This window comes from Sebastes umbrosus, chromosome 4, assembly GCF_015220745.1.
Source record: "Sebastes umbrosus isolate fSebUmb1 chromosome 4, fSebUmb1.pri, whole genome shotgun sequence".
Lineage (NCBI taxonomy): Eukaryota > Metazoa > Chordata > Actinopteri > Perciformes > Sebastidae > Sebastes > Sebastes umbrosus.
In genome coordinates, this window is record NC_051272.1 from 8,542,494 (window position 1) to 8,686,672 (window position 144,179).

At 39.2% G+C, this 144,179-nt stretch overlaps 4 protein-coding genes across 6 annotated transcripts; 1 reads left to right on the forward strand and 3 right to left on the reverse strand.

Annotated features, from left to right (window-relative positions):
* Positions 1–525: 525 nt before the first annotated feature.
* cttnbp2 (cortactin binding protein 2) lies at positions 526–100,309 on the reverse strand. 3 transcript variants are annotated; one of them, XM_037768109.1, is made up of 24 exons: positions 100,031–100,309; positions 90,831–90,938; positions 47,921–48,151; positions 38,614–40,048; positions 33,704–34,012; positions 29,070–29,169; positions 27,060–27,213; positions 25,240–25,440; positions 24,450–24,567; positions 23,067–23,357; positions 17,475–17,570; positions 14,058–14,137; positions 12,406–12,492; positions 10,669–10,768; positions 8,071–8,247; positions 7,619–7,791; positions 6,994–7,172; positions 6,027–6,250; positions 5,694–5,888; positions 4,743–4,794; positions 4,529–4,628; positions 3,153–3,260; positions 2,901–2,996; positions 1,655–1,793 (listed from the first exon to the last, which is right to left on the reverse strand). In XM_037768109.1, exons 1-23 carry the CDS (start codon positions 100,112–100,114, stop codon positions 2,919–2,921), a joined length of 4,680 nt encoding a protein of 1,559 aa, XP_037624037.1. In that variant the 5' UTR covers positions 100,115–100,309; the 3' UTR covers positions 1,655–1,793; positions 2,901–2,918. The 3 variants fall into 3 exon arrangements, with proteins under 3 accessions (XP_037624035.1, XP_037624034.1, XP_037624037.1); XM_037768107.1 differs by lacking the exon at positions 2,901–2,996 and having other exon boundaries at positions 526–1,793; positions 5,694–5,885; positions 100,031–100,306; XM_037768106.1 differs by lacking the exon at positions 2,901–2,996 and having other exon boundaries at positions 526–1,793; positions 100,031–100,306.
* A 21,914-nt stretch (positions 100,310–122,223) lies between these two features.
* LOC119486646 (high choriolytic enzyme 1-like) lies at positions 122,224–127,126 on the forward strand. Its single transcript, XM_037766936.1, has 7 exons — positions 122,224–122,292; positions 123,219–123,294; positions 123,837–123,992; positions 125,067–125,184; positions 125,340–125,518; positions 126,147–126,228; positions 126,861–127,126. The coding sequence occupies exons 1-7, from the start codon at positions 122,224–122,226 to the stop codon at positions 126,991–126,993; spliced, it is 813 nt and encodes a 270-aa protein (XP_037622864.1). The 3' UTR covers positions 126,994–127,126.
* A 1,667-nt stretch (positions 127,127–128,793) lies between these two features.
* On the reverse strand, positions 128,794–136,227 carry LOC119486156 (high choriolytic enzyme 1-like). Its single transcript, XM_037766044.1, has 8 exons — positions 136,075–136,227; positions 135,539–135,584; positions 134,126–134,278; positions 132,867–132,984; positions 130,923–131,101; positions 130,399–130,480; positions 130,072–130,206; positions 128,794–129,006 (listed from the first exon to the last, which is right to left on the reverse strand). Coding segments are annotated over exons 1-8 (786 nt in total). The 5' UTR covers positions 136,147–136,227; the 3' UTR covers positions 128,794–129,005.
* Positions 136,228–137,436: 1,209 nt separating this feature from the next.
* LOC119487456 (high choriolytic enzyme 1-like) lies at positions 137,437–143,027 on the reverse strand. The gene is made up of 9 exons (XM_037768335.1): positions 142,951–143,027; positions 142,764–142,842; positions 141,763–141,808; positions 141,083–141,235; positions 140,357–140,474; positions 139,852–140,030; positions 138,748–138,829; positions 138,213–138,350; positions 137,437–137,578 (listed from the first exon to the last, which is right to left on the reverse strand). Exons 1-8 carry the CDS (start codon positions 143,010–143,012, stop codon positions 138,224–138,226), a joined length of 846 nt encoding a protein of 281 aa, XP_037624263.1. The 5' UTR covers positions 143,013–143,027; the 3' UTR covers positions 137,437–137,578; positions 138,213–138,223.
* Between the last annotated feature and the right edge of the window lie 1,152 nt (positions 143,028–144,179).

A 144,179-nucleotide genomic window follows, 5' to 3' on the forward strand; every position in this document is an offset into this window, starting at 1 on the left:
TAAACTTAATTTAACACTAGTAAGTCAGGTTGAGGAAAACTGGGAGCTCAATAAATTTAAAAAATGATCATCAGATTGATCATGTATTCGATTATAAGCACATCCAGGTAGATTTTTTTACTTTCACTGGTATTGGGTACTAAAGAAAACACTACAAAATCATCTTTTGGGACTTCTGGTTCTCTGTAAGGCTCTAAAAAAAATCAAGAATTAAAAGAAGAGGAAAAAGTCCGATGGGGATTTTTAACAGTGCCATTTTAATGTTTGTGCTTGAAAGACAATTCTTTAAAATTCAAACAGCTATCGTACAGATCAAAATCATAGGTTGACTAAAATCTCTCCTGTACATATGTATAGATATATTTATATTTATATATATATATAAACAATGTCCGCTTAACATAAAACTCGTCCTTCAAAAGTAAAAACATACGGAGAACACAGTAGTAATGGAAAGCAAAAAGGAAAGTATGAATTACACTGTAGGGCTCGGCCGGGGTTAAACATGACTCGGGGGAAATGATGGGCATTTAAAATATTTATTATGGCTTACAGTTGATAGGACATCCTGTGTTTATACAGTTCTATTACTTATTGCCACAGCCCCTTCACTCTGAAACAAGTGAAGGGTTCAGAACCAAACTTACAAACACTATGTACAAGTTTTGTTTTTTTCAGCAGTTTTTTGCTTTAAGGTTTCATCACTGTACAAGCGTCATACCACATACACCAATCTATAGAGCATTTAAACTTACTAATTCTTATTTACAAATATATTTGGTAAAACCCTGATTAATTTCAACAGTATTTAAACCAACCTTGCAACTATTTAAAGATAAAACACTTGAATATCTCAAAATACTTAATAGCAAAAACAACAAAAAAAGAAAATAAAATAAAAACCTGCTTGTTTCTTTCTTTGATCCAAAAACACTTTTTTTTTACTAAAAGGTAACACCTGTAAAGTACCTTCAGTTACTCTTCAGTGGCCTTATACCAGTAGGACAAGTACAGTATTTCACTTTAAGTACACATACATACTTTGTCAGTACTGTTCTGAGGCAGTTTCCACCAGTCAAATACTTTATATCCCAACTTATATCAGTAAATTCTTACACTGTCCCATAATATGCAGGTTGATACACTGGAATAAGGCAACAGTAAAGTAACCTGCTGCATTACCGTCTGTTGTTTTTTTCCCCACTTAAAGTCTTACCAAACCAAACAAATACTTCAAATACTGTGATAGAATAAAACTATGGTCCCCAAGTACACAACTGTAGTACAGTGTAACAAGTACGGATAACAAGTACAAATACTAAAAGTCAAAGGTCGTCAGGTACCTAGTCTTTACATCATGGAGGGAGGTTTTCACAGCGGAATCAGGAAGGGGGAGGAAGAGGAGGAGGGGAGGGTGGAGAAGATGTCTACTTGCTGTTGTTGTTGTTTTCATGCAGGTCTCTGTGGAGGATCCAGATGTCCTCGTGTGATTGGTTGTTTTCGTTGATGTTGTTGCGGTAGTAGTTGTTGTTGCTGCTGCTGGGAGGAGTCTGCTTTGTTCTGCTGCTGCTGCTGATGCTGCTGTTGGTGGTTCTGCTGCGGCTCGGGGGCGTCTGGGTTCGGCTGGGGCTGCTGCTGCTGCTGCTGCTGTTATTGTTGCTGCTGGAGGCAGCAGGGGAGGCTCGTGTCTGCTGCCCCCGGCTGCTCGGGACGGGGAGCTGCGATTTGGCGCGAGGGCCTGAACGTCGGTCGCTGCTCGGGACGGCTGCCTGGCTGGACGGACGGACGACAGTCTGCACAAAGAAACAGAGAGTTTGGTGAGTTGGAGCATTTTTTTCCTCATACAGTCAAGAAGAAATAGACATGTCATTTATTAAACTCCACCGTCAAAGCTTCCAAACTACCTCACAAAGTGTGTGGGATCTGGCGGCATCTAGTGGTGAGGTTGCAGATTGCAACCAACTGAAACTTACCCCATGCAGGAGAACTACGGTGAGGAGAAATATGCTCCCTATGTAAATATAAACGGCTCATTCTAAGGTAACGAAAACAACATTCTTATTTTCAGGTGATTATACACTAAAGCAGTGGTTCCCAACCTGGGATCTGGGTCCCCCTTAGGTGGGCGCCGAAGATCACAGGTGGGGCACCAGGATTTGTCTGCTCTGAGGTTGTTAAAATTAGATTTGCACATGTAGAACTAGTAAAAGTGTTACAAATACCTATGTAATGTTTATAGATGTTTGACAAACAATTTCTTAAAGGTTTACAAATAATTTAGTAATCATTTACTTTTTTATATAGTATATGAAATGTTATATTGTGTGCAACAATAAACTGTTAAAATAACAGAAATTATAGCATTACTAATAATTAGTAAACATGATTCATTATCATTTCATTGTTTGTTAACAGTAAAATAACTATTAACTAAGTTTAATTAACTATCAATTTACCATTCATAAATTATGGTTATTATAATACAATATTATGACTTTTTTTCGGACTTAATTTTGAAGTAAATAATCGGAGTGGAGTGCAGGCTTAAAGAAGAGTTTTATTTTAATAATTGTGTAGGTTGGCTAAGGTAAGGTACAGTATTTTTATGTTTTTTTTATTTTAGTATTATTTTACAGTATTTTTCCTGCAGGCCAGACATGACTCTGGTGGTCAAAAAAAGTTTAATGTTGTTTAGAAATGCAAAAGAATTGCAATGCAAATTTAACAAGCTGAATCCTACAGTCAAGATGCTACTGTACATCAAGTACAATCTAAACCTGCAGTGATGACATATTGTACAACAGTACAGTCCTGCTACAACTGCTAATACTGGACAGGTCAATTATGTGTGACAAACACATGAGACACATGATTAAAAGTTGTACAAAACAATCACACACATTCATTTTGAATTTGAGTCACCAGTTTGTGGCTCCGTCAGGTCGCTTAACGGAGCGATAATGATAAGAGATTAGTGAGGAGGGTGGTGTTTGTTTCTACAGGGAACAAAAAAATAATAACAGAAACGAGTATTCTGTTAGTTTAACATTTCTCCACACAGATTAAATACAGTAGCTATTATTTATAGCCACGCTGAGCTCAGTGTTAGTCATTGATGTATTTGCACTCTTGTTTTTTTCCCCTCCTCTCACCGTCTGCGGTCGCTGCTGGACGGCGGTTTCCTGCTCGGCCGTGCGGGGCGTCGTCGCTTCGCTTAGAGAGCTGGAGAACAGGATCAAGTCGTCTTTGGCCTGAGAGATCTGTGGGAGATGAACGAGAGCGGATGTTAAGCTGAGAGTAAAACCTCCGACCTGGATGTGAGTAACGACACACAGCTTTAAGTATTCTGTTAGTGTTCAACAGGTCATTATTTGAGGTAAATTACTGGGTGGGATGTTGGTGATGAGATGTCATCAGGGTCATGCAGGTCAAGGTCTGAGATTAGGGGATTACTTTGATACCAATAATTTAGAAACAAACAAAAAAAAAAAGATCATATTTTTGGCATAGTAAACAAGTATTTCTTTGAGGGATCTTTGCACCATAGCGTGGGTGGAAACATCTCTGAAAAAGTATTTAGGTCACCATTGGACATTAAACTCTAACGTCAGACTAATGAAATATATTCAGATAAGGTTTTTAAAACTCACACCTTGAAGCTGTTGACTAACTACACGGAAATTAGGGCTGTTAATCGATTAAAATATTTAATCATGATTAATAGCAAATTAATCACACATTTTTTATCTGTTCAAAATGTACCTTAAAGGGAGATTTGTCAAGTATTTAATACTCTTGTCAACATGGGAGTGGACAAATATGCTGCTTTATGCAAATGTATGTATGTATTTATTATTGGAAATCAATTAACATCACAAAACAATGACAAATATTGTCCAGAAACCCTCACAGGTACTGCATTTAGTAAACTCAAGTCCAACAGGCAATCCCTTTTTTTATTTCATATTTAATATTCCTTTTAACTAAATTAATCAGACAAAAGTCTTAATGTCCGTTAACGGTTAATTATAAACATCCCTAAATGTGCGCAACAATAAATTGTTAAACAACAAATTATAGCATTACTAATAACTAGTAAACATTATTAATTATCTTTTCATTGTTTAACAGTAAAATAACTATTAACTAAAGTTTAATTAACTATCAATTTACCATTTATTATTGATGGTTATTAGTTACATGAGATCCAATTTATTGATTTAAAATTGCAGTATGAGATAACACTTTGTTCCATAGCGCATTTATTATATCTGTAAATTTTAAGATTTATTGGTGAGTCCTTTGTTGCTACAGTAGAGTTATTAAACAATGACACTTACAGCTACATCAATTTAAACAGTTTTATGGTACATAGAGACTTGTATTGTCTAGTTATAAAATTATACCTTAATGACGGTTTATACAGTTATGACAAAGAAAGTCTGCGAAGATTAAAATAATGAATCACACTGAGCAGAGAGCGGCTGACGGTGTTGTACCAGCTGTGCGTGCGTGCGTGCGTGCGTACCTTGCTGATGTCTGGCTCTGACTTGCTGGAGCACATAGTCTGCAGCTCTCTGATTAAATCTGTCTCGTCATCAGAGAACACAGGCAGACCTACAGGCTCCCTACAAACACAAAAAAATACAATTTAGTGTCATATGTTAGCTTTTAATACACGGACGTGTAACATCACAACAAATGACAACACGCTAATAATCATCATGAGAGAGAACACAAACCTCTGGACTTTGCCATTAGCGATGAAGCTGACATCAGTGCTAGACAGTGAACCTGCAATCACAAGCACATATGAACAAAAGTTATTAATCAAACACGTCTTCAAAGGGTCAGTCCACTCAAATCACATAAAAATGTTTTAACACTACAGGAATCAAACCATGCAAATAGAGTTTTGAGATTTTTGCCACCCCAACAGTTATGTGTCTTAACTCGTTACTCAGCATAATCATTGACCTTTCTGTCAACAGTTTTCATTAACAACAACTTGCTATCGAAGGTAAACCATCCACACTGAGATCTGTGGATTATCCGGAGTAACAGGGCCGTTGTTTGAATGACAGCAGCATGCAGCACATGTTAAGCCTGTCAAACAGCGCCCCCTTGTGGATACTGCTGACAAAGTCCAGAGTAGGAATCCACATTTTTATACCTAGACATCTAGACCCACAAAGTCTGTCCCCTTTCAAAGATCCCAGATGCAGCTGAAAAATGCATCGTTGTTTTATGTTTTATTACTGGAGCCTTCAGGCGGTCCTCGTCAACTTGTAAAGTCAGGAATTATCACTTGTTGTATTGTAAAGTTGCAGGATGTAAATAATGTCAGCCAGGATTTAACCGCTCTTTGTTTTCACACCCTGCATATGTCGTTAAAAATTCAATTGTTGCATTGTTTGCCAGTTGTTATTCATCTTGTGTTGAAGTGAAACGTTACATCATGTACTGTTAACTTGGTTATTATGGAACCTTTTCTGGTTCTTACACTTAGACATTACACTTTACAAATTGACTAAGAGAGGCTAAATACGCCATTAGTTTTGGTCTCTGTGAGGCTAGAAGATGCCATTTACTTTAAGGTCATCTGAAGGGCACAGCTCCTTGGTCTTTCAGAGGATCCAAACCCTTAATTTGGGACACAGCTTGCATCACCGCTGACAGAGCAGCCATCTTACCCTCTCTAAAGGAACCACCAGAGCTCCAGCTTAAGGCGAGGTTTCCCTTCTTCCGAGGGCTGGTGTTGGATCGTCTCAACTTGCTGCTGTCCCGTCCCTTTCTACCTCCTCCACCGCCACTTCCTTTATAGGAGCCGATGGCTGACAGAGGGAAGGTCCCGCCCCGGAACTCCAGCAGATACCTGTCAATCTCTGCAGGAGATGAAGGGGAAGAAATACACATCAGTATCGTTTTATGTCATACTTTCTTTTCTATTTTCCAGTAGGTTGTTCCATGCAGAGGGTGACACATGTGAATGAACCCTCTTCATCATCTGTGATGTCATCACGCACCGTGTCGAGGCAGAGGGCAGCCTTGGAGAACAGCCTTGTTCACGAGGATGCTGAGGGCTGCTTTCACTACAGCCTGCTGCCCGGCGCTCAGCCCACAGTTGCCAGGAGACGATCGCTGCGACGATGGCGATGTGGAGGACGAGGAACGCTTGGCTGTTACCCGCGAGATGATGGCTTCTTCCACGCGAGGGACGACCACAGCATTCCAGAGCCGAGCCAGCCACCTGAGTAAGTACACACACATATACACAGATCAGCCAGCAAGTCAGACTGAATGTCACTATATAGTATGCCATGAAATAAAATATTAAAATGTAACGAAAATATCATAAAAATGTCATGATATATATACTGAAAAGTCACAGTATAGTATGTCAAACAAGTCCAAAAAAGCCATAGTATAGTATGTTGAAAAAAGATTAAAAAAAGTCAAAGTATAGTACAGTATGTCGATAATAGTCCAACTATAATATGTGGAAAAAAAGTCATAGCATAGTATTTCTATGACTTTTTTTCGACATACTGACTTTTTTAAAACTTGTTTCGCCATACTATCTTTTTTCTTTAAACCTTTTTCAACATACTATACTATGATTTTTTTATGACTTTTTTTCGACATACTATACTATGATTTTTTTTTCTGTCGAAAAAAGCCATAAAAAAGAAAAACTGACTTTTTTTGATATACTATTCTATGACTTTTTTCGACATACTATACAATATCTTTTTTCAACATACTATACTATGACTTTTTTATGGCTTTTTTCGACATACTGTATGATGACTTTTTTCGACATACTAGACTATGACTTTTATTTTAAAACTTTTTTGACATACTATACTATGACTTTTTTATGACTTTTTCCGACTTGTTTGACATACTATACTGTGACTTTTTTTATGTTGAAAAAGTCATAGTATAGTATGCGGTACCATGTAACTAGATATATCCCGAACACATACACACCTGACGACTGCCTGCGTATTGTCTCGGACCACAGGACAGGACAGGAAGAGCTGCGGGCCCAGCAAAGCTTCATGGGTCCCCAGACGGGACAAACAGGCGTTGAGCTGCTGCCAAACCTGGCTCACCCACAACACTGACCGCTCCATAACGCCATCAGGTGACCAAACTCCAGTCCCCATCTGAAAGACAGGCGAAGGAAAGGATTTAATTTGTTTTGCTTTTGTCCTGCTGATAAAACACTACTGAACTTGAAGTAAGAGAGTGATGAAACATAAAGGAGGTTGATCATCTTGACAGTGGAATCAATTATTAAACAGCCTGCTTGACTACAAAATAGCTTGTTATGTATTCTGAAAATTTCTCCATGCATGCATTATTGATTTTATTTCAAAGATGCAGCACTACAAAATAACTGACTAAAATAAAGTGTTTTGGAATTACAATCTTCATAACAATTATTGATTCCAGTCAACAAATTGCTGTACCAAACATCTCTTATTTGACTATTTTTACCATTAACCATTTTTTTCATTTATTTTTGTCAAATGAAAAATGAAAGAACAACTACATTCAAATTTATACATTTTTATATATGATTTTGGCTGGAACTAAACCTCTCACTGACCTTATGAAGCAGCTTCCTGCGGAGGTGTCTTCCCAGCAGGCCGTGCATTGGCTCCTGATCCCATCGCAGCGTTACCCAGCGGAAGTGCTGCTGCAGACGGAGTTCTGATCCCTGCAGGCGGGGCTTTGACAGCGTCGCAATCAGGAAGCTGCCTTTGCAGAAGTGGTGGGGACCTGCGGGATGAATAAATAGAAAGTTGATTCTGTTAGTCAAACATTTATTTGGTGGTTATCTGGTTTTAGAAGATGACACTCACACATAGTTTTACTCAAAGTCACATCTGTTACTGGTCGAACCACTAATCCAAATTCTTGCATATTTATTGCACTTGTTGAGAACTGAATTGAGAATATAATGCTATAATTACATATTTATACCACATAGATACTTTAAGGCTGTAGATTTGTTTATGATTGTGGTTCGAGTCAAATCCCGGCTGCAATGAGTCGTACCGGTGTTGAGAACCAACGGTGAAGCAGAGCCCCTGTTGTCCAGACTGTGGCAGAGGTCTCCCAGCAGGCCTGTTAGGGATGAAGCCTTCTCCAGTCCCTCCAGCAGCACCACCACACAGTGACGAGTGGAAGCTCCTGGCACCCCGACCCCTGACCCCACCGCCGGCACCAGGAAACCTGAGACAGGAAGAGGCAGGAGCCAACAATGAGATTTCATATAATTTGTGTACTGGTTATATTTTTTAATTTTCTGAAATGCATTCATGGTTATACTGTTTCATTGTTTCTCTGAAACTTAGTGTTATATTGTGTTATTATTTCTTTTGTAAAATAGTCTTTTGTATAGCATTCTATTCTTTCTATTTGTTAGTTTATTTCTGGAGTTAGGCACAAAATGATTTCACTACATGTTTTACTGTGTATGAATGTGTATGTGATGAATAAACATTATTTGATTTGATTATAAGCTGCTGCACCTATTAATACTTATTTTACAGACCTCTTAAATACTAAAGACACAACATACTTTCATTACGACATTTTTTTATAGACTATATTGTGAAATGTATGGAAAAAAGAAAGTCATAGTATAGTATGTCGAAAAAATGGCATGGAAAAAAAGTCAAAGTATAGTATGTCGAAAAAAATCTCATTAAAAAAAGTCACATTATAGTATGTTGGAAAATAAAAAAAGTCATAGTATAGCATGTCGGAAAAAAAAGTCATATTATAGTATGGAAAAAAAATTTATGGAAAAAAAAGTTATAGTATAGTATGTTGAAAAAAAAAGAAGTCATAGTATAGTATGTCGAAAAAAAAGTCATATTATAGTATGTCAAAAAATTGTATGGAAAAAATGTCAGTATAGTATTTCGGAAAAAAAAAGTCAGTTTAGTTTGTCGAAAAAAAAAAGACATGGTATAGTATGTAAAAAAAATTTATGTCGAAAAAAAAGTCATATTATAGTATGTCAAAAAATTGTATGGAAAAAAAGTCAGTATAGTATGTCGGAAAAAAAAAGTCAGTTTAGTTTGTCGAAAAAAAAAAGTCAGTTTAGTTTGTCGAAAAAAAAAAGACATGCTATAGTATGTAAAAAAAATGTATGGGAAAAAAAAGTCATAGTATAGTATGTCGAAAAAAGAAAGTCATAGTATAGTATGTCGGAAAAAAAAGTCATAGTATAGTATGTCAAAAAAAAAAAGGCATAATATAGTATGTCGAAGAATAAAAAAAAAAGTCATAGTATAGTATGTTGAAAAAAAAGGCATAATATAGTATGTCGAAGAATAAAAAAAAAGTCACAGTATAGTATGTCGGAAAATGTCATGGAAAAAAAAGTCAAAATAGTATGTCGAAAAAAATCTCATTAAAAAAGGTCACATTATAGTATGTCGAAAAATAAAAAAAAAGGCATAGTATAGTATTTAAAAAAAAAAAACATTAAAAAAAGTCATACTATAGTATGTCGAAAAATGAAAAAAACAATCATAGTGTAGTATGTCGGGAAAAAAAAAGTTAGAATATAGCATGTCGAAAAAATAAAAAGTCAGTATAGTATGTCGAAAAAAAAAATCATATAGTATGTCAAAAAATTTTATGGAAAAAAAGTCACAGTGTAGTATGTCGAAAAAAAAGTCATATTATAGTATGTCGAAAAATAAAAAAAAAAGTCATAGTATAGTATTTCGAAAAAAATAACGTTAAAAAAAGTCATATTATAGTATGTCGAAAAATTTTAAAAAAGTCAAAGTATAGTATGTCGAAAAAAATCTCATTAAAAAAAGTCACATAATATGTCGAAAAATTTAAAAAGTCATAGTTTAGTATGTCAAAAAAAAAGTCATAATATAGTATGTCGAAAAATGGCATGGAAAAAAAAGTTAAAGTACAGTATGTCGTAAAAAATCTCATTAAAAAAGTCACATTATAGTATGTCGAAAAAAAAAAAGGTCAAAGTATAGTACGTCGGAAAAAAAGTCATAGTATAGTATGTGGAAAAATGTCATTGTACAGAAAGTCATAAAAATGTCATAAAAAGTAATTTTATAGTATTTGAAAAATTTCAGAAAAAAGTCATAGTATAATATGTCATTAAAAAAGTCCAGCCCCTGAATGTGACATGAAATGCATCCGTTATATTTTAATCATCCGCAGCACATTTCAGTACTTTCACTTAACAGTTTTCATTCAATACACAACTCGACTACTGCGTCAATCTGCGCCCCCATAACAAGCGTCTGTCAGGATAGCAATGACAACTTGTAGAAAGCTACTGTTTATATGACAACATCTGGCACAGGAGTCACATTCTGCCATCAATGCTGGTGCTGTTAGCCAAAGTTAGCCATTTCAGTGGACAACTCTGCAGTTTAATGAGGGAGTGAGATGGAAAAGATATTTTGTTTTATGTGTGCACTTTTCCTGGCGCTGTTGGAGAACCATAAATGATTCTTAAAGGATTGATCTATTATTAAAATGGCTGCTGATTCATTTTCTGAAAAAGAAAACAACAAGTGAAAAATCTCATTGGTACTGCTGTGTGAAACCTGCTCTGCATGTGCATGTGCATGTGCATGTACAGTATGTGGGTGTCCCTACCACAGGTGATGAAAGTCTCCAGCAGCTGCTCTTTGGTCAGGCTCTCCTCGACCTCCACCCTCACCACGTCACAGCCGAGCCCCCCCATCTCCTGCTTGGACTGGTGGAAAGAAAGAGAGAGAGAGGAGGGGGAGAAGAGACAGAGAGGTAAGAAGGGAGCACGTTGTCATGGAAACAAAGGAAATTTACTACTACTACTATGCGCCGAGAGAAATGCAGCAAGAGGAGAATTTGAATGAGCTGAGAGGGCTTTTCCAGGCACATCGCTGCTATCAAAGAGAGGAGGGTCGAAATGCAGCTGATGAAGACATTTTCCTCCCATCTGTCCTTTATTTCTCTTTAAATATTGTAGTTTATCAGTATAATGCACATGTATAAAATGATATATATAAAAAAGGTAGAGGCATACAGCACTAAACTGTGGAAAAAAAAGCAAAAACAGATGAAGATGAAAGAATATATGATGATCAATTATCGGTTTAAGAGGAGGCCGACAAGCTGTCTTTTCAAAAAGGTCGATCTAAATAAAAATCTGTTTCATTACATTCATTTAAAAATCTAATCTTCATCATAACCTTGAAACATTTTTTTTAAATGCATTCATTTCTTCATGCAACCACGTGTTTTTTATCTGCTCATATCAGATTTCTGTGCTGCTGCAGAAAAAAAAAAAAAGCATCTGATTCGTTTACCATGGAAACACTCGAGATTGAACACTGCAGCGATAACACTTCCAAATGTGCTCCGATAGTTACAGCACAGTGTGCCGGCCAAGTTATAAAAATAAAAATGTCAACGCTATTGATTTATCAGTTTGACTGTATGAGCTATCCCTGACCGGTAGATGCACCAAAGCAGGACTGACTGACCTGCAGCATGTTTCATCATGTTGTAGTGACATATTACAGTGATTTGCTGTTTGCATCCGATTTCTGTTTCATTGCATCACACTGTGCAACAGAGCCAAATTTAACTCTCTTTAAAAAAGTAGGGATGGGGGGGGGGGGATAGTGGACGTTTCCCAAACCTCCGAGACGAAAAAAGCTCACAATTTCACCTCTTTCATGTGGTACTGTAAGGCCATGAATGAACACTGACACACTGACAGCTGTTGTTGCCTGTTGGGCTGCAGTTTGCCATGTTATGATTTGAGCATATTTGTTATGCTAAATGCAGTACCTGTGAGGGTTTCTGGACAATATGTGTCATTTTTTTGTGTTGTTAATTGATTTCCAATAATAAATATATACATACATTTGCATAAAGCAGCATATTTGTCCACTCCAATGTTGATAAGAGTATTAAATACTTGACAAATCTCCCTTTAAGGTACATTTTGAACTGATAAAAAAAATGTGCAAAAGAGTTTTTCTGTAATTGTTTGTCTATGTTTGCTTTACCGTTTATGTTTTAAAAAAAAAAAACTAACTGGGGACAGGGACTGCAAATTTGCCTATTAAACATTGCATCAGTGGCATTTTATTTAAATGTAACAATGTCAACATATCAAATAAATGAATAAAATAAAGAAAATAAAAAGTGATGTTTCTGTTATTCCTCTATAGGAGCTATAGAAGGAGCATCAACCCTGTTAGTCTGTATGGTTTTGTAAAGGTTTCCAATAAAACCATATTCGTAGCTACATCATTGAAGATTTAACTGACATGGCTGTTTCTCTCATTTTACTTTAAAATGAATAATTCCCTTTAAACAGTGTTCTTGAACTGTTGGTCGTACCTTAATGCAGCGGGCGACCAGATTAGCGATGTACTCCTGACAGCTGCCTTCAAGCCCATGAAAGATGAGGTTCCCGTACTGTTCCACCTGGATGGAGACGGAGAAACAGGTGGATGAATTAGTTTATCAATGAACTAAAAAAAATTAAGTGTTAATAGAGAGAATAAAGTAATAATGAATGTAATGCTGATGATGAAGGAATTGTGGCTTTTCTACTGCTGCACTCTTAGAAATAGACTTCAGATCGCTTTATTTGTGTACAGCTCTTTGAACAGGAACATTCCCTCATATTTCCATGAACAAAATTCCTACAATCAACAGTTCCACAATTATTCAACTCGAAATAACTACAAACTCAGACCTCCTTCTGTATGTGTAGAACATCTCAGCTACAGTTTGGTTTAATTTACCGAGGTTCGGTGATATATAACGCTCTCCCAGCTAATTTTTTGTTGGCACCAGAACAATTTAAGAAATAATCTTTAATTATCTCCCCAAAGTTTTCCTTATGGATTATCTCTCTAAATTAATAACTACTAATGACTTTTTATTGATGATATAATAATGTGAATCCTAATTCTATTTCATCACTTTGTTTAATTGCATATATAGATGTCTGCTGGTGTTACTTTTCTTCTTCTTCTTCTCTCTCTTTCACCATCCTTTTTAATATTTTATTCTCTTTTTATAATTGATTACGGTATGCACTGGAGAGTGCCCTGATGCCCCTCTGACGGTTCGTTGCACCTCTCCATCACATTTGTACCTTTTTTATATGTGTCAACAAATAAAATCTAAAGTCACTCTGGATAAGAGCATAAACTAAATACCTGAAATAAAATGCAACATGTGATCATGAATGAACAAATAAATAAAAGAGCAGTTGTATTAAGGAGACAATGATTTGGGTTCTGGATGATAATGACTATGTCAGAAGAATATTAGCCATTAATTAGCTATACTAAATAGCATCTTTAACATGTTTACTACTCACTCTCAGTTATCCATTTGTTGATCTATAGAAATAAATAGTAAGAATACAAATTTTGCAAACGTTCCTCCTTATAAATAAAATACTAGAATGATTAATTAAGTGGAAAATCATACATGGATTGATTAATAATACAACAGTTTCAGCCTAGACTCCTCTTAACCCAGTTGCATGCCACAGCAATGATCTAAGCTGTGAAACATATTTCACTGTCAGACTCGAGTCACTTTGGATTAAAGCATCAACTCGACGTCAAAAATAGAAATCAGTCATGAAAAGTGGGATTTAAAACATTTTACAGACGCTGCTGGATAAAATCTCAGCCCTGAGATGCTTTGGTTTCTCAGCAAGTGCTGCTGTCAATGATGCTTCTTTCATCTGCATGTTCTAACGTGTGTTTTATTGCTCTTGTAAAATGTAAATTGGTGATCTTGATTCCCTTTTCACTTCTTCACCTCGACACATCCAGCAGGGGGCGCTGTAGCTGTGGCACTTTAATCCTCTCCGTTTCCTTTCATCCACCCCTTCATCTCTCTATCTTTACCGTTCTCTTGCTGCAGTCTTCTAGCTTCCTCCCTATTTTTCGACGTCTTACTCATCTAATCCCTCGATCCCTCGCAGTTCTTTGTGTGTGTTTGCATGAGTGTGTGTGTTTGCGTACCAGGCGGACGTAGTTGTGCAGCAGCGGCAGGGGGAAGAGGTATTCCAGAGCCAACTCATCGAGACACGACTCAGACAGACCTGTCAAAAACACACACACACACACAATTCATACAATGAATCCTCAAATCCGCTCTGGTTTACATGCTCAGTGTCAGCAGCCGACAACAGCGAGCTTCAGCTCTTCAGTCACATCACACGGCAACAAACCTCAAGGTGCCCTTGTGGTGAGACTGTCCTGAAACTTAGACGTCACAACATTCAACAGCTGTTTTTCCTCAGGTGCTTTACAACTCGCGATATAATAAATGTGAGCACCATTATCAGTTAATTAGAACAGAACAGAGTGTCAGTCAGTGTGGTCATTCAATCACTTAATAGCCCTTAATGCTTTATATCAGTGAGAGGCTTTAATCTGCTTCCTGAGGAAATCAACAACACTTACTCATCCTTTCCTCAAAGATTCTCATTAAACATGTTTTCAGATCTGAAAGCTTTTTTTTAATTATGTTCCTTGCACAGGTAAACTAGTAAGTAGTTGACTCCGGTTTTATGCAGCTCTCTAAACGTACTTAGACAGAAATAGAAACCTTAACCCCTAACCCTTTTGGTGGAAACCCAGCGAAGGACAACAAAGCTGGACAAATAAAGGCAAGGAATAGAAAGAACTGTCATGTACACAAGTAGTGATAAAATAGGTGTATATATAATATTATATAAATATTAGGGCTGTCAATCGCGATTAATTGCATGATTGTCCACAGTTAATCGTGATTAATCGCACATTTTTTATCTGTTCAAAATGTACCTTAAATGTAGATTTGTCAAGTATTTAATACTCTTATCAACATGGGAGTGGGCAAATATGCTGATTTATGCAAATGTATGTAAATATTTATTATTGGAAATCAATTAACACAAAACAGAACAATTAATTCCTTAATTGAAATGAACTAATTGGCGTTTATGAATAACATCTCCATTTTCCCTATAATTAGTAGTCAATTATTGTGTATAGTTCTTTCCAGAAGCAATCATATGAATTTCAAGTTACATATTTGGCTCATAGTTTCCTCAAATTTCCCAGAAGAATAAAATAAAGACGAAGAAGAAAACAAAGAAGAAACATCAGGGGTGCAATATGTTTGGATTTTGTACACACCGTCTCTTAATCAAATTTCAATAAATATTTGATTAATATGTTCCAGCTGTTAAAGCGTTCAGATTTCTTTCCACTGAAGTCTGTGAATGCGGTGAGTGTGAGACAGACGAACAAGCAGAGGGCGAAAACTGAAGCGCCGGACATCTCCTGGCTCGACGCCATCACAGTGACGGACAGCCAGGTCGATACGGCCCTCTGAGTCAGGACTTCACCAGCCACCTCACTTAATGAGACGTCTTCTGAAGGAAGACGCTCAGAAAGACGGAGAGAAAATAAGTACGACGGAGATGGAGAAAGACGCAGAGAGAGGCAGAAAATGGACTGATGAACGAGTGAAGAGCGGAGGTGGAGAGAGATGGAGAGTTTGGCTGCTGCTCAGCCTGATTTTCACGGTGCCAGACTATTGTTCAGTCTTTTTTACTGACTCACTGAGACGAGAAATACACTAGATAAAGCAATTTAAGGAACGGAGGCAGCGAAAAAGAAGAAGCAGCACTCGCAGCAGACAGCAAGAAAGATTATTCCAATATCTGTAGAGCGAGACAGTCTACTGCTCAGAGCTGCTGCTGTGACTCATCTATAATCATTAACAGAGGTGTCTGAGGAACCATTCTGGGTCTGTCCAGACCTGTTCTGGTCCCAGTTATCTCTTTAAACATGGTGTAAAACAAAGACTGAACACCGTCATATCATATTACAGATCATTCTTAAAGATTAAACAGTATAGTGTTGGAGAAACAGTTGTCCAGTCAGAGCTTTGTAGGCTGGATTGAGAATAAAGATCATCTTTATATGTTGCTATTAACCTAGCTACATCCACGAAAAAATAGCAGCGGTGTACCGACAGAGTCCCCCTCCTGCTCACTCCTCCCTTTCCAAGACTGCAGTAACGTGAGCCGCCAAGTACAAAACCGTGGTAACGCCGTTCACCTCGCAGTGAAGGACATCTTTACCAAAATAACACTACTTTAGGAGCAACGGAAATCAGAAGGCGACTAGTGGTACCACGGTTTTGCACTCTGTGGCTCACGTTACTGCAGTTTCAAAAACTACGGTGGCCTTCAGGTAGCGTAAAAATGTGAGAGTCTCTCTCTAGAGCAAAAGTTTGGGTTGTCCGTTCTGGGCTACTGTAGAAGCATGGCGGTGCAACATGGCAGACTCCATGAAGAGGACCTGCTCCCTATGTAGATATGAAGGGCTCATTCTCTTTAACGGAAACACAACGATTCTTAGGTGATTAAACTTTAATGAAAACATAGTTATGAATATTATATTTAGGGCTGTTAAAGTTAGATAGTGAAGATACTGGTATCATATGAAATCCATTGGTACCAACCATGTAATACTAGCTTGTCAAAAGGGAGGTTAATTAACGCTGCAAACTTACGCAAAATTTTGGGGAAGAAAAACTGGCATGGCCATTTCCAAAGGGGTCCCTTGACCTCTGACCTCAAGATATGTGAATGTAAATGGGTTCTATGGGTACCCACGAGTCTCCCCTTTACAGACATGCCCACTTTATGATAATCACATGCAGTTTGGGGCAAGTCATAGTCAAGTCAGAACACTGACACACTGACAGATGTTGTTGCCTGTTGGGCTGCAGTTTGCAATGTTATGATTTGAGCATATTTGTAATGCCTAATGCAGTACCTGTGAGGGTTTCTGGACAATATTTGTAATTTTTTTGTGTTGTTAATTGATTTCCAATAATAAATAGATACTGTACATACATTTGAGTATTAAATAATTGACAAATCTTCCTTTAAGGTACATTTTGAAAGATAAAAAATGTGTAATTGCGATTAACTATGGACAATCATGCTTGATTAAATATTGTTAGCGACTGACGGCCCTGAGCAAAACATAATATCGTGATACTCAATACTGCGGTTATGTCAGCCTACTGTATGTGTGGATTCAAGCTTAATGTAGACCCTGACCTGATAAATCAATTGAAAATAATGAATCACATTAATTTCAATAACTTATTAATTCTGAATTAGGTTGATTATTAATTAGTAAAAATACTTCTTCCTGGAAATTCTTGAAAAATGTTCTGGCTCAAATGTTCCTTCACGCGGTGTGACTCAGTGAGCAGATCCTGGTACATCGCTGCCCACGCTGCAAATGCATCCAAACTGATTTGTAAGGCCCCCTTTTATCCAACAAATGGCATAATTTATTATCAGAGACGGTAGCTCTGATTCTCAGTGCTGCTGAATGAACAACGGACTCGGGTTGCCGGGTTTGTACCTTTGAGGCGGATGGTGATGCACTGGCTGAGAGGCTTTCTGACCAGGTCCCAGGGGGATAAAGGCAGCTCCTGATCTGGCAACCACTCGGTATCTCCTGGAAGAGACAGAGACAGAGACGCATTAGGATACTGAGACACAATCACACAAACTGTGTTAAAAACAGAGTAAAAAACCCAATAATAAATACTATGAAATGCTAAAGAATGCTGTTATACATACAGTATATGCATAAAATATGGTATATGCATAAGTTATATGCACCACAATTTATAATTTATCTGCACGTCCTGTTTAACGTAGAATAAAGTAATTTTTGCTGTCACACCCGTATTAATACCTAAAGCACAGAATGTACTTCTCTAAAGCAAATGCAGCAGAGATGCAACATTTATACACATAATATTCTCCTTTTCCTTCTGTCATATATGAAGCAGGAGAATCAAAAGGGCTGCTTCTCTCACAGGGTCTAATTAGAGTAAATACACATCACATTAGGATGTGTAACATCATACGAGGAGTTTTAGCTATTAAGATGTAAAATGCCCTTTCTAGAGAGTAGAGCAGGCGTTTCTTTCTAATGTTTGAAATGCATAAAATAGCAAAACGCTTCAACCTCGAGAACAGAGAACCAGCATGAAACTACTGTTTGAGAAAACTTTAAAGTACCGGAAAGATTGCAGCTGTGTGTGTAAATTGGTTTCTCCTACTAGACTTCATATCATGATATCAAATATTCTCTTCAGCTGCAACTGAAATCAAATCTGATAGGTAAAGAGGTTTTTTTCTACCCTTTTAGATTTAGATTAGATTAGATTCAACTTTTTTGTCATTGCACATAGTACAAGTACAACGAAATGCAGTTTTGCATCTAACCAAACTAGCAAAGTGATATATGTGGTGTATATAGAGATATACAGATTGAAGTTAAGGTGCAAAGGATAGACATATGTTATATTCTGATGAATAAGAGTTAAGTATAAGTTGCATGCTGATAAGATAAGATAAGATATTCCTTTATTAGTCCCACAGTGGGGAATTTTGCAGTGTACAGCAGCAAATGGAATAGTGCAAAAAACAAGAAGCATCAGCTAACACAGTAAAAAAGAGCTAAACAAAGTGTAACAAAATATGAACCATTTAAACAGAAGGAAGTATAAAAATAGGAGAAGTATATACAGTATTGACAATAAACAGACTATTAACAAAATTGCACAAGTGGAAAATGATGAAATATTGTATAAAAATGTTGTGTAAGAGTATTATAAAGAATAAATTACATATACAGGAGGAGTTATATTTATAAATATTATATAAATAATATAATAAATATAATCTAGTGCTTCCCACATGCACTTGAATGCGAATCGACAACAGTTTTCAGAACAGTCCCTGCTCTCGCCATGCAACAACAACAACAACAACACAACAAAACATGATGTGTATGGTGACGCATCCTAAAGCCAGTTTCCACTCTCTGTACGAGGTGTTCAATGTCATACTGACATGAATGGAAACCAGTGGCTGCCTGGAGAAAAAAATAATAATTCAATCACTCGAAAACCTTCAGCACAGGTCGTCTTTAGGATCAGGCACATTTCATCTACAGTGTGCATGAGACAAGAAGTGTACTTTTTCAACCGAAACTAAACATCACATGTAACAGGAGAGACTTCAGAGACCGGGTCCAAAGCACACAGGAAGCACAAGGATATAAGGAAACTTAACTTTATTACAGACTAACGTTTCGACGCCAACTGCGTCTTCATCAGAGTCAAACCGATCTGAGACTCACATCCTCTTAAATAACCTCCCCTACTGTAGCTGGGAACGGATCCAGCATCGGCTGGAAACATGGGGAGGGAACAAAAAGCTATATGTAGGCGGGTTTAACAAACATACATCATATAATAAGGAAAAGAGAGAAGTAAATAAATAGAAGTTTCAGTGACAACATCCATGTACATATATCAAAACATATTTTGTAGGAATAATAATAAATAAACATGCAGGGCAACACTGGTTCCATCATCTCTATTCACTATGAACAAACAAAATAAAACTCACTTCCTGTGCTGGACTAACTGTAGTACCATCCAGTACACCTTATATCAGAACAAGAAACACAGAAAGGGTTTAAGTTAATCTTATTGCTTTGAAGGATGTTACGGCTACAACACTAGTCAAATAAAAATGGCATTTCGGTCGGCTGGACCTGATGAAATAAATATACCATCAGTGTGACAGTTTGTTTCATTTTTAGTCACCACATACTGTAGAACTTTTCCAACATTGTTCTGTGAAAGGTAACGTTGAGGAAATAATAATAAAAAAAGGCCACAGAGGGTCTGAGGACTCGACGGATGACTAGAGCCAGCACTTTTAAGGGGGGCAGCTCTCCTCTCTACAGTTAACTCATGAAACTTCCAGAAGTGGGGTTTAATTCCCCCGTGGTGACATACACTATAGCTTTAGTAGATGTCTCCATTTGTACTGAAAACTTACCAAACTATTGCTGCACTTTGGTTTCATCCCCAAGAGAAGCTGTTAAGGAAAAAGTTTGAGGTTTTTCTTAACAATTGAATCTCCAACTTTATGAATAATTAACTTTAAACTTTTTTTTTACAAAGAAAACTACAGTAATCCTGTTAGCTGTACTGAAACAAATGACTGCAGAGCAAAAGCAAAACAGGACGAGCTCCGAGTTAGCTGGTTGTATTCCCACAGGAAATAAGGCTGCAAATAACAATGATTTTCATTATCAATTAAACTGTTTAATCAACAATCAATTGATCGTTTAGTCTAAAAAATTGACAATCTGAAAGGGAAAGGCTGTCTGACGGCAAAGTAAAGTGGGGAAAATATACGTTTAGCTGCTGCCCCCCGTTCACATTAGTACAGTGCTTTGCTCCCGTGCTGGTATTCCTGTCTGCTTCTCCAAACTGTGATCTTGCCGACGGTCATGTACTGTACATAGTAATACACTGACTATGGAGAAGTACCTCATACAACCCCACTTCAAAACATCTGAACTATCCCTTTATAGAGGACGTTCTCTATTAAAACACAGCTTTGGAAAGACACATAACTGGTTGTTCTGTGTACTCAAACGTCAAAGTCAATGTTTTAACCACTGTAAGTCTTCGTCAGGGCTCAAGTTATTTTGTTTAAGCCCTGACGAAGACCTACAGTGGTCAACACATATTGGCATTTTTAATGATTTAGCCACTATAATAAAGACTTTTTAATATATTTCCTTCCTTGTTTTGCCATTTGTTTTAATATTTCGGAGTGCCTGGATTGCCGTCCTGTCTAAAACAAAGCTTTATATAAAAACTGCAGTTAATTTTCTGCTGATGGACTAATTGATTAATTGACTACAGGGGTTTGAGCACTAGTTGAAACATGTCAGAAGTTGTAGTGCTGTCAAAAGGCACCAAAAGCTGCAGGAATCAAAACGTGAACACACACATTCACACCGAAGGGAAATGAGAAATATATGCAGACACGTTGAGGCAAATGAGACACGCGTGCAGACACAAAGCCAGACACCAAAGAGTGTCTGGATGTCTGCAGTTTGATCCCCGTTGACACACATGACAGACATTTTCTTCCTAAATTGGCATCTTCCTCCCCTCACTCCCTCCACCCCTCAATCCATCCCTCCCATCTCATCCATTATGCATCCCTCCTCTGCTAGTGTTTCTTTCATCATCATCATCATTCCCAAAACACACACATCAGTCTGTTTCCATGTTGTGTGGAAAAGACAGTAACAGTGTGAGAGACGGTAAACGTGATACAGAGGTGTAACGACAGACAAACAGGAGACACTGAGGCAGAGAGAGAGAGAGAGAGAGAGAAGTAGTCCTCGCCGTTTGAGGACGAGGACATCGATTTCCTTTTTTATCAGTCTGGGACTCAGACAGACCTGCACTGCAACACACACACACATGTAACTCAAACCCTAAACCAGCTTCTAACCAACCACACACTGGTGACATTTGATCACCAGAAAAACAGACGCAGAAGCAACACATGCACTCTCCACATGTTCCGACACATTAATTATTCATCAGCTCAAACGAAGAAGGAAAACAGTATCATGTGTGTGAAGCTCTGACCATCAGACCGTCAACACACATCATGTCCCAGCTGAACACATACGGCTTTACATTAAACTGTTGAGACTTCACAGTTAAAACACAAACAGGCTACAACCAGTCTGTAATGTTTAAATAAAAGCAAACAGTCTCAGAAATAACATATTTCACAATGGTTTTCAATCAATATACACTCAGCTGCCAGTTTATGTGGAACACTGAGCTAAAATTAATGCGGTCTAATACAACAGTCCCACCTTCAAGCCTACATTCAGAAGGTTAAAATATTCAGTTATTGCTAAAACTGGTTTAGAGAGGTGTTAATTCAACTGTGCGATCATTCTGGAGGCTGTATTGGCACGGTCTCTAAGATGTTGCCCACCCTATTTCTATCAATAAGTGTAGACTAAATATTAAACCACCAACTACATCCTCCAAAATGAATCAACACCTCTCTGAAACGGCTTCAACAAAACTGGACATTATAACTTTCATGAAGGAAGGTTTTATTGTATTAAGCCTGCATTAGTTTTTAGCTATAGGTGGATAGCTACTGTTACATCTCCCAGCTTTACTAATAAGGTAGATTTGATCATTGTTTTATATTAATACATTTTCAAAAAGTCCTGTTTTTAGACTTCATCCTAACCCTGAGAGTCAACTCTTAATAGAGTCTTAATCGACTAACACTCATGTGATTAGCTGATTTAATCAACATATCTGTGAAACTGAGTTTCTCCACAAAGAATTACACAAAACCACCACTTTAAATCTTGTGTTTACCAGAGATGTGCTCATAAGTTTCTTGGAGATAAGTCATTCAGCATGAAAAAAAGCATTAAAAAAACACTAAAGAAATCTTAGTCGACTAAGACCGAACCGAGGGGCAGCCTTACAACCCAGTAACCTGAACAGCCTTTTTGTTCGCTTTGTTAGCTGACTATAAACAGATAAAATAACTGACATTACACATTAACACACACTAGAGACAACGCTGTTGGCCAGGAGCGGAGGACCTCCAATATGGCCGCTGCAGGCTACTTTACATGACCTTAAAAAGGCTTCTATATGCTACAGTCCATTAATTTAAGAGGAGTGTTGAGTTTACACTACACAGACAGGCGCCGGCAACATAAACCTACAGTTAAACAGAGTGAGGAATGGACTACTGCCAACAACATGCACCTTATCCTACTCTTTATCACACTCTGTAATCCAACAGGTACATGAAAGAGTAAACTAGGAGTAGCAGCTTAAACATCAACAGACAAAAAAAAAACATGTCTCCGTTTCTAGACATGGGGAAGAAAAGATGCAAGAAAGGTAGAAAGAAAGAGATTAGGAGGGGAAGGAGGTAATGAAGAAGGAGGGGAGCAAAAGAGGGGAACGTTTGAGTGATGACAAAGTGAGAAAGGAAGGAAAGAAGCGAGAAAGGAAAGGAGAAGGAAGGGGATGGAGGATGACAAGAAAGGAAAGGAGAAAGAACCCACCTATTAGGACGGAGGCGATACTGGTGGGAGTGAGGCCTAGCGGCGGGCGCTGCGCCTCCTCCCTGGTCGTCTGAGATTCCCCACAGATGGTCTGGAGGTAGGAGGTGAAGGCGTGGCTGAGTGTGGCGCCCAGCTGACACCAACGCGTCGACCGGTCGACCGACACTCTGCCCAGCACCAACTGGCTGCTGGTGACGCCCTTCGCCTCCTCCTCCAGGGCCTCCACGGGACACATGGACCCCGCTCCTCCTCCGCCCGAACACTGGAGACGCACCAGGACCCGGTACAAGTCTGGAGGAGAGGGAATGGAGGGAATAATGTCACAGCAGGTACAGTGATTTCATGTTAGACTTGTTAATAGTCTGGGGCCAATCAAGTGATGGGCAAAAGGCTTATGTAGTGCAAGAATACATATTACATCATATTAAATGCAATATAATGCATATTTTGATTCAGAGACCCCTAGAGACAGAAAATTAGACATTGTACATTTAAGTAAAAATAATAAAAATGATAATGAAGTTGCAGTTAGTTATTATATTACAGTAATTGTTAATCGATGATTGATCAGTAGTTCAGTCTTTATAAAAGATTAGGCCACTGAAAATGTGTTAACCATCTCTGTTTTGTGTCTAAAATCAATTTAGTGTAAATCAAATCAGATAACAGCAAGAAAAGTTTAAAAATCTCCACAGCTAACTAGTGTATTATTAAACATTATATACTGCATTTGATGAAGGAAAATATAATCAAAAGGCTTCAATGAACTAGCGTACATCTGCTTACGTTTAGAGAGGAAATAAAACTGTATAGATGACGACTGACACATCGCGCAAACCACCTTCCCTGATTTATATTGAGAATTTTAAAACAGATATATTGCACATCATTTTTAATGTATTTTTTTCATATTTGTATTGAAAATGTTCTATTCTATATTTTATAAATTTTTTTCTTTTGCTGTATTGCTATTATTTTTTATATCCTCTTAATATGTTTATTGTATGCACCAAACACCAAGGCAAATTCCTTGTATGTGTAAACCTACTTGGCAAGAAACATTATTCTGATTCTGACTGTTGTTAATATCAAACTGTGGACCTCCATCTTTGTTTTGCAACCTGTGTAATCACTAATGTTTTTTATTTTTTTTGCAATGTGGGACGACATTCAGCATGTCAACATCACCATGTCCCCAAATCAGCAACGGTGAGTAAAATTATATTGTAACCAATAAGAATTATACCCTTATTATGAGTAATTATAAGTAAAACCCAAGTGGTTAAGAAGCAGAATTCTTCTTTAAGGCATAAAACTAATGTGCAGACACAAACACACACACAGAGACAGACAGACACACACACACAATTAGAGGTCACTCACGGAGGTTTTCAAGTAGATCTTTGCAGTCATCAGTTGCCACGTCATGAATAGTGCGATTACACTTATCTCTCCTCTCGATGTCCTGCTCACTGTGGCTGCACAGCACCTCCAGACACTCCTAGAAAACACACAGAAAACAAAACAAAGATGCTTTTTATTGGAGGGACGGGTTACGTGGCCTTTGTGAGTAATAAACGTGGACATTACAGGGTGTTTAACCACGAACACGAACATCTCTGCAACACAAGCTCTCGTGTGTTATGAAAGCACGGATCAATGAGCGGTGGTCTTCATTTATATTCAAGTCAGACACTCGGTGTAGTCTAGTCTGGTGTCTCCTGCTTTTGTTAAAGCTGAGTGGGACGTTGCAGCCAGCAAGGTCAGCTGTCCCATAGTCCTGCTGCTGTGGAGACTGATGGCAGCGCTGGGCATTATTGGTAGCGATCCAGTGTAGTGTTCATAAATACAAATGGAAACATTTGAACATTAAATCATAGACAGCAGAATAGCAGCAGATCAGTAGTGAAAGCAGGAGGATGTCTTAATGTAACACCAGTGAGATTAAAGCTGCTTTTTTGGCCACTAGGGGACAGAAAACACACCGCCCTGATACATTATCACTTTATAAAGTTATTGCTAAAGGCCCTGAGACACCTTGATGGTCTCCTTTGCTTATGTAGGTCATGTAGAGGCATCAGTATTAAATTGAGTCTGTTTCATAACCAGTTAAAAGTTCCTCACAGTAACTTTAATTCATCGTAATCACATTTTTTTGGCAGCTCAATCTCACCTTGAGGCCGAGGGCAGCAGCCATGTGTGCAGCCGTCCAGCCGTCACTGTTGGCCTGGTTCAGCAGGGCAGCAGGCAGCGCCAGGGTGGCGGTGGGGTCGGGGGTCACAGTGGGGTCACCCTCAGTCGGGTGGCAGAGGAGGAGACGCAGCGTGTCCACGTGTCCGGAACGCACGGCCGCGTGGAGAGCCGTGCAGCCGTCCTGCAGCGAGGTAAAGGTGAGGTTTATGTGTTACTGCTCAATTCATATAAAACTCTCTGACTGAAGTTCATTCACTTCAAATGAGAGAATGTTTTGAATTACTAATGTTTGTGCAAAATAGAAATAATGTGATAAAGAGGAAGGCAATCCAGGCACTCAAAATATTATAACAAGTATCGTTGAATGCTGTAGTGGTCGAGACATGTTGGCTTTTTTAATGATTTAGCCACTACAATAGAGGCTTTTTAATATTTCCTTCCTTGTTGTAACTTGCTCTAATATTTTGTAGTGCCTTCCTGTTTATCTTGTTTTTCCCCTTTTTCCACACAGTACACAGAGCAACCATTCATCTCTCTTTCCTAGAAGTAATGCCTTTCAGGAAATAACATCACACAATAATTCGATTACAAGTCGAGAAAGGGATGAGAACTGTCCACTAATGTCACACGCAGGTTCATACTAGAGCGGCAGCTTATGTTAACTTACATTATCAATTAGTCTGCCCATTATTTTCTTGATTAAACCATCATTTGGTCTATAAAATGTCAGATATTTTATAGTAAAAATTGACATATTTAAACACTTTGTCTAGTCTGTCACTACTCGCTTCATATGTCCAATAAATGGCAAAAAATGCCCAAAATAAAAATCCAATACTCCAATAATCAATAATCTCCATGATAAAAATAAATAATATAATAAAAAAATAATAAAAATACAAATAAAAACTGAGAAAAACAAACTTTCTTGCACATTCAGACTGTCTCCTCCTCCTCCTCCGTGTTAAATCGTTACATTTGACCCAACACACACCGGCCAACATTTTCTGGTGTCTAAAAATACATCGGTGCTGAAGAGGTCAGATATGCTACAGAGACTTTGCCAGCTCCTCTGGCTCAGCAGGAAAGCCAGGCTGAACGTAGAACAAAAGCAGGTACAGTAACTAAATATAGGGTCTCTCATCACATGCTTCCCCGGCAACCAAGAGGCCCCCTATGGTTACCATGGAGACCCAGGAAGCCCATACATCAATTAGCTTGCACCAATCATACGACTAAACCCCCCCGAGATTACTTGTGAAGTAGTAGTAAAGGAGAAAGAGTGACACAATGTGAGAAATGCCAAGGAACTAATGTTAAGGAATTACATTTTGTGGATTTTTTTACCTAATATTTGCTCAGAGTATAATCTATATAAATGGATTTAAACTCTAGAAATAATAAAAAAAAGGCAAAATTAGTAAATGTCTGGAGCAGGTGACAGTAATTGATCAAATGACACAAAGACCCATAACACTTTAATTGCAAAGCCACATTCCTGTGTCTCTATTCCAATTTTTTTGTCTGTATTTTATCCTAAAATTATAAAATGTAAATACATAAGAATCAGATAATCAGTGTGATTTTCACAAAATAAAAGACCAGTTATTTTCAGTCTGTAATACCTGCGACAAAAACTAATCCCACTTTTTCAAACTTTAAACTCACCTGGAATAGAATGACAGAAAAATTAAACTCAAAATTGAGTTTTCTTACTGTATTAAGTAAACGATTATTATTATTTTCCTGATGTTTAAATCTGAAGCAGTACCAGTGGCCAGCATGGCGGAGCAGACTCACCGTGGTGGTGTACGAGCGATCGGCTCCGGCGCTCAGCAGGACCCGGACACAGTCCAGCCTTCCTGCCTCGCAGGCCAGGAATAGGGAGGTCTGTCCCCCCACTGCCGCCGCCGAGTCCACAGCAGCTCCTGCAGACAGCAGCACCTCCACACAGCTGGAGGGAAGGAGGGAGGGCGGGAGGGGGCGACGTTAGAAACATGTGTACCAACATATAACTAAATAAATATACACATACTGTACGGTATGAACTCGTATATGAAGGAGGATGTCTGGCAGATTATTGGTTGATGATAATATTTGTTAATTTTGTATTGTAAGAAATGTATTAAGCCTTCACCTTTTAGGTCATTGCTATATCTGTTTTGACAATGACTCATTATTATGAAGCAGTGTAAACACTCAGTGTCTTTTTCAACTTTTTATTTTCATTTTAGCTTGTCACCGAAGCTTCGAAGCCCAAAAGGTGATATTCAGGACAGCCCTAGATTACACACACATACACACTAAAGTTGTGAGTCTGAGCACCACCTGTTCAGAGACGAGGGAAGATATCCATCAGCCCTCCAACCAGTAGGAAGAGAGATCATCTGAGGAAAACTGAGCCGGTCTGAGTCACGACCACCAAAAAAACAGTTAACCCCATAAAATAAACTCCCAGTGTGTGTGTGTGCGTGCGTGCGTGCGTGCGTGCGTGCGTGCGTGTGTGCGTGCGTGCGTGCATGTCAGCATGCCTTTTGGATATCCCCACTCTATAAATAACACTGTGATCAGATATTACAACACTGCACATTCCCCAGCTGGTCCTGGGCATCGTGTTTTTGGCACAAACACAAACACACATCTCTATTAACAGCCTCTCCTGCTGTACGCTTCATCCCACCAATACATCGGGATCAATACGCGTGATCAGAACTGACTGTGTGTGTGTGTAGTGTAGGAGCGGTAAATAATTAATAATGAGAGCTCCAAGATAAACCACCAATCAGCAGAAATGAAATCAAGCTGCAGACATTAACGACAGCTGCCCAGTTGAAGCTGTAGCTGCGGTGGGAAATCACCCCATAAAGCTTCACAGTCTACACTGTGTGCCACAAAGCCACCAGTTCATACTGGTGTGGTGACGGTACCGAGCAGACGTGCTGGGCCCTGAAACCCAACATGGTTACCGGCGTTACCGGTCTTATTTCACACTTGGGAGGTTCTAGCTGCGCTCGTCTCACAGCAGAATATGTCATGTGAGTCATATATTGAAAACACTGGGCCAATGTGATGCACTAAGAGACAAAGGTCAAGCGCCAAAAATGCAACCAAAGGTATCATAGTGACGTGCCCCACAAGACTAAACATATACAGGGTTCCTCCTCCTTTTTCAAAGTTAAATTCAAGCACTTTTCAAGCATTTTCCAGCACCTTACAGCTGTGGTAAATTACGTAAGGGATAATGCCCAACGAGGTGTCCATTATCAGGGAATATTACACGGCTTTGTTGAATACTTAATTCTGATTGGTCAATCAAAGCGTTCTACGGTCTGTTATTTCTTTACAGCAGACACTTTATTTCCCTATTTCCCTTCTTCATCACATTAAATCAAATACATGACATATTTAAGGGGTTAAGACTTGTTTTCTTGGTTACAGCTGGAATTAGTGGTGAATCAATTAGCTGATTAATTGACGAGTCCATCAACGGAAAATTAAGCAAAACAAAATTTTGACAATTGATTAACACTTTATGTCATTTACTGAGGTAAAAATGCCAAACATTTACCGGTTCCAGCTTCTCAATTGTGACGATGATGATGATGATGATTTTTTATATCAATGTGATTAAATATCTGAGTTTTGGAACGCTGATCAGACAAAAGCAATTTGAAGTTGGAGACTTGCGGATGGCATTTTATAGACTAAATAATGACAGAATTGTAGCAGCCCTACCTTCAATGGTAATGTTATGCTAATGTGTGTGTGCGTGCGAGTTCCAGTACCACAGGAAGACCCGTATGAGCTCACCTGCTGTGGCCGTGGGCGGCAGCAAAGTGTAAAGGTGTGAATCCATTTTCATCCGAGACGTCAGCAGGCGATCCCGAAGATAGCAGCAGCTTCACACACTCTGACAGAGACAGAAAGAAACAAATGGTAATGTTGAAGCCTTTAGAATTAACTAAATACTTTAATTTAAGCCTACAATATTATAAAAACTACAGAACCTTGTTCAGATAGCTTCTGTTCCACTAGCCTCAGCCAGACTGTGTGGTTTCTCATAGAAGGTTGCTTTCAGTGGTTGTTTTGAAAATATGAAACAGATACAGCGCTGCCTTTTTCTGTTCAATAGGCTGAAATAAATACAATTTCAGAACCAAGAACAAAGATAAATCAGAAATAACTGTCTTGACATTTGACTAATACAATTCTCATGAGTTCTAGCCACAAAGATGGTCTTTTATCTTTGTATAAAATGACAAGTTGTCCAAATTTTTCCCTCCAGTACAATAGTACAGTACTCATTTATCTTTAGTAGATGCAGAGAAATCCCCAGAAAAATGCTCCAGCCTCTCAGAAAGACTGATGAAAGAAACCTTTTATGAGAAGCTAGTGGAACAAACCAGAAGTGGGGCAGGACTTCAGCTCTCTCTAGTGCATGTGACATCTGCCTATACTAAAATAGTTTCATATATATATATATATATAGCGGCGCATCAGGCACTATGGAGCCTCCAGAAAAAACAGGACAGAATGAAGACAAAGAGAATTCGGCATTAAATAATACGTCAAGTTTTCTTTCTTTATATAAAAAAAAAAAAATGTATTCTCAAATTGCTCTTTAATAACATTTGTATGTCTGTTTCTTGGCTTCCTACTGCACGTTACTCGATGGTTGTTTCATTTTCCTGTTGTTGCTTTACTGTCAATTTTACACATATTCTCACACTGAACACTCAACCATCTACGTGTGGTTTGAACTAAAGCTGTCAAACAATTAAAATATTTAATGGCGATTAATAGCATGATTGTCCATAGTTAATCGCATGTTTTTTTATCTATTTAAAATGTACCTTAAAGGGACATTTTTCAAGTATTTAACATGGGAGTTGGCATATATGCTGCTTTATGCAAATGTATGTATATATTTATTATTGGAAATCAATTAACACAAAACAATGACAAATATTGTCCAGAAACCTTCACAGGTACTGCATTTAGCATAAAAAATATGCTCAAATCATAACATGGCAAACTGCAGCCCAACAGGCAACAACAGCTGGGGAGAGGGGAGACTCGTGGGTACCCATGGAATCCATTTTCATTCACATATCTTTAGGTCAGAGGTCAAGGGACCCCTTTGAAAATGGCCTTGACAGTTTTTCCTCGCCAAAATTTAGTGCAAATTTTGAGCATTATTGGCCTCCTTCCCGACAAGCTAGTATGAGATGGTTACTAGCACACTCTAGCTTTAAAACTGAGCCCGCTACAACCTCTAAAAGATCGATTTATGCGTTAATGCGTTAAAGAAATTAGTGGTGTTAAAACAACTTTGACAGCCCAGGATTGAATGTATAAACGTATGTCTGAGTTGGGAAAGGAGGAGAGGTAAACGGGGATCAGATGAGATAGAAAACTCTCAGGAAAAGCAACGGACAATGAAATATTGATGGGAGAAAGACTTAAGTCTGTGTTTGTGTGTGTGTCCTCTCTGTGTAGATCCACCTATAATCCTTCAGCACAGCTGTCCTTCAGCTGCATTAGTCGTGTTCATGGATCAACGCTCCTCCACTGACAGAGTGTTACTAAACATCTCAGCAGGGAAGCACATCCTGATAGACCTGCAGTGTGTGTGTGTGTGTAAACGGGTTTACATGTATTAATTATTCTGTGTGTGTGTGTGTGTGTGTGTGTGTGTGCTGCCAGTGTGTGTGTCAACTGAGCGAGCATGTAGGTTACAGCCCTGACATGACAGTCAATCTCATTTAATGGCAGCCAGCATAATGGGATCAGCAGCAGCTCAGACAATTGCAGCCTTTACAGCAACACATGGAGAGTGTTTATTTATCAGGTCTTTGTCCTCTCAATGCATCTTCATGTAGCTGAAGGCACATCCAAGTAACTGCTTGGCAATGCTACTGCATGCTAGGTATTTAGTACTAATCTGTCACCTACATCACTTGAACCAGTTGCAACTAAATTACTAAAAGTGAAAATCTCCTTTACGGAGGCATATTGTGTCCAGTCTCGTATCAACGTAAACCTCCTTTCTACTCTTCATTTAATAGGAAGTCAACTGAGCAACTGGCTCCTCCTGTGAGTATTAACCAAACGATTCATCATGCATATACTGTACATAAGATGCTAACCCTTTGCAGAACCTTGGCCTGGATTATCTTCACTAAAGCATGCACTGCAAGGCAAACTGTATGCAAGAGGAAATATTTTATTCAAACTGACAACAAACTGAACATTCGCGTCTCATTTTCGTCCCACTAAAAGCACAAAATCATGTTTAATTTAGCTGAAATGACAATTCCAGACTGTGTTTCTGCAGAGACTATTAGTTGTGGTAAGAAAGCAGGTGGCGGGGAGGCTTTTGCAGTTAGAGTCTCTCTTAAAAACAGAAATGTCACAGATTTGATGTCTAGAACATTGAAGTCATGTTCCTTCTGAAGGAGGACAAATAACGCTCAAAACTTACAATAAACTTTGGCGAGGAAAAACTGTCATGGCCATTTTCAAAAGAGGTCCCTTGACCTCCGACATCAAGATATGTGAATGTAAATGGGTTCTATGGGTACCCACGAGTCTCCCCTTTACAGACATGCCCACTTTATGATAATCACATGCAGTTTGGGGCAAGTCATAGTCAAGTCAGCACACTGACACACTGACAGCTGTTGTTGCCTGTTGGGCTGCAGTTTGCCATGTTATGATTTGAGCATATTTTGTATGCTAAATGCAGTACCTGTGAGGGTTTCTGGACAATATTTGTCATTGTTTTGTGTTGTTAATGGATTTCCAATAATAAATATATACATACATTTGCATAAAGCAAGCACATTCAAGATTAATTAAATATTTTAATGGATTGACAGCTCTACTTTTCTACTTTCCTTTAATGTGCAGTAAAAGGAAAATGCTGACTAACAAGAAGAATAGAGAGTGTGTGAGTGTGTGTGTGTGTGTGTGTGTGTGTGTATGTGTGTGTGTGTGTGTGTGTGTGTGTGTGTGTGTGTGTGTGTGTGTGTGTGTGTGTGTGTGTGTGTGTGTGTGTGCGTGCGTGTGTGTGTGTGTGTGTATTCAAACTGCATATCTTATTTATGTATTTATAGATTCACTTTATAATCTTTATCATGGTGATGTCTTATGATCCTTATATTTAATTCATATCAGCCACGCTCATGGTAAAACAATCAATCCTGTTTGAAACCTTTGTTTGTATTTGAGTGTATCACCTTCTCTCTATCGATCGATTTGGATCAATACAAGCCTCTGGGCGTTGCTAGAAGACAACTCTTTAAAATCAATCATCCAGCCAACCACTGACCAGAACCACAGACAGGTATTAGGACTACTGCTGGTGGCCAGAAGCTTTCGCCATGATGCTAACACACGCTAACTAACTGCTATCAGTCACTACGTCGGAGCGGACGGGCCTCGGCTCCGATGTTTTGAAATCGGACTGCAGTATAAATTTGAAACGCTAGCTGTCACTGCTACATATCGCTCCTTTAAACTTCTCCCAGGCCGCTGGAGAGACAAAATTCACAGAAAAAATCCAGAGGACATGACCTCATTCTTCTCAGTGTTATCTACGGTCCCGTCTGTAGCAATAACGGCAATACTGCTCTATTCACAAGCCAACCGCAGGGAATGGCAAGCAACCGCCAAAAAACGCTTTGGTCATGTTTTTTTCTTTTTTGAATTCTTTAAAAATGGGACACCATGCTACAAACACCAGCAGCGTGACGAGCCGCTGAGTGTTGCACGTTTGCTGTTTTTTTTCTGATCGCTGGGAGATGAAAAATGCTCAACTTTGGGTAAAACACTGCGCTCGTCACGGTCACTTTTTTACCCAGCCGTCCAACCATAATGTAGGAGGGGCGGGACAAATACCACAAAGACCAACAGTCATATCTTGCATGTACAAGTGCTGGACGACAACAGCAATGGAGGAGAAATCAATACACAAAGATCGACGGGTCCGTCCTCTCTCCCTACGTGCTTCGACCTTCCCTTCATCCAGACCAAGTACTATACTTTGTGCTGACATTTTTCACTTCTGTGGATATTCCGTATCATAGCAACCAGACACCACCAAAGCACCTCAGCTGAAAAAAAAAACCTCATTGCCCTTCTGTGTCCGGCATTTAACACAAAACAAGTATTTCATTAGTTTTAAAACTGTCATCTTTGTTATTAACAAAGCAACAATATACCTAATAAAAGCCTTAAAATAAAGCAATAATGCCACATATCGCACTGTTGAGACAAGCATCATCACCGCAGGGGAAATTCCTTCACCGCGACAGCCCTACCCATCTGCATTAAGGCAATCCTTTGTCCATTTCTAGCTTCATCAATACCTGCAGTGCCTTTAATTTAACCCCTTAAATGTCAACCAGCCAACCAGTATTGATTAATCAAATGTCAGTTACCTGTGTGTCCATTCTGAGCAGCAGCAAACAAGGCAGAGGTTTGGTTGTGGTTGTGGTAGAGGTGGTGGTCTTGTTCAAGATGATTGGGCTTGTCCTCCATGGCGGTGGTAGAGGTGGTGTTGGTGGACGTGGAGGTGGAGGAGGTGGTGGTGGTGGTGGTGGTAGTGGTGGTCGGGTCTGGTTGGTTAAGCAGCATTGACAATAAAGTGACATTTCCCTGGGAAGCAGCTTGGGGTAGCAGGGGGCGCCCGCCGTCCAGGGCAGCAGGCCCTCCGCCGCTTAGAGAGGAGACTACGGAGGGACACCAGCCTGCAAGGGGAAGGAGGAGCAGGAGCAGCACAGGTTAAACTAGGAGGAGGAGGAGGAGGAGGAGCAGGAGGAAGAAGAGGCTTCTAGAAGTGCTGAGCACGGGAGAGCGAGGGTGCAAGAAGGTGGAGGAGTTGGAAGGGGAGTAGAGCACACTTCAGTTCCACGCATACTTTAGTACAGTCTCTTTTGTCTGAGCAGCAGGCAGGAGGTACTGTAGTTAAATAAACATCTCCAGTGAGTACAAGCTCATGTTGTGCAGCCAAACATTGTTCAAACACCCATATTTCAAATTCGAGTGGAGATCCAAACGTGTCAAAGATACCAGATATGACAGGCTGAACTTGGGGGAATTGTTTATAAAAATGAGGCAAAAGGGGGGGGCTGACAGAGTTTAAATGTTAGTGGAAATTTCTTCTTAAACGGAAAATTTGCCACTTTTTATGTGGAGGTCCAATCATGTAGTCGATTGAAGCAATAATTCCTCAGAGTGCTAGAGCAAACTAGTTACAATCAACTTCAATCAACTACATTTACCATCAACACTGATCGGACACCCACATTAAAAGGTGGTGAATTTTCTCTTTAAGGAAAAAAATTCAAGTAGCATAAATTGATGTTGCAGAGAAAAATAATTCACTGTTACACAGCTAAATGTGCTCAAAGTATCCTCATTCAACGGCTCGTAGGATATCTTACGAAACAGTTATTCCTCCTTTTTCGTTCGCTTTCCATACACATTTTCCTACGAAGAAAACTACTTGGTTAGGTTTAGGCAAGAAAACTACCTAGTTAGGTTTAGGAAATGATCGTGGTTTGGCTTAAAATAACTCCGGAAGTGCCATTACTTAAAGGGACTATTTGTAAGATTCAGAAATGCTGCTTAACAGCAACGAACTCAGGTCTACTGGGCGATATTTTTTGACCCACCCATCCACCCCGACGTCTTTCCTACGCAGCGTTTGCCGCTATTTATATTTCCTGGTTCACGATTACGTGCAGAAGGGACAAAACACCCCAAACACAAGCAAGATGTTCACTGTCTAACTGTGTTTCATAAAAACAAGAATTTTAGATTATTTCATTATTCTTCACATACGTTGTTTACTGTTGTAATAGATCATATTTGTATTTTCCATCTACATATTTTTGAATTTGGGATTATGCAGATTCCCCGACCCCACCCCAAAGCGTCGCAGGAACCCTCTGATGAAATGTAACTGAATCAGCATGTGAGGCGCGCTGCAGCCTGGACAAAAGAGTCTGTCATCGCATCAGATTAACAGCGAGATGATGGATTGCATTCATCTTTCAGCACCATCATTCACCCACAATATTCACACAGTGGACACATAGAAATACACACATTATTTAGTAGGATACCGTTGCAATAAAACAGCATTATTTGAAATGATAAAGCACAACAAACAAACAGACAAACAGATGAAATGAATAACAGAAAGAATACCTAATTATTAAACCAAACAACTTTGCTAAAACTAACATGCTAAAGGCTGGAGATGCTACGGCTGCTCTGACCTGGGAAGGTTAAATATGAGTTAGAAAAAAGCAGAATGGAGAATTTCAGTGCAGAAATTTGTCTCACAGACTGAAGAGAGAGATACGAAAGAGACTAAAGAAAAAAGTGCAGCAGAGATTCTCAAGGACGTAGATAATGGCAGCCGCTATGGTTGCACTTCCTGTCTCTCAGTGGGTGGTGGTGATGAGAATAAAAAAGGGCAAAAGCAACTAAAAAATAGCTGGCTGCTGACAGGTGAGATCGTGGATCTGCTTTGAAACTGTGATAAATAAAGACGTCTGTGAAGTAGCAGAAATCCCCCAAACTACTTCAGAAGTTTATCAGATTTGTAATCGGGAGATGCTGCAATCGAATGCAAACCCGAAAGGTTGGCAACACTACTTTTTTACTTGAGATCAGTGTATAGTAACAAATATATCATTATTTTATGCTTATGGAGGCTTTAATCTAACCTTTAAATATCAGTAAATAACATTTGGAGGTCAGCACACACTCAGAGGAGCAATAATCAAGACAATCTACAAAAACATGATATAAATGTCAAGAGTGCCATATTCTTAATGATTTGTTTTCTACGTCATTTTCGGTCTTTTGTTCTTGTAAAGCACCTGGTTATGTGACTAAATAGAGTTTACCGGTAAATACTTGGTATATAGTAGTATTTTATTGGGTAATTACCACTGGTAAATGAGTAGTTAAATACAAAGAAACTACAAATAAATACAAAGAAAGTATTTACCTACTTATTTACCAGTGGTAATTACCCAATAATATACGACTTTGTACCATGTATTGACTGGGTAAATACTTGATAATTAGGGGACTGTAAAATACCTATTTATCGAGATACATCTGCATGCAAAAGAACAGGACTTTCAAAAATGCAAATGTACTTTAACACATTTCACAGGTAAATTTCAGGATAATTCCAGTTCATTACAACGTGGGTTTTAAAGTATTCCAACGTTTTGTCATCATTTCTATCACATACGATACCTGAGAACGCAGCAGCATTACTAACACGAAGAAGACTGGACAAGAAACATGAGCAGCCGGACAATAAGACAAGCCGACAGTTCATTTTCAAAATGTATATGTTATTCCCATGGTCTATTGGTATGTTCACACAGAGAGACCGGACGAACTCTGTGTATAAATGTCAGTGTATAAACCTCAGACTGTCTATAGTATAAACAACAATGTCGCTGCCGTATTTATGCCCATATGACTGTATGTTGAGTATTGATGAATTGAATTGAATTGAAGCATTTTAAAAGTTGTTTGCTTGTCGTCTTGCGGACAGACCTGACAAAGCATGAATTCAGATTTTTTTCAAATCGGCATCATTATGTTGTTATTTCGGCATCATTTTGATCTGTTTATTGCAATTAAATCACAGCACAATCTGTTTATTTTGGGTTCATACCGCAGTAGCGATGTGTGGCCTGCTAGATACAGTCAGTGCAATGGCACTGTATGTGAATACAGCTCGCCGCCGGGTGATGTTATGAACCCAGACATGACAGCGTTTGGTTATCTGACATATCTGGGACTTCCACAACATGTAAAAAGCAGCAACAGTAATTATTTAAAACCAACGTTGTAATAAACTGGAAATATTCTGTAATCATACCACACAGTAAAATCAAGCATAGCACTGAAAGCACATCAGAAGCTAAATATAAATGCTACATTTATATCAAAACGATTAAATTACACACAGAGAGCCGTCAATGACACGGGAGGCAGAACGGACAAGACGAGTTAATGGAAGCTGAAACAGGAAGAGTGCAGGACGTAGAGGAGCGGTCATGGCATGCTACTGGAGGATGGAAATGGGAAGGGGAGGAGAGAGCAGCCTCTGGCATCAGCTTCAGAGAGGACAGGGGTTACTGGACCTACAAACCAATCTGAATACACAAAAGGGGGGAGGGGGGGGACGTCTGCTTTGCCTCAACTCACCCTGACGTGCTCCTTCTGCTGTGGGACGGCTAACCTCTAGACTCTGAGCAACATGTTAGCGACATGTCGATACTGATACCGACAGTGCTAACGTGACAACATGGAAGACGAAAGGTGCCCAGAGGGAGGACACATTAAGGGCAGAGAAGGAGAGATGAGTAGAGAGAGAAAGCAGTGAGGTTGAGGAATAGAGTCAGTGACTTAAACTGAGTTGACCCGTGTGCTATTCTGCATCGCATTCCTGTGGTTAGACCAGTTTGCCTGTGACCTGATCGCCATACTTGCCAACCTTGAGACCTTGAAAACAGGGAGGATTTCAAAAACAAAGCGGGGACCAGAAACATTTGAGTTTCAGAGACTTTGTTTCCTGTATTCTGGTGACTTTAAAAGAGTGAAAATAACAAAATAATAAGTATACTGCAACAGCATTTTCATGTTAAACAGAATAATTTGACCCTCCGGTGTGAACTTGGCGAGTGAATCTCTATGATAAACTAATAGTCATCAGTTTTTATTCATTTTTGCTCCTGCTTGAGTATTTCTTTCTCTTAGTACTTCTCTCACTCACTGAAGGTGCTTTCAGACACAATGCAATAATGCCACCACTGTGCTCTGAAACCCGTTATTTCCAATGGCTTGCACTGCGCCATGACAGCTTTTCACTGCATCGAGCAAAGCCCAACTTTGGGCTGTGTCGAGCGCAGCTTAAACATGAGACTCAAACTGCGCTGTGTTGAGAGCATAGACTGCTCTCTTCTGCTGGGAAACGACAGTTGGTGTAGCTCTATTGTTGTCCGGGTGGAAACATTAGGGATTATACACACTGTTCAGTTCCAGAAACAGGCTAAGATAACGAAAACGAAAAAAAAGTGTGAAGATTTGACATAAATCGGGAGAAATACGAGAGTATTGTGACCCCGGGAGGAAACCAGGAGAGGGCGATGAAAAACGGGAGTCTCACGGGAAAATCTGGAGGGTTGGCAAGTATGCTGATCGCTATGCTATGATATTCTATGCTGTGCTAGCGGCGTGGAAAGATAGTCGAAGAAAAGAGGCAGTGGGGAGAACTGGAGGGAGGTGGAGCGTGGAGGAGCCCCTTTACCTGATGCTGTTGCCAGGGGGCTGCCTGCGGAGGCTCGGGGGCTACGGGAGGATGAAGCACTAATGGAAGAGGAGGTGGAGGGGGGGTTTATGGAGGAGGGGCTACTGACAGTGGTGGCAGGGCTGATGACGGGGGGGCACTCTGCACATGCTGCTGCCGGCTGACGCTGAGGGCCCCGGCCAGGCCCCGAGGAGCGGGAGGCGGGGCAGGCACCCACCTGAGAGGCCGTCAGGGCTGGGACCAGGTCCAGGGCGGGTTTGGGCGGCAACTGAGGCGTGGCCGGTTTCAGCCCGGCCCCTGGGGAGCGGCTGCTGTCCCCCACCCCCTTGATGGGTGGATGAGGAGGAGAGGGGGTCTGGGAAAGACCTGGCTTTTTGGGAGGGATAGGGGGAGGGTTTCCCCGGTCGATCCTGGCCACCGTGGGCGACTTGATGCCGATGGGATGGCTCAGGCGGCCGGGAAAAGGGCCTCCCTCTGAGGCGGAGTGGGGCAGGCCTGGACGGAGGGGTCCACCGCCTCCTGCTGGGGGGCTGGTGAAGCGCGAAAGGACCTGTGTGACGGTGTGGCGTGCTTGCTGTTTGGCGGCGAAGTTGTCACGGTTGGTGGGGGAGAGGTCACGGGCTGGAGGACTCTGGGACGACGTGCCGTTTTGGTCCTGTTCCTGGAACTTGTAGCGGGCCGCCTGGACACGGGGGCTGACTCCCGTGGGTAAGCCGTGGGGGGCTTGGCCCTCTGAGCCATTCTCTGTCTGTGTCAGTCCTCCTGAGCTGCTGTGGACGATCCCCCGACCGCTTGTCTTTGGCAGACTCAGGCCCACATAGTTGGCAGGGGTTGGTTTGACGGGTATAGTGAGGGGGTTCTTCTTGGGACCCTCCACCTCAGTGGGGGGCAGGTCCGTTTGGCAAGACGCCGTTCGAGAGCTGATGGGCTCTGTCGCTACAGAAACTGACGTCAGAGCTTTAGGTTTGGGTGGCGGGCTGGTGGGGGCAGCAGGTTCTGCTCCGGCAGCAGCAGCAGGCTGGGTGACGGCGGCACCATCCTTCCCATCACCCTGTTCAGTCCTGAGCTGCTCCACCTGCTGCCGCAGACTCTGGCTCTCGACCTCCTCGCGGCCCAGCCTGGCGCGCAGCTGTTCCCGCTCTGTGTCAAACTCCGACAGCTGCTTCTCCATCTTGGCCTCCATCTGTTGGCTACGCTGCCGCTCGGTGCTCAGCTCCTCCTGAAGCCGGCCAGAGGCGCGACTCTCCTCGTCCAGGCGAGCCTGGAGCTCGTCGAAGCGCTGCGACTCCTCCACCACCCGCGTGGCGAGCTGCTTGCACTCACGCACCAACATCATGACAATGTGCTTGTTCTTCTCGCGCTCGTCCTTCAGCTGCGCCGTCAGCTTGCGGTGATCCTGCTCCAGACTCTGGAGCTGCAGCTTCTCCATCTCCAGCTGGAAGGAAAAATACACACACAGTCAGGGAACAGTAGCTCAATGCAGTATTTCACAAACGGGTACCAAGAGATCATATCATGAGTTTTAGATTTGGAGTTGGGCTTGGCATATCTACACTAAAGACTAGGGCTGACCCGAATGCTTCGAAACTTCAACCATTGCCATGGTAACCCACCTCCTAATCAGCATTCGAATGCTTTGTTTGTTGTTTTTTTATTTCTTTCATATACAAGTATGTAATAATGATGTATAAATCCCAAAATAGCCCATGAAATAATGAATAAACCCACAACATTATTCACTTTTACTATTCAACATTAATTATTATAAGTTATTCTCAGACGGATATCGCTGTTTGCTGTGTGCAGAAGTTTGTGTGTGTACAGTAGTGCGGCAGCGGCACTGAAACGAGGGAGATGGAGACGGACAGATAGAAGACCATGTCAGCCTGCTGCTTTGCACCGCACCGTGCTAATTAATAGCAAATTAATAGCACATTTTTTATCTGTTCAAAATGTACCATAAAGGGAGATTTGTCAAGTATTTAATACTTTTAGCAACATGGGAGTGGGCAAATATACAAAATGTATGTATATATTTATTATTGGAAAATCAATTAACAACACTAAACAAGTAAGGGAGCCGGTCATTGTTTTGAAATAAACAATGACCTCCTTGGCTAAAGCTAGTATGACATGGTTGGTACCAATGGATTCCTTAGGTTTTATAGTTTCATATGATACCAGTATCTTCACTCTAGCTTTAAAACTGAGCCCGCTACAACCTAATAATGACAATTTGCGTTAATGGGTTAAAGAAATTAGTGGCGTTAAAACATATTTGCGTTAACGCCTTATTTAAGCGTTAACTTTGACAGCCCTAGAGCATATACAAGATCAACATCATGTGTCTTCAGTTATAGAATTACCAAATGAACGTGGTGTACATGTGACACACTGACATCATCCGCTGACATCTTTTCCTCTTTTTAACACAGATCATCCTGCAATCAATCAGAGCAGCACCCACACCGACTGTACATACTGTTCAAGCTATGTCAAACATCTCAATATCTCTCTCTCAGACATATTTCACAGACATCACTATCATGCCTCCTGTGTCACCGGCAACCCATCTGTGACACGCTGCCTATGTCAGCACACGGGGGCATCACGTGAATCCTGAAAATACCATCGATCACCTGAACGACACAGAAAACGTCGGGTACAAACACGGCGTTTTAATTCAGTCTGTAATTTGAGTATCAGATAAAAATGCAACTGCTTGCATTCTGCGGTAATGCGACCATCCAAATTTAAAGTCGTCACGAAGCAAAAAATGAGCCGGAAACGATTTTCTCCAGAAGACGAGCCAGATTAATCAAATGAGCCAGACAAAACAGCTCGATTGAATAGACAAGGCAAAAAAGACGGATAAGCAGATATTTACACAAATAGACACACTATTAATCCACGGGGAGGCTCGGGGAAAGAGTCTAATTTATCTATTCACAGAGACACAGCGTCTCTGCATACGGTTGAATTTCGATGACTTGTCAAAGCCCCGGTCTCTATATCTGGAGCGTCGCTGCTATTGTTAGCTCGGAGCAGCTTCACAGAGGGTAACGAGGCTTAACCGGGGCTCTCCACCTGATTGCCAAGACCCCATCGCTCTAACAAGCCTCAAACAAAAGAGTCGAGACCTCGCCACCCCTGTCCCAAACCAGACCCCCCTCCTTCCCCCGGTGTCCTCCTCCAATTCCCCAGTCTCCAAACCACCAGGGAGTACATATCACCACCAGCTGATGACGAGGAGGAGCGAAGGGTTTATAAGCAAAGGGGAGCGCCGAGGGAGCGCCAGTCGTTACTCAAAGAAGGTGCTACGACTAGCTGCTAATTGGGTGAGGATTATGTCTGTTGTAAGTCAGCCTAATGCCTCAGAAGAACAAATTTAGGGATGCTGTGAAAGCAGTGACACGCGGGGCAGCGTGGACTGAAACCAGGCATGCGTTTAAAACATGTAGGCTATGGCAGTAAATAGCAAACGCCACCACTGATTGCAATATGACCCAAATGCACTGCTGGAGAAGCTTCTGAAAATCTTTCAACCTCTTGATCTATAAAAGGGGCCAGTATGCTTAAACAGAAGTGCTCGTTAGATGGTCAAACAGCTCAACACCCACACCTTTACCATGTTGGCTGCCTCCGATAATTTATGAAACTTTCCGAAATTGACAATCTGGACAATTCACGCCCACTTTCCGCTCTGTCACTTTTCACGTGTACCTCACAGCAAGAGGGTCGCAGGTTCAAATCCGGCTTGGGGCCCTTCTGGGTCGAGTTTGCATGTTCTCTCAGTGTTAGCGTGGGTTTTCTCCGGTTTCCTCCCACAGTCCAAAGACATGCAGGTTAGGTTGACACTAAATTGCCCGTATAGGTGTGAATGTGAGCGTGAATGGTTGTCTATCTCTATGTGTGTCAGCCCTGTGATCGTCTAGTGACCTGTCCAGGGTGTACCCCGCCTGCGCCCAATGTCAGCTGGGATCGGCTCCAGCCTCCCGCGCGACCCTGAACAGGATAAGCGGTTACAGATAATGGATGGATGGCTGCATGTATACAAACAAATGCAACACTATAAATGCCATCCAGGAGAGACTGAAAGAGTTCAGCTTTTCACCTTCTAGTGTGGCCGTTTGTAACAGCTATAAACACACGTCTTACGATCTAGCTCTTTAAAAGCATAACCTCACTATAAGTTACCAGGATGGCCCCTAAAATCATTTTTATTTAAATCAGGAGAGTGCATGAAGACTCTTTTTCAGCATCTGCCTCACAAACATACAGTTCAGAACCATCCACATTGAGAGCAGCCAAGTATAACAAGACGTCTAAAAACAGCTACATAACTTCCTCTAAGGTGTAACTGCAGACGGAGGGATGTTTATCTCCTTTTGAATCCAGGACAGGGATCTGAAATAGCAAACTTATAAGTCTTAAGGGCCGTCCAAACCGGGAACACTAACCATAACGACAAATATAGCGATAACGATGTTAGCATCCACACTGATGTACAATAACGTTTTGTAAACAGTGGCACATGCTGCACGCTCCAGATGTCCACTTCTTTCGGGCACTGTCAACGAGAAAAGTTTAAAATGATGTTTACAAAACCTGTAGGGCCTACTGATACACATTCAGATGACCTACATGTACAGAGCTAGTTATTTACATAATGACCACCAGGAGGTGATAATAATCATCAGTTTTGTTTTCCTGGTCAGAAACTGCAGATACAGCATTTATTAAGGACTTGATTTTACTTCTTGCTTTGTAAAACAGAAAATAAAATAGTTGACTAATGCAAGAACCGTTGTAGGATTTGGTGTCGAAGCGAAAAGCAAACGTGCCTATTTGGCAATAATTCAGAATTAAACCCAATACTATAAGGGAACCGTAATGTTAATGAGGTAATCGCCGTGCGGAGGACGGAGCGGTCACAGCCGGTGTGCGCGGCGCAGCACCGCGAGGTAGACCCCCTGAGGCCCCGCAGCAAAAGCTGGACCAGAGAGGTCAGACACACCGCTACTCAAGTAAAGTTCAAAGTAAGCGCGCTAAACATGTTGACGTCATCTTTTCTTGTAAAATATCCGGTGTAATCGGTAATACCGGTGTTGTCACAAGTTTATTAACCGGTGGGAAAATGTCCTCACCGTGACATCCCTAATTCTAATCTGGTTTTCCTCCGCTGTGGCAAACCAGTATCAGCTCTTTTGCAGGATGACCCTGTGAAAACAGCAGAGAATCCTACTTTGCATTCAGACAAACCTCTTGCGAGACTGTTTTCCTTGTTTGATTATTTAATGCAGCATAATGAAGAGATTGACCTTTACTGAGCGTGTGTGCACTTACAACCACACAGCAAAGTGCGTATAATCATGCTTGTCATGCATAATATGCGTCTTGCTCCCTACATCTGTAGAGTGAAATAATAATGATATTAAACTCCTTTTTATGGAGATACCTTGGAGGCACCTCAGGTACCTGAGATATCCCCCCACCGCTTACTGAAATATTTAAATAAAGCTTAGAAGTAGAGTCTTTCCCTCACAGGTCTACCATTACACCTGAAAAGCTGCAGCTCCGAGGTATCGCTAGTATCGCGGCAGAATAAAGCTGCTTATTCAGCGACTGTGGAGAATTGGGGATGAAAGACGGAGGAAGTGAAGGAGGAAGACTATTTTAAGAAAAAGGAATTTCAGCACCGGCGGTCGTGACCTTGCTTCCGAATTCAGCCTCCCAACACTTTGGCAGCATGTTTACCCACAAAACCCAACAAATACAGCACGTCTTCATCACTGTTGAGTGTTGCTAAAGGAGGGAGGGAGGGGGGTCTTCCTCCAACTTCATGACTGATTCATGGAAGAGGAGAGGAGAGAGTCTTCATTATGCCCATAAATAAACCTATTCAGGGTGTTACGTATAACTGCCTGCCTGCAGCTCTGCCTAAGACCTCATGGATAATTCAACAGCTTACTCACAGGACAACGACTAGAGTGGAAACGGATGGAGGAGATAAAGATAGCGCGGGCAATCCGGGTGAAATTCACTCTACCCAGCAACCAGAAGATTCCTCCGAGTACACGCAGCATGTGTCATTTAGCAGCGTCGGTTTGTTGTCGTATCATACGTTCCAACAAAACCATTTATCCCTGCATGACGGGGTTCGGACCCTGTTGTTGACGAGTTAGGCACAACTGTGCAATCAGTGGTGACGTGGTGATTCATCCTGTGCTAAAGAGGGTAACCGTTGTTTTGTGGTGGCTGGTTTTAAGCACATTTTCAGGGTCAAATGAAGCAAAACCTCTTAAGGGTAAAGTCTTGCGTAGCTTTGTTTCGACAGGGTTTCCTTTTGAGTGTTAAGGTGAAGGTCTTTTTTTAACATTGTTAATTTTGGCAGCTATTAAGACAAAAATGCTTAGTTTTAATCACATTTTAGTCATCTTTATCCTTTATAGTTTTAGTCGACGACAACTCAAAATGTTTTAGTCCAGTTTTAGTCGTCGTAAAGCCATTTGATTTTAGTCAAAATGTTTCCTCTCTTAATCTTGTCAGCTATTTAATCTTCATCCTGTTTAGTCATCAGATTATATCGAATATTTCTGTCATTTTAGTCAAACTTATTTCACATAAAATGTTATCTTATTATCTGATTCATTATCTGAAAAACACAGGTTGACAGGTCTGACTTCCAGACGAGGGAACAGGAAGTGCTAAAATGCTAACTCATTTCCAGGTTTTAGGACTCATTCCTGTCGGACTCTATTAAATTGAGACTGTTACGTAACCACTTAAAAGTTCTTCATAATATCAAATACTGATGCATTAAGTAGACTAAACAAAAGATTTTTTATTGCCCAAACTATGGCAACAAACACATTTTAATATCGGTAGCCAGCACACTTGGGAGTGCTGTGATAAGTGGTCACAATCAGGCCAAAACTCACTGAAGAAGTTGAGATTTTGTACATTGATATTTGATGGATGGAACCAAACACACTAAACCCAAAATCTATTTAACCAGCTTTCCTGTCAAAACACACCGCTTCCTACCTCTCCCTTCCTTCCCTCCTCCTCCTCCTCCTCTTCCTCATCATCTATGTGTGTGTGGTTAAATGTTCCATTTAAACTATATCATCTCTGTTATTATTACAGAGTTCAGGGACAGGACACACACACACACACACACACACACACTTATATTAGTATTTTCTTTATTACTCATCCACATTCATTCTGCCAGCGTATCATCCAAACACTTTCACACATCCATATTCCTCCACAGAGAGACGAGGGGAGGGGGGGGGAGATAGAAATGGGACAGGGCCGCAGCAGACATCTGGCTGCCCAGTTAATCAGGGCCACATAATCCTAAAGAGACCTCCACTCGTACACTCACACAGTCAACCATCAAAAATAGAACTGACACACTAGAAAATAGGAATTACACACAACATACACACACTGTTATTCCCATCCTCCAAATTTAAATACACACCAAAAAAACGTTCATACACACAGACAAGCATAGAGTTTTCTCCCTCTGGAGGGTTTCAGCCACAGAGATTTGAGTCATATGTAAATAAACACAATCTGTGGTTAAACAGAAGAAATCTCTCCTCCACATATGCTTCTTTTATTTACCGTCATTCCATCTGACTCACAGTAATTAAACTGAACTTATAGAAACACGGTCACAAATGAGGTATTTTGTAAAAAATGTAATTGTGCTGTAGCTGTATGGCTCTAAAGATGGGGATTTTGGTTCATCTGTTGGTCCAACAGAGACACCAAAACTGTAGAAGTCGATACCAATACCAATGATATTCCATGATTCTCGATACCCAATGCGATAAAAAAAAATAAAAGTCAAACAATAAATCCCATATACTTCATACTGGTTTTTGTGAGGAAGTTAAACAGGTCATAATTCCCTCTACTATCTATTTTATATTGCTGTGAAAACACCTCCTTCAAACAACTGGATTTATTAAAGTTTCTCGCCAAAAACTACATTTTACAAGATTACATTTGAACTAGGGCTGGCAATCGATTTTTATCTGTTCAAAAAGTGCCTTAAAGGGAGATTTGTCAAGTATTTAATACTCATTATCAACATAGTAGTGGGCAAATATGCTTGCTTTACGCAAATGTATGTATATATAGATTATTGGAAATCAATTACCAACACAAAACAATGACAAATATTGTCCAGAAACCCTCACAGGTACTGCATTTAGCATAAAAAATATGCTCAAATTCATAACAAACTCAAGCCCAACAGGCAACAACAGCTGTCAGTGTGTCAGTGTGCTGACTTGACTATGACTTGCCCCAAACTGCATGTGATTATCATAAAGTGGGCATGTCTGTAAAGGGGAGACTCGTGGGTACCCATAGAACCCATTTTCATTCACATATCTTGAGGTCAGAGGTCAAGGGACCCCTTTGAAAATGCCCATGACAGTTTTTCCTCGCCAACATTAAGCATAAGTTTGGAGCGTTAATTAGCCTCCTTTGCAACAATCTAGTATATGACATGGTTCACTCACTTCACTCTAGCTTTAAAACTGAGCCCACTACAACCTAAAAAATCACAAATTGTGTTAATGCGTTATGGAAATTAGTGGCATTAAAACAAATTTGTAACACGTTATTATCGCATTAACTTTCACAGCACTTTTTCATCAAGTGGCCGGTTAAGTGGAGCAGGGAGTCCCCTTTTATCTTCGCCAGATGTGATGGACATGTAGAATGAGAGGCAACAAGGACTATGAAGTCTGCAGAGAGAGAGCTGGAGGGGAGAGAACTTCAAAAACAAATACAAAATGTGAATGTCACATCAGTGTTTTACTGCCGCAAGCTCTTATCGGCCACTATTTCTAATTATTATTTTCTCCACGGCACAAAATCAATGATCCACATTTCATTCATAAATGTCTGTTTGAAATAATCGCGATGAGAATGACAGGAAGCAACTGAAACAAGAGTTATGAAACACCACAAATGATATGATCTTTGTGCCGACTCTCAATGGTAACGGGCCCAGACTGTAAAACACTCTGGCCAACTTCTTCACACCAGCCGTGATGCCCAAACTTTATTATCATTGGCCCAACAAATGTAATGTGTGACCTCGCCTGAACTCCAATGGAGTCTGAACTGACATGGAGCATAAAAGACATTCCAACACTAATGACAACTTAGCTGAAATTAACTTTCATGTCTGATTTGTCTTTTGTTCCCAACTCAAACAACATTCACTAATAGAAACCTTCCTCCTCCTCCCTCCTCCTCCTCCTCCATGTCTTACCCTCTTCTGGCGGCTCTCGGCGGCGGCGAGCTGGGCCGACATGCGTTCCTGCATCTTCCTGCAGTGGGCCATGACGGCCTCCAGGACGGAGATGGGGCTGGAGCCCAGGGGCCGCCGCTCCTTGTCTCCTCCGGGGACGCCGCACTCAAAGTCCCTCTGAAGTGCCAGGAAGGGGTCGGTCAGGCTGTAGTGACCGTACCGCTCTTGAAGAAACACCTCCTTCCTCTGAGCCTGGAGACGAACAGAAGGAGGGGAGAAAGCATTATTTAACTTGTTAAAAATGTGGATGAAAAACAAAGATGATTCAACTTTCTTTTCATTTTTAATTAGCGGTATGTTTTAAGGCTGTGATGCTGCTTGAGGAAGAAAACAGGGTGCCGTTTCACATGCACAGAGACAGACCTGGTAAATATCAGGCGCACCGGTGCGACCACTGAAAATGTTTAGTCGCACTAGACCGATTTTTGATCGCACTCTGGAGCCCTGAGAGAGCAAGCACATATTCACGGTTACAGCTTTAACGGTGCTACTACTCTTTAAGTCCAAGCAGCATCAGCACCCAGCACCTACCTCGCCCTCATCCCCAGGCCTCAACTCCCTCCCCTGTCCTGTGGTTCAGGAGGAAGTCCGGTCCATCAGGCAATGCTGTGGACCCTGAACCCCCCCACCACTCGCCCCTGACCGCTGTGAGCCCGCCTGCCTGACTCCACAACCACTCAGCACCGCAGCAGACACAGCACCTCTCAGGTTACAGACAGATGGAGATGGAGATGGAGTCCTCTGTTGGTCAGAGGTTTGAACTGGGCATCACAGCCAGACCAGGTATCATACTATAGGCCTCAACTGAGCATCTGCTAAATGCTAAAACAAACTGCCTTTTGTGGATAATTCAACTACGTGAGCCTCGACTGACTGTAAACCGCCACAACGGCTGAAAAGATTCTTAAGCAGCACAGCTGCAGTCGCTCATGTTTATCATTCATCTTCTAGCTTTGACTTCCAGCAGAATGTAAACACAACGACGATCAGCAGATGGATCGGAAGCCCAAGATGGTGAGCTTTCCAAACAGCACGTGAACACAGCAGCATAATGGTAACAGCCAGAAATCAAAGAAAACAACCATTTTTTTACCACTCGAGAATAAAAAAAGATCAATAATCCCTCCAAAATACCACATTAAGACACCAAGACCTCGAGGAACACCAGAGAAAAAGCCATGCTGAGATTTGGTATCAAAAACGTTTGATATTTTGAGCACTTCTGTTGTGGAAACTGCTCAGAAACAGCCTTATTGTCAATTTACCCAGGAAAGCCATCCATTCTCTGAATGCTCTAGGTCTCTAGTTTGTGGCTGTAAAGTTTCATGAGGCTGTGATTATCCTAGAGGTCACCACAGGTCATTTTATACAGTGATGTCAAGTTTAAAAAATGGTCTCACTACAATGAAATGGCTACTATGGGGACTAACATCACACATGAAAACAACTGGGCTCATTGGATCCAAAAGAGTCTCAGCTTTACAGTGATACCTAATTTATTTAATTCAAGACTGTTTAGGGAACCCAGTATGCAGAAATATATAAAACTATGGATAGGTATTCTAGTTTCATATGATATCCTTACCATCACTCTTTTATCTACTAGTTTTTCAAATTTTAGCAAGATGTAAAACTAGGAGTGATAAGTGTGTGAATTTATGTTTTGTTGTTCGCAATTATGATGACAATAAAGCTGAATTGAATTGAGTTATATACCCAAACCGGCAGTTAAAGTGGGTGGATTTAGGGGTTTGTTTTTAGCTTTAGTCCAGTGTTTTACAAACTGCTGCTCCATGCAGAAGCTGCTGGCACCGGTTGGCTCCGAGTACAGTTCAGTAACATTAGCCTTGTCAAACCTGCTCTTAATCACTCTGACCACAACCAGATGACCACTCGCGGTAATCCAATGGTCAAATTATACCCGACCAAAACCCACTTGGCTGCAGACAGAACGGCAGCTGCACAAATACCAAACCCTCTGACCATAGGAGGTGGTGACAGAGAGAATAACTGAAACATCCAGAAACTCATACACACAAACAGAGATGTAGAATTCAGAGTATGAGAGGAATCAGTAAAACACTTCACATAGATTTAAAATAGAGAAATAGAAATAAATGCTAGGGCTGTCGATCGATGAAGATAGTAAACCGCAATTAATCATATTTTGTTATCTGTTGAAAATGTACCTTAAAAGGGAGATTTGTCAAGTATTTAATACTCTTATCAACATGGGAGTGGTCAAATATGCAACTTTATGCAAATGTATGTATATATTTATTCTTGGAAATCAATTAACAACACAAAACAATGACAAATATTGTCAATAAACCCTCACAGGTACTGCATTTAGCACAAAAAATAAGCTAAAATCATAACATGGCAAACTGCAGCCCAACAGGCAACAACAGCTATCAGTGTGTCAGTGTGCTGACTTGACTATGACTTGCCCCAAACTGCATGTGATTATCATAAAGTGGGCATATCTGTAAAGGGGAGACTCGTGGGTACCCATAGAACCCATTATCTTTCACATAACTTGAGGTCAGAGGTCAAGGGACCCCTTTGCAAATAGCCATGACAATTTTTCCTTGCCAAAATTCAGCCTAATTTGGAGCGTTATTTACCCTCCTTCACAACAAGCTAGTATGACATGGTATCCAATGGATTCATTAGGTTTTCTAGTTTCATATGATACTAGTATCTTCACTCTAGCTTTAAAACTGAGCCCGATACAACCTAAAGAAGTTGTGTTAATGCATTAAAGAAAAACTTTGACAGCCTTAGTAAATACATTACAACAACCATCACAGCTGCAGGTTTTCAAATCCATAAAATCTTAATAAAGCGTTCTCTTTCACAATGTCAACTGTTGTTTTCGAAGGATTTATTTAAAAGAGTCATGATGATTCATATCTATCAGCAGCAGAAGGTTGGTGAGGGAGGAATATTCAATAACTGGGCGAGAGACATTTAAATGAAACGTGGAGGCGAGAAAAAGACAAAAGAGCCCAGAGTGTGAGAGACGGAGAAGAACGGAGAGCAGAGACAAAGAGGGACGAACGACGGGAAGGTGTTGCCAGACGCTTTGCCAAAGAAGGAGATGGAGTTTGGAGAGTCAAACAATACACACTCAACACACACTCACACACGGACAAAGAGCACAGAGTGGAAAGATTGATGGTGAATCCCGAGAAGACTGAGGCTGCTCTGGATGCTGATGGCTCACTGTGAGCAGGCCAATATAAACACAGAACTGAGAGACTAACAGAAACGATAAAGCAAATTATTCAGAAAAAGAAAAAGAAGAAGAAGGTTTTGGAAATTGTAGAAAAAGGGGAAATCAAACAGCTGAATTTAAATCCATATATCTCTAATAAACACACATGTTGTTTCTCTGTGGTGTTTATGTCGACCACATCTCCTTACCTCTGCTCACAATCAACCATTAATCACTTTGGAAACAAAACTAAATCAGCAGTTGTTACCTGCTTTAAAGGGCGGGTCAATTATTATTATTATTATTTTTAGATTGTTATATCATTCTGTAGCTTCCCAGTGGTGTTCCTTATGAATTCAAATCTCAAAATTTGGTCGAAGTATGAATGTTTAAGCATCAAAATGCTATTTTCCCTTCAAGCCCTTTTAAAATCTTTTTCCCACGTGACCTGTCTGCATGATGACGCTGCTACATGTACAGTATATATACATCCTTATAGTCAGTTTATTAACGTTACATACAGTAACTTAGATTCCGAACATCACACTCCCAGTTTGAAGAAGTAGACAGGAGTACCGGAACGGAAGTTAGCAATGTACTGCTGTGGACGCCAAGGTGATTCGGATCCGAAAATCACACAATAACACAAACAAACTAAACAACCGATGCAGCGGTAGACCAGCAACTCCTGTGTTCTGCAATGTAAAATTACTGTTTTTGTGAATGGAGTCTTGTGGCTTTGAAGACTAGCAATATAACATTCAGTTCCCCGTCAGAAAGGGCTGTCTGACAGAGATGTAATGCAGTGAAAATATCCTAAATGTAGCGTAAACTTAAACTGATATTGATTTTTTTTAGGAGGCTAAAATACATTTTTCTGCTGCTCCTGACTCAGTTAGTGTGAGCGTTCACATTATTCACAACCTTATTGATTATCTTATTTTCAAATAACTTGTTTTGTCTGATAAAACAGTGGTTAAGAACCTGGAATCATAATGTTTGGTATTTTTATTGGCGAAAATGACTTCTTGATTATCAGAAAAGTTGCCAATTACTCATCTCTGAGCTGAACAGATACAGCAGAAATACCCAGCAGCAGTGAAGGCACCATCTGAAGGGAATCCTCTGGAAAGCTCCAGAGTAAATAATCCACGGCGATGCAATGACATCTCAAACTGTCTTCTGACTCCCAGGATCTTCCTGTAAATATTTACACAGAGCCAGAGACCATTACGGCTCTCAGTCAGCCGGCTGCCGCTCTTCACCTCCACATCACCATCAGTACGCATCAGACCGAAGGTTTGTTTATTTGTTTAAGTGTATTTGGGTGAGGATTCAGGCCTTAACTCGTCATCCTGGTTTGCTTCTGCTTTTCTCTTTCGTTTAAGTTTAAACAATCTGAACATTTCATATTTTTCTGTTTATTCCTTCTCTCTGATTGTTTTACTTGTATTTTAATTATTGTTTATATAATCAATTCAGTGTTTCACTGTGTCAAATCAGCTCGTCTAGAAAAAGTTAATGATAAATCGTTTTTGAACATTATCAAAGAAGGTAATTGGCCTAACACCTGTCCTCAGAAACTTTCTCTTTCCTTACAAATGTCCGTGTCTTTGTTTGTTTATATTTCAGAATAAGAGCGGTCTAAAGTGGTTGCATACAATTAAGTGTTAAATTTGCAGAGAAGTTCAACCTCTATTGTCAGTGACGTCTAAAACTCTAGTTGTTTATTGTTTATTAAAGCAACCCTCTCTGATATATGCACAAGTAAACAGTTTTGCATGTTTCACTTCCTGTTTGGAGCTGTGGAAAGGTTCGTCAATATTTCCTGGTTGTGAGGGTTCAGGGTCACGGGTCATCCTATTACAGCGTCCGGGTTCGAGCTAAATCCTTTGAGATCTCATCAGCTGTCGAACGCTGAGCTCCCCTGAGGCTCCATTGATCCCTCAGATCCATCGGTTATCATTAGAGGAAAGCTTCAGCATACAGGAGAGATTGACCAGAGCAGGTTTTGTTGTACTGATGTGTTTTTTCTGCTGAAGCCTCCAAAAGAAAACATTTTATTTTATTCAGCATCTTTATATTTTTTGATGCAATCATTTTGGAAAGTCTTCTTGACATGAGCGTAGATGATCTGCAGGAACTACTCAAATCTTAACTCGAGATCCAATTACTAACGTTTTTATAGAGATTCTCACTTCATCAGTGAGTTTGTTCAGTTGTCATGGAGATAGTTAGACGTTTCCATGATAACTCTGATAAAAATTCATACTTAATGACCTGGAGTTGAGGGCATATCTTGAGGTCAGAGGTCAAGGGACCCCTTTGAAAATGGCCATGACAGTTTTATTCAGCGAAACTTCATCATGGTATTTAGCGTTCTTCCCGAAAAGCTGGCATGGCATGGTTGGTACCAATGGATTCATTAGGTTTTTCTAGTTTCATATAATAGTATCTATGACAGTATCTTCACTCTAGCTTTAAAACTGAGCCCGTTACAACCTCCAAAATACCGATTGTATTAAAGAAATTTGTGGTGAAAACGAAATTTGTGTTAACTTGTTATTATCTCGCTATGATAGCCCCTAGTGTCACATCTGGACTACTACACATGTATACGAAGTGTCCCACCTAAGCTACAGGTGTCACATGACGCGACGTATGACATGCTGCCGATGATTTCAATTTAGACTGTGGATAAAACAAACAACACTGTTTCAGGGACAGCTGCACTACAGACAGGATAACCCCCCTTTACCAACAAAATAAAAATGTAATCGAAGCCAACCCCATGATACTATACATTACATTTCTTTAGCTCAGATATTTCTGATGGCTCAGTTAGACGGAGAGGCACTTTAAGGTCAGATTGGACAGCGATGGGGGATTTAAACTGTCCACGTTTCAGTTTCACTGTGTGAACCGCAGCCAACTGAGGCCCCTCCAGCAATCACAGTTAATAAGGTTTAAATAAGATGTTTACCCACTGGTTTGGACGAGGGGGTATTGTATTTACAACAGTGATACTATAGTATTTACAAGTGCAGCAGTGGTGGAGGGCTCGGAGTGAGATCTCGCAGTATTATTAGCATCAACCTTTACAGGCATGTTGCACTCAGTGGGTGAGGGGGTTCAGGGAACACAGCCAGAAAGAGAGAGTTTAAACAGAGAGAAGGATCGCTGCGAGAGGACATGGAGGAGAGTGGATGATGTGGGGAAATGACAAACGCTGTGAGAAAACAAATAAAATCAGATAGAACAAAGAGAGCAGTGAAGCCTAGCAACTGGGGCACAGAAAGGCCGTCAGCAGAAAGAAGCAAAGTCCTCCAAACTTTACACGACGAAGAAAAGAGCGGCATGTATTCAAGTGTCTCAATCTAACTCCATTCATGACCGTGTCAGTGGCCGACTGCCAATGTCCAGCTCTGATACAAAAAAACATCATGAGGTCAAACAGAGGAGCTGTTCATGTCCGGAAGAATACACAAGCAAACATTGGATCACAAGAGGAGGAAGTGCTGGAGGGTGCTCGATTCAAGTGTGTGGCGCTCGAGATGCTGCTCGGGTTCAGAGTGCAACAGCAGAGAGTTTGAGAAAGAGCTGGAAATGTTTGAGGGGAAAACTTTTTAACAAGGGACAGTAAAAACTGGGACGATTCACCTATCTCCTTATTCAATACTATCATGATACTTGGGTGCCGATTCAATATTTTTAAATATTGCGATTCTACAAGTACTGTGATTCGTTATTGCGATTTATTGCAATTTTTGTTAACTTTTTTAACACTAGACCATGGGAAAAAGTTGAATCATACACTTCTAGGAACTTTTAATTTGTAAAATATCTAAATTAATACAGAAAAAATGTTTGATTTTCAGCATGTACCGTATGTAGTCAGAGACGTTTCCTGTCCATGACAGAGTTAGCATGCAGCTTTAGCCGGGATGTCTAGCTCTGCTTTTCCTGCAACGTGTGAAACCCAAAGTGTGTCCATACTTAACTGTATGTGTAGTGTTCATCAGTTTGGATTTAACATGTGAGGGTGCAGGTCGTATCCGCGCGGACCCTCCACCGTTTTCTGTTTTGTCGTTTCGGCTCGCTGCGGTTTGTTTTGGTTGACGGATACGGAACTGATATGATGTCACGTTACTCAGACTACAACAATAAAAGTGGCAACTTCCTTCTACCTCCGCATAGACTCAGATGAAGCAAATATATTGATTATGGTTTTAAAAATATAGATTTCAAAATTGCAAAAAAAAAACGTGATACATAGGTGATTAGATTTTATTTCCCAGCCCTAGTAAAAACCAGAGTGAATGAGAGAGTCTCTTCACAGCAAACCTTTACCTAATTAAGAAATGAGATGAGAAAAAAGAAACTTCCTCTTAATGTTGTGTTTGAAATCGTCCCTCACGATGTCCCGCAGGACGCATAAAGACGGTCATCATCACTGATGAGCACTCAGTCTAATAGGCGTCTCGTTCCAAACGGACACTCTTCATCAGTTCCCTGCTTCTCTCGGCCAGCAGACGCTTGTTCATCACACAAGTGTTTTCTTTGTTAATTCACCAAGTCTGACTCTAAGAAATCAATAGACAGAAGAATGTACGCGGTGATGTGGAAGAAGTATGTTTTACAGGTCTTGGTATATCTAGAAGTGCTAAGACAAAGGCAACTAACTAACTAATCTAAAGTTGCCTTCAACTTCACTGCACTTCTGAGATATGTATATTGAAGTACTGAGTATCTACATGGTTCAAATTAAGGACACTTGGCTTTAAAACCATGTTAATACTAGTGCTGGAATGATTAATTGATGTAAGAAAAAGTACATCTGCAGAAAATTAACAGCAATTTAAAAAACTGATTTATCGTTTTAATAATTTTTTCTGGATTTCTGCAAGAATTACATTTTTCGGTGACATTTATGGCGAGCACTTCTGTTCCGGAAACTGCTCAGAAACCTCCTTTTTGTCAATCTAGCTATGAAAGCCATCCATCCTCTGAATGCTCTAGGTCTCTAGTTTGTGGCTGTAAAGTTTCATGAGGCTGTGATTATCCCAGAGGTCACTGCAGATCATTTTATACAGTGAGGTCAAGTTTAAAACATGGTCTCACTACAATGAAATGGCTACTATGGGGACTAACATCATTACACATAAATACAGTTGGGCTCATTGGATCCACAAGAGTCCCAGCTTTACAGTGAAACCCGATTTATGCAAATCAAGACTGTTTAGGGACCCCAGTATGCAGAAATATTCAAATACACCATTTTAGAATAGGCGAAAACAACACTTTTATACTGCACGCAAAACAAACTGCATGCTTTTTGCCCCAAACTGCATGTGATTATCATAAAGTGGGCATGTCTGTAAAGGGGAGACTCGTGGGTACCCATAGAACCCATTTTCATTTAAATATCTTGAGGTCAGAGCTCAAGGGACCCCTACAAGCTAGCATGACATGGTTGTTACCAATGGACTCCTCATGTTTTCTAGTTTCATATCCTCTGTGTATTCACTCCAGCTCTAAAACTGAACCTGCTACAGCCTCTGAAAGACAGTAAATCTTTCGTGATCGGGTCTCAGGGAGTTATAAGCAAAAAATGCCGAACATGCTCCGATTCCAGCTCTCTATTGTGAGGATTTGTCTGTGTTTTATATTGTAAAGGAAATATTGCTTTGGACTGTTGGTTGGACAAAACAAGCATTTTAAAGCTACTTTTTTTATTTTTTTACATTTTATAGAAGAGATAAATTAAAAAAACAAGATAAGATTAATAATAATGCAAAATAATCATTAGATGCAGCCCACATTAAACCTCAAAACAACAACAAAAAGTCAATATGGACGCTCAAAAGACATCAAGACCCGTATGAGAATGTTGCTGGTGAAAATATTGTTCGGTCACATTACTGAATGCTGACTAATGTAACAGTGCTGGAATGCAAGTCCAGTGTTTCCCATACATTGATCTCTGTGTGGCGGCCCGCCGCCGTATCAACATTGACCGACACATATTGATTTCCTATTTTTTAGTGCAGTGCCCGTTCGGAGCGGGCTGATTGCTTGGCTCCCGGTATTGCTGCTTGCAGCGTTGTCGAAAACCGCTCATCGCTCGTTGACTCCAGGGAAGTGAAGAAGAGTTTGGTAGTAACGTTAGTATATCCAGCATCCAGCAGGCAAAGTGAACTGCAGTCAAATCTTATTTGTGACAATATAATGAAAGACAGAAAGTCGCTGAAACACAAATTCACGCAATAACGCCACTAATTTCTTTAACGCATTAACACAAATTGTGAATTTGAGGTTGTAGTGGGCTCAGTTTTAAAGCTGAAGATACTGGTATCATATAAAAATAGAAATTTTAAAGGAATCCATTGATACCAATCATGTCACACCAGCTTGTCAAGATGGAGAATAAATAACGCTCCAAACTTGGGCTAAATTTGGCAAAGCAAAACAGTCATGGCCATTTTCAAAGGGGTCCCTTGACCTCTGACCTCAAGATATAAGGTATGCCTGTTGGGCTTGAGTTTGCCATGTTATGATTTGAGCATATTTTTTATGCTAAATGCAGTACCTGTGAGGGTTTCTGGACAATATTTGTCATTGTTTTGTGTTGTTAATTGATTTCCAGTAATAAATATCTACATACATTTGCATAAAGCAGCATATTTGTCCACTCCCATGTTGATAAGAGTATTAATACTTGACAAATCTCCCTTTAAGGTACATTTTGAACGGTTAAAAAATGTGCCATTAATCGCTATTAACTATGGACCATCATGCGATCAATAATATTAAATATTCTATTCAATTGACAGCCCTAGTTTAAGAACATACATTTCTACCCTGTTTTTATTTTGTTTAACGACCTGTAAATGTCCTTTCATATTGAACACTCTACGTGCAGACAGCACCAGCACTGAATATGAAGAAAATGTATGGAATAAATAAAGAGCCTCAAGAAGCACAATCACAGCTACTAAAGTGTTTTATCGTGCAAATAGTCGTAAGTGGTGCCGGTTTTCCTGCCGCGGTGCTTTTAATCAACACTTCCTGTCAGTCTCTGCTGTGCTGCCGGTAACGCCTGTGCCGAGGCTCGCCGGGAGGACGGTCGCATCAATATATATCGACCTTTCCCTCTGCGGGCTCTTGTTTCAGTCACACGGGGTTCGGGTCAGCGTGGCGTGGTTGTCGACTGCTTCCTGTACGGTCCACCTTCAAGCTGAAGCGGCTCTCACATCTGTCACTTTCTGACACGTGTTGTGACTGATGTGGTGTGTGACAGCAGCGCCTTGCTCAAGGACACTTCGCTCAAGTGCTATTATTCAGTTTGTTCTGTGCAATTTGCTCTGTGAGAGTTTTTCAGGTGTTATTCTGGTGTTCTTTTCATTTATTTATTTATTTATAACGTGGCCGAGTGAATCAGTTACTGTGTGATTTTACAATTAATTACAATAAACAGCCTCTAGATCAGGGACTTTTTGGGGACAACATCTACATCCCAAAAACTAAAACTGGACATTCCTCTGTTTAAAATGTCATTAAGTCCCTGAGTTAATAAAAAGGTTTGTGGGTTCCTTGAAGTTGAAAATTAAATTGAGTGTGCCCTCTATTTTTGTGCTGAATTCAAAGACTCCCACGTTGCTTTGAGCTTTCTTTCACACACTCGCAAATACAGATCTGTGCCATCACGGCTGCGAGAAGTTTCAGGGCACAAATGAGAGAAATTACACCTCAGAGCATCGACGACTTCTGTTCTATCAGCTTCTCTGCGTGATAACCGACCTGATTTATGTTCCACTCCTGAGGTGCCTCCTCATTGACTCCAATCTCAATTCGGTTTTCTAGGTCAGAGCGGCGACGAGCTGACAAACAGCATCGAGCGAGGAGCGAATTAAGCGCTGGGATTGGCTGAGGATGTGGGGGAAGGAGGGAGGGGGAGTCTTTTTGGATCCATTTCTGGTCTCTGGAGATATGGAAGACTCCAAAACATTGGAGGACTCTCTCAGTCTGAGTGTTTGTGTGTCAACAGGGGGTGGATGGTCCCTCGAGATGGACTGACCCTGGGGATGATGACAGAAATCCTGAGGCCCATCTGTCATTCACACACACACCAATTAACCCACGTTCGCTTCAACGGGCATCCTCCCAAATTATCAGTCAATGAGGTGTGATGTGGCAGCAGCCGTTTAAAACCCCAAAAACGGTGGAACACAAAATAAACCTCAGACACTTAAGATTGACAAAGTGGGTACCTGCAGTTCATACGGTAAAAACTGAAGCTAAATGTCACCCACAAGTCCTCGACAAAAGTCCAACACAAAAACCTCCAGACAAACACACGAGTGTCGGAGCTTGTGTTTGAGGGTATGTGAAAGGATGCTCAAGGCAAAGTGGAAGTCTGTAAATTCAGCACAAAAATAGAGGGCACACTGAATTCAATTGCATATGTTAGACTACGCAGATTATGCAATCTCGCTTTTGGGGATACCTCCAGCAGTTCAGGCAGTCTAAGCCCCATTTGTACACACTGGTTGTGTACTTTTTTGGATTAATTGATTAATCGTTCAAAAAACGTCCCTCTTTTAAACAGTGGGTTTGGTTGGCTGAACAACATGCTTTTGTTTTGGTTTCAAAAGTCAGATACTTATTCCAACGCTCCTTCGGAGGAAACTTGTTCAGGGCTACTCTAACGTTGCCTCAAGTACAACATGAAACAGATAGGTGCCTTATACAGTCAACTACACCTAAAACCAGAGCAACCAACGACAGGATATATCACAAACTATGTTTATCAACTGAAGCATCACGATCTAATAAAGGACACAGAATGCAAGCACCTGCACCATCACCAGCAATTAGACAGATCCCCAAGAACAGGGGCTTTCAAAGTCCCCCCCTCCAAATTTGGCAAATTGGTACCATTAAAAGCATGCCGAATTAGCTGTTAGCAGTTCCTGTTTTCAATGTACCCATGGATGTAGAGACAACTATCACTGGATTACTTTGATATTGAAGAAAACTTTAAAATGTGATCATTTTCAGGCAAGTTCTGGAGTTGTGATGAGCGTCTTCTGTTATATGATTTCTGAGCAGACTTATGGACGTGTATTTGCTATGGACATACAGATAATGATATCCTTATGAAGTTTAAGTCACACTGAATCTAAAAATATGTGCATCATGTCTGTACGCTCAGATCTGACTGAGTTATGACTCAAAGAAAGTGTGCACATTTTTACACAAATTGTGGTAACCGAGCGATAAGCTCCTGCTGGAGCCCCGACTGCTGACTGTGTTGTTGGTAAACGGGCCAAATCAGCGGGTCAAACTACAATAACTAAAGTTGTAGTTGTTTTCTGGCATGCACCTGTCTCTTTCACCTCACACAGGATCTATGCCTCCCTCCCTCATCCTTACACAATAAAAATCAATATACTGTAGTATGATATCATCGAGCTATTCCCCATTCTTAGTATTTTAGTGCATACATAAACTGTCTTTACTAAAATAGATAGTATGACATTTCTTTTAGGGCTGCAATTAATGATTATTTTCACTGTTGATTAATCGGTCGATTATTTTCTTGGTTAATCGATTAGTTGTTTGGTCTAAAAAATGTCAAAAAATGGTGAATAATGTGGGTCAGTGTTTCCCAAAGCCTAAGATGACGTCCTCAAATGTCTTGTTTTGTCCACAACTCAAAGATATTCAGTTTACTGTCACAGAGGAGTAGAGAAACCAGAAAATATTCACATTTAAGAAATTATTTAATTATTTAATATGCGTTAATCATTGCAGCTCTAATTTGTTTACAAAAATATTACTGATTTTTTTAAATATGGAAAAGTAGAAAACTTCTGGTCCATGAATGATAACAGCGAAAGGTGATACGTACAGTAAGCACTTTGAGAGGCATCCTTCACATTTAAAAACACACACTCGCACAAACACACATCACATAAATCTCAGTCAGTATGCAGAGTGATGATGGTTGGTGGCTTCTGTAACACTGAGTCAGATATCCATCCCAGCAGTGAGAGAGAGAGAAAACATCTGACACTCGATGACCTGCAGTCACATGGGATTTCACTTTGCTGGAGGGATCAATATGAGCAAAAGGATTTGATTTGACAAAGGGAAACAGGGTGTGAGCTGCAGCATGGACGGGGAGGTGGAGGAGGAACAGTACAAATTAGGCCGAGATAAAAGGGAAGAATAGAAGTTCAGAGGGGAAAAAGAGGGGGAAACAGAAGGAAAAAGCCTGAGCGAGACTGTCAGAGAGGGCGAGAGAGAGAAAGGATGAAAGAGAAAGATGACAACCAGCAGAACAGACGATTTACTGCGAGGCATATTCACACACAGCTACGACCCCCTCTAGTAACGCAATGTGTTGATGGTTCAAGGAGTCACTGAGTCTGAACGCCATCATTTCTTTATCACCCCAAAACTCGTCCAACACTGAGATCGTGTTTCATATCGTCTTGTAGGAGAGGCGGCAGTCTAGACATTAAAGTCGGGAATTCCTGGCTGGAGATCGTGTACAACTACTTCAGCTCCACTTCAGGGCTGCAACTATAAATTATCCTCATAACGATTCATGTGTTGGTTATTTTTTCTTTATTTCTTTTATTTATCGAGTCACTTTTTGAATCAGAAAAATGAAAAATGCCAATTCCAATTTCCAACAACACAATGACGTCTTCAAAAGTGGTTGTTTTGTCAGAACAACAAGTACACCTTTCTTGATTTACGCATGTCTTTTGTACGCCATGTATCCTGTACTGACTGCAATGTAAACACATCCGCGTATAAATGCTACAGTAAGAGTTAGTGACGTAGTATAAAAAGCGAGAAAGACCACTTATTGTGGGCGGGTGTGGAGGTAGAATGGCCCAACAAACACTGGACTTTTTACGTGTTTTTTGTTGACGTTTGTGACGTGTTTAACTTACTTATTTTAAGCCCAACCATGACGTTTTCCCTTACCCTAACTAAGTGGTTTCCTTGCATGAACCCAACCCCGGACGTTTGCATGACGCACAAATGACGCAAGAAAAGCAGTGCACAAATGACAAGCAGAATGTCTGTGTAATGTCGTGGTATTTATACGCCTTCCTGAGACCAGTTTGGACCAACAGTTCAAAACCTGAAGATACTTGAGATTTGAAAAGCTGGAACCAGATAATATGTGTCATATTTGCTTGATCAATGACTTGCAAAACTAATTTATTAATTAATTGTTACAAATCAAAAGACTTTTTAATTAATACTGTTTCAGCATTACTCCACCCTTGAGCAACGCATATCACCCCCATTAATAGACTGAGGTTGAACTGGGCATGCCCACGTGTAAGAATATAACTAAGTGAGCTCAAAGTAGGATATCTACTGATAGATACATACACTATATTTACTTTCCGCCCCTGTAGTAGAATCAGAATAGTGAGCAGGAAAACAGCGAGCAACCTTTGAATTTTAATTACAGTGCCCTGCTTTGGCTGCTATAAATAAAGTTCATAATGAAGGTGTGTGATGTTGCACAACAATTACAGATGTTATGGAGGTTTGAGTTTCACCAAAAACCACAATGAATGCCTGCAGCGCTGCAGTATCTGTGTGCATCATCAGACTTAAAACACTGGAGCTGCTTATTGTCTTACTGATGGGCTGATTTACAAAAAAAAAGAAAAGAAAAAGAACCATCTTTTCAGTTCAGCTATTTAATTGAAATCATCCCCAGCCACTAAAAATCAAAACTTCCTTCAACTGCTTCACAATAAAAGTGAATAATCATCTCTTTGCTTCAAGGCTTTTTACATTCTGTGAGATTAAGACCATATAAAAGGTCTTTACACACTGGTAGCATTTTTCCGTGCAATTAATTCGCATGTCAGTTTATATTTTTTCACACTTCTGTTTTTGTCATGAATGCTTCCACGCAGAAAGCGAATATGATCTCACTGTGATCTCACTTGGGGTGACGTGTAAATATTATGGCCAGCGTTTGGAGTCGTTTTTTGCGTTCGAGTGTGGACGGAGATATTTTGTAAAACTAAGATCATGTGGACATTTTTTATTTTTTAAACGTAGGGGAAAATATCTGTTTTTTTAAAACATCTGTATACATGTAGACAGGGCCTCAGATACTCAAAAAACTAAACCTTAGATTAATACGGTGGGAAAACTCTGGATAATATCCACCAAACTATCCTTGGTAGCGGTGGATCAGACCAATGTGCAGTACTGACAGACAGGAAAAACACAGTGTACTCTCCATGGCAGTGGAAAAGTGGTATTGATGGATCCCCGACAATGCATGTGTGACCTTTTGGGGAACAGATGCAGCGCTCAGTATGTCTTTCTACAACTGGCTAGTTGAAGAAAGAAACAAATACAAAGATTTTGCTGGATTAAGTACAGAAATCTAGAAGTGTAGCCAAAAGTTGGACTGTTTTTTAAGAAAAAAAACAGCAGTATACTGTAAAAATGAGTCCCTCGTACTGGTGGTCGTACTGTACAAAGTAAAAACCTCAGTGGATGCTTGTGGCATCACGTCTGCAAACTATTTAACTTGATCGGACCGACTCGTGGAAGTGATTCCAAAATCCATCACTCATTTATCTCTCTGTGGTCGGCTGAGTCGGGCGGTGGGGTGGTGGTGGTGGAGGGCGGGGGGGGGGTTGGTCGTTGTGTTGCCCCCGGGGCGTCGATACTGTCAGCACAGAGCTGACATCACTCTGACATCAGTGAGGAACCAGGCCACTCTTATATAACAGGACAGGAATTATTAGCTCCCGGCGTTTCAAAGCTGCAATTCAGCTTCGAAGGCCAACATAGACAGAACTGTGATCTCTGACACAGTTGCAAGTAAACAGTTACGAGAAACAGAATAAAGATGGAAATTACTCATATTTTCACAGAGAGAATAATTTTATCGGATGGTTGTTGATTCATTAATCGCAATTAAATATTTTAATCGATTGACAGCCCTAATTCTAACTCAAGACGCCATAGTTTTTATTGATACATCATTCCATAAAATAGAAATATTATTGACACATTTCCCCCAAATTAAGCCGTAATGTCTGATATCCTGTAAACTTTGGGATCCCCATAATAATTTAAAATAACTTCTGTAGATTTGAGCAATGTTTAGTTGCAAGGTTTCAGTTTGTAACGACGGATCTACCGTCAGGTCGGTGACGTTTTACAGGGTTTATCAATAATGGGGTCATTTTGAAGATGTGAAACTCTAAATCTATAAAAAAATATATGATTGCTGAGACATAAGAAGCCGCCTCATCACCTCAATTTTCCTTTTGCGAGGACGTTTGCTAAAGACAGAGGTACAAACACACTCATGCACCTCTACTGTTTATGTGTCACTATGCAGACTAGAGGCTGAGGGAGGCCTAACGTGGTGATATTTTTACCCAGAGTCCCGAGCGGTAGCAGCTTTTTCCACTCATGTTTAATGAGCTCAGCTGACAGCCTCAATGAAAGTTTGATGAAGCCCCAGATACTGTATGCCCACACACACACACAACAACACACTGTAAACCCGTATTCTCACAGCGTGCGGCTGTTAGTTATCTGCAGTGTGAAAGAGTAGCTTAAGATCTAATGATAAATAATCCTCATGTGAACGAGCACAGAGACTCACTGTATACCATCATGTGATGGGAAGTCTCTCTCTCTCTCACCTACACACAGCAACCGATGAAAATCACAACATTCCCAGGACTTCCTAACCCTTCCGATCTTAAATCTCTCTCTCGCACAACAAAGCAACACACAATATATAGCGGCCATCAGTTTGGATATCAGCCAATCACCCACTGACTAAGACGGAGGTTCCTCCTTCACCACAGCTTAAAGAGGAATTTAAAACCTGCAATTAATTTGATTTTCTACGGGTTTCTTCTTTTTAACGGTCTCGGGTCTTTAAATGGCTCCAGCCTTAAGATAATTAAATTTGTCTGTTTTTAAAGAGGTCTGAATGCTGGTTCAGGGGCTTTTCCACCCTGAAGTTAATTCAGATTTTGGCAAAAACACAAACTAAATTGTCAGCTAGCATGAAGGTTAGAATAGTTAGCTTGATAAGTAGCTAAAATAAAAAAAGTATATAAGTAATAGTTCATACGGTTATGCTCTGTCTTTCCGAGAGTGAGATGACAAGATTGATACCAACCTTGTTCTTAAAGCAGCAGTAGGCAGGTCGGAGCAAATATGATTAAAAAATAAATATTTTTTATAAAATGGTTACTATATCCTGATAGTAGTGCATAAAACAGATAATCTGATGAAAATCATTTTCCTCTGTGTCCTCCGGTGCTCCTAATGGCATCTGCAAGATTTCACAGACCGGAGGAAAACAACCAATCAGAGCCGAGCTGGAGCCTGTTGTCTCTGAGCAGCTGTCAATCACTCGTGAACTCCGATCAAACGGTCAAACTAGACAGCGCTGATCAAATATGAATCTATATTCTGTTACTGTAATGCCTATTTCTCTCCTCAAATGTTTTCAGAAACATCTTGTAGTGTACTGTTTAGCTGTAAAATGAGAAAGTTTGTTTGAGATCAATTGAGGAAATACCAAGCACCGCCCACCAGCCGGAGTACACTTTCTAATTTTACAGCTAAACAGTACACTACAAGATGTTTCTGAAAACATCTGAGGAGAGAAATAGTCATTACAGTAACATATTATTGATTGATATTTGATCAGCGCTGCCTAGTTTGACCGTTTGATCGGAGTTCGGGAGTGATTGACAGCTGCTTCCGCTGAATGAACAGCCAATAGGAACGCTCTCTCTCTCTGAAATGACCTGTGATTGGTCAAAGTCTCCCGTCACGGGCTAGATTTTTCTAAAGCCTGAAAACAGAGCCATGAGGAGGTGCAGAAAGCTAGTTTTCTCTCAGAACACATGAATTACAATATGCTGAAAGGTTATTATGGATTTTTTTGCCCAATGATGCCAAAAATATTCTGCCTACTGCAGGTTTTACGTGACATGAGATTTATCTTCTCCTCATCTCACTCTCAGAGAGAAAGCCAATAAGTGTATTTCTCAGAATGGTGAACTTATCCTTTAACACCGATGTCCTGAGCAGTTTGGTATACAGTATACTCTGATCTATACTTATTAAAAGATGACACTAAATAAAACAGTCAAATTCAAACAGCTTCAAATAAAGCCTCTAAATCTTTTTATGCATATCTGCTGTTCAGGCTCTACAACAGCCCCCCCTCCCCCCACACACACACACACACAGTCCCTTAGCTATATGCAAATATTGTTTATAAAAATATAATACAAGAAAGAAAAACATCAAACAAAACCTACTGAGGCAAACGCTTCACAGCAAACACACAAACATACATTTGAGTTAATGCACACATACACGCACACGGAGCATGACTTGCAGCTGTGTGGACGGGCTGTGCTGTCCAGTAGAGTCAGCTCCTTGCAGCCTATTTTTATCCTTAATGCCACAGTAAACCAACACAGGCCTGCTGCTTGATTAAACCTCATAGTCCCCGTGGGCAGACGCACAAAAAGCCCCCCCAACATCTGATAGGGCTGCAAGTGTGTTTATTACTTAGTGCGTGTGTGTGCGTGTGTGTGTCATGAGTGTGTGTGAGTCTGTGGTGCAGTCATGTGCATGCATATCTATTTTTCTGATTAAATGTGTGTCAGCACTTTACATCCGGCTGATTTAACCCCATACTGGGAAAAATGTCCCGCAAGCACATGCTCACACACACACACACGACTCAACTTTGCAAATACACCTGCTAGCGTGGACACACACACACACACACACACACACACACACACACACACTCACACACACACACACACGACTCAACTTTGCAAATACACCTGCTAGCGTGGACACACACACACAGAAATATGCAAATCTACACAGTAATTGGACAAAACCAAAAAAATGGAGGCAATGTTTTTATGGCTAAATCTTAAAAGGTACTAGTCAGGAGCTCGGTGCACACACACACACACACACCTCAGTACATGTAAACACTCACACACTGAACCTGAATGTGTGTATTACCATCGGCTTGGCAGGAGAAGGGAGATGAGAAAAGGGCAAACTATAAGCCAATGGGCTCGTATCCAACAGCTCCTCTGATATCACACATCAGTTCAAAATCACAGAGCTCAGCAACCCTGGACACCTGACCACACACACACACACACACACACACATACATACACACACATACTCACACACTGCCCTATCACAAACAAAGACAAATATAGACTGAAAAACAGCACCATGATGCTCCGGGCAGGAAATCAGATTGTTAGTCAAAAGCCCACAGAAGCCAGTGAAATGCTCAAGTTTCACTTTTTTACCAGAAATGACAGAAAAAACGTAGGACGTATGAATGTCGGGTTACCTGCTAAAGTGGCTGGTAGGGAAGACAGAACGCCACAGCCACAACCAAACTCTTTTTATAGAGCATGCTGGTTGTGGCTGGTGGTCACTTGTCACCCTGGGAAAGACTTCTGTGTTCAGAGCAGCGCTGAGGAGCGAGAGTGTTTTCACTGGTTAGATTCACAAACCAGCAGGAGGGGACGGCAACAAAAATACTGATATAGCAGCAAATATCCCCAGAATGCTTGGTTAGATTCTACAACGGAGTTTACGAGGAAAAAAGTCGTAATACTATGAGAATAAAGTCCTAAGTTTACGAGATTAAAGTCATAGTATGAGAATAAAGTCATAAGTTTACGAGAAAAAAAGTCGTCATATGAGAATAAAGTCATACATTTACGAGAAAAAAAGTCGAATTATGAGAATAAAGTCATTAATTTACAAGAAAAAAAGTTGTATTATGAGAATAAAGTCATAGGTTTACAAGACAAAAGTCGTAGTATTATGAGAAAGTCATACGCTTATGAGGAAAAAGGCATATTATGAGAATAAAGGTAGAAGTTTAAGAGAAAAAAGTCATAATATTATGAGAATAGAGTCATAAGTTTAAAAGAAAAAAGTCATAATATTGTGAGAATGAAGTCATAGGTTTACGAGGAAAAAAGTTGTAGTATTATGAGAATAAAGTCATAAGTCTTTCCCATTTCACAGCTTTTATTTAAAGTTACTCACAAGAAAGAGAAGGGAAGGAATTCAGATTATTGGCTTATTAGAGAAGTTTCTAGCTGTTAGGTCTTTAGGAATGAAATCAGTCCTACAGACGGATCATCAGGCTGTCTGTTAAACGTAGTCAATGAGTTACAAGTTGGAGAAAAGAAAAGCAGCAGCGTATCGTGGGCTGAAGACTGAGATAATGACTGAAATCCCAGCTACACTGAATCGAATGTCTCCATCTGCCCACTCACATTAATTAAGTGTGGGCACTCATGCAACATATCACTTTAGTAGAACGTTTTCAATTTTAAATTACATCACATAAACACGTCCGCTGGAGTTCAGACTGATCTGTAAAGTGTGTATGACTCTTACGGTAAGAGAATAAGTAACCACATGGCGCTACAGCTGACTGCAGGCTCACCAAAGTGGGATATACTGGTGGTTGACCATTTGTGAACTCCTAATCAGTATGTGCACTTAAAAAAAGGTTAATGCTCAACCTGGCTTTGTGTGTCCCTATCATTAAAAAGAGACTTCTCCATACCACTGCATGCTCGTTAGATCACTACTTCCCTTCCAGCTGCTCAGAAAATGTCACACACACACAAGGGGAATATTCAACCAATACTATTGATCGTCCTGAGGGCGCCTATAAAGGGCACCAAGCAGGGAGGAAGAGACTTTAACAACAACATATACAATCTATGTTGAAAAAGATTTAAAAAGGTCAAAACCTCACAGTTTTCCATTAGAAAGCAGCCGTTACATTTTAGAAACACACAGTGTAAGAGACTAAGAATCAGAGTCACAGTGATGTTTCGTGCGATATTGAAGAGACCCTGAGAGACGAGGATGAGGAGCGGGAATGTAGAAGGGATTCTTTATTCTCAGATAAGAGGTTACTAGAGTCAGGAGACAGCAAGTAGGGGAGATAAAGTGTGTGAACAGGAGAACGTTATCACCCTGTAGCGTGAAAAGAGTTTTTGCTAGACGAGATTTTCCCAAAAAAACAAAAGAAGTTTTGGTTTGGTCGGTCAAGTGCGAGCAAGAAAAAACAAAACAAAGAAAGAATGAGAGAGAAGGCATTTCTAAAAACTCTCTATCAGCCGAATATTACATCATTTATATATTAAAGGAATAATTCACCCTTAAAATGACCATTTCTATAACAGTTACTCACCGTGTGTTACCTTGAATTCAAGAAGAACATTTTGTTTTTCTCGCATGCCTCCACGGTCGGCCCTGTCTCCTAAAAATTATGTTCATATACAACGAAACTATATTGTGAATTACGCTTCAAGGGAAACATATTTTGTTGTGGATTACATTTGTATTTGATGCATCACAAATATGTTTGTAATGATAGTCCGGCGTAGGTAGGACGTCGGGGTGGATGGATCAAACAAACACAGGACTTTCACCCAGGAGATGTTTGTGTCCCTGTGTGAAACTAAAAGTGACCGTTCACTTATTTTAATCAGCATTTTTTTACCAACCCTAACCAAGTAGTTTTGTTGCATTTTCAGTTAAATGTTAACCACGTGTTTAAAACTGTTTAAAACTGTGACCGTAATCCAGGAGAAAATAAATTTACCTTGAAACGTAAGTGAGAAGTGAGTTGTATGGGAACGTAAATGTGTAGGAGACAGTATAGTATATATATATATATATACTATAAATACTATATACTGTACTGTAAACTATAAATATAGAAATACTACAACACACACATGTAGAAGACAACCCTCAGTGATTCAACATCAAAACCCCCTCCATCCCTTTCTAATGCCTCCTCCCTTCCTAAAAACCTCTAATGTGCATACCAGAGCTTCCCATAAAGCGACCACGCTGTAATGACGCGGTGCCTCCTGGCACCGTAAAAAACAACATCTCACAGAGCCGAATTAAAACAGGCTGGAAGGGCAGAGCTCAACCAACCCCAACGATGGAGGCTTGTGGTGTAAACGCAGCAGTAAAAAGGCGTTGGCTTTGGCCATAAACTGGCTTTAACGTCTTCTCCAGTATTCAGCTTGATGGAAAACAATAAACTTGGAAAATAATTTGATTAAATCTGGGTTTGTGGAATCATGAGCGTTTGATATTGGTGTTACTTTGAATTGGCATTATTATAAAGGGCATTTGGTGTATGGCTGCAAGACTAATACTTTCCTTATTGACTGATCGGTCGATTGTTTTTTCAATTTAGCGATTAGTCTTTTAAATGCCAAAAACATAAGGAGGAAATGACCTTTAAAATTACACAGAGCCCAAACTGACATCAGAAAATTGCTAGTTATTTCCAAACAACAGTCCAAAATTAAATGACATTCATTTACAGTAAAATAAATTGAGAAAAACAGCAAATTACCAATGAAAACATTTGGTATTTTGTATCATTTCAGCACCAATTTGGTGCCTTTACTACTCTTATTTCCACTGATACACAGAATATATCCATAAACGTCTCCTTTATTGCTCCTTACTCACTGATGCCAACTGCTCCATTAAAAATGAAGGCTTTAATTCCAGCAGTTTTATCAAAACAGATAATTTTATCCCCCAAAAATGTAAGCAAAAAGTCCTGAGGTGACTTCTGATTCTTAACAGCAACCCATAATGTGCACTTTTTTCTGCCAAAAAGCATCTTAAAGTGTATTTATACATTATTCTGTTCGTCTTTATCACATTTTGGGATCAAATTGTTCAAATCTTTTCAATCAAAGTATAGTTACAACTGAGAGGATATTATGCGTTTCATTTTCCAGTTTGACCAAACGTCTTTATGGGTAAAAGTAGTCCGCTCATAATGGCGTATTAGTATCATCATTTCTGCAGGATGGAGTTTTACTCGCTCCACTGCCAGGAACTGGGCGTCCAAACCAGCTCTGGCACAGTCCGGTCCTGCCACGCAGCCGGTTGGCGAGGTGAGAAGCAGCTCTGGTGTGAAAGTAGAGGGTCAGTGGCACAGCGGCAGGGCCGAAGCAGCAGGTAGGCTCTTTAATCGGTGTCTGTCGTACAGAGAAGAGCTGGCACTCTCTAAAACAGTTCTCAGCTCCTGTTGCCATTAAGGCCTCGAAGTCTGCAGGTTTTCATTCCCACAAACCACCACAGTGGCTGATTCTGCTGATTAGCAAGTCATCATCCAGGGAGGACGGACTAATTAGTGAAATGAGCTGGCTGGAATAAAAGCCTGCATACAGTGAAGTCAGGCCTCAATGGCAACGGGTTGAGAATCGAGAGGAGTGGAGCACCAAGATTGGACCTAAAAAATGTAGCTGAAGACGAACGTCCTTTGAATTATCCCTCAACCTCAAAACTACCTGTGGATTTAGCATTTTCTGATTAGTTATGCAAGTGTTGCAACAATCGATTCATTGATGAACAGAATATCAACAACTTTCCAAACTGATTTATCGTTTTAAAGTCAACTAGCAGGCAAATAGTCCAACATTCACTGATTCCAGCTTTTTAAATATGAGGCTTTGCTGCTTTTCTCGGTCTCATATCTTCTTAAAATGAATATCTGAGAGGTTTGGACTAGGTACTGTATGTCACCTGAACACTTCAGTACCATGTTGATGCCAAAATGTGTTTAGGACGCTGTAAACTCACTATCAATGTCCTATTTTTTCCCTGATAATGCTACATTGTGAACAACAAATCTGTGTTGAAATCAGCAAGAGAGCTAGTTAACGTTAGCTGTTAGCTCCGTGCAGGACAGTGCTGTTTACCGGCTGCTAACAGCTAACGTTATCTAGTTCTGGTCCTGTCGACTTCAACACAGGAGGTACCATTGATTTACGTTATGATGCATTCAGGCTATTTTAGTAAAAATGAGTATTGGGTGAAGGTAAATTCTAACGTTATCATGATGTGTTCAAATGTAACATGGGACGGCGTTATCAGCTGCAACCGCCGTATGCGAACAGTGCAGAGCAGCAGCCCTGAGCTAGCCAGTGGGGCACGCTCTCGTGCACTAAAAGGCACTAAAAGCACATGCAGCCGGCCCGGCGTTGTCAACAAAGCACGGAGAAGCTCTGATTACAACACACGCCGAGGGAGAGCGACTTCAATCTCTGCTCAGGTAGACATTACTCCTCTATATCTTTAGATAGACAATGGTTGTTTGCTGCTTTATTAAAGCTCTGTATTTTGGAATCTAGCACCTTTAACATCAATAGTAACCGTACTTCTCAAAGCACGACAATGTCACTTCTTACTTACGTTTACCTCTTATATGCAACTTTGTTTGATGAAGAAATCTGTAATTAATTAGTATGTGAAAAGCACTACTCTATAGCAGCATGGGTATGCAAACCCCACTTGATTTCCCAAACTCATCGTAACACCAAGGTCATCTTTAACTCTCGAAGTAACAAAGGCTGCGTACGTCTGGATATATGAATGGATAAAGAAATGCATTAAAAGTACCACATTTAACAGTTTGATTCTCACTCAGGCTGCACATGCCAACAATATCTGCACCTACAGAACAGTAAAAGCACTTTATTCATTTACAACTCTTTTACGTAATTTGCTCTAGATACCCTGGTCTGTATCATCCAACAGGTGTGACCCGCTGCCCCTTCGTCTCTAACGTCAGATACAAAGGTGCCTCAGGATGAGAAGTTACAGACATGTAAGAGTCCATTTTCTCCACACAGAAACCTTGTTTTCTACTGATTTGTCCAGAAATTGCTGTCAGGGGTGAGGAACAGAGCAGCCAGTGTTACTTAGTAACGCGACGTCTAGACAAAGCAGTAGCTGTGTTGAAGCAGAACTCACGACCCCCTCGACAGCACTTTCTTCACCCACATCAGTCACCACCTCCGGCCCCCCCTCCCACCGCGGGCCGAGCACTCTGCTTCAACCCTGAACAGAATAGCATGAAGATCACACCATGAAGAACATTAAAGTGGAGACGGAGAGGGGGGGTGTTTGTTATTGCCGTTGCCTTGGAGAGGAACGGGCGAATATGAGAGCAAAAAAAATGCAGATGGAGTGCTGTAGTAGCTGCTGAATGCTTGTAAATTTAATTGCTTTCGCTACAATGCATTACTGTGAAGCCAGCAGGGAGAGTCGTGCTGTAGGAAGGTGTAATCGATTAATGGCTGAAACGGAAAAGAATTTAGAGGCCCTTATTCCCACAACTAAAACCTCCAGCACTCAGGAATATGCCGTAAACTTCCAACATTCGTTTATTAGGTTGTTTCACTTTGACTGAGGGCTCTTTTTAACTTTAACTCAAAATTTTACATTTGAATAGATTCACTACTTCACACAATCAGGTAACAAAGTCTTATTTGTAGGCAGCGGCACTATACTGTAAAAAAGTTTGGTACCATAACAAATAACACACATGGGGGGCAGTGTATGGGAGGATCATTGGGCTGCTATAACGAATCTGTGGACCCACACTGGAACCAACGAGCTGCACCACATTTAAGGGGCCTTGCATGACAAATATGGGAATTATGAGAAATAACCTATTTTTGCATATTGGCTTTTTTTCTTTTATAAATAATTTTTTCAAAAGCCTTTTCAGCTGCTATTTCCTTCAGCTACCTGCTCAATGAGAACATGTTTCAGTACACAGTCCAACAAAAATATATATTTTTTTGAAAAATAAATTAAATGTAAAAGTGATTAGAAACATAAGCAGTGTTTCCACACATCTTAACAGCAGCTTTAGTATATTTGGCGACCCATTTTAGCAGTTTTCAATTTATTTTTTATCCATCTGAGAGAACAACGCCATCCATGATTGATTATCTAGTGGACTAGTAGCGGCAGAACGCCGCCGGGGAGCGGATGAAGAGCTCTGCTCTGCCGGTGCAGCTTTGGACTTCTCTGCCTCAGCTCTCCGGGCTGGACGGCATGGAGGATGTTCCCACGGTAACGTAGCCAACTGGGTGCTGCGTCACCCCTTGTTGGACTGACAGGCTTCTAGTGGCACATTACGTACACACCAGAGTCGTTCATCCAGACCGCAGTGAGTGTTTTTAATAAATCTTGTAAGCTGTTGTTTTACTGCTTAATTTGTCACTGAACATAACAACGTTGTTGTCGTTGATCTTTCTCCAAGACAGTGTAATACTCCCACAAGGCCGACTTTTTCTTTCACTTTTATTTGTAAACAAAAACACACGTGCGCTGGCACCTGCCGTCACGCCAGAGTCGTATTCAGCCAATGGCTTCTTCTCCGAATCAGCAGCTGGTTACTGTTGTCCGAGACCGGCCGCAAATACCCAACACGACATTTAGCCGATGCAAAATTGATGCAACACAACAGACAAACATCGGCCGCCACTGCCATCGGCAAATGTCATCTAAATTGCCGATAGGCCAATGGCAGTCAACAAGGCAAATATCGGCCGATACATCGATGCATCCCTAGTCTTAATGCAGCATTTGCTAATTAGCAATAAGCACTAAGTCGAGCTGAAGCTGATGGGATGTCAATACTTTTGCAGGTATTGGACAAATGAATTAACTAGTTTGACCTGATGGAGGTGCTGCAGGAAAAGCCAGTAGGATTCATCCTCTGGAGAATATTAATATGTGTGTAAAATGTCGTGACAATCCATCAAATGGTTGCTGAGATATTTCAGTGTGGACCACAGTGGTAGACTGACCAACCGACCAGCTGACAGACCGATACGGCCACGCCGTTAGCATGGCTGAAAACCTTCATTAGTGCCGTCTCTCTGTCATCCTGTGATCACACGATTCAGCCGGCAATCCCCCACCACTGACACCTCGGCCTCCATTTTGCAATGACTCAGAGTTCTTTCAGAGCCGTTCTTTGACATTTAGATGAGCGTGTCTCCTCCACTCGCAGCCTCTCACACACCTCCTCCCGTCATTTCACACATGTTGAGACTCAGTCACCATCTTTCTGTCACCATCTACAACACACACACACGCACGTTCACACACACACAAACACACACACGCACGTTCACACACACACAAACACACACACACACACACGAGCTTGACGAATCTGATTCTTGGCAAAACTTCCTCTGTGACACACATGCAGTACATTCAGCTGTTAGACTGCACCGAGAGAAGGTGGGTGGTTCGATTCGTTTTGCTCAAGGGCACTTCGACAGGGACGAGTCTGAACGTTTTTAACCTGTTCAATAACAGCTGCAGGCTGAGAGACCCTGAAGTGCACCTTTAACAAGACTCTTCTTTCTCCTGTCTATTTTTAAGGCTCTACCAATAGAACATTGAATAGTACTAAATCATTAAAAGATGAACACTTTTGAGCACAAAGGAGTGGAAAGAAAAGGCATAAAAAGCAGCTGTAAATTGCTTTCTTCATCATCATATCATTTTCAAATTAATTGTGATATCTTATTAGTATAAATGACATTGTAGTGCTGGTGTTGGTACATCTCAAAATTAAAACCACATTACCCATAAACCCTGCTGAGTCATTTGCTTTCACTGAAAAAGATAAGCACGAGGTGATATTGTACATCAACTTTTTGGTCCTAAAATTGCTGCTTTTTAGCTAAACTTTACTTCGAAAGAAAGGCCTCCTTTTCCTGTTTTGTGCCATGATACAATCTAAAGTTTCCCCTCAAATCAAATTGGTGATTTACAATGAAAAATGCAGAGCAGAGGATTGAAAAAAAATTAATTTGTGGTAATTACATCCGGACAGGTGCGGAATTTTTTAGGCTAATGCCGATAACATTTGAGAGTTAAAAAAAATCTGATAACTGATACTGGCCAATATTTTATTTCCATTTTTTTAATATCACAAGTTCAAAATATTGTAACCTGTTTAAAGTTTAAATGAAAAATGTCACTGTAGTGCTGGTGTTGGTACATCTAAAAATGAAGACACATAAACCCTGCTGAGTCCCGTCATGAAAGATGATGTTGCACCGTCATTTGCTTTCACTGAAAAAGATGAGCATGTTGTGATATTGTATATCAACTTTCAGGTCCAAAAATTGCAGCTACTTTAGCTAAACTTTACTTTGAAAGAAATGTCTCCTCTTCCTGTTTTGTGCCATAAAACAATCCAGAGATCCCCCTCAAATAATGGCACTTTGCTATTGTATATAGTATGTTATTGATATTCTATGTTCATATTTTATATTTTCTCAGCTAGTTGTCTGGTATATTTATAGTGTATTCTAATATATGCTTTATATTGTGTATAATATTATCTCTAGTGTTGATATGTATATTTATTGTATATTTACAAATAATAATAATTAATTTCCCAATTTGGGATTAAAACATTTAAATAAATTTGGCAATTTATAACTAAAAATGCAAAGTAAAGGCTGAAAAAAACTTAATTTATGGTAATGAAGTGAATTTTTCAGGCGGAATCCGATAACATTTTAATCTGAAAACCATATACTTGCATATATTTTATTCATCATTTCTTAATATCATAAACTAAATTTTTTGGTGTGAATTCTTTAAATTTGTTTTTTAAAGAATTGTAACAAATACATTGCTATATCAATAATAAGCTTATATACCATTGTAATTATTTTAATTTATAAGATAATTAGAACATAAATGTTCAATACAGTTAGGTAATTCTTCTGGGAAAGGTGTTTTTTTTTTTAAATAAATACATGTATTTGTATACAAAATGTGATTTGAGCTTCGAATAGCATAAAAGGAAATCATGAAAGGATTCAATTATCCACTCGTGACACCACTACAAACATAGTGTTATCGTGGGTGTTATTTTGTATTAATTGCATCTATTCTCATTTCTACCACAGCTAATAGCAGTTAGATTTTATGTGCCATGTTGCGCTCTGAGCTGCTCGTCTCGTCGTGCTGCAGCTGGAAAACTCCCACGCTCCTCTCCGCTGCCTCCGGCTACAGCAGCAGCAGGAGAGAAGCAGGTTAACAGGCCGAACAGATGACCACAAATATTGTTTCATCATGTAGAGAAATAACAAAGAAAACACAAGAGAATAGTTGCTGAAAAGATGAAAAAAATGAAACAGGGTCTCTCGTATTTTTAGTGCCGCTCTCTGTTGTCTCTCTCTATGGTAACCTGAAGTCGGCCGCTCACAGCTGCTGCTCTCATTCTGCTCCGGCTCGACACCCACACTATTACACACACACACAAACACACTTTAAGGCACTGTGCATGATTGTGTTTGAGTGAAAGAGTGAGTGTAAATGTGTATTTACAGTGTGCGTGTATTCAATAAGTATGATAATTTTATTCCTTAACCACATAACAGTATGCTTCCTGTTACGTCGGCTTCATCGCAGCCTGTCGCTGGTATGAAGTCGACAGCAGCGTCATGTACAGTAGCTCAACTCAATGGCAGTTAACTGAAATAGCTTCTGCAGGGGCAATACAAGGATATACACTCACTGACCACTTTATTAGGTACACTTCTACAATCTCATGCAACAAGGCGGCAACCTATGGATCTGAAAAGTGAAGCTGATGCAGAAGTGTCTTAAACTTGCATTCTTTCTAACAGCCAGCAGGGGGCGACTCCTCTGGTTGCAAAAAGAAGTCTGAATGTATAGAAGACTATGAGAAAATGAGCCTACTTCTCACTTGATTTATTACCTCAGTAAACATTGTAAACATGAGTTTATGGTTTCAGTTGCTAGTTTCAAGTCTTCTTCAATACAGCATGATGTTCATTTAGTAAATTATGGTCCCATTTAGAGTCAAATAGGCCATAAAGCAGGGGATGCTTTAGGGCGTGGCTACCTTGTGATTGACAGGTCGCTACCACGGCGTTGTCCGGTCTTGGATTTGCCCATGTTTTCGTCTTAAACTTTAAAACCTTTCACAGTGTGTTTTCAGTTCAAAGTTAATTATAACCTTTTGGTCGCCTAGAAATGTCTTCAACGCATTCCAGTACAACGGCTCAGCTATAAATTCTACCTTTACAAAGATAATAATGTTCAGTTTTGGAGGTGTTAATTTGTGTTTATTCATGAGGTTGTGGTTTGCAGTGAAGTTGAACTGGACTCACCACATTTCAATATAATGTACCCCTATCTATGACCTTTGTAGTAATAATTATCTAGTTGAATTAACACCTCTCTAAATAACTTTTATGAGTTTCATAAACGATGAATATGTGGCAGAGCTGTTGTACTGGATTACATTATTAGACTGAATAGGTGTACCTTATAAAGTGGCCAGGGAGTGTACATCATGAGACGATAGAGATTTGTCTATGACTACAGGGTTTTCTATTAGGGCTGCAACTAAGGATTATTTTCATTATGAATCTTTGGATTTATCAATATGTCTTCAAGTCTATAAAATGTCAGAAAAAAGAGTGAAAAATATCCAGCACAATTTCTCAGAGCACTTGGTGACATCTTCAAATGTCTTTCTTTTGTCCGACCAACAGTCTAAAACTCAACTATATTACATTTACAATCATATAAAAGAGAGAAAAACAGCAAATTCTCATATTTGTGAAGCTGCAGCAAGTCGTTTTTTTGTTGATAAATTACTTTGATTTCATGATTGACTTTATTTATTGGTAATAAAATTATTGATTTTGTTTCCGTTTGACTTATCGATTAATTAGTTCAGCAAATATCCCTTAAGTATCTCCTCTGTTGCAATCAATGAGCAGAACTACATGATGCCAATTATTGGACTTGAACTGCCTTTCACTTCACATTTAGCAACGTTACGAGAAGGGCCAGCTAAGTAATCAGAACAGCTGCATTAATCAGAACTTACAGTATGTGGTTATCGATCTGAATAAATGTTAGAATGAACACCTGTGCCTCCTCCTCTCTTCTGCTTCACAAAGTCCTTAGTACACACACACACACATTGTGTTACACACATCCAAGCTCTATTGTACGAGTGCTCGGAGGTTTTTGCTCCAATAACTCCTTCATCCAGGATATCAGGTAAGACAAGCAGAGTTAACTATTTCTGTGTTTGTATCACCGTCTCTCATTTCGTTCCACACCTCATCACGTGGCGCTGACGTGTGTGCGTGTGTGTGTGTGTGTGTGTGTGTGTTTGTGCGTTTGTGACGCTCTCAGCCCACATCAAACAGCAGCCGTGTCATCAAATCAACAGACCGAAAGACCCTGAGAGAGAGGAGGAGGTAAAGGGTGAAAGGAGGCGAGAAGGAGATTTTGGACTGAACTGTTTCATGAAACACTTGCATATAAAAGAATGAAATTAAATATATGTAAAGAAGAAACGTATTCTCGTGCAACGATATCGTATGATATCTTACGAAAAAGCTATCCCTGCTTTTTCGTTCGTTTTCATACGAATGTCCAGCAACACGTGTCAATTTCCGTTCGTAACATGCATACAGTCTTTTCACAATAAACTTCCGTCTTCATAGGAAACAACTTCCTTAGGTTTAGGCACATGAGCTGTGAAATAAAACAATAACAAACCCTAACAAACTGCTCACATGGAGTGCCGTTATTGTCAAGATGTAAAAGAAAAAAATTGCATCCGTCTAATCAGCCTGACTGAAACGGAGACAAACATCTCGTCCACACTAATTGAGATGCCACAGATCTGAAAACTAACCATCCAAAGAAAACACAAGACTATAGCCGACGTGAGTTATTTTCCTCTCGAGTCCATTCTGTACCTTTAAAAGCATCACAAATCAGCAGGGAGGGTAAAGCTGCAGGACTGTAACCTTCAATATGGAGCCAGAAAATAAAGGGAAGCTGCCGAGACCAGCTTGATTTAAGGGAAACAATTAGTTGATTAATCAATTAGTTAATCAACAGGAAATGATTTATCAATTATCCCTCATTTGTTGTTGATATTGTTGATGTTTTTCAAGCAAAAAAAAAAAAAATCAGCTTCTCAACTGTGAAGATTTGTTGCTTTTCTGCGTGTTATATCTTTTTAAATTGAATATATTTGGACAAAAGGAGCAATATGAAAGATGGGAACTTGTGTTGGCCATTTTTCACTATTTTATAGACTATACAATTATTCAATTAACAAAATAATATTCAACAAATTAATTGATAATGAACATAATCGACAGTTTCAGCTCTGAACTTGATAAATCGCATTATTGCTTCCTTCCCTCCCACGTACAGTAAATATCTAACAGCAATGTGGGTGTTGTTGTTTTTTTTTAAAGCAGCCAGAAAAACCTGACACTTCCTTCCTCCCATGCTTGATTTTATTTTTGACCCAGAAACACAAAAACCTACAGTCAGGTGTCCGACTTCACAAGAACATCCCACATTCCCTGTGAGGAAAAAACGGGCAGATCACTGCCGGGGTTGGGGGTTCGATTCCCACTGGGGCCACCCATGTTATATGCACTCACAGCACTGTGAGGGCACTCAAGATAAAAGCCTCCATCGAACGGCATGTGTTATATAATTATGTAAAGAATGAGGAGAGAGAAAGGAAGGCTGGAGAGTGAAATATAGGCCTGTATGAAGGGGAGAGAAGGGGGGTTACAGTCAGAGAGAGAGAGGATTACGAGAGGAGGAGAGTGAGAGGGATGGCTGCTATGACCTACTTCCTGAGCACTTCACCCATCGCTTCGTTTCACAGTAAAGATTTTTAGAACGCACACAGCGAACATACACATGGCATACATACTACCGAATACACAGAAAGAAGACATCAAAATGCTTAAATACGTATACATTTAGTGGTCTAACAAACCCAAAAAGAGCACAGAAGGCCAGTTTCAAAAGCAGTAAAGAATCTCAAGTTAATCTTAAAAGATGAAACAAATCAATCACAGAAAATAATCGTTCTGCAGGCACTCTTAAGCAGAGCGAGGAGAATATGATAAAACCCTTTATTCAGTCTGGCATATTAATGGTTTAAAGTGCCGACCAGTTTGGACCACACAGATTCTCCTAATAAAAACAGATGGATTACACCTGATGGTATCGAAATTAGGGCTGACCTGAATGCTTCAAAGCGTCGACCACTGCCATAGTAATCAACCTCCGAATCAGTATTTGAATGGGGTCCCTTGACCTCTGACCTCCAGATATGTGAATGAAAATGGGTTCTATGGGTACCCACGAGTCTTCCCTTTACAGACATGTCCACTTTATGATAATCACATGCAGTTTGGGGCAAGTCATAGTCAAGTCATCACACTGACACACTGACAGCTGTTGTTGCCTGTTGGGCTGCAGTTTTGTCATGTTATGATTTGAGAATATTTTTTATGCTAAATGCAGTACCTTTGAGGGTTTCTGGATAATATTTATCATTGTTTTGTGTTTTTAATTGATTTCCTGTAATAAATATATAAATAAATTTCCATAAAGCAGCATTTTTGTCCACTCCCATGTTGATAAGAGTATTAAATCCTTGGCAAATCTCCCTTTAAAAGGTACATTTTGAATGGATAAAAAATATGCGATTAATTTCTGATTGATTGCGATTAACAGTCCTAATTAATAACTATTTTGATAATTGGTGAATCATTTAAAACCAAGCAAAAATGCCAAATAAATCTAATATGAATGGAAAATAAATTTGGAAAGGCAAACTCAATATTGATGAGTGTTTCAAAATATTTTTTATAGACTAAAAAAAAAATAACTGACAGTTTATTTGATATGAAAATAATCCTTAGTTGCTGCCCTGCATGTATTATACATGCATATAAACACACACACTCAGACATGCTCTTTCAACTGTGAGACAGTCCACCCCCCCACGGGAATGGTCCTGTCTCCTGCATTGACTGACAGCACTTCAAAAACCACCCCACAAAAAAGAAAAAACACTGTCATAAGAAATAGGTTCTCCAGAGGCAACCGGGTCGTACCACTTCCCCTGAAATGGGGGGCGGTTGGTGATGGTGGGAGTAAGATTGACGGAGTCTTTTTACCCTCATTCCTTAGTGTCATGTCAGTGAAACACGAGCCTGGGAGCTTGTGAAGGAGGGTCTGGGTAGGGGGGTCTGGTTGCTAGGCAGCCGAGCGATCAGAGCCGGATGCTGATTGGCTTGTGTGTGAGTACTGTATCTGGAGAGAGGGTTAACCCAAGAAGTGTAGACCTGATTTTGGACGGTGTAGGAGGGAGGAAGACGGACAAAAGGTTGTCTTTCATGCTCTAACTGAACTCAAAAAATGCATTACATTTGCATAATCAGATATTACGGATATTGATAATTATTAAGGGTGTGAAAAAAATGTATTCACCTACTGTATGTATCGCAATTTTTTTACGATTTTGAAATACATTTTTCTTTAGTTAACGCTTTTATTGTTGTAGTCTGAGTAATGTGACATCATACCCGTTCCGTATCCGTCAACCAAAACAAACTGCAGTCGGCCGCAGCGAACCGAAAGGAAAAAGTAAAAAAACGGCGGAGGGTCCGCATGGATACGACCTGCACCCTCACATTTTAAATCCAACGTGGTAAACACTACACATAAAGTAAAGTATGGAAACACTTTGGGTTTCACACATTGCAGGAAAAGCAGAGCTAGACATCACGGCTAAAGCTGCATGCTAACTCTGTCATGGACAGGAAACGTTATCGTATTGCGGTAACGTACGGTCAAGCCAGGCGTCACTCTCATCTCCGAGGTCAAATGGGCCGACGCTACAACTGTAGAGCACCTATATACTGACATTTATGTTAAATGCATTCAAACGGCCCCGATGGAGCTGACCACGGATGTATAAAGAGAACGGAGCTGACGGGAGAGCTAGAGACGGACTTGGAGAAGTTAGAGGAAGTATACACGTGTGACTATATCCGGTTTTCAAAATAAAGTGTTAACAAAGGGAACTGTATATACAAAATACATTTATGGAAATAAGATTGATTGGATTATATTCACCAGAAGTATAAAACATTACATGCCCCTTATAAATTAAAAAGAAAATACCACTAATTTTATTCTTTAATTTTTAGGTTGCTGGAAAAAATGTAATGAATAATTCCTGACAATGACTGATATATTTGACTTCAGGACATCTCTGATTTTTAACATTTTTACTGTATTAAGTTGTATATTTTCCAAATTAAAAGTCCCTAGAAGTTTCCCATGGCCTAGTGTTAAAAAAGTTAACAAAAATCACAATATTGAATCACAATACTTGTTGAATCGCAGTACCTAAAAATCACAATACAAATCGATTCAGCACCGAAGTATCGTGATAGTATCGAATCGGGAGATGGGTGAATCGCCCCAGTCCTAATAATTATGTGCTGTTCCTGTAGGGGTTTCAAACCAAATTCTATATTATATAAAAGTGAAGATTTACTTGGCAAACTAGTGGTTTATACTGAATCATACCAACACACACACTGCCAGGGAGGATACTGACAGAAAAAAGTACTTTTCTTGGTTGAAGGGCTTTCTCATCCCAATTTCATTTCCAATATCTACAAAACCTCTCAGAACGAGATGGGTCAGGTGGGGATGATGATAATATTGCCCAGTATTTTTGTTCGGTTTGAATAAAATGAAAAGATGATTTCCCTTTGATTTGTAGGGTCACAAATTTTGCACAGCACATGATTGAAGTCGTCGGGGGGAAAGCTTTCTAAAGCAACCCTCTCTATCTCGTGGCTCAGGGAGTGCACTGGGATTTTTTTTAATATATTTCGGATTAGCTGTGCGAGCCCAGAGAGAGGCAGAGATGCAGCGAGAAGACGACAGAAACTGCCGTTGTCTGTCCAAAGAGATAAGAAGAGAGATAGAAACAAAGAGGCAACATGGTGTCCAAAAAAACAAAGATTTATGTGAACAAAAAGGAGATGAGGAGAGATATACAAGACAGACATTGCTGAGTTTATGTGTGTGGAGGAGGGAGAGCTGGAAAAGCCCAGCAACAGGGCATGCCTTAAATAGCTAGATGGTCGGAGATAACATGACGCTGGAGAAAGCCTGACGGCTCGGGGCATGTGTTGTGTTGTGCTAAGCATGTACGTGCCCAGTGCTGACAGCAGCTCTATGGGCTGTCTTAGTCATATGGCAGATCACATGACCCCCCCGAGGAAGCCCGTCCACGTGAGGCTGGACGCTGGTAGGCAGAAACGCAGACCGCCCATCTGGATTCCCAAACACAGCCGTCTGTGGGGACGTTACCCCAAACCACCTCAACAGCAGCACCCAGTCATTGGAACAGAGAAAACCCATTTGTTTATGGTTTATTCAGGAGAAAAGGTGAAAGTACTGAATGTTTATAACACTTAAGCATACAGTAGCTTTAGGAATGGAACCACCAACCCTGGCAATGATACCATCACCAAAGAGTATAGAAGCAAAGAGACGAAACTCCGGTATTTTTTTGACAACAGCCGCTATTATATTTATAATATTTTATTGCTCACTATAGGCCATTTCAGTAGAATATGACAAAAGAATAGAAATTATTTTGTTTTACTTTTGTAGGGCACATTGTAGGCGGACGTTTTGCTGGTGTCCGGTAGTCACTTTCACTTCTTGGCAATATACATTCTTTGCCATTACTTCATTTCACCGGGATTATCCACTAATTGCCAGTTCCAGCGCTACTTATCAAGCTGAACAGGACCACTAATGTGCTGGAAATGCAACAGGATACTGTTCACTGTGAATCACACCTACAAAAACATGGTGGCGCCACACATCATTACTCAAAGATATGGGAAACAGTGTGGCAACAACCAATTGCACTCATTTTGAATCCCTTGTGATACAGAAGCACATATTTGTTTTCTACTCCAGCCAAAAACATAAAAGTACTTGACGCAAAAAGGTGGAAAAGCTGAATGTCTTTGTCAATGTCTTCCAGTTATAATTAACTAGTTCATTGCGCACCATGATGTGCTCAAGACAAAAGCTTCAAGCTCACAGGAGGCAAGAGGCTGCTTCGTTGTATCTGTATATGAACACACTGGAACATTTCGTCTACAGCTAGTATCACTGGCTGGTATCATAGTGACCATTTCATTGGCCTTCCACTGATCACTCCTCGCCAGAGAACTCATTCCAACAAGTAATTTTCACAACAGGCTGTCCAATCTGGACATCTCCCGTCTGGACGATCCTTCTCTCCCACTGAGAACAAGGCTCACAGAACAGAACTGCCCAACAGTTAGAAACTGTCTGACAAACTGTCCAACTGTCCAGGGTGTCTTAGAGTACAGTGTGTCTTTGACTTTTAGTATGCTTACAATATATATACACATCAGTTAGGACACAGACACCGTAATCTCACTGAGACATGCAGTCTCATTCTCCAGAATGGCCACAGGGGGCCACCTAAAGTGGATATTTGGTGGCCACGGGCCATCGGGCCATGGTTAATGTTGAAACCTGATACCACTACTTTGCTAACTGGTGGCCTTTTTTCCCCCAGTGGCTTTCAAACATTTACTTCTTGCCGGTGTGGGAATGGCAGAGGGTCTTTGAAATATCAAGGACATTAAAGAGAGCTTTGAGATTTTCTACTTTCATCAGCACTAAAGAAGCTTTATACATTGTGTCTTTGTAGAACTTGTTCATTGTGTAAGTGAGCAATGACCACTGGCCATCAGCCAAAGGTTTAATCTTTGACTAGCGACTTTATCCACTTTAACTCCGGCAAGTACTCAGCCGTCACTCAACCAAAAATTTGTAAAATAGTGAAAGCATCTCCATCATTTTGGAAATGCCCCTTACACATGTGACTGGTCAATACAAACAAAACAGTTTGCTTCCTGCTCTGATGATTGGGTAAAGACGCAGTCTCCAAATGTCCTCTGACAAAGCTCTTGGCGCAGAAGAATGGGTGACTTGTGTAGCCGCCGGCCACGGTAATCATGTGATATCGCTGTCGTTTGGCTAATCTGCGTACAGCCTCTTTTCTTTTTCTCCAGCATGAAACCTGATACGGCAGCTCAGCCAGCTTTAGCCACACGCTAATTAATCCGCGGCACCAAAGCCTCTTAATAATACCCAAACGCCACAAACAATCGTTGTAGTCGTGCCAAGCCGTGGAAGTTTGCTCCAAGCTTTTGGTGTGGGAGCAGTTAAGCGGTACCCTGGGGGAATTGGTAGTCTGTAGATAAGAGGAGCTGCACTAAAAACTGCCAGGGCTGAGGGTTCAGTTCCCGGTCTGTGTAACAGTGCCACTGCAAGGTGCTTTGGAAATGTGGACTAATAAGGCTGGTTAGCTTGATTTGTGCTTTGATTGTGCAGTGACATCGATAACCCTGCAGCTGGTGGCCAGATGATGCTTTTCTTCTGGCTGTTTGGGGGGGTTTGGATAGAGAAATGGAAAGCGAGTGGATGGGGGAGTTTGCTTAATCCGCTCTGTCACACTGTTGTGCTTTGTCAAGAGACGATATCAGGCCTCCATTTTTCACTCTGCATCTCACCCGCCCTCCGTCGCCTTCGCTCTGATTCAAACCGACTATCTCACTCTCGATATCTATCTAAACTATGTCTCTCTTTTTTATTTCTCTCTCTCTTCTTCATGCCCTGTTCCTCCCCCTCCTGCCTTCCTCTCTCTCTTTCTTTCTCAGATGGGGCTTATCAGTGACAGAACAAACAGACTCATTGTGTTTTGCAAGAGCCGTCAGGGCGGCAGAGAGGAGGCTTATTTCATTGAAACCTGGATAGGATATCCATCCACAGGGGAGATGGGGGCCTGCAGGGATTCTTAATGCCAGCAGAAAACATGGGTGAGGTGGCGGTAAGGGTGGAACACAAAAACAACCAATAACAGAAACACAAAAGAGACGGAGACGAGGTGACATCGGGGCACAGGCCGTCCTAAATTTAAAGAAAGGGAGACAGCAAAACTGATAGACGAAGCAGGACAGATAAAACAGAAGAAGAGGAAGATGGCAAACAAGTACAAATTACTGTCTGAAGACGATTGCCGAGTGAGGTAGAGAGTCATTGAACAGTGCTGCTCAATCTCAGCAAGGTCGATGACTGTAAAGCAACACAATAGGCTCAATATCAGGAAAAGTGAACAGAATTTCTGCAAGCTGAACAGCAAAATAATAAAACAGCAACAGGGACAGCTAAGGAAGGATGCTGCAACCAAAAGGTCACCGGTTTGATCCCCGCAATAGGGGGCAACAGAGCAAGACAATGACTATGTTTACATGCACAAAATATTCCGGTTTTTGCCCTTATTCACAAAAAGACAATATTCCTACCAAGCGTGTTACATAATGAAAATGAATATTCCACTAATATTCCCGTTTGCATGCAGCCGTACTCGTATAATACTCGTATTATAACGTAACTAACTAGTGGTGGACTTGTTGGACCGTGCAAACACAGCCTCCCTCTTTCATTCCTTCAACCACCTTCTTGTAAAGGTCGGCGATATTTGCGCATATCCAAAAACTAGGTCGGTCAAAGTTCACGCGATAATAACGTGTTGACGCAAATTTGTTTTAACGCCACTAATTTCTTTAACACATTAACGGAACTCAGTTTTAAAGCTAGAGTGAAGATACTGGTATCATATGAAACTACAAAAGCTAATGAATCCATTGGTACCAACCAAAGTCACCCCTTAACAGACATGCAGTTTAGGGCAAGTCATAGTCAAGTGAGCACACTGACACACTGACAGCTGTTGTTGCCTGTTGAGTTTAAAAGTAGGTGTGATTCTCCTTCCGATCAGAAATGTGGGCTTTTCTTTTGGGCATGCAACTCTGCAAACTGTCGGCTGGTTGGTTTGTGTTCAACGCACAGAGCTGGCCCTAAACAGGCAAGAGACCGTGTGTCACCAACAGCCATAAAAACACCAACTGATACACATATTCCCAATGCGCTGTATACATGTCCAAAGAAAGCTCCTAAATCCAGATTAATATCAGCATATCCCACATGTCTTAATCGTAAAATGCTTCATTTGGAATAAGGCGTAACTTAGAATATCCATACAGAATATGCTGTTTACACAATCTATATCAAATTCAGAATATTGTCATTTTCACAATAATAGTGGAATATTAGTGTGAATGTAAACGTAGTCACTGAGGCTCTACTTGTCTCAAAGAATCACCTACAAGCCTTAAAACTGAACGTTTGATAAGAACATCTCTCCATCTCCCTGGAGTCCCAACACTGTGAATGAGTTGCACATTAACAGCTTATTAAAAAAGCCTGAGTGGACAGCCTAAAAGTGGAGCGTGGACAAACTGAGGTGCCTATCATGACCTAAATACAGAACGACAGAGAGAGAGAGACGGGGGCATGCAAGTGTTTCTTCGGAAATAACTCGCCATTCCTGCCCCTGAGGAGGGCAAGCGACCTCTAACGCGAGGGCGAGAGACAGGTTCTCCGGGACGCCACAGAGACATCATCTGTGCAGCATCAGTATTCAGTAACCACAGATCAATACATTATCCATTTAAACTCCTGCCAACCTTCATCGCTCTGCCATTTACATGGGCAGTATAATACACACATACATCACAATCACTTCAATCACCAAGGATAGTAAACGTTCAGATATGTCTTATGACTTCACAGTTTGTCAGTCGTAACAGCAGCTTATGTCTTATTCCATACTTAAACAAAGTACAGAACACACAACGCTGATCAGACTGTAGTATAATGGCAGGTGTTTCACCTGCAGACTGTAAACTGCTTCAGTACAGCTCTTACAGTTTGGTTATACGCTGGTCTGCCATGCGCGACCAACGGAAGCTCTCATGATCTCTTGCATTTTGGTGTCCCTGCCAAGAAGTTTTGGGGATTGGCCTTGGACCAAGGGATTTAATTAGGACATTGGATAATGATCAAGAGTCCTGCGGGCATTTCTGCAACTTAAACTAAATCAAAAAGTAGAAATGTTGTCTAAGGGTGTAAGAACAAGCTGGAGTGACAATGTCATTACTTTCAAAGTACCATCCTTTTTAGTTTTCTGTGAATCATTTTACTTGGTAAGATTCTGTGATTGTGCATAACATTGCCAATGTGAAGACATTTCATCAGGGCTCGACCTCAAGGACGAAAGGGTCAATTTCGGGACGAACTTAAAACGAGAAATTAAAGAAAAATACCTGTTTTTTTAGAATGAACGGCAATGAAAATGACTGCATAAGTTAATAAGGAGTTAAAACTTTGCAACAGCTCAAACCATGATACTAAAGTTAACTACTTATTATCTTACTTACTCCTCTTCATATGGGTATTAAGGCTGCAATGAGATCTCTCCATCTCGTTTTGTCCGTGGCAACATGCTGCGTCTCTCCCCATGACAGGAGCATGTTATCCAGCTGCTCCTCCAACTTTACGACGCACCAGCCAGTATACAGTATGCAAAATCTTGTTTTTTTACCAAATTCTACTTTTTACACAGAAAAAATATATTTAAATTTAACTAAGCTGCATTGTTAACATCAATAAACAAAACAAACATAAAAATTATAAATACAAAAAATAATAAAATAAAATTACTTTTAAAATAAAGATTTTTTTTTTTTTGGATAAATTATACATTTATGAACAAAAATAAACAAATCACTTTTTATGTTTTATTTATTTTAAAGGTCACTAAGAATGATTAACTAAAGATAATGTAGAAAAACAAAGATTTTAAATTTGGGAAGGTCCACATTCATTTTGGGACGGTTCCGAGAGGATGGTGAAAAAAGTTAGTTGAGAGTCCTGCATTTCATTAATATCACCTGCTGCAGCTCAAAGTATTTAGTATACTGTTTGGTATTAAGAAATAGAATGTTTTGCAAATTGCCTACTGCAAACCACTGAGTGAGATCAATAGGGTCAAACCATTTAGAAACAAAAACCAGGATTGTCACAACAACAAAAAATAAACGTAAAACAAAAAGTATGTATCTGTCTCTCGTTTGAGGACCAGCTACTGTCTTCCCAGCCAATTATCTCTTAGAACAGAGTAGACATCTGCAGGGTAACTGGTTGAATAGACTAACTCCTCAAAATCACTCCATACATAGTTTAGCAGTGTTCACAGAGACAACGCTGAGAACTTTCCATCTATTTCAGGCTCAAATTTCCACTATATATGCAAATAAAAAACAATTTCACCTTTTACTCAAGCAGCACCTTCCTAATTGGTTTCCAATAGTCACTGAGGAGCAACAGGAGCCAGAACCAGTGACTCCAACCATCTGTTTATTACTGATAGTTAAGCAGGTGGTGCTGGGTGGACACAAGGATTTGATCACACTGGCCTCTCTGGCAGGAAGTGCTAACCAGTCGCTCAGCCAGCTCCCATTCAACACAGGCAATTAGAGAGAGACTGCTTATCAGCGGGTAATTACAAAGCAAAGAAAGAAACAGTGGGGCAGAGTCTTTCATCGTGATCACACCAGCATTGTGCACATTTCTGGGGGAAAAGACGCCGACTCAGATTTTGCGATATCGCATTCATGCAGCAGCATTCATCGCTCATTAAACCAAGTGATACCAACTCAATTCTGGGTCACAATTGCAGCTTATCGTCTCATCTCAAGTCTCTCACAAAGGCAGTTTGCTCCGAACAGGTTGTGTTTGATGTAGCCCGACAATGGCTAAGATGGCTAATGAATACAGGAGTGTGTTGTCTGGACTCACCCTCAGGGCCTCTATGACCAGGTCGCGGGCCTCCAGCTCTCCCTCCATGATACTCAGCAGGGTGAGCAGCTCTGGCTTGCTCAGGTTATCCATGTTGAACTCACATTTCTGCAACAAAAGGCCGGAAACAATCATGTCAGAATCATACAGTACAATCAACAGCTAAACAGCTTAACGGATAAAAGAAATGTGATCATTTAGGGGTATACTGTCAAGTGGACATTTTGAACTGTTGGTGGCTCTAGATGAAAAGTCCGGGGATCATCCTCTGGTGATCATGAATGTCAACCAAAACTCTTTTAATAGTTTCACACATAGTTCCCTTTGGACCAAAACGTTGCACAGTCAAACCAACTATGGACCGTCATCAACCCACTAACCAACCAGGAGCCCTACAGCCATGACGCTACTTTGTAAATGCTACTGCTGTATTATGCAAGTACCACCAAAGATTTGAAGACTCATCCAACATTGCACCTGCTTTGTGTAGAAAGTTGCTAACATGACAAATGTGCCACTTACTCCGAGTCTCCACCTGGTCTCATTAAGTGTAGCCCTCAAATTAGGCTAGATGTCCCATCCTACCTCGAAGCGATTAAGGTCTAATTACATTTAGCCAGGTCATTAAGCACCTATTTGGTCAGCAGCGACCGCGGGGCTAACGGGTGGAGATGACTGTAATTGGGAGTGACCACAAACACTTCATGCTTCCCCTCATGTCAATTAAAAGCTTTTTCCGGTCTACTTATGAAAAGCAGAAGGGCCGCCGCGTGTGTTGCCTCGGTCTAGTTTGTTGCCTCGGTCTAGTCTGTTCATTGGACGAATTCATCTCCAATTTTCTTATTTCTACTGGCTATGAATCACATGGCTGAATGAAACCAAACGAACTCTGGTTTCAGCTTCTGAAATGTGAGGATTTGAGGTTTTAGTCTCATTCGGAAAAAACAAATATTTGAAGATGTCACCTCGGACTCTTTATCAGTTTCTGACATTTTTTAGGCCAAACGAGTAATCAATTATATAAGAAAATAATTAGTAGATTATTCAAATAATTATTAGTTGCAACTCTAGTATACAATATAGTAACATAAAACTCAGAAGTTGCCAGTCTACTTGGTGAGTACTTACTGTTTATACATTTTATAAATGAGATTTATGTTTTTTGCTACTTGTCACATTTTGTAATGTTGGTACTTTTACTCAAGTCTGCATCTGAGCATTTCTTCCATCGCTGGGTTGTTGTGTTTTGTTGGTAATTTGAAGAATAAAATTAGTGCCGAAAGCAAAAAATGGTTTGAACAGAAATTAGGTCTAAGAAGAGAAAAGAGAGACAGTTCAGTGACTCATTTAAAACGTCAGAAATGTGACAGAAGGTTGATCTCTCTTGAGTTAAGATGTTAAATTCAACAACAAACCAAGAGGTAACTTTTCTCAAGACATCCTGATTTTTGGGACAATACAGTGAGTCCTATTCATCTCCGATTCCTCCGAGTGAGACAGCTTTATACTGTGTTTTCCTGTTCACAATCCTGAACATCACAAAAGCATCTGGTTAGTCTACATTCCAAAGCATAGCGTCAAATTGTTGTGTTAAAGGACCTTGGGAAGGGATTGTACTCATTCTAGTGAGGAAAATGAGTGAAATTCTTGGCTGGAGAGTCCAAAAGAAATGATGTAACTTCACATAGAGAGGCCAGAAGATAATGCTGGAGCCCGGTGAAAGAAGAATTTCCAGTTACTGTGTTGGCGACTGCTGCAACCATCTGCTGACAAAGCCACATCCAGCTGTATTTTCAATATTTGGAAGCTTTACACCAGGCTATTTGTTCAATAAAACCTCAATAAAACAAAGACTGGAGCGGGAAATAGAGGAAGCGAAGCGTCTCTGTGCACATCAGGCGGATTGAGACCTGCTCAATCTGGTGACGTTCAGTTGTCAGCCGGCCATTTAGGCCTGATTTACAAACCTACATCAAAACCTCGGCCAAGATTATTCCATTTCATCAAGAAGTCCAACACGTTTCAGAGGTCCCTTGCACAGCGTATGACATTGAACAGGCCGGTGTGAGATTTCAACAAGCTGCTGCCTTCTATGTGTCCTTTATTCGCTCCGGTGACGTTGTTTATTTCAGCGTAACGGGGAAAAGTTCATGCTCAAACACCAGGAACAGAGGTAATAAATCTAAATGAATAAACAGCCCAACGCTCTCTCCTTTAAAAGCCATTAACCCCTTAAAACTCCAACGGCTCGCCTGCGGGCCCGACCGCTATTCTGTCTTTCAGAGGTTGTTGCGGGCTGAGTTTTTTGGCAAGGAAAAACTAGCATGGCGATTTTCAAAGAGGTCCCTTGACCTCTGACCTCAAGATATGTGAATGAAAATGGGATCTATGGGTACCCACGAGTCTCCCCTTTACAGACATGCCCACTTTATGATAATCACGTGCAGTTTTTTTGCGTGCAGTATAAAAGTGTTATTTTCGCCTATTCTAAAATAGTATATTTGAATATTCCTGCATACTGGGGTCCCTAAACAGTCTTGGAATTACGTCAATTGGGTATCACTGTAAAGCTGAGACTCTTGTGGATCCAGTGAGTCCAACTGTATTCATGTGTGATGATATTAGTCCCCATAGTAGCCATTTCCTTGTCGTGAGACCATTTTTTTAAACTTGACGTCACTATTAAATGACCTGTGGTGACCTCTAGGATAATCACAGCCTCATGAAACTTTACAGCCACAAACTAGAGACCTAGAGCATTCAGTGGATGGATGGTTTTCTTAGCTAGATCGACAATAAGCGGGTTTCTGAGTAGTTTAGATAACAGAAACGTTCGCCATCCAATCACAGAAAAATGCAATTCTTGCAGAAATATCCAAATTTCAAAAAGTTTTTGATACCAAATCACAGCATGACTTTTTCTATGGTGTTCCTCAAGGTCTCGGTGTCTTAATGTGGTATTTTGGAGGGATTATTGATCATTTTTATCGATTCTCTAGTGGTAAAAAATTGTTAAATTTAGCATGAAATCTGTTTAACAAATGGTATCGGTATATAGAGCATGGGAATGGCCATCATATACTTCCATCATAATGTTATATGTTCATATCATATCATATCATATATGTTATGCTATACACTTTCCCAATTTATTTTACTTGATTAATTTATTGACTAATTCATTTTTATTTCTTATTAATGACTAGAACAACTTGAAACACAGTGCTGAGCTGCATCTCATATTAATCTTCAGGTGCTGCAGTTTTCTATGAGCAGAACACACATTTTAAGTGTCAGTATCTCAGGCGATCATGTTCATTTAATTGTGGGAAGCCATTATTGTGATCGAGATTAATTTTCGGTTAATTGTGCAGCCCTAGCGTCAATCACATGTTTCAGTTTAGTCAGTTTTTTCTGATGCCATCACACAGCAAGCCTGGAAATAAAAGCAGGAGAGATTCCAGAGGGATTGATTCCTTCACATCGAGCCTTCGAATCGATCCCTGAGCCCCTTTTTTCCCGGCAGCGTTCACCACTCAGAGAATTGGACGACTCAGGGAGCCTTGATGGACGGCAACCCTGAGCCACGCTGTCCTGTCCCTGGGTGAGTTGAGGGTGGAGGGTTGCTTCTCTCTGGCATTTGTGCACATTGAGCAGGTGAGGGAAGCGAACACTAATTTGTTCCATGAGCCGTGTGCTGAGCGCCAAGGGCACGAGCAGCCTGGCCGCCACTCAGAGGCTCGCTGTTAGCCCCGGTCCACTTAATAAGCCTTGTGTCATTTCACTCTGAGCCACGAGGGAAGGGGAACTGCTCACTCGGTGCAAGTTTTCCTCCACCGTGTTGTTCTTCTGGCAAAAAGATTGCTTAGGCCTGTACGTTTCTCACAGACTCATGTCCTGTTACTGCGAGCACAAAACTGTGTGATATGACATCCTGTTGTCAGACGGGTTATGAGGAATAAATGGCATCAAGTTGGGGGATTCACACTGAATTAAAAAGGTCAGATAATTAACATAAAATATATTTTCATATCTTATTTTGTGGTATCTAACAATGCAGAAAGTTACAGGGACTATTTCTGATGAAGTTTAGATTAAAGCTGTTCACTGACTTCTGTGGATTAAGGCTGAGACTAACTTAAATGAAACTTAAATTATCAATCTGCTGATTATTTTCTCCGTTGATCGGTTGGTTAATTAAATGTGAGAAAATAGTGTCAGGTGACACGTCACACGTCACATTTCCCCACAGCCCCAGGTCACATCTTCAAATTGCAACAATCAACACTTACTATCATATAAAACAAAGAATAGCAGCAAATCTTCCTGATTGAGAAGCTGGCAGAAGGGAATTTTTGGCATTTTTACTTCAAAAATACTTTCAAGATTAACCGACTATCAAAATACTTGCTGATTATTTTTCTGTCTATCTGCTAACCGACCAATGTGTGGAACTCGTTAGAATAATTTGTATGCAAGGTAACACGAGGCCAGGGATAATTGTGGCACTAAAAGCTGACTGATTGAATAAATGTAACTGTGAAAGCTCAGGCCGATAACCGATCCATTTAATCGGGTTAGTATCAGCGCCAACACCAAGCGCAACCAACAAAACCCAATTCACCCCATTGATTGGGGTGGCAGCATAAAGCTCAGACAGATATCTCAAAACCTGCAAAAGTGTAACCAAAAATGGTTCTGCATTAGGTCTGTCATGACAATTACGTTATTGACTTTATCGTACGATATATGGACTTGACCTTGATTAGGGATGTTAATAATTAACCATTTATCTGTTGGCCGACAATGAAAATTTTGACCAATTAATGCTATCAGTTAAACAGAAAAGAAATCTAAAAAATTAAATAAAAAGTTGAGCAAAACTCAGAGGAGCGACTTGTCACTGAAAGGAGAATAGCATGTCCACATTAACAGCCCACCTTAGTTGTCGCTAACTTCGGGGCTAACTCCCTTCACTTTGAAATCATCAGATGGCGAGCAAGCAAGACACGGGAGCTCGGCTACACACACCCCGCACTGCTACATTCACAGCTACAACGTTATCGTACGATGTATGGACAACCAAGATAATTTTTGAGAATGTCGTCAACATTTTGGCCAACATGATGCCAGAATAAACAACAGGCTTTTCCAAACCATTATAAGACTTGGGCTTTGTTTTGTGTGGTTTTTATTTTATTTATTTCGGACATTTTACGATTTTTTCACATTCCAATTCCAATGTCTAAAAGTTCATTGCTCTTTGAAAGGGTGTACTTGTCATATCAGTGGCATAAAATGGTCTTAAAATTACAATAATATTGTTTATCGCAATTATTCCTGAGACAATAATATCGTCCAACAAAAGTAGCTATCGTGACAGACCTATTTTGCATGCTTAGATTTTTTTGTAATTTGGGTGAAGTGACCCTTTAATAGATTGTATAATTATACCTAATCTTCTCTGATGACCTCTCCAACTTGTTTACAGGGTAATTTGAAACCTCCCCCCTGTGACAGAGCTCGGAAATTTTGTTGTCAGGAAGAAGAAGCGATGACATTACAGCCACTCATGTTAGTGGCACTCCTCCAACACGGCAGCATGTCCCACATAACCACTGGTGAGTGGTGACCACTCTCAGGCTTCACTTACACAATAGTCCTCACAGGCATTAAAGCGAGATTTGACGATGGGGCTGAACGACTCGCTGGGTGACATTTAAAAAAAAAAACCTGGATCTTATATTTTTGTAGTGTTAGCCATCATTCCTATCTGTTATGATAATATTTTACTGATGAACTTCATTTCTGAGTATAATGGGACAAAGAACACAAGCAGTCAGACAATCAGAACAGTTTTACCAAACTTATTTGGAAGTAAAACAGAGTTACCCAAACTTTCATTAGATTTTGCAGACCAACTCCCTGTTTCAACTCTGACATACTGTACTTACTGTAGTTTTACAGTTTTTATATGCGATGAGAGAATAAAACCAATATTTTGGGGTGTCTCACTTTTAGTGAGCCAGCTCAATTTTGGATCTGATTCCCAGTCCGCATATTGCATGGATTCATTAAAGCCCCCCTCCGGACAGTTTTACTTCCTGTTTTTAGGTTAGTGTTCTTTCTCAAACAGAGAATGGGGGTGTGGTTAATAGTCCACGTTAACAGGCCGTCTGTCTGCTGCTGTGCCGAGGAGCCGCACCGCCGCATGCCGGGCACAGCACACCGGAGGACGGACAGACATGTTGTTGAGATTTGAAATGCCGCTTTGGGACATTTTGGTGGTGCACCGTCCACCAGCACCGGCCGCTCTCGCCTCAGCGCCGAACCCGCATTATTATTGTGTTAACTTTGACAGCCCTAAAATCTTTAACTTCAGCAGAACAGGCTGCAGACATGCTGTGTGCCACGCTAACATGTACGACGGTAAACGAGGTGGGAGGTGACCAGCAGAGGGCCTTTCATTGACCTCTGACCCCTCTCTGGACCATGAGGGCCGGTCCTTCAGAGTCCTCACAAACGAGAAACTTCCCCCACCTTGGGCCAACAACAGAGCGTCTGACAGGGGTGAGCAAAGAGCAAAGTGCTTTATTTAACCACGGCAGGCATGATGGGGGTAGGAGGGGGGGGGCATGGAGGCGGAAGCCCTCTTTCGTTGGCTGCAGCCTGGAGAAGGAAGCTGGCAGAGCGACGGGCGAGCTGAGGAGGCTGCCCGGCTCCCATGTCTCTGGAGCACCTGTTCACCTAAATGTAAAGTAGCCTCCAGGCAGTTCTGAGCGCGCTCAGAGAAGGGGGGCTGGCTGACACGGTACTCCCAGCTATGCCAGCTGAGTCACTGAAATTAAGACCAATTTAGAAAGGTGTCTGGTGAACACGACCACCTCCTCCTCCTCCACCGTGCTGCCTCTGCCCTCCATCCAACCCCCCCACCCCCCGCAGCTCTTCTCCCACCTCTTTCTCTACCATCTCCTCAGCTCACCGCTGAAACCCACCCCCACCTCAACACCCACACTACCAACCACCCACCCACCTCAGGGCCCGCGGCTGCTTTCTATTCCCACACATTTCCAGCAGCCTGCCTCTTAAATCTCACATACAAATTTGTGTGTTTTTTTACTGGATGTGCAACTAAAACAGGTCACAAACTCAAGTGGCAAAAGCATCACTGCCCATCTTGCATTAGCCGTCAGGTCGATAACACACAGTCTGACTGGTTGCATCATGGAGTCAGCTGAGGTAGGGCTGCACAATTAATCGTATATTAATTGCGATCACAGTTTGGGCTTCCCACAATTAAATGAACATGATCGACTGCGATATTGACGTTTAAAATGCTCCGCTCATTGAAAACTCTGTTGCATGTCAAGTCAAGCGTTTCCTGAACTAACAGCCAGCCACCAGGGGGTGGAGCTTTCACTTTAGGGGAGCTGTCATGCCGCTACGTGTGCACCAAGCCCCCAGGAAGAGCGCCGGTCGTTGATGCCAATTTTCATAGTGACCAAACGGCTGTACTACAACTTCCGTGTCCGTGACGTGATACCATTGGGCACAAAAAGACATTTTCCCATAGACTTACATTGGGAAAGATATTTTTTTTAGGTGAATCAACTACCCAGTATAAACACTTGAATAGCCCTTATTAAAATTATTAGATCCTAAAAGTGGTAAAATGCCCTAATAGCCGAATCTAGAGTTATTTCCCCTCCTCCGTTCATGTGAATGAGACCCAGACAGAGGCTGGGAGGCGGGGTTAAAGGAAACACTCTATGGGCCCAACGGATGCGGAAGATCGCCGGATGATCCGGGTACTTTATCACTCGGCAGTCGAGCCATTTGGGCTTCATGCACCACCGAGTAACTCTCATAGGAATGAACGGGAGCCCGTCTACATCGTTGTATCCCGTTCTCTTTATACATCCATGGCGTGCACCCTACAGCTGCAGCCTGTGAAAAAACTTTCCTGAAAGAGAAGACGAGTAATAGTACAAAAGGGCAAAAACGAAAATGCACTAAATTCAGATGAAGAAGGATCTTATTTTAAGTCTCATTTTGATGCAAAGACTTGTTAATCGGCAGGAATGTAGCACAACTTGGAAGCGACAGCAGCACTGCTCTGTTGATTTAGTTTTGGGTCAAAAATGTTGGTACAATTTTATTATTTTGCTTCTAGGAGATGCTCTGTGAATAAGAACCAGTCTTATTTTGATGCAATGATTTGTACATTAGCAAGAATGTAGCACAACATGGAAATTAAAAGCAGTGCTCTATTTTTTTAAGTATTTTGTTCCTAAAATCAATGGATAATCGTGATAAATAATTAATTTTGGCCATAATCGTGCAGCCCCTAGGCTGAAGGGAAGGGAGAGGATTCATGAGCTCCAGGAGGGATGGATGGATGGCGAGCTGCTGGCTGCCCTAAAGACACATATGCTGCAACATGTGAGAAATCACAACTATGTGAGTGTAAACAAGAAGCTCAACAATAGGACTACTTTTAAAAAGAGAGGGTCAATCTGGTGGTCTGATAATCTGTGTTTAAACCTGTGGAGGGGACTTTGTAAGGTGAGCTGTTGCAAAGCTCATGTAGGACTGATTGGTTGAGATGGAGGTGGAGGATCACTTCAGAAAATAACCATTTGCATGCCACTTGCAGCTCTGCAGGCCAGGTGAATAAATAGCATTTGCAAGACATAAAAAAAAAAAGGTGGAAAAAAAAATGTTTGCATGGACAAAAATCAACCACCAACCTCTGGTGATTCTAGTTTCACATTTAACTCCCCCTGCAGCCCAAACAGCTATTATCCCCATCTACCATCCATCTACTGTGAGATATATATATATATATATATATCTGAGCTACAACCTGTCTGTGTGAAGCACAGCCACGGTTTCTCCTCGATCAGACGCAGGATAAACATCACAAAGGCAATCATGCAAACAAAAGACTCCACTATAACACCCAGACACCATATTGTGCCTGTTTCAGAGTCGTGGTTGAGCAAATCTGAGTCATATATCACCAGAAAAACCGAGCATGAATGTGTGTTTTTCTCCTCCAGACATTGTCGCCACCGCTGTTGCTTCTGTGAGAAATAGATGCGCACTACATTTCTACCTTCTTTACCACCATTTCAACGCTGAATCTAAAAACCACCCGGGTAGCTTTGGTGTTCCCTTTGAGCATTCATGTGTCTTACCGTGTCGACGCTTCCCAGCACGGCGGTGGCCAGTGTTTGTACCGGAGGAGGAGGCTGCTCTCCGCTGGCTCCCTCCGACGCCATCTTCGTCCTGTAGCGGTCTGTCTGCTGGAGCGAGAAGCATCCGGATCCAGTTAACTATTGAGCTGCTGCTGCTGCTGCTGCTGCTGCTGCTGCGCGTAAAACACGCCACGGCACGGCCATGGAAAGGAAGGAAAGGAAAGAGAGAGACACAAGAGAGAGGATTTGACAAATTGAAGGAGCTGTAAAAGATCAAGCCCTCAGCTGAGTGTGTTGGTTTGTGTGTGTGTGTGTGTGTGGGCCGCAGTCTGGTGGGCGTGGACCGACTCGACGCGCACGAATCCAGATGCGAAGCAGCAGCCCGGTCCGGTGCGCTCCCAACTGGAGAGGAAGGAGGTGGTGCGTCCTGGAGGAGTGATTGACAGCAGCATTTGTTGTCGGCCTCTGAAGCTGTAAAATATAAATCAGTGAGTGAGTGGTTCCCAAAGTTCACTGTAAAAAAAAAATCTTTTTTTTTTTCAAGAAATTTGTAAAAATGACATGTTTCATTTGTGATTTATATGAAAATGGTCTTAGATTTACAGTATTTTTTTTGTAATCACAATCGTAATTATCTGTATTCAAGCTTTTCTTGATCAGAAAGATTAAAGGTGGTCAGGGGCCCCTATAGGCCAGCTATTTTCAACCACTGGGCCGGGGCCATGGTAAATGGACTAGCATTTATATAGCGCTTTTCTAGTCTTCCGTCCACTTAAAGCGCTTTTCACTACATGTCAGCATTCACACATTCATACACTGATGGCAGAGGCTGCTAAAGGTGCCAACTTTGCCCATCAGGATCTAATCTAAATATTCATTCACACACCGATGGCTATGCCTTCGGGAGCAATTTGGGGTTAAGTGTCTTGCTCAAGGACACATCGACATGTGACCTGGAGCAGCCGGGGATCGAACTACCGACCTTCCGATTGTTGGACAACCTGCTGTACCCTCTGAGCCACAGCCGCCCCAAGGTGCCGCCAAATGCTTAGATTAACCACTATTCTGTATTTCAGAGGTTATAGCGGGCTCACTTTTAAAGCTAGGTATCACATGAAACTAGAAAACCTGAAAAATCCATCGGTACCAACCATGTCATGCTAGCTTGTCGGGAAGGAGGTTAAATAACGCTCCAAAGTTACGCTAAATTTTGGTGAGGAAAAACTGCCATGTCCATTTTCAAAGGTGTCCCTTGACCTCTGACCTCAAGATCTGTGAATGAAAATGGGTTCTATGGGTACCCACGAGTCTCCCCTTTACAGACATGTATGTCACAGATGCAGTGACACAAAATCGAGCAATATTTGGGAAGGTGGTCCTCGGAAATTTTTTAAGAGGGCCTCTAGTTACAAAAGGTTGAGAACCCCTGCTATAGGCTACACTTTGTATTGTATGTGCCCCCACCCCACACCTTTACTCATCATGCTTTACTTGCCAATCTTGGGACCTCAAAAAAAGAGGATTTCAGACAAAAGCATAGCAGGGGTCTCCGGGGTCCTCCCCCAAAAAAATCAGTACTTCAGAGACTTTGTTTTCTGCATTCTGGGGTCTTTTAAAGAATGAAAATCCAATCCCAATTTATTTATAAAGCACATTTAAAAATAACAAAAGCTGACCAAAGTGCTGTACAGTCAATCAAAAAAAAGTTTCGCTAGTTTGTAATCACGGATTTAAAATCACCTAAAGGTACAATTGTGTTTAATTTTAATGTGTTTTGTAAACTGTTCCAAGTTTTTTCAGCACAAACACCAAAAGCAGTTTCCCCAAATTTAGTGTTTGCACACGGTACTTCAAGCTTTAGCCGAACATTTGAACTTGCACTCGGGGAGAACTGAGCATTTAATCTAAACCTTGAAATATCTCATCAATTTAGGGATTTTCTTTAGTAGATCTTGGTGTTCTTTCAGCCGTTGTGCTTTTTGTTTTTGTGCTCCGTGATCATATTTTCATTCTACCGCTATTCTGTCTAGTAGTGATGTATTATTGAGAACCAAATTGACCTTATGAACCCGGTCACATCATGGGGCCGGGTTCATAAGGTCAGCTGATTGAGTAGATGTGGCCCACATCTACTCAATCAGCTGCTTAATTCTTTTTAATGATTCTAATGGGCCAACAGGGGTAACGTTTTTTTTCTTTCTCTGAAGTACATTTAAATAATTAAATATAATCTGGCCAATCTGGGGCCCTTGCAAACATGGGGCCCCTCGGCTGCAGAGTAAGTCATCATCACAATGAGAAAATCAGTGTGTTTCAGTGTTTTGTTCAAAGGTCGAAGAGACTTTCTTCCTCTGTGCTTTTATGGAAACTCAAAAACACCTCATGTCACAATCTCACATATCTTTACTTTGACCATAATCAAATCAGATGGGTTCTAACCTTCAAATGGAAGAGTTTGGCACCCCCTGCCATAAACCATTATAGCTACACATTATGCTCTTTGCATAAAATGAGCCTTTACAGCTTGACAATGTCAGTCTCAATGTCTCTCTGAAAATACAACCTTCGACGATATACTCTGACATTGCAGGTCGTATTATTTGACAACTTTAATATGTATAAAACTGAAACCAAAAAGCGAAGGATTCAAACCAAAAGCCCCCATGTTAATCTTACACGAGCCGATGCTCAGAGTTCAAATCTCTCAGCTCTGGGTCTGTTTATCCCAGAAAAGCAGAGAGGATATGGGGCCCCTCTCAGCTCCCAGATGTGGCGTTTAGGATTAACGAACGCTGATCCAGCCTGGTCATCCAGAATGAGGTTATTAAGTCCCTATTTAGGTCAAACGTTTTGCACGATCAACATTTGCTGGTTACAATGAGAGCATATATCCGTGTGATGACTTATCCGTGTAATTTCCCCCACATGTGAGTGGCTTGAGTATTTATTCAAGAAAATATATAATGTATTTAGGACGGTCAAGAAATCAGATTTTCAGTCAAATTCATCTTTAATGGTACGTGTCCACAGGAGCGTTTTTTATCGCGAGGGATCTCCTCGCTTCCCAGCGTTGAACGCTTGATGGGCTGCTACTAGACACAAAGCACCTGATTGGAGGAATGCTTTCTCTCGTGGGCTGCTGCTCCCAGCTTTCAAACCGGAACCAACATGGCGGCTCGTTTGGAAACTTTCTTCTCTTATATCACAAATATAGTTCACCGAAACATGTTTCTGAAAACATTTTTATGTTAGAAATAAGCCATGCAGTTGCTGAATCTGTCTTTATTTTGGATCGACAACGCTTAGTTTAAAAGTTTCTCGGGAGTTTCCAGAGGCGGCGAGTCGCGTTGGACGCACCTGATTTGCATAAAGTAGCCTAGACCTCAACTTTATGCAAATGAAGAGCGGCCTTTGCGGTGTGTTCAAATGCAACTTGTCGGACAAGACAAAGATGATGTGACGCGATGCAACAGTCGACCTTCATCGCCGCTAGTTCTTTGATGTTGGGCCTTAAAGTGCCCTGGGAGCAACTTGGGGTTCAGTATCTCGCTCAAGGACACTTCAACCTTCGGACAGGAGGAGCCGGCTATCGTACCGCCAACCTCTATGGTTAAAGGAGGACCCGCTCTACTTCCTGAGCCACAACCGCCCCAAAATCTGCAGAAAGCTGTCACTCAGTTTCCTGTCATCCACCGGGGGATTTTCAGATGTCAATTTCTGTCTTTTCCCACAGTCTTGTCATGTGACAAATCCCAAACCTGTGTCTACATTAGAGACAGATCAACGGAGATGGAGCCGTCATGTGGAGATAATCCCTCCCCCCCTCTGAAAGGAAGCTTGTCATTAGCCAGCGATTATGGGGGATGGATGATGTGGAGTAGAAACAACAACCCACCCGCCACCTCCTCCGTTAAAGTTGTCTGTGACCTTAAAGGGTTAAAAGTTTCCCCATGAGATGCTCTCACTCAGTGAGTTCCAGGAAGTTTTGTGATTATCTGTTGTAATTAGTTTTCTCCTCATAAAGAGTTTCTCTGTGCAGCAGTGGTATTATTGAATACACTGCGTGTCTTGTGGCTGCACCGGTTTCAGCTCTTTTTCCTGCTGCAGTGAATGTAGAAATTGCTCTCTAACTGCGCCGGTTATACAACTGATTTCTCACTATGATGACTGTGACTTTTGAACATTGGTAAAATTGCAGCTCTAGAAAGAAACTGTTCACTCTTTGACACCGCAGGCACTGATATCAAGGCATGGAAATAATGTCGTCCTTTATTAAACTCCACAGTTATACTTGCTTTTCCATGGCTTTCCTGGGTTAAAGGACATTATGATATTTTATATTATATTTATTTTATATTATAATTATTCTAAGACATGCAGAAACAAATAAAGGAGTACTTATTGCACGCTAAACATGCATTATCGTGGCATTTATACGCCTTTTCGTGTGAACGGGCTGGTTAAAGAGTGAAACTAGTTAACATTGTTTCTGGACTCTTTCTAAACTGTACCATTATAACTTTTTAAGATTAATTTCCAGCCTCCTTTGCGCTATAAAAAATAAACTGACATGAAACTTGTGCTGGACAACTCATAACAATACACATTTTGTAAAAGTCACACTGCTTGTTGTGTGTATCGTCGATTCTTGTGCAACACAGTAAGTTTCTCAGTCTGCGGTTGTTCTTGGCAGCCGCTGAAGTTGATCCTCCACAGAGCATGAAACTCAAATGAGCAGTTGGGCCGGAAACACAAGCGGGCATGCCAGCTGTTTTTTGTTTGACTGTCACACTAAACACATGCTCACACACCTGAAACATAATAAGGTAATGTGAAAGTTTCACCTGTGTTACCGATCATCAGGTAAAAGAGCCCGCTGATAGCTTTGTATTCAAAGGTCCTGGTCCAATCGTGAGGACAGGTCATATTGAAACTAGGGCTGTCAAAGTTAGGCTCAGTTTTAAAGCTAGAGTGAAGATATGGCCATCATATGAAACTACAAAACCTAAGTAATCCATTGGTACCAACCAGCTAAATAACTCTCAAAACTTGCGCTACATTTTGGCGAGGAAAAACCTGGCGAAGCCATTTTCAAATGGGTCTAATGACCTCTGACCTCAAGATATGTGAATGCAAATGGGTTCTGTTGGTACCCAGGAGTCTCCCCTTTACATACATGTCCACTTTATGATAATCACATGCAGTTTGGGGCAAGTAATGATATGATTTGAGCATTTTTTTAATGCTAAATGCAGTACCTGGGGGGGTTTCCGGAAAATATTTGTCATTATTTTGTTTTGTTAATTGATTTACAATAATAAATATATACATACATTTGCATAAAGCAAACATATTTGCCCACTCCCATGTTGATAAGAATACAAATCTCCCTCTAAGGTACATTTTGAACAGATAAAAAATGTGTGATTAATTAGCAATTAATCGCTATTAAAGGGACTATTTGTAACTTTCAGAAATGCTTCTTAACAGCGACACCTGTGGCCGTGAAATCAACGAAAGTCAGCGTCGGGCTCGCGCTTGCTCGCTCTAAATATACCTGAACGAGCATCGCTCAAAACAGTGAGGCGACACACGTCAGCTAAAACCACAATATCACTATATTTCAGCTGCTTGGCAGTAATGTTAGCTGACCAGACGAAGGTCTCTCCATGAACATGATTTAGATCCTATCCTAGTGTTGGCTTTTCCTGCCTAAGTGCAGGCTGAAGCAGCGGCGCTCTGCAGCATGTCTCCCTGCTCTCTCCTCCCGCAGCCGGAGAGAGCAGGAGACACCGGCACCCGGTCGGTAATGAGAAGACAACGTAACTCTCTGCACAGCTCCGTCACTTCACAAGACACGGAAAACCTCTGTTGGTCTGGAGGAGCTGCAGCATTTATTTCTGCACAAACGTCCCCTGTGCATTCACTAGATATTCTCAGAGCTAAACTAACTCTTCTGCAGTGTGGAGTGAGCGCGCGTTCACGTCTAGAGGTGGAGAGAATGATCGAGGACACGTGCGCTGTCTGAGTGAAGGCGAGCAGGCAGAGGAGGAGGGTACAGCGGCTACACGCGAACGCGCATATGCGAGCGCGCATGTGTGCCGACCCGCTACATTTATACGCTTACAAAGTTACAAACAGTCCCTTTAACTATGGACAAAAATGTGATTAATTTGAATCGATTGACAGCCCTAATTGAAACTAGTATTTATTATGTTCTTTAACTCAGTGATGCTTATTAAGTTGTGAACACAGAACTGTATTAACTGTAATATACACATTTGTCTATGATGTTGAGTCAGGCTGAACTAATCCTCACACACTTGATGACACTTGATTGACACTTTGATTTCCTCTATACCTGCCTGATCTTGTTCACACACCCAGTTGGCTGGAGCCAACTGTGACAATCATGACAAGGTGTTCATAAACACAGATAGAGAGCCACAGTGTGGGTAAATTCAGACTCCCAGAATCCCATGAAAAAGCCAAAACCAACAATGAATTGATCAAACTAACTAAGTATTGTGTGTGTAACAAAGCCTGATCTTCTATGTGCCATAGAGCTCAATTGTTGACATTTTTCAGATATTTTTTTTCAGACTTTTTTTCAGATATTTTTCAGATATTTTTTTTAGACTTTTTTTGTCCAACATTTTTCAGACTTTTTTTTCAGATATTTTTCAGATATTTTTTTTTAGAAATTTTTCAGTTATTTTTTTCGGACAGTTTTCAGGTATTTTTTTCGGACTTTTTTTTCAGACATTTTTCAGATATTTTTTTTCAGACTTTTTTTCGGACATTTTTCGGATATTTTTTTTCAGAAATTTTTCATATATTTTTTTCGGACATTTTTTTCAGAAATTTTTCAGATATTTTTTTTCAGATATTTTTTTTCAGACTTTTTTTTCAGACATTTTTAAGATATTTTTCATATATTTTTTTTCAGACTTTTTTTTCAGACATTTTTTCGGACATTTTTCGGATATTTTTTTCAGATATTTTTTTCGGACATTTTTTTCAGAAATTTTTCAGATATTTTTTTTCGGACTTTTTTTGTCCAACATTTTTCAGATTTTTCTTTTCAGAAATTTTTCAGATATTTTTTTTCGGACATTTTTTTTCGGACATTTTTTTCAGACATTTTTCAGATATTTTTTTTCTGATATTTTTTTTCAGACTTTTTGTCCAACATTTTTCAGATATTTGTTTTCAGACTTTTTTTGTCCAACATTTTTCAGATATTTGTTTTCAGAGATATTTTTCAGATATTTTTTTTTTAGAAATTTTTCAGACATTTTTTTCAGACATGTTTCAGATATTGTTTTCGGACATTTTTTTCAGATATTTTTTTTCAGACTTTTTTTGTCCAACATTTTTCAGATTTTTCTTTTCAGAAATATTTCAGATTTTTCTTTTCAGAAATATTTCAGATTTTTTTTTTCGGACATTTTTTTCAGACATTTTTCACATTTTTTTTTTTAAAACTTTTTTTGTCCAACATTTTTTTTCGGACTTTTTTTTTTGACATTTTTCAGATATTTTTTTTCAGACTTTTTTCAGATATTTTTTTCAGACTTTTTTGTGCAAAATTTTTCAGATATTTTTTTTCAGACTTTTTTTGTCCAACATTTTTCAGATATTTGTTTTCAGACATATATTTCAGATATTTTTTTTTTAGAAATTTTTCGGACATTTTTTTCAGACGTTTTTCAGGTATTTTTTTTCAGACTTTTTTCAGATATTTTTTTTCAGACTTTTTTCAGATATTTTTTTCAGACTTTTTTGTGCAAAATTTTTCAGATATTTTTTTTCAGACTTTTTTTGTCCAACATTTTTCAGATATTTGTTTTCAGACATATATTTCAGATATTTTTTTTTTAGAAATTTTTCGGACATTTTTTTCAGACGTTTTTCAGATATTTTTTTTCAGACTTTTTTTCCAGACTTTTTTTTCGGACATTTTTCAAATTTTTTTTTTCAGATATTTTTTTTCAGACTTTTTGTCCAACATTTTTCAGATTTTTTTTTTCAGACTTTTTTTGTCCAACATTTTTCAGACTTTTTTTTTCAGAAATATTTCAGATTTTTTTTTTCGGACAATTTTTTCAGACATTTTTCACATTTTTTTCAGACTTTTTTCGGATCTTTTTTTTCAGATATTTTTCAGATATTTTTTTTTAAACTTTTTTTTCACATTTTTCAGATTTTTCTTTTCAGAAATATTTCAGATATTGTTTTTCGCACAATTTTAAAATATTTTTTTTCAGACTTTTTTTCAGACATTTTTTTCAGACTTTTTTTGTCCAATATTTTTCAGATTTTTCTTTTTAGATATATTTCAGATATTTTTTTTTTCGAATTTTTTAATAAATTTTTTTCCGGAAATTTTTCAGATATTTTTTTCAGAAATTTTTCAGATATGTTTTTTCGGACATTTTTTTCAGACATTTTTCAGATATTTTTTTTCAGACTTTTTTTTCAGACATTTTTTCGGACATTTTTCAGATATTTTTTTTCAGAAATTTTTCAGATATTTTTTTCGGACATTTTTTTCGGACATTCTTTTCAGAAATTTTTCAGATATTTTTTTTCGGACATTTTTTTCAGATATTTTTTTTCAGATTTTTTTCAGATATTTTTTTTTTTGAAATTTTTCAAATATTTTTTTTCGGACATTTTTTTCAGAAATTTTTCAGATATTTTTTTTCGGACATTTTTTTCAGATATTTTTTTTCAGACTTTTTTTTCAGACTTTTTTTCGGACTTTTTTTGTCCAACATTTTTCAGATTTTTCTTTTCAGAAATATTTCAGATATTTTTTTTTCGGACATTTTTTTCAGACATTTTTCAGATATTTTTTTTCAGACATTTTTCAGATATTTTTTCAGACATTTTTCAGATATTGTTTTCGGACATTTTTTTCAGATATTTTTTTTCAGACTTTTTTTTCAGACTTTTTGTCCAACATTTTTCAGATATTTGTTTTCAGACTTTTTTTGTCCAACATTTTTCAGATATTTGTTTTCAGAGATATTTTTCAGATATTTTTTTTTTAGAAATTTTTCAGACATTTTTTTCAGACATTTTTCAGATATTGTTTTCGGACATTTTTTTCAGATATTTTTTTTCAGACTTTTTTTGTCCAACATTTTTCAGATTTTTCTTTTCAGAAATATTTCAGATTTTTCTTTTCAGAAATATTTCAGATTTTTTTTTTCGGACATTTTTTTCAGACATTTTTCACATTTTTTTTTTAAAACTTTTTTTGTCCAACATTTTTTTTCGGACTTTTTTTTTTGACATTTTTCAGATATTTTTTTTCAGACTTTTTTCAGATATTTTTTTCAGACTTTTTTGTGCAAAATTTTTCAGATATTTTTTTTCAGACTTTTTTTGTCCAACATTTTTCAGATATTTGTTTTCAGACATATATTTCAGATATTTTTTTTTTAGAAATTTTTCGGACATTTTTTTCAGACGTTTTTCAGATATTTTTTTTCAGACTTTTTTCAGATATTTTTTTTCAGACTTTTTTCAGATATTTTTTTCAGACTTTTTTGTGCAAAATTTTTCAGATATTTTTTTTCAGACTTTTTTTGTCCAACATTTTTCAGATATTTGTTTTCAGACATATATTTCAGATATTTTTTTTTTAGAAATTTTTCGGAAATTTTTTTCAGACGTTTTTCAGATATTTTTTTTCAGACTTTTTTTCCAGACTTTTTTTTCGGACATTTTTCAAATTTTTTTTTTCAGATATTTTTTTTCAGACTTTTTGTCCAACATTTTTCAGATTTTCTTTTTCAGACTTTTTTTGTCCAACATTTTTCAGACTTTTTTTTTCAGAAATATTTCAGATTTTTTTTTTCGGACAATTTTTTCAGACATTTTTCACATTTTTTTCAGACTTTTTTCGGATCTTTTTTCAGATATTTTTCAGATATTTTTTTTTAAACTTTTTTTTCACATTTTTCAGATTTTTCTTTTCAGAAATATTTCAGATATTGTTTTTCGCACAATTTTAAAATATTTTTTTTCAGACTTTTTTTCAGACATTTTTTTCAGACTTTTTTTGTCCAATATTTTTCAGATTTTTCTTTTCAGATATATTTCAGATATTTTTTTTTTCGAATTTTTTAATACATTTTTTTCCGGAAATTTTTCAGATATTTTTTTCAGAAATTTTTCAGATATGTTTTTTCGGACATTTTTTTCAGACATTTTTCAGATATTTTTTTTCAGACTTTTTTTTCAGACATTTTTTCGGACATTTTTCAGATATTTTTTTTCAGAAATTTTTCAGATATTTTTTTCGGACATTTTTTTCGGACATTCTTTTCAGAAATTTTTCAGATATTTTTTTTCGGACATTTTTTTCAGATATTTTTTTTCAGATTTTTTTCAGATATTTTTTTTTTTGAAATTTTTCAAATATTTTTTTTCGGACATTTTTTTCAGAAATTTTTCAGATATTTTTTTTCGGACATTTTTTTCAGATATTTTTTTTCAGACTTTTTTTCGGACTTTTTTTGTCCAACATTTTTCAGATTTTTCTTTTTAGAAATATTTCAGATATTTTTTTTTCGGACATTTTTTTCAGACATTTTTCAGATATTTTTTTTCAGACATTTTTCAGATATTTTTTCAGATATTTTTTTTCAGACTTTTTTTTCAGACATTTTTTCGGACATTTTTCGGATATTTTTTTTCAGAAATTTTTCAGATATTTTTTTCGGACATTCTTTTCAGAAATTTTTCAGATATTTTTTTTCGGACATTTTTTTCAGACATTTTTCAGATATTTTTTTTCATATTTTTTTTTCAAACATTTTTTCAGATATATTTCAGATATTTTTTTTTTTTAAATTTTCCAGATATTTTTTTTTCAGACATTTTTCAGATATTTTTTTCGGACATTTTCTTCAGAAATTTTTCAGATATTTTTTTTCGGACATTTCTTTCAGACATTTTTCACATTTTTTTTTTTAGACTTTTTTTTCAGACTTTTTTTGTCCAACATTTTTCACATTTTTCTTTTCAGAAATATTTCAGATTTTTTTTTTCAGACATTTTTTTCAGACATTTTTCGCATTTTTTTTTTTACACTTTTTTTTGTCCAACATTTTTCAGATTTTTTTTTCAGACATTTTTTCAGACATTTTTCAGATTTTTTTTTCAGTCATTTTTTTCAGATTTTATTTTTCAGATATTTTTTTTCAGACTTTTTTCAGACATTTTTCAGATATTTATTTCAGACTTTTTTGTCCAACATTTTTCAGATTTTTTTTTTCGGACATTTTTTTCAGACATTTTTCACAATTTTTTTTTACACTTTTTTTTGTCCAACATTTTTCACATTTTTTTTTCAGAAATTTTTTCAGACATTTTTCACATTTTTTTTTCGGTCATTTTTTTCACATTTTTTTTTCAGACCTTTTTTCGGACATTTTTCAGATATTTTTTTCGGACATTTTTTTCAGAAATTTTTCAGATATTTTTTTTCAGATATTTCTTTTCAGACTTTTTTTTCAGACATTTTTCAGATATTTTTTTTCAGACTTTTTTTTCAGACATTTTTTCGGACATTTTTCGGATACATTTTTTCGGACATTTTTCGGATATTTTTTTTCAGAAATTTTTCAGATATTTTTTTCGGACATTTTTTTCAGAAATTTTTCAGATATTTTTTTTCAGACTTTTTTTGTCCAACATTTTTCAGATATTTGTTTTCAGAGATATTTTTCAGATATTTTTTTTTAGAAATTTTTCAGACATTTTTTTCAGACATTTTTCAGATATTTTTTTTAAAACTTTTTTTGTCCAACATTTTTCAGATTTTTTTTTTCAGACTTTTTGTCCAACATTTTTCAGATATTTTTTTTCAGACTTTTTTGTCCAACATTTTTCAGATGTTTTTTTTCAGACTTTTTTTGTCCAACATTTTTCACATTTTTCTTTTCAGAAATATTTCAGATTTTTTTTTTCGGATATTTTTTTCAGACATTTTTCAGATTTTTTTTTTTAAACTTTTTTTGTCCAACATTTTTCAGATTTTTTTTTCGGTCATTTTTTTCAGATTTTTTTTTTCAGACTTTTTGTCCAACATTTTTCAGAAATTTTTTTTCAGACTTTTTTTGTCCAACATTTTTCAGACTTTTTTTTTCAGATATATTTCAGATATTTTTTTTCAGACTTTTTTTTCAGACATTTTTCAGATATGTTTTTTCAGACATTTTTTTCAGACTTTTTTTGTCCGACATTTTTCAGATATTTTTCAGATATTTTTTTTCAGATTTCTTTTCAGAAATTTTTCAGATATTTTTTTTCGGACTTTTTTTGTCCAACATTTTTCAGATTTTTCTTTTCAGAAATATTTCAGATATTGTTTTTCGCACAATTTTGAAATATTTTTTTTCAGACTTTTTTTCAGACATTTTTTTCAGACTTTTTTCGGATCTTTTTTTTCAGATATTTTTCAGATATTTTTTTTTAAACTTTTTTTGACCAACATTTTTCAGATTTTGTTTTTCAGAAATTTTTTCAGAAATATTTCAGATATTGTTTTTCGCACAATTTTCAGATATTTTTTTTCAGACTTTTTTTCAGACATTTTTCAGATATTTTTTTTCGGACATTTTTTTCAGACATTTTTCAGATATTTTTTTCAAACATTTTTCGGATCTTTTTTTTCAGACATTTTTCAGGTATTTTTTTTCAGACTTTTTTTGTCCAACATTTTTCAGATCTTTTTTTTTAGACTTGTCCAACTTTTTTTTCAGATATTTTTTTCGGACATTTTTTTCAGACATTTTACAGATTTGTTTTGATAGTTGTTGTCCAACAACTATCAACGAGCCACACTGTTGCTCTGGGTGACATGTTCCTTCATTACTGTGCATTGTTTTCTGCATGTGTTGGAAGTGATCTGTAGATGACCCATAAATCATGTCCACAGGGTCCACTGCAGGAAGGGCGAGCAGGGATGTGAGGACAGGACAGCAGCCCGAAGCTGAAATGATGACCATCAGAGGAGGATCGGGAGAAACCGGTGCAACCGGAGATGAGGGGACGGACACTGATGGATGGGGAGCAAGCAGCAGGGTCCTCTCCCATCCCACCCCGCCCCTGCATCCATCCTGTGGGAATACTTGGCTCATATTAACTCGCTCATTGTTGGGACACACAGCAGGGCACAATGACTCCCTTTTTGTCGACAAGGGCAGAGTGGACTGAGAGGGCCATCACTGGGTCCTGTGTGCTGTGGCTCTGAGGCCGGGTCTGCAGACAGGAAATAAAGAGTGAGGCAGCGATCCCCGGATCCCATATCCTGGCCAGAGCTTCAAATGGGAGGATGGTGTTAGTGACTCTACTGACAGAAAGAGAGGAAATGGAGGGAAGGAGGAGGAGGGCTGGGATCTGGGCCACATCTCTGTCTGATTGTCCCTGAGGGGCTGCCAGGAGCTGAACCAGACCTCAGTTCAGTCACCATCCCTGCTCATCTGAAGTCAGCGCTGCTTCGACTTCTGAGCTCGAATCTCTCTCCCTCTCGCTTTACGTCGATGTCTTCTCTTCACTTTCCCGCTCCTCACACTGTCTCTCTCTGTCCAACATCTATCTCCTGACTGTGGATAAGAGGGAGCAGGTGCGTCCTCTAAACACTGAAAGGCTGCAGTCACTGTGATTTTTCCCCCAATTTCAAGGATCCACAAAATTAAACGTTTGGTTTTTAAGGTTTATATGCCGCACTTGTAGTAGTAATCTCCTTTAAAAAAAATGTTTTTAAAGGAAATGTTAATTTACTTGGATGTTCTCTGAGCAGAATGTCATCACGTTTTCACATTTATCTGCTGAAGGGGGAAAGTTTCTCACCTTTTTAAATCTGCGTTTAACACATGTGCGTATGAGCATGTGATGTGGAAACCTCCAGTGCACATAAACTGAGAATGGACTTCCTAGTAAAAAAGGAGACGTCTTGTGTCTCACAGTTAAACTTTTGAAACAAAAACATTTCCTTTTTTCCTAGATTCTGCTTGTTTGTTTCTTAAAGAGGGAGGAGTAGATGTAATTTTAAGAATTTTCAATGACGCAATTAAACATTTATGTGCAAAACCCATATCAGACGCACATTATTATTCCAATCAGAGTATTAAAACATATCTGGAGGGGATATTTACAGTTAAAGTTGTATCCACCAGACTCTTTAATAAATCTCAGTAGTGGAAAGTACATTTACTCAAGTACTGTACTTAAAGAAACAGTGTGAAGGCTTTGGCGGCATCTAGCGGTAAGGTTGCAGATTGCAACCATCTGAAACTTCTCCCGTGTGTCAAGCGTGTTGGAGAACTACGGTGGCCGACGCGTAAACATGAATGTTCCTCTCTAGAGCCAGTGTCTAATAATAACAATAATGAAGAAATATTTTCTATTTCTTGAATTATATTCACTGTCCCCCGTGTGAAGGACTTTTCATCTCTACATAAATACATTTCGTCTACCTCAGTGTGATTGAAAATGTCACATAGCACTGAACATTCAGCCAGTACAGTGCTTGTCCTGATGTCTTACTGTTTATCTTTCATTCTACAGCAAACCTCCTTGTTCTGAGGGATTTCAAGAATTAGTAGCACGTACCCACAACAATGCACAGTGTAGCGAGGAATCTGTGCTCCTCTGAGACACCTAATGTGTGCTTAATTTAGAAAGAATGGTCTGAATGCACGCTGATGTAACCGACAATCACCTTGACATTTTATTTATCTGATAAAAGGATGGTAAATATGCATAAGAGAGGGAATGAGTTAAATAGTCTCCATGCAGACTGGTGCTTTAGTAAATCTACTCTGAATGACAGAGTTGCTCCCTCACTGCTCTCTGATTCGCTGTCCCATCCGGTCCAACCAGCATGTGACCCGGCCGGGGTCACGACCCTGATACTTGGCACCCGGCGTCAGCGAGAGTGACACTGTTGTTCAGAACCTGCCCCGACTTCAGATGCCAACATGAGTCATCCAGAAACTTGACTTCAGCTCTCCCCTCCAGCACATTCTCCTTCCCAAACGTCGTTACAGTCTACATGTTCTGCCAAAGAGTCGCCCTGATTTAACATCAACAACGTTTTTAATGAAATGACGTGCCAAAAAAAAAAAACGTTTCAAAACTCTTCATCCATATAGAGACTCTTTTGGTATTTCAAACAGTAATAATATGCAGGAGGAAAGTTTTGTAACAGCCACTGCTTCCATTTACATCGTTACTGTACTAACTGCCCCGAGGCCCGAGACCTGCAAAAGGCTATTAGTTTAATTAATAGCAATTAGTTTGTAGTAATTCAATTAATTTTAAATGTGTCTGTTAATACTGTATGGACCACTAAAGCACACTATGAGCTAAAAATACACAAGCCCATCTTGTAGAGGGGCCCTGAGTTAAAATCTAGTTTTAAAAAAACAGTGTGAAGGATTTGGCGGCATCTAGCAGTGAGGTTGCAGATTGCAACCAACTGAAACGTTGTGCCAAGCGTGTGGAAGAACTACGGTGGCCGGTGCTAAAACGTGAAAACCTTCTCTAGAGTCAGTGTTTGGTTTGTCCGTTCTGGGCTACTGTAGAAACATAGTGACCGGCTCCATGAAGAGGACCCGCTCCCTATGTAGATATAAACGGCTCATTCTAAGGTAACAAATACACAATGATTCTTATTTTCAGGTGATTATATACTAATGAAAACATACTTATTAATATCATATTCTATATACAGTATATATACAGTATATATATATATACATATATATATATATATGTATATATATATATAAAGTGTAGAAAAGAAGGCCAGATGGACAGTCAAAATGCATGGTGTATATTTCACTATACATGCATACCCTCTAATGTTACAATCTCTGGTAACACTTTATAATAACCGTCATTAATAAATGGTAAATTGATAGTTAATTTAACTTAGTTAACTTAGTTATTTACTGTTAACAAACAAAATGAAAGGATAGTTAATTACTAATTATTAATAATGCTGTAATCTCTGTTATTTTAGCAGTTTATTGTTGCACACATGATATATGATTAAGAAATTATTTGTAAACCTTAAATAAATTGTATGTAAAACATCGATAAACACTTTGTTGACGGTTAATAACTGGTTTGCATTTATAAATGTTATTTGGATGGTTATTATAAAGTTGCAGCTGATGATCATAATACCTTGTTAAATGGTTAATAAATACTTTGTAAAGCATCTATAAACATTATTTAGATAGATAATTAATATATTAATGGTTAATAATTAGTTTCTGGTCCATCTATCTAACAATTTCTTAAAAGTTTAAAAAAACATTTGGAAATTATTAATGAATACTTAATATATAAATATAAATGTTATAATGTGTGCAACAATAAACTGATAATAGATAGTGTACTGAGGTAATCAAAATGTAATCGTTATCGTCTCTTATCAGCTATGATACTATATATAATTTATAAACTCATTATTTCATATAACACAAACTAATGATAAAATAACAGAAATTACAGCATTACTTATAATTAGTAAACATTATTATTAAACATCATTTTTTGTTAACAGTAAAATAACTATTAACTAAGTTTAATTAACTTTCAATTTACCATTTATAAATCTCTTCTGGCTGGCCTTAAATGATGACAATGAAGTACACACACAACATGGTATAATATCCGCCCTTCAGTAATACAACAATTCTGACATGTTTACATGGTTCCTTCTGTAATTTAATCTGCACTTCCTGCGAGAGTAAAACTCCCGACGTGTCACATCACGCCTCAGGGCAGCTTCAGCTCTGCCACGGTGACAGGCGAAAAATGAGGGAGTTCCAGTTTAGGACGGTTGACGTCAGGTGACTTCAGAAGACTTTGAAATCTAATGGTTAGAAAATTAACTAACTTTAGTCTTAAAACGCTGGCTTTTTTAAATAAATATTAAATAAGACAATGGAGTAATCATCTCAATGCAGTCATAACTGTTTCTAAATTTTTTCCTGACAATATTTTAAGTGTCCTGGACGGTGGTGGAAGAAGTACTCAGATCGTTTACTGAAGTAAAAATACCTCAGTGTTACAAGCAAAAGTCCTGCATCCAAAATCTTAGCATTTGCTGCAATTTTTACAGTTAAATAAAACATAATGCCCAATAAATCTACACTGTATAATGTGTTGCAGCAATTCATAATAATGTTGTTTTTTTTAAATCATATGACACTTTAATGTGAAGCAGTGTCCACTGAAGATGATTTTTTTAGGCCCAAAGATGTTACCAATTTCACAAAAATAAAACTAAGATTCAATAACAGAAATAAAAGGATCTAATTATGTTTAGCAGAACTATGTTTTTCATAATTTCTTTCTATTTTTAATAAAATTATCTTTTTATGCATTTTCTTTTTTAATTTGTAACAATCATACATTACTTCAGTGTTTTCTTCTCCCTGACACCATTGTTTTATTAGCTCTTTGGTTGTTTTAGCTTTTCTAAAGCAGGACGAGGCTGTTTAATAGAGAGGGAAGGCTCTGTGAATATAACCTGTGTTCAGGTCTTCACTGTGTTCTTATCCTGTTTATATCTTAAATAATAATTAGGGCTGTCAATCGATTAAAATATTCAATCGTGATTAATCGCATGATTGTCCATAGTTAATCATGATTAATCGCAAATTAATCGCACATTTTTTATCTGTTCAAAATGTACCTTAAAGGGAGTGGGCAAATATGCTTCTTTATGCAAATGTATGTATATATATATATTATTGGAAGTCAATTAACAACACAAAACAATGAGAAATATTGTCCAGAAACCCTCACAGGTACTGCATTTAGCATAACAACTATGCTCAAATCATAACATGGCAAACTGAAGCCCAACAGGCAACAACAGCTGTCAGTGTGTCAGTGTGCTGACTTGATTATGACTTGCCCCAAAACTGCATGTGATTATCATAAATTGGGCATGTCTGTAAAGGGGAGACTCGTGGGTATCCATTTACATTCACATATCTTGAGGTCAGAGGTCAAAGGACGCCTTTGAAAATGGCCATGTCAGTTTTTCCTCGCTAAAATTTAGCATAAGTTTGGAGCGTTATTTAACCTTCTTCGCGACAAACTAGTATGACATGGTTGGTACCAATAGATTCATTAGGTTTTTCTCGTTTCATATGATGCCAGTATCTTCACTCCAACTTTAAAACTGAGCTACAAATTCCCAAAAATCGATTGCTTCACAGAAATGAATAAAATGCTGAGATGTAGGCCAACTATATATTTATAAATATATATATAAATATATTGTTTTTGTGATAGATGAGTACAGTATGAGCAGATGGCAGATCCTCCCTCGCCACGGCTACACAACCTGTAAAACTTGTCATAATAAAATAATACTCTCTTTGCATATTTGTGTATTTTTGCATTTCTGGGTTTGGGCGTATATTTGAATTCTCTCATTGACTAAATGCTGTTGCAAAGAATTTGCAAAGTGTTCAGCATTAAAGACACTGAAAACCTTTAGACGCCTTTAGTGGCGTCAGGTCGTAGCTAAAATATTAGAGTACTGGCTATAATAAGCAGCTGTAGCAGCCGGTCTCTGTCTGCATGTGAAAGTATTTTACAACTGTGAGGATGTGTCGCCTCCTAGTGGATAACAAGGGAAGTTGGTTTGAGAGAGCAGCAGTCCACTGGTATTTCAGCAATGGTGGAATGTAATTAAGTACATTTACTCAAGTACTGCAATTTAGTACAAATTCGACGTACTTTTACTTTACATGAGTATTTCTCTTTTGTGCAACTGACAGCTATAGTTACTTTTCAGATTACAGTGTTTTATCCCCTGTACTGTACCTGAGTTCAATTTTGAGTTAGTTCTACTCTACTTTTCTTTAATTTTCTACTACTTTATCAGAGGTAAATATTGTATTATTTTTACTCCACTACATTTATTTGATAGTTTTAGTAACTTTGCAAATTCCGATTAATAATGCAAAATATAATCAACAAACAAATTATTTTATTTTATTTTATTTTATTTTAAAATTACCCCGACCTTAACCACCTGCAACATTAAAGTGATAAAGACATGAATGCATGAATAAATATAATCCAATAATATGTTAACTTGGCTTAGATGTGAATAAAACGTAACTTGATAGATGACCAGAAAGATCATTTATCATAAACAAAAGCTCACTGTGACGTATTTACTTAAAGTATTATTTATAATTTTTGATACGTGAGAGGAGATTAACTTAATCTAACTTTTAATTTCAAGTGAGAAAATCTTGAAATGTCACTTTAATTATTTCAAAATAGCAGAACAATGTGGCCCAATCACTTAGTATATTCTCTCAACATGTTGACCTTAGATTGGCATCATTTTCATCATCATCATCATCATCATTACGGGGAACAGAGTCCTTACAAAATACTGTAAGTAAATAGAGGATGGTCAAATATTGGGCCTGTCTTATGGGTTCATGATATATCCTGCTGGACGTGTGCCAAGAGGTCGAAGCCTCAAGGATGTATAAACCGTTAATTCATCACATTTGACATTTGCACAGGATTTAATCTGGGTGGTATTTGAGGTTACATCAAGTAAAGTTAACAGTGAATTAATGGTGCGATTCCAGTAAAAAAACTGAAATTGGTGTGTTTTTGAGTGAAAAAGCCTCAAGTGTGCCCCAAGCATTATACAAAAGAAAAACCAGCAAAATGTAGATGAATTTTGATTGAACAAAGAAGTGAACTGAGCTTTAAAGTCTGCACATAAAAGGAGATTTTGAATCATTTGATGCCGCTCTACTAAAGGGAAAATAAGAGTGTTATAGTGACAAAGTGTTTAAGTGTTATCAGAGTGAAAGCACTGGTAGAGTTTGTACTTTTTAACAAGACTAGTGGCCCAAAACAATGTCCATTACAACATGAAAATATGAAAAGCTTTAACTCTCTCAGCCGTAAACACTAGTATTGTTAAAAAAAACTTTTATCTCAATTAGCTTCTTACTATGAGTGATGGTGCTGGAGGAGACGCCAAACAGTCTTTAAATCAAAATGATTTATTGATTTGGAGATTTACATAATGTCCAGTGGTGGAAGAAGATGTATTCAAATCATTTACTTAACCTCTTTTACCCGACGGACCCGGTACCAGCTGAGCTGTGTGTTAAAACACTGCCTTTAAAAACTTCATAAAATGCGGTGGTGGTCTCTTTTCTAAAAGACGAAGCCTTAACGCTACTAAAACAACACTCCAAGTGTATTTTGTCCAAACAATGTTTGTTTGGGATTGATTTCAATATTTTAGTTACAAAATCAACGCTCGAGAAGTCATATTTTTACTTTCTAATCTTTTTGACCGCTTTTATATTGATTGTACATACTTGACTTTGGATTCTTTTTTGTTATCTTATTTACATTGCTATTGATTATATTTGTTAATATCTAAGTTTTACTTGATCATATTTCATTATTAAAATAAAACAAAATTATACAATTTAGTTGTTTTCTATTGATCTTATAGGCAAGGCAGCTTTATTTGTATAGCACATTTCAGCAACAGGGCAATTCAAAGTGCTTTACATAAACATTCAAGAACATTGCGACAAAGTGCAAAAGAACATTAAGACATAATTAAAACATTCATAAAAACGTTAAAGATTAGAAAATTAAAACAAGCTAAAAATAAAAGTTAGACTAGAAGCTCAAATAGAGTCTAACACATAAGGGTAAAAGTTATAGTGCAGTATGAGATAATTATTTGGTTTATTAAAAGGCAGCAGCAAACAGGAACGTTTTAAGCTTTAATTTAAAAGAACTAAGAGTCAGAGCGGTCCTGCAGTTTTCTGGGAGCTTGCTCCAGATATTTGGTGCATAAAAACTGAACGCTGCTTCTGCATGTTTAGTTCTGACTCTGGGGACACTAAGCAGACCTGATCCAGACGACCTGAGAGGTCTGGATGGTTCATAACACAGCAGAAGATCAGAAATGTATTTTGGCCCTAAACCATTTAGTGCTTTGTAAACCAGCAGCAGTATTTTGAAATCAATTCTCTGAGAGACAGGGAGCCAGTGTAAAGACCTCAGAACTGGACTGATATGATCCACTTTCTTGGTCTTAGTGAGGACTCTAGCAGCAGCAGGTTCTGAATCAGCTGCAGCTGTCTGATCCATTTTTTAGGAAGACCAGTAAAGACTCCGTTACAGTAGTCAAGTCAGCTGAAGATAAATGCATGGACTAGCTTTTCCAAATCCTAAAGGTCATGGCCAAAGGCTCCATTGTATGCACATAGCCTCCTGTAGTGGATATCAGAAGTATTTTATAGCCAGATTCCCTTTCAAAAGGTAGAAAACCCATTTGGCACACTTTGGGTATCCAAGTGGCTAAATGGAGAGTGGGCCTGGTCCTATCCTTACTGAAACCTTCGTAGAATCTATGTGCTTTGTGTTATTTATATCTGCTTTGGCACAGTTGTAGTCAAGGAGTTGTTGAATGAATTGAGTGGCATCTCTGTGCATGGCATCATTGCTATAATGGTGTACAAGCTCTGCACAAGGCCACCATTGTTCATTCATTAAGTCCGCCGAGGTTCATAAGGGTCAAACACACAGAACGTGTGTGATTGATTTGGCAGCGTTTCAGTGACCTGCCGTCAACCTCTGTGACCTCTTCAAACACCACAGCATCTGTATGCGTCTCCTACTGTTAAACTCCCTGCAGAGTGAACGCTTAATCTCAAAGCAGTTAGGACGCTTAGTCTAGATCAATATCAACATTAAACACCTCCTTTGTTTCCCTGGATTAGCGTGGACGTATATCTGCTAAGGTTGGGCCTCAGTGTCAGCAAGAAAGATGTGAAAAATCAACTTCACTTTTATCGAGGTTTAACAGGGCAAATATGATCCTTTATTTGCAGGATTAGGGAGGTAATGCCCCGCATACGTTCTGATGAGGTGGACCTCTGCCTGTTTTGCTATAAAAGAGGATGATCTGCACCTTTTAGAGCATCACATTTCCTACTTTCCTTTCCTACCTGAAGTAAAGAGGTAAAGGTAAGTGAATAATGCTACCTAGTCCTGATGCTCCTAATACTGATGCTGCTGTGTTGTTTTTTTTGTCTAACTGGTGGTTTGTTTCAGCCTGAAGTTTGTTCGGTAACATGGCAGCGATGAAGTGCATCTTGGGTCTCCTGGCCCTGCTGGCAGTCACAGCCTGGACCGAGGCGGGGGTAAGTCCCACACAGCTGGAGCTTCAGGTCTCTCTAGTAAAAGTAATTTCACCTGGAAACTTTGTCTGCAAACACATTTGCAGCTAAAGAGCAAAAAGTTCTGGAGCGTTAAATCGTACTACACGATCTTCCTCAACAGCTGAGTTTCTCAGTTGTAACGGGATTGTAATTTTTATTTTTCTGACAACTTTAGGGGAATTTCGTCCTTCATGTTGGCTTAAAAGTTGAGGTTAAATGTTCATTTTTGACCTTGTTTACAGTTGAGAAAACAATCTCAACCTATAGGTGCATTTTTGATACGGATATGTTGCAGACAAAATGCAAATTTAGCCATCTTTATGCCAAATAGACAAATATTAACAAGAATACACTCTTCGCAGGACAGTAAAGCCTACACATCTAAATTTAGACACTTGTTAAGGGGCATTTTGAGGCTTGTTGTCACACAGCTAATATAAAAAAACCTTATTATTCTTTGAGATTTGCTGGCGGCAACCTCAGTTCTGAAAAGTGAAGCCGATGCTGAAGTGCCTTAAACCTGCATTCTTTCTAACAGCCAGCAGGGGGCGACTCCTCTGGTTGCTAAAAGAAGTCTGATTGTATAGAAGTCTATGAGAAAATGAGCCTACTTCTCACTTGATTTATTACCTCAGTAAACATTGTAAACATGAGTTTATGGTCTCAATCGCTAGTTTCAAGTCTTCTTCCAGTTGAGTCCTGAGTACTTATAATAAAAATTAACTAGTCCATTATAACATATAAGAGAGTGAGTAGAGTCTGTTGGTTTAAAAGTGCTTCACGTACACTTACGTTAAAGAAACTGACTATTGCTTTTTGATATTCTCTCACATTTCCATCAGATGACAAAGCAACATGTTCTTGCTCGATAACATGACGGAAACGCTTGCGTCACTTTCTGTTTGCAGGTTCTGAACAGCGACAGTAACGATGAAGGCGACCTGACCGTCACCGAGCAGCTGGAGCAAGCCAACAAAGATCTGGGTGAGGCAAAGTCAATGTGGTAACACTTTATAAATAACCATCACTTATTATTCATTATTTATATTAATTAAACTTAGTCAATAGTTATTTTACAGTTAAGAAAAACAATGAAATGATAATTAATAATGTTTACTAATTTTTAGTAATGCTATAATTATTATTTTATCATTAGTTTTTGTAATATGAAATAATTAGTTTATAAATTATATATATTTTATCATAGCTGATAAGAAATGATTACAATTAGGTTAGTGAACTATCTGTTTATCAGTTAATTGTTGCAGTCATTGTAACATTTTATAAGTGTTAAAGATTACCAAATGATTTGTAAACCTTTAAGGAATAATTTTAAAAACATTACATAGGTAGATGGACCAGAAAACCAGTTATTAACCATTGACAAACTACTATCTAAATAATGTTTATAGATGCTTTATAGAAGTTATTTTATAGAAGTATTTATTAACCATTTAACAAGGTATTATAATAACGATCATATACTGTAATCTCACAGCTATTTCTTCTCCTCACTCTCTCTGCAGACCGTCACCGTGATGGTGTCGAGATAAACGGTGACATCGCCGTATCCCCTCGGTCAAACCTGAGGAACGCCGACCCCTGCGTCCGGAACGGTTGCAAGTGGCCTAAAGCCACCGATGGAAAGGTCTATGTTCCCTATTACATCGCTAACCAGTACTGTAAGTACCTCCATAGTACATTCCCCTGTACACTGTTGCATGGATACGTTTAAAGTAGGGCTGTCAAAGGCTCAGTTTTAAAGCTAGAGTAAAGATACTGGTATCATATGAAACTAGAAAACCTAAAGAATCAATTGGAATTGTTGGTTTTGGGCAAGGAAAAATAGGCATGGCCATTTTTAAAGGGGTCCTCTGACCTCTGACCTCAAGATATGTGAATGAAAATGGGTTCTATGGGTACCCACGAGTCTCCCCTTTACAGACATGCCCACTTTATGATAAGCGCATGCAGTTTGAGGCACGCTGATACACTGACAGCTGTTGTTGCCTGTTGGGCTGCAGTTTGCCATGTTATGATTTGAGAATTTTTTTTATGGTAAATGCAGTACCTGTGAGGGTTTCTGAACAATATTTGAGGCACCAATTGTGTATTAATCCGCCGCTGAAAATAGTCCACAACAAATGCACTATTTCCTCCTGTTTGAGTAAAAGTGTCCAGCTTTTTTAGGAAATGACTGAGCATTTTTAAAAATGAAACTATATATTTGTGACCCTTTCTTTTTTTTTTAAAATCATGCTTTTTATTGTTTCCGTAAGTTAAAAGAATACAACAACCTAAACCACAAAAAATAAAATAATATGTACATATGACAGATAGAAACTGTAAAACAAAACTATGCAAAAACAAAGAAATAAAAAAAGATAATAATAATAATAATAATAAATACAAATAAATAAATACATATAAAATAAAATATAATACATTATTTTTTAATTTAGGAATAAAAATCAATAAATCAATAAATAGTAATGATAATCATAAATAAATATAAAATACATAAATAAAATAAACAAATGAATAAAATAAATTCACATACCAGCATTTGTGACCCTTTCTTGAAGATTGATATCTTCAGTAGGAACTAATGTGCTAATGACACGGTAGGGACATTAGAAAGTATTGGGAGACACATTGTTGGTTTTGGTCTTTGGATGGGATTTTATTGACAATAGGAAGAATATGCCCCTCTCTGGCTTTTTATGTGGTTTTCATCTTTATGTTTTCCCCTCCAGCCGCTAATGAGCTGGACGTCATCAAAAGAGGCATCAACTCCTTCGCCTTCAAAACCTGCATTCGCTTCTACCCCCGCACCAACGAGAGGGACTTCCTCTACATCCAGTCTCTGGACGGGTAGGCTACGTCTGGGATGGGGCTTGTATAATATAAAGGGGTTCATTCCCATGGGCCAAGAACTAGAACTACATACAGTAAGAAAGAAGCGAAAGGTGTCTTGCTGAAGGCACCACTGTTGTTGACTTGTCGATTGCCGTCCAACATCTCTGCAGATGCTACTCCTTCGTGGGTCGCCAAGGCAACGCCCAGACCGTGTCTTTGAGCCGCCAAGGCTGCATTTACTACGGGACTGTCCAGCACGAGCTGCTCCATGCCCTGGGCTTCAACCATGAGCAGTGTCGCTCCGACAGGGACCAGCACATCCAGGTCATAACGAGGAACATCATCAAAGGTAGAGAAAACTGATTCCATCAGAGTTCACAGGCCCGAAGGAAGAGCGCCGGGCTTCGAAGCTAATTTTGCATAGTGGCCAAACGGTGGTACTACAACCTCCGTGCTCCGTCACATGATGCCATTGCGCCCAAAAATACTTTTTCCCATAGACTTACATTGGGAAAGTATGACGGAGTATTAGGGCCACATTGAGGGGAAAAAAACTCGGAGATTTCGAGATTAAAGTCATAAGTTTAAGAGAAAAATTCATAATATTATAGTCAGTATAAAGTCAATATTATAAAGTATTAATTTTACGTGTTATTTTAGAGGGGAAATAGAGCAGCGTGCCACCTGGGTGAAAATGAGGAACATGGAGTATCTTGTGAAGTTATACTTCACAAAATACTTCATCTTTTTATGTTTCCTAAAAAAGTTTTTTTTCCCTCAATTTTATGATTTAAGTCTCATAATATTATGCTTTTTTCTCACAAAGTTATAACTTTATTCTCGTAACATCTTAAAATTATGACTTTATTCATTGTTTGTAACTTTTTACACGTTTACTTGTAATAGAGCATTTTTGCACAGTGTTGTTGCTACCTTTACTTAAGTATAAGAGCTTAATACGTCTTCCATCACTGCAGGTCAGGCATACAACTTCGACAAGATCAACACTCTGAACCAGGGGACGCCATACGACTACGACTCGGTCATGCACTACGGCAGGTCAGTTGAACTATGACATCCGATTAATCCGTGTTAAATTCTCTTTCCAATCTGCACCTCAGTTGTCTGACACTCACCGTCTTGCTGTACGGTCTCATGTTGCCCATTACCTTCACTTATAATGGAAAGAGGCAAAGTAGTTCCTGTTGTTGCCTGTTGCAGTTTGCCATGTTATGATTTGAGCATATATTTAACATATTTTTTATGCTAAATGCAGTACCTGTGAGGGTTTCTGGACAATATTTGTCATTGTTTTGTGTTGTTAATTGTTTTCCAATAATAAATATAAACATGCATTTGCATAAAGCAGCAAATTTGCACACTCCCATGTTGATAAGAGTATTAAATACTTGAGAAATCTCCCTTTAAGGTACATTTTGAACAGATAAATATAACAGATAACAGCCTGGACAAAAATGGAGTTCTGTGGCACAGAGGAATAACAATACTTGTTATTAGGATCAATTAATTGATGGTTTTGGTCTTTTTGAGGGATTTTTTGAAAATAATAAAAATATAGAATATCACCAGACTTATCCTTTAGGGACTAAATCTTTGTGTTATATATAAGATCGCTACATGAGCAGGGAGATTTAAGATAACTGATGACTCTGGTCGTCTCTTCCTTTCAGGCTGGCTTTCTCCAAGGACAACATCAACCCCACCATGAGGGCGATTCCAAACCCCAACGCCGTGTTTGGCACGGCCAAGCAGATGAGCCAGAACGACATCAACCGCATCAACCTGCTGTACTGCAGGAACTAGTCCTCCAGTCCAGAACGAGTCACACTGCAGTTTCTTTGACCAGCATTCATCTATCTACTAATGTCAACATCATGCTGTAACAGCACATTGGGATGAATTATTATTAATTGTTAATAATTCCCGTGACTGATGCCTTTAAGTATACATTTTAACTTCCTGGTAGTTTCTCTTCTTCTTAAACAAGGAAAGTCTGGATTCACATGAGTGAAGGATTTTCCTGTTTGCTAAAAGGTGGTGGGAATCACATTTCCAATTTACTTTAATCAATAAATATCAATGTAAAACACATCTGTTTGTTGTGTCGTTATTTCAAAAGTTTTTTTCTCGTGATAGAGAATAAGATTTGCTACTAAGATGCTACTATAACAATGAGGAAGTTAGATGTGAATCTGCTTTTAACCCTCTGAGACCAACAATAGACCTGTTTTTGTCTTTTTTAGGGGGGTACAGGTGGTCTTTAGGGGGAGATAGCAGGTCAACAGTAGATATCACATAGAAGTGGTGTACATCATCTGAAAGCTGAAAACCTAGGATTAACTTGAGATGAAGAGATAATTATTTAAAATAAATTGTTAAAGTTCATAAAGGTTTAGAACATTATGATGGAAGTATATGATGATCATTCTCATGCTCTGTTATGTATCATAAGTTGTTGCAGCAATTTTTGGGTTGATACCATTTGTTACACAGATTTGTTCCTAAATTTAACAATTTTTTACCACTCGAGAATTTATAAAAATTATCAATAATCCCTCCAAAATACCACATGAAGACACCAAGATCTTGAGGGACACCATAGAAAAAGCCATGCTGGGATTTGGTATCAAAAACTTTTGACATTTGGAGATTTCTGCAAGAATTGCATTTTTCGGCGATTGACTGGCGAGCACTTCTGTTCTGGAAACTGCTCAGAAACCCCGTTATTGTCAATCTACCTAGGAAAGCCATCCATCCTCTGAATGCTCTAGGTCTATAGTTTGTGACTGTAAAGTTTCATGAGGCTGTGATTATCCTAGAGGTCACCACAGGTCATGTTATACAGTGAGGTCAAATTTTCAAAAAATAAGTCGCATTACAATGAAATGGCTACTATGGGGACTAACATCATCACACATGAATACAGTTGGGCTCATTGGATCCACAAGAGTCTTAGCTTTACAATGATACCCAATTTATGTAATTTCAAGACTGTTTAGGGACCCCAGTATGCAGAAATATTAAAAAAAAAACATTTTAGAATAGGCGAAAATAGGAAAAGAAGGATAGGAAAACAACACATTTGTACTGCATGCAAAACACTGCATGGTGTTTCCCCTAAACTGCATGTGATTATCATAAAGTGGGCATGTCTGTAAAGGGGAGACTCGTGGGTACCCATAGAACCCATTTTCATTAACATATCTTGAGGTCAGAGGTCAAGAGACCCCTTTGAAAATGGCCATGCCAGTTTTCCCGCGCCAAAATTTGGCCCAAATAGAGCATTATTTAGCTACATCTAAAACTACAGCCTCTGAGAGACAGTAAAGTCAGTCTCAGAGGGTTAATTAAAATTGAAATGCTGGTTAGTGGTAAGTTTTTCTTTTCACCAGACTCTTTGGTTACAAGTTTGAGTACCCTCCCCACTGCAGAAGTGTCAATGAGCAAAACAGACAAATAATAATAATTATAATAATAATAATAATATCTCTACTGGAGCGAATTAATTAACAGTTAAAAGAAAATCTAAAAAGTCCTGCAGAGCAAAACAAGCATTACAGTAAGAACAAATGCTCAGAGGAGAAATGAGGCAACTACAATGTGTTTTTTTGTGACATTTTATTGATGCTCTTGACTACAAATCACAACGTATTTTGAGACGTATCTAATGTATTTCAACCATTTATATTCCAAACTGACTGAAGACTCAGTAATCATATAGATCAATAACTTGAGCTTCAGCCTTCGGACTGCTGCTCTCACAGAAGGGCATCCGTCGGTAATTGAACCCAGGAAGAAGAAACTTCTGTGTCGGGCCTTTGACAGAACAAAATTAAAAATCTAATTAAAATCAGCCAGAAATTGTATTCAGATAACATAAAACTCAATTTATCCCCAAGAGGAATTGTTGTGCAGCAGCTGCAGAACAAAGTGGGAAAGAGTGCAAATATAACAGAATAAAGATTATCAATGTACACAATGAAAAGAGAAATGTAAACAGGTTAACGTTAAGTGTCATAGATATAAACTGGTTAACAGTGAGGTGCTAGTTCAAAATATACATAATTAAGTAAACAGTAGTAAAAGTATAAGTTAAGTAAATGTTAGTAAGATATAAGTATTTATCAAAAACCACTCACCTGAAACACTCTGAGCAGACAGCAAACATCCACGATATTTCATAAATATATTATTATTTTAGCAACAAGCCAACAAATTATTTAATTTTCATTCAGATTCTGATTATTCTGCATAATGACTTTTACTTTTGTTACTGTAAGTATATTTTGAAGCTAATACTTTTGTACTTTTACTAGGGCTGTCAATCGACTAAAACATTTAATCACATGATTGTCCATAGTTAATGGTGATTAATCGCAAATTAATGACACATTTGTATCTGTTCAAAATGTACCTTAAAGGGAGATATGTCAAGTATTTAATACTCTTATCAACATGGGAGTGGACAAATATGCTGCTTTATGCAAATATATGTATATATTTATTATTGAAAATCAATTAACAACACAAATCAATGACAAATATTGTCCAGAAACCCTCACAGGTACTGCATTTAGCATAAACAATATGCTCAAATCATAACATGGCAAACTGCAGCCCAACAGGCAACAACAGCTGTCAGTGTGTCAGTGTGCTGACTTGACTATGACTTGCCCCAAACTGCATGTGATTATCATAAAGTGAGCATGTCTGGAAAGGGGAGACTCGTGGGTACCCATAGAAACCATTTTCATTCACATATCTTGAGGTCAGAGGTCAAGGGACCCTTTTGAAAATGCGTACGTGTAGAGCGCTGCATGCAGCTTGATTAATATGTATGTGGGTGTTTGTGTGTGTGTGTGTGTGTGTATGTGTATTTACTAGTCTAGTCTGCAGTTGTACAGCCGGTTGATCCTGGTGATGTCATTCTGGCTCATCTCAGTTGCAACACCAAACTCGACGTTTGGGTCAGGGATCGGCACCATGGTGGGCTCTTTGTTCTTGGAGAAGGCGGTCCTGGATTTAAACACATTATTTAGTGGATGATGGGTAGCTCTCTAATATAAGGTGCAGGTATGTTTGGTCAGATTCAGATTTGATTGCAAAGATTACCTGGTTTTATGAATAGTGAATAAAAATGTGTTGTGTGCAGAAGAAATGTCAATAAATGACGTTAAGACACATTACAGACGGTGTCTCTGTACTTACTTGTAGTACTGCATGACAGAGTTGTAGTCGTAGGGGGTTCCCTGGTTCAGAGTGTTGATCTTGTCGAAGGCGTACTCCCAACCTAAGAAGAGAGCAAACAAGCTACACATTATATTAGTAGTGACCATGTAAATGTTCTGAGCTGTGCCAAGACTTGAACACTTGGTCCATAGCAAAGGATAGCTTAGTGGCATTATATTAAAGAAGGAGGGGTTATTAAAAGAGTTGAATGTGCTGAGGAACTTTTTTTACCACAAAAAAAGTAAAAAGGTCACCAAAACCATTTGGATTCATGTGAATATTGTAGAAGCAGAGTAGGGATTTCTGGCACTTTCAAGGTGCATGGAGAAGGGAAACAAAGTCTGAAGAGGTAAAACTCAGGGACCATAAATATCTCAGCAAATTTAAAGAAAAATTAGATGCCTTGTCATGGACTGTAATGTTTCAACCATATCCTTAGACAGAAAGTTGACATTGGATGATCATTCAAATAGCAGTAGACAAAAGGTCAGGGTATCACCCACCGGGTATGATGTTCTCCCACAGGATGCGGATGTGCTGGTCGCGGTCAGAGCGGCACTGCTCGTGTTTAAAGCCCAGAGCGTGCAGCAACTCGTGCTGCACCACGTCGAGGTACAGGCAGCCCTGTCTCCTCAGAGACAGATCCTGATCGTTGAAACGTCGACCCACGTAGGAGAAGCACCTGTGAGAAGATAAACAGTGTGTGTTATTGTGTAGATTCCCATGCTAAACATTTTAAAAATATCAAGTGATCAGTTTTTTAAGAACAGCTTCTTCATTCATTTGTTTAATGAACTTGTAACCCCATCACTATTGTTTAAAACCAGCCTGTCCTCCCTCACAGCGCGACCCCATAGGTTGTTTGTACAGCAGCTTATTATGACCCATTTTTATGTTTCGTTAAGAGGCGACCTCTAGTGGCCGTGGAGCAAAACCGGAAGTCAGGTGACGTAGTATAAAGAGTAGTTTAAATAGTGATAAAGTACATGTAAATCAACTTTTATTGTCACACATTGTGTTGTATACAGCAGAGCACACAGTGACATTTTGTCTCTGTATTAACCCATCCTAGTCTATTAGGAGCAGCGGGCAGCTACGCGACACACGAGACGAACTGGCAACTCTCCAGCTACCAGTCCACAATCCGTACTTGGTCCGTCCAGGGACTTGAACCGGCACCCCTCCGGTTCCCAAGCCAAGTACCCACGGACTGAGCTACTTCTGCCCTGGAAGTCTGCGAAGGGTGGGAGGTCAGGGTGGCGGATGGGTCAAACAAACACAGGGCTTTCACCCAGGAGATCCCTGTTCATGTCCTCTGTGGTACCAAAAGTCAACGTTGAGTTATTTTTTACTTTTGTCCGTGATATCACTACGTCTAAGTCACTACGTCTACATCACCACGTCTACATCACCACCTCTACTTTACTTATGTACGTGGCCTATGTAGTTATTTTAAGCCCACCCACAATCTTTTTCCTTAACCTAACCACCTCGTTCTGTTGCCTAAACCTAAACCACTGGTAGGGGCGCTATTTCAACGGATTCTCATCCCAACTCATCACATACTGACGCTTTGTCAGACCCCTCGGCGTCACTCTTTTCTGTCCTAGTAAACATGCGGTTAATGTTGTGAAGTAAACAAAAAGCACTTGTTTAGGTTAAGGCAAAAACAAACAGTTAGGTTTAGGAAAAAAACGACATGGTTGGGCTTAAAACTACTACGTTTGTGACACTGAACGTTGTGAACACGGGACACGAACGAACAGCTGATTGTAACGTGATGCACTGGACACAAACAGCGGTCTCCTGGATGAAAGCCTTGTGTTTGTTGGACCCATCCACCTCCCCTCCTGCCCGCCCGGTGTGTGTCTTTTCACTCTTAAAGCTACATCACCTCACTCCCAGCGCACTTTCCCTGAGCATTTAATATTGACGCAGATAGGTTTACAATGTAGTTAATGGAAAGCCCGGTGCGTCTCATACCGACGCTAAAGGGTGCCTTAAGTGTCGGTATCTAACGCCGACGGCCGTGACAAAGCCTTGGTATTTGACGCCGCCGACGCCAGGCTGACTATATTAGGAAATACTCCTGCGGGTTGTATTACAGGGTAGGAACAAATGACCTGTGTGGTCGTATGGATTGGAGGACTTTGTAACTCATGTATAGTATATTCAATGTATCTAGCAAGGCTATATGCTAATGAATGAAATTATGAGGCAGTTTAAATATCTCATAGACATTAATTTTGATTCAACTATAACCAACTATAGGCCGTAGAACCTCAGCAAGTTTTGGGTGGTTTTCTGGAAGTAGACATTTCTAAATTGTTCCTCATGGGGAAGAAGTGGTACAATAATGTGGTAAAACATAAACATTGGAAACCTCTGTATGTCATTACGTCTACAGTTTGTATTCCCTCTGACTGAAACATGAAATAAGGCCGAACCCGTCCAGAGACTGGATGTGGATGTAGTCTCTTTCACTGATGCGAGGGACGAATCGGATGCAGGTGACGCTGTCGAAGGACTGTAGGCCGCGTTCAATGATGGCCCGCTCTCTGGAGGCTGAAAGTGTAACCAACAGTTAACAACAAGATATAGCAAGATATAATTTCACAGATCAAATCCTAAATGTGCTAATTTAAATGGGAAGATCGATGCCACTCTCATGTTTGTACGCTAAATGTGAAATTTCTGACAGCAGCGAGTTATCTTAGCTTAGCATAAAGACTGGAAACAAGGAGAAACAGATAGCCTGGTTTCAAACGCAGGTAAGGATGAGGAGGCAGCAGGTAGAGAACAATGGTTTAATAACAGAAAACTTACTAAATGCAAAACTGCAGCAGGCAGGTTACAAAAAAACAATCCACAAATTAAGAAACACAAAAAAATGGAAAAAAAAACTCTCTCAAGGGTGAAATAACACAGGAGGAGCGACGACAAACTGACAATGAAACACACAGACTAAATACACAAGGAGAGCAGGATGAGATGAGACACAGGTGGAATTAATCAGGGCGGGGCAGACAATCACAAAGGTGGGAAGTAAAACCAAACAAGACACATGAGGAGGGAACTTATCAAAATAAAACAGGAAATACTAAAGGAATGAATGACACAAGGAATATCACAAAAAAAACAAAAACCTAGAAACCAAAATCTTATTACTTGTGAATTTTGAAGCCTTTATGTGTCTTAAAAAAGGTGGTTGCTAACAAGTGGCTAAATGAGACTAATAAACGCCATCACAGCGACTCGTCCGCCTTCACAGCCTCGTTGTGTATACTCACGTTCATGCGACCGTGGTGTAGTTCGTTTATAGCCTAATGTTTTAATTTCTGGCGATTGCATTCACACTTCAAAAATCATAAAAATTATAAATTCATAAAAATTCATTTGTGGAGATTATCTTGCTGAACAAAACGGGTAAGTATCATAAACGTTTGTTTGCCACAGAGCGTATTTTCTGCAATAATCCAAAACCCAATGAAACAATCCCATTGGCTTTTTGTTGAGAGAAACCAGGGCGAGGCTAACTTCCTGGTTGAAGTATAAACATACGTCATACCTGCTGCTCTCCATTAGGATGGGATCTCTGATGGCCAGTATGAAGAAGAGGAATGATTACAGCAAACAAAACCTGACTGTCATTTTAAGAAATACCAGTAAAAGATGTGGATACTTCTTCCACCAAGTGAAAACTCACTGTAGTGGTCTGCGATGACGTAGGGCACGTACACCATGCCATCACCGGCCTTGTCCCACTTGCAGTTGTGGGAGGTGCAGGGGTCGGCGTTCCTCTCGCTCTCAGAGTCATAAGCCATGTCATCCTCTACAAAGAGCCCATCAGGAGCTCTGACTGGTGTCCAGACATGGAGCAGGGTGATATGAAAGAGAAAAGCCTTTATTAGCTCCATGAGTTGTTCATGAAACAATTGTTTGAAAAAAAACAAAAAACAGTTTTCGACCTTAGCAGGTCTTCATCAGGGTTCAAATAAAGAAACCTGAACCAAATCTTTTTATTCATTCATTTAGGGATGTGTCTCAGTTTGGTAATTGACCAATCCTAAGTCCCGCCTCCCTTAGTTACTGTTGCTAGGTCGGACAAGCTTGACAAAAAGAAACATATTTTAAAGCCTAATTTATGGTCGCCGTAGTGAAACTAACGCGAGATGCGCAGACCAGAAAATTACGTCATCACGGCTTTTGCATGGTGCGCGAAGAGTCCGCAAGTTGTCGCGGCGTTTGGTCGTGTACCTCTGAATTTTTGTAACTACCAAGGATTAAGAGAACTGGATACAGCGTTGGAGGCGGAGCACCTATGAAAGTTGCTCAGTGGCGCATGAAGCCAAAACGGCTCGACTTCAGACTTGAAAAGTACCCGGATCTTCCGGCGATCTTCAGCATCCATCGGGCTCATGGAGCAGGCTCAGTAGTGTCCGCTCGGTCACATGGCTCGGTCAAGGGGTCACAGCCCTCACGCTGTAGTCACGCCGTAGTCACGCCGTAGTCACACCGTAGTCACGCCTTGCTAAATCCGCCTCCCAGCCCTCGCTCCAGCCTCGGTCTGGGTCTCATTCACATGAACGGAGGAAGGGAAATAACTCTGGATTCAGCTATTAGTGCATTTTACTACTTTTAGGACCTAATGATTTAAATAAGGTTTATTAGAGTGTTTGTACCGGGAAGTTGATTTACCTCAAAACAATTATTCGCTGAGTTACAGACGTCTCTCTTCGCCAATGTAAGTCTATGGGAAAAAGTATTTTTGGGCCCAATGGCATCACGTGATGGACGAGGAAGTTATAGTACCGCTGTTTGGCCATTATGAAAATTGGGATCAACGACCGGCGCTCTTCCTGGGGGCTTGGTAACTACGCGCCGACTGCATGCTCTGGACATGGATGCCTTCGAGGGAAGACTGACCGAGCAGGTTCACCTGTACAGACATGTCTACAACTGTTCATTAAGAGACCACAGGGACAGTCACATGACATTAAATGCTTGGAAAGAAATAGCCACACCCAGTGTGTTGCCACCGTAAGTGTTGAATGTAAATACTGTATGTGCTTTAAATATTAGAATTCTATCTACTTATATTATTATAATAGTTTCTCACCAATGTTGGTGTTGGCTTCCTCGATCTTTTCAGAGACAGATTTAACCTGTGATGAGAGGAGTTGAACAACATTAGTGTTATAAAGTCATTATTGAATCAACAGTTTTACATTATGACAAATTCAGAGTCTAGCTATTTATATACTGTATTTAAAAAAATAATTTGTCTATGAAAATAATGAGTTTGAGATTTCAAATATGGGAGTATTGACACAACAATATATAAAAAGATTCCCAACTTTTCTTTAACGTTTGGTGGCAGCAAACACTCCAGATTACTAATTCATAAAAATTATTATTACATACAGTTTTATGAAATTAATTGATTCCAAAAAACATTTATTACTTACCGATTTTTAAATCTAAACAGCACTGATGGAGGTTGAGATTAAAGTTTTGATATTTTATACAGTTTTTGTCTATTTTAAACTTTCGTTTTATTTTCCTCGTTGATTTTGGTGTGTTTCATAACCCAGGACAGTTTTTAAAAGCACCAATAGATGTCTGAAATGTGCAAAAAATGTAATTTAAACTCACCTTCTTCTCAGCAGCCCTGATGGAAACCACCATCAGAACCAGAAGAGCCAGAGTGCACCTCAGACCGGCCATGTCTCCTGAAAACCTGAATTCAACAAAGACGTATTAAATGATGTTCTCACCACAAATACTCAACAGAAAGTCAGATCAGTGTTTGTGTGCAGCTGTTTCTATATACACTGCGGAGAAAAATGATTGGAGATATAAATAAACCGGTTGCAGCTGATAAGACTTTTTCACCTTGATGCCAGATGCTTATTCCCATAGTTTGTGCAATAGTCTAATTACATTTAAGCAATACACTGTAAAATCTGACAAGTTGATTTTACTTAAAAAAAAATCTAGGAAACCGATTGCCTTGAAAAAAGCAAGTAAATATAATTATTAGTCTTAAGTTATGTTTAGTTTATATCTACTTGTTCTACTTGTCTCTGAGACCCACAATAGAGACCCACAATAGACCTGTTATTGTCTTTCTTAGGGGGGTACAGGGGCTTTTTAGGGGGAGATAGCAGGTCAACAGTAGATGTCACATAGAAGTGGTGTACATCATCTGAAAGCTGGGAACCTGAAGATTAATTTGAGATGCAGCTCAGCACTGTGTGTTAAGTTATACTAGTCATAAATCATTAAACATTAACTAATGAATGAATGAATTAATATACATTGGGAAAATGTATAAGGCTGAGAACATTATGATGGAAGTATATGATGCTCATTCTCATGCTCTATTATGTCTCGTAAGTTGTTGCAGAAATTTTTGGGTTGATACCATTTGTTACACAGATTTGTTCCTAAATTTAATCATTTTTTACCACTCGAGAATTGATAAAAATGATCAATAATCCCTCCAATATACAGCATTAAGACACCAAGACCTTGAGGGACACCATAGAAGAAGCCATGCTGTGATTTGGGATCAACAACTTTTGACATTTGGAGATTTCTGCAAGAATTGCATTTTTCAGTGATTGGATGGCGAGCACTTCTGTTGTGTAAACTGCTCAGAGACCCCCTTATTGTCAATCTAGCTAGGAAAGCCATCCATCATCTGAATGCTCTAGGTCTATAGTTTGTGACTGTAAAGTTTCATGAGGCTGTGATTATCCTAGAGGTCACCACAGGTCATTTTATACAGTGAGGTCAAGTTTAAAAAAATGGTCTCACTACAATGAAATGGCTACTATGGGGACTAACATCATCACACATGAATACAGTTGGTCTCATTGGATCCACAAGAGTCTCAGCTTTACAGTGATACACAAAACTTTTAGTATTAGTAGTGTGATGTGTGGTTTTAGTTTGATGAGGAAGTAAGACAGTAAGTAGAGAAATAAATGAACAAACTCAAAGGAACTGTTCGTTTAAATGCAAATTTATTGATGTTGATTAGAGCGTATACATTTTTTTACAATGTTATTGATGAAAATGAACAAAATTAAGACGTTGATGATGATGATGATGTTGATTCTCTTCCTGAAGTATTCTGCATCATCTCATTCACCTGTTTAAAGAGGGAACATGAAAAGGTTGGGAAATGTCCTTGAGGCAATAATAACAACAATCAATGTTTTCCATGTTTAATGTTTAATAAAGGCCTCTACCAAGCTGAGAAGTTGCTTCATGGTAACAGAAAAATACAAACCATGTACAGTTATTATGCAGTAATAGGTTAGTACACCAACATATGTCAATTTGTTACCATAGAATTAGTAGTATTACCAGTAGTATTATTTTCATGTATTTATTCTGATTCTGATTCATGATATTTACCGCTTGGACGAGCTTGTTTTTAGACAGTAAAAAAACATACTTACTTTAATTATTTAAGTATATATATATATAAAATTCACATTATTCGTAACCTTATTGATTAGCTTACATTGGTAACGTACGTAGTTGGACGTTGGACGGTTTATCTTTTAATAACAACAATAACAACTAAACTCTGTATCAGGAATGCAGAAAAATGCTTTAACAAAACTTTCAAATAAATAGTGAACATATTATTTCTTCATGTTGATTAATAGATAAACATAAAGGAACATATTATTTCTTCATGTTGATTAATAGATAAACATAAAGGAACATATTTTTAATGGTTTCTTGTGGCTGAAAGGACGTGTTGTGATTTTTACCTCTGGACTGTTCAGCAGTTGTACAGCCTGTTGAGCCTGATGATGTCCTTCTGGCTCATCTCGGACGCCACGCCGAACTGAACGTTGGAGTCAGGGATGGCCACCAAGGTGGGCTGGTTGTTCTTAGAGAACGCATACCTGAAACCACAAAATACAAAATGACCATACTATCGCCAGAGAGTTTTTGAAATATTTAAAGTAGGAAATAGAATATGGCAAAGCAAAAGGTTACCAAACAACAAGCAAAACAAGAACTGGAAAAACAAAATCATGAAAGCAATGCTGTCAAAACACCCGGATGTTAAGAGAACTCCTCTTATTGATTAGTGTAATTACTAAACCTACTTGATTTGTTGCATAGTTTTGCTTTCTGTCTAAAGATGCTCATTATTTTCAAACTAAGACTAATTATTGTTTATCAAATTTTATTTATTTATTGGTTATAAACAATGTGTTATAAACAGCCGCTTGTTTTCAATCTGAGTGCCAAAGATGGCAGCCACAGTCATAACAGAGTTGTTTGTGTTTGACCTACTTGCTGTAATGCATAACAGAGCCGTAGTCGTAGGTGGTTCCCTGGTTCAGAGTGTTGATTTTGTCAAAGTTGTGCTCCTTTCCTGAGGATTTGAGAAGAAAACAGAATAATCATGACATCCAGTGGTATCTGTATTCTGCCAATCTATACCTGTGGTTACATATATTGTTGTTAAAGGAATAGTTTGACATTTGGGGAAATATGCTCATTGCTTTCTTGAGAGTTTTAACACAGACTGTATATAAGAAGTGGACGTAGTCACCGTGACGTCACCCATTGATTTGTGGACTACGGTTTTGAAGCCTTGAGTTCGGCATTTTGAATTTTGGCTGTTGTCATGTTGTTCTTTTTGCAACCAGGAGTAACACGAGGGGGTGGAGAGCGATAAAACGGCTTCAGTTCCCCGTCGTAAAGGGCTGTCTGACAGCGAGGTAAAGCAGCTGTGGACGGGGGCAGCAGTAAAACGTATTTTAGCCACATAAAAAAAAATCAATATTAGTTTAAGTGTATGTTATATTTAGAATGTTTTCACCACGTTACCTCGCCATCAGACAGCCCTTTCTGACGGGGAACTGAAGCCGTTATATCGCTCTCTTCAAAGCCACCAGACTCCATTCACAAAAACAGTCATTTTACCTCGCATAACACAGGAGTTGCTGGTCTACCGCTGCATCGATCAGTTAGTTTGTTTGTGTTATTGTGTGACTTTCAGATCTCAGCTAACGTGGCGTCCACAGCAGTACGTTGCTTAGCTTCCGTGCTGGTACTCCTGTCTGCTTCTTCAAACTGGGAGCATGCCGACCGCCATCTAAGTTACTGTATGTAACGTTAATACACTGACTATAAGGATGAACATATACTGTACATGTAGCAGCGTCAGGTCACCTGGGAAAACGTGATTAGAAGTTCTTGGGAAAAAAGCATTTTGACGCTAAAACATATGTACTTTGATCAATATTTGAATGTTCGTATTTGAATATATAAGGAACACAGCTGGGAAGCTACAGAATGATAAAAAAAACTAAAAAAAATAAATGAATAATGGACCCGCCCTTTAATAAAAAGTGACTTCGTCCTACAACATCCGTTAAATAAAGTGCAAACCTGAGATGACGTTCTCCAGCACAATCCGGATGTACTGGTCGCGGTCAGAGCGTTTCTGCTCGTGGTGGAAGCCCAGCGCGTGGAGCACCTCATGCTGGACGGTGTCGTAGTAAACGCAGCCTGGCTGGCTTAGGGACAGATTCTGCCCATTGCTGCGACGGCCGATGTAGGAGTAGCACCTGTAACGGTTCAGGACAGATCTCAGTTTATTTACTGTTTTATTTGTTTTAGCAAAAAGGAAAATAAAATCAAGAGATCAATTAAATAGGAAAAAAAAGCTACTGTTCCTTAAAGGCAATACACAACTCATTTGCAACAGCAAGTACATTTTACAGGAAACATAATTCAGACTGGATTACGTTTTCTATCAACATAATGAGGAAATGTTGTTAAAGGTGCTATTGATAGCATTGAGCCACATTCTCACATTCTCCCTCCCCCGTTCCATTGCATTTACTTCACAACAAGTGTTTTAAACCGAGTGTTTTCTACACAACATGCTCACCCGTTGAGGGACTGGATGTTCAGGTAGTCTCTCTGGTTGGTGCGTTTGACAAAGCGGAGACAAGAGAAGTCGTGGAAGGAGTTCAGACCACGCTCGATGATGGACACGCTCCGAGGGGCTGGAAAAGAAAAATCACTTTAAAGCTGACGCTACACAGGACTGACATGCTACTATGATATTAAATATACAATATACTGTATACAACAGTACATTGATAGATTATACAGGAAACACAGGCTTTCAAATATTTTGTGCGATGAATAAATGTTAAATTTAAAGACACCTGATTGGAGATTCCTATCAGTTTCTTCTATCATGGAAGTAGTCATAGTTAGTCATGTTTTCTGATGTTGTTGATGATTTAAGATGAGATAAAATAAGATAAGATAAGATAAGATAGAACTTAATTCATTTCGAGGGAAATTGTTGTGGAATTGCAGTTGCAGTTTGCAGAGTGCAACTATAAAGAATAGAAATATAAAATATCAATAATTAAATATCCAAAAACCAGAAAATCAAAAATATCCACAATGCCAAAAGTATAAGCAGGGTTAATCATATAATTGGTGTAAAGATTAGAGCAATTGGGAATACATTTTGGATTATGAGTTGCTGAGAAACTCGTTCAACTCACAATTATGTCTGTGGATTCACTTCCAATTTGTTTAAAAATAAATCACAGATTAGACCTTTAAGAGCCGAATCACAGCATGAACTATACTCAACAGTAGACGCGGGAGATGACGTAGGCCACGTAGACCTTCCCGTCAGCGGACTTGGGCCACATGCAGCCTCTGGACGTGCAGGGGTCAGCGTTTCTCTCAGCCTCAGAATCATACGCCACATCGTCCTCTACGTACGGCTCGTCAGGAGAACGCACTGCAGCAAACAAGGAGATCAATATTTAAGAACATTTTTCACTAATGCTTCCATCAATAAGATCTGATTTGTGGTTTGTTTGGTCGCAGGATTAAGAAACCCTGAGGTCATGTCCTCTGTACTTTAAATAAGACAATTATGGTGGATATTTTATAGCATTTTTAGACTCAACATAGTCCAATTAGACAACTTCTAGACCAACAAATAAAAAAACTATTTCATGTCATTTTTCCCACCAGATTTTTATTACTGAAAGGAGAATTTAGACCTTCATGTTGGAATAAAAGTGTGGAACAAGTAACTAAACAAATAAATAAATATAAATATAGATAGATAGATAGATAGATAGATAGATAGATAGATAGATAGATAGGTAGATAGATAGATAGATAGATAGATAGATAGATAGATAGATAGATAGATAGGTAGTAGATAGATAGATAGATAGATAGATAGATAGATAGATAGATAGGAGGAAGAGGAACCTGAGCTTAAACTAAAAACTAAACGTTATAAAAAATCCTCACCAACATCCCTGTTGGCTCTCTCAATCCGCTCCGAAGTACTCAAAGCCTTAGCGACCTGCAGGAGATTTATTCAGATTTTAGTTTATTAAATTAGTTATTATTATACGGTACATTTTATTATAAGTTTATAACACTGATATACATATGCTATTCAGATTAAAAAAGACAGCAAACTTACAGAATCAGGAGTTTCCCAGAAATTATATAGCAAGAAAAAAAGGGAGACAGAAAAACAGATTTAGAGTCAAGTTCTGTACTTCAGTATAATTTTGAGGTACTTGTACTTGACTTAAAGGAGACGTATCATGAAAAACTCCATTTCTCAGTGCTTGTGCACATACATTTGTGTATCTGGAGTGCTTACCAACCCACAAACTGGTGCATCTATCTATGTAATGTTTCTAGATGTTTTAAAGTAATTTCTAAAATGTTTACAAATCAGATCAAATCAAATTTAGGAATCATAAACAAATACTTAATATAGTATATAAAATGTTATAATGTGTGCAACAATCAACTGTTAATAGATAGTGTACTGATGTAATCAGCTATAATACAATATATAATTTATAAACTAATTATTTCACATTACACAACTAATGATAAATTAACATAAATTAAAGCATTACTAATAATTAGTGAACATTATTTACATAGGGAGGTTTTCACTGTTTGTAGCTATTAACTAAGTTTAATTAACAATCAATTTACTATTTATTAATGATGTTATTATAAAGTTTTACCACAAAACTGTATATAAAGTAGTTAACAGTAGCTCCACCTGGTGCAGCTACAACAGCAACATACTGCTCTAACATTGATGTTAATGTCTGTTAAATACTTGACAAATCTCCCTTTAAGGTACATTTTGAACAGATAAAAAATGTGTGATTAAATATTTTAATCATTCATGTATGATACTTTTACTTTTAACAGATCTCAATACTTCTTCCACCACTGAAAAAATACTGTAGATGTCGAACATTTGGAACAAAACTCACCTCCTTCTCAGCCCAAGCTGAAACAGCCACCAGGACCACAAGGCCCAGAATGCACTTCACTTTCATGTCAACAAACAACCTGCAGCAAGACACAAACAAATAACACACCACTTAATCTTCCTGTAATTACAAATCTGATTTATGTCATTTAAAACAGTGTTGATGAGAATGTGTAAAGGATACTTACTGCTGTCTCTGCGTGGAGAGAAAGACAGCGAGCGAGTGGTGCAACGTCACATTATAAAGCATCAACTACGCCGGAAAAACAACCTTTTAAGGACATTTAGGGCAGAGAGGGAAGAAATGGAGTGGAAACAGAGTTTAGTGCCTGATAAGAATATTTCACCTTGATGCCACATTGCGTATTCCCATAATAAGTTTTAATCTTGTTTGATTTGGACCGGACACTCGGCCTCAACACTGAGCATGTTGTTCACATTTTACTGAAGCAGGGGATTTATTACATAATTTAATTAAATTCAATTTAATTTTACATTTGCACACATCACTGTTCCTGTTCTTTTACACACTGTACATGAGACTAAATGCCTCTAGATTGCTTATTTTATTGTCTTTTTTTATTTGCTTCTGATCTATGATGTTGTGTTTCTTTATCATATATTATTTGTTTGTTTTGTTTCACTGCTATTTGGGGTAGTTTCTTCTTTCATTTGTAAACTAACACTAAAACAGAATATATATGTCAGTCACGTTTTCTGATGTTGATGATTTAAGATAAGATATAACTTAATTTATCTCGAGGGAAATTGTTGCAGTACAAAGTAGGACAGCGTGCAAATATAAAGAAAAGAAATATAAAAATATTAATAAACAGATATCCAAAAAAGACTACATCCAAAATATATACAATGCTAAAAATATAAGCAAAGTTAACGGTGACCTTGGTTCATATAATTGGTGTAAACATTAGAGGAAATGGGAATACATTTTGTACACGTACATGAGCCTAAATATCTTTTTTGTTTATTTGCTTGTGATTTATGATGTTGTGTTTCACAGCTATTTTGGGTAGAGTTAGGATAATGATTTGTTAAGAGTAGGCACAATAAACTCATGCTTCAGCCTGAGAATATTACATTTGATTTTGTTTTATTTTGAATGACTTTTGAATGTTTCACTTGTCACATACATGTACGCCTATCAACAGTTATGTACAACACACACACACACACACACACACACATATAGACAGACACATGCATATAAACAGGCAGTCTGTTTTTATAAGTTCATACACATACTAGTTCAGCTGTTTTAATCTAAAATCAAACCTAACCAGAGACAAGGACTACTCTGTAAAGTAAACTAACAAATACATTTCCTGAGGGATAAAAGTGATTGCTAAACAACGCTACGAAGTTACGCTAAATTTGGGCCATTTTCAAAGGGGTCCCT

What these genes read in the sequence shown, in the direction of transcription:
- cttnbp2 (XM_037768106.1), bottom strand. Translation starts at nt 100,114, where the DNA reads ATGGCGTCGGAGGGAGCCAGCGGAGAGCAGCCTCCTCCTCCGGTACAA. An exon ending in CCGAGAGCCGCCAGAAGAGG is followed by an intron (nt 40,049 to 47,920) that starts GTAAGACATGGA and finishes TTTTCCTTCCAG; the next exon opens with CTGGAGATGGAGAAGCTGCA. An exon ending in GGAGACTTTCATCACCTGTG is followed by an intron (nt 8,248 to 10,668) that starts GTAGGGACACCC and finishes TTCCTGTCTCAG; the next exon opens with GTTTCCTGGTGCCGGCGGTG.
- LOC119486646 (XM_037766936.1), top strand. Translation starts at nt 122,224, where the DNA reads ATGGCAGCGATGAAGTGCATCTTGGGTCTCCTGGCCCTGCTGGCAGTC. An exon ending in GCAAGCCAACAAAGATCTGG is followed by an intron (nt 123,295 to 123,836) that starts GTGAGGCAAAGT and finishes CTCTCTCTGCAG; the next exon opens with ACCGTCACCGTGATGGTGTC. An exon ending in TACATCCAGTCTCTGGACGG is followed by an intron (nt 125,185 to 125,339) that starts GTAGGCTACGTC and finishes ACATCTCTGCAG; the next exon opens with ATGCTACTCCTTCGTGGGTC.
- LOC119486156 (XM_037766044.1), bottom strand. Translation starts at nt 136,146, where the DNA reads ATGGCCGGTCTGAGGTGCACTCTGGCTCTTCTGGTTCTGATGGTGGTT. An exon ending in CACATCCAGTCTCTGGACGG is followed by an intron (nt 131,102 to 132,866) that starts GTTCGGCCTTAT and finishes ATCTTCTCACAG; the next exon opens with GTGCTTCTCCTACGTGGGTC. An exon ending in GTGGGAGAACATCATACCCG is followed by an intron (nt 130,481 to 130,922) that starts GTGGGTGATACC and finishes CTCTCTTCTTAG; the next exon opens with GTTGGGAGTACGCCTTCGAC.
- LOC119487456 (XM_037768335.1), bottom strand. Translation starts at nt 143,012, where the DNA reads ATGCTTTATAATGTGACGTTGCACCACTCGCTCGCTGTCTTTCTCTCC. An exon ending in GAGAGCCAACAGGGATGTTG is followed by an intron (nt 141,236 to 141,762) that starts GTGAGGATTTTT and finishes TGTTTGCTGCAG; the next exon opens with TGCGTTCTCCTGACGAGCCG. An exon ending in GCTGGAGAACGTCATCTCAG is followed by an intron (nt 138,830 to 139,851) that starts GTTTGCACTTTA and finishes TCAAATCCTCAG; the next exon opens with GAAAGGAGCACAACTTTGAC.